Below are 144,179 nucleotides of genomic sequence, written 5' to 3'. Positions count from 1 at the left end.
GCTCTTTTCCAGCTCCGGAGCATCCTCTGCCGGCTGATGTCTCGCCTGGCGCTGGCCCCTGTGTCCCTCCTGGACCCCGGTGCCCTTGCCTAGGGGTTCTGCCCACCACAGTACCCCCTTGCTCTGGGTCTCCCTTCCCTAGGGACCCCCCAACCCCCTATCCCCACCTTGCCTCAGTAGCTACTGCCAGTCATCATGTAGCCCCTGTTCCTTGGGGCAGACTGCAGTCTGTAAACCACTCATTATCAGTGAGGGGGGGTTGGACCAGCTGCCTCTGCCTATTCCTGGGCTGCCCCTCTGCAGCCCTAGTACCTTTTTGTGAGCCCCTATCTTGGCCTGCAGCCTGGGACTTTTCTAGGCTGGAGCTCCCCAGCTCCCTCAGCCCTTCCCCAGCACTGCTCCACCCTAGGTACCCTCCTCGGCTTCCCAGGCAGCCAGGTCCTTCTCTCTCTAAGAAGCTAGAGAGCGTGTCTCAGTCCTTCTGGCCCCCGCCCTCTTATAAGGGCCAGCTGGGCCCTGATTGCACTGGCTACAGCTGTGGCTGCTTTCCCAATCAGCCTAGCTTTTCTCCAGCCACAGCCCTCTCCAGGGCAGCTTTAACCCCTTCAGGGGCGGAGCGGGGTAACCACCCCGCTACAAATACGTTAATTAAATTTGTGACTGAACTCCTTGGGGGAGAATTGTATGTCTCCGACTCTATTTTACTGCATTCTGCCATATATTTCATGTTATAGTAGTCTTGGATGATGACTCAGCACATGCTGTTCATTTTAAAAACACTTTCACTGCAGATTTGACAAAATGCAAAGAAGGTACCAATGTGAGATTTCTAAAGATAGTTTCAGCACTCGACCCTGGGTTTAAGTATCTAAAGTGCCTTCCAAAATCTGGGAGGGATGAGGCATGTAGCTTGCTTTCAGAAGTCTTAAAGAGCAACACTCCGATGAAGAAACTACAGAACCCAAATCATGAAAAAGAAAATCAACCTTCTGCTGGTGACATCTGACTCAGATGATGAAAATGAACATGCGTTGGTCTGCGCTGCTTTGGATTGTTATCGAGCAGAACCCGTCATCAGCATGGACACATGTCCTCTGGAATGGTGGTTGAAGCATGAAGGGACATATGAATCTTTAGCGCATCTGGCATGTAAATATCTTGCGACGCCGGCTATAATAGTGCCATGCAAACACCTGTTCTCCCTTTCAGATGACATTGTGAACAAGAAGTGGGCAGAATTATCTCCTGCAAATGTATACAAACTTATTTGTCTGAGTGATTGGTTGAACAAGAAATAGGACTGAGTGGACTTGTGGGCACTAAAGTTTTACATTGTTTTATTTTTGAATGCAGCTTTTTTTTGCACATAATTCTACATTTGTAAGTTCAACTTTCATGATAAAGAGATTGCACTACAGCACTTGTATTAGGTGAATTGAAAAATGCTATTTCTTTTGTTTTTTTACAGTGCAAATATTTGTAATAAAAAATAAATATAAAGTGAGCACTGTACACTTTGTATTCTGTTATAATTGAAATCAATATATTTGAAAATGTAGAAAACATACAAAAATATTTAAATAAATGGTATTATATTATTAACAGTGCGATTAATCATGATTAATTTTTAATCGCGTGATTAATCATGATTAATTTGTTTAATCGTTTGACAGCCCTACTATAAATACATCAGAGGGATAAATACCAGGGAGGGAGAAGAGTTATTTAAGTTAAATGCCAATGTGGACACAAGAACAAATGGATATAAACTGGCTATCAACAAGTTTAGGCTGGAAATTAGGCGGAAGTTTCTAAACATCAGAGGAGTGAAGTTCTGGAACAGCCGTCCAAGGGGAGCAGTGGGGGCAAAAAACCTAACCGGCTTCAAGACTGTGGTGGATAAGTTTATGGACGTGATGGTACAATGGGACTGCCTACAATGAATGGCATGTGGCCCATCAGCGACCTCCAGTAGCAAAAATCTCCAACAGTGAGATGGGACACTAGAGGGGAGGGTTCTCAGTTACTACAGAGAATTCTTTCCCAGTTATCTGCCTGGTGGGTCTTGCCAATGTGCTCAGGGTCTAACTGATCACCATATTTGGGGTCAGGAAGGAATTTCCCCCCAGGTCAGATTGTGGCAGAGACCATGGGGTTTTTCACCTTCTTCTGCAGCATGGGGTACGGGTCACAAGCAGGTTTAAACTAGTGTCAATGGTGAATTCTCTGTCAAGTCTTTAAACCATGATTTGAGGACTTCAGTAACTCAGCCAGAGTCTAGGGGTCTATTTCAGGAGTGGGTGGGTGAGGTTCGTAGCCTGCAATGTGCGGGAGGTCAGACTAGATGTTCACGATAGTCCCTTCTGATCTTAAAGTCTATGAGTCTATGAAGTCAAACTGAAATTCTGACTGCAAGTCAGAAATACACAGAAGAAGATTAGATTTTAAACTATAACCCTGTTTTCCTGTAATTGTCTTTAGGAAATAATAAAAATTATACAAAATAAAATCATATACCTAAGCCAATCTATTTATCAACAGGATGGTTATCGAAGTTTTCCAGCAGTTCTTTAAGGTTTGCTTTGATGTTAGTTTTTTAGACAATTGTTGCATTTTAGATTTTGTTAAATGTCAGGGGTTAGAGTGGCACAGTGGTTCAAGGTATGTTGCATGGTACAAGCAAGAAGGAATTTCTTTCAACCTGGTATAGCATTGGACAGTTGACCAGGTGAAACATGGGGGATGAGTGGCATGTTCCACCTTTGTTTAAAGCATTCCTTTGTCTGAAGCGGGTGACTGCCAAAGGCAAGATACTGGAGTTCATGGTCTATTCTGGTATGGGAATTACTACCAATTCATCAGTACAAGCCTGTCTGCTTTCACTTGTAGAAACCTAGGGCCTAACCATTCTTGGTGTAACTATTAAAATAAATGAAGTTGAATGGAGGGATGAATCTGAGCTGAGTTTCAAACTGACGTAAGGCCTGATCCTGGTCCTGCACATACATACTACTGAGTTTAGGGCTTCTACAATGAGTCTTCTCAAGATACCTTGAGCCTTATGCCTATAGTTAAGGTTATGTTTTAGTCATGGGTATTTTTACTAAAAGTCACGGACAGGTCACATGACCTGTCCATGACTTTTACTATATACCCCTGACTAAAACTTGGGGTGGGGCTGCCCGGGGGTGCCGGAGAACGGCAGCCCGAGTACTGGGAGGGGGCGGGTGGTGGCGCACGGCCCGAGACCCCCGCTGGTGCTGGGGGGGTTGGCGGGGCCAGCAGGCTCCCTACCTGGCTCCACGCCTCCCTCCCCCAGCAGCAGCAGAGTTTGGGTATGGGAGGGGCGAGAGGGTTGGGGCACAGGACGGGGTGAGGCGGGCTTTGGGCGGCGCTTACCTGGGGGGCTCCCCGGAAGCAGCGACATCCCCCTCACTCAGCTCCTAGGCAGAGGCGTGGCCAGGTAGCTTTGCATGCTGCCTCCGCCCAGAGTGCTGGCTTCGCAGTTCCTATTGGCTGGGAACTGCGGCCAATGGGAGCTGTGGGGGCGGTGCCTCCAGGTCTGGCCATGCCTCCGCCTAGGAGCTGAGCGAGGGGGATGTCGCCGCTTCCGGGGAGCCCCCCAGGTAAGCTGCTCAGAGCCCGCCTCACCCTGTCCCATGCCCCAACCCCCTACCCCCTCCTACACCCAAAGCCGGTTCCGGGGTGGGGGCAGTGGCCCGAGAACTGCCCCAGCAGCGGCGGTGCGACTGGCACAGAGGCTGCCTGAGCTGTCCCTAAGCCAGGCGCACCGGCCACTGCAAAAGTCACGGAAAGTCACAGAATCCGTGACTTCCGTGACAAACTTGCAGCCTTACCTATAGTAACTGTTTGCAGAATAGTACTTATAACTAGAATTATCTGCTCAGGAGAGATCCAGGACCAGGATAGCAGAGCTGTTGTCCATACAGGCCTGAGATCAAGTGATAGCTCTGTGAAAGGAAACTTGAAGTACCTACTTGAAGTATATATCTAACTGCTGATAGTCACTCGCTGTTCATTAGAAACAGTAATAAAAAATTACCCATTAAATTTTCAGATGCAGATAAAAATAAAACCTGAATTTGTCAGGGCAGATTCTCTGTGCTATTATGTTCCCTTTACACTACCGTACTCTTGTGGTGGAAATGGAGCAGAAACCACCCACAAATGCCCTGCTGGGGATTTCTCCAGAGTGGGTGAGTCCCCAGTAGGTGAATTTGTGTCCTTCAATTCCCTCTGTGTAGCTCCTGATGAAGGGGGCCTGTCAGGGCAGGGAGGGGAATGGCCATGCTACTCTGGCTATTCCCAGTTAGCATATGGTCCTTTGGGGAACAAAGCCATCTGGTTCAAGTTAGAGCAGCCATAAGATTGCACTAGCCTGGCCTGGGACTGGGGCAGACATTCAGGGAAACACAGTCCCTCGGCTCTGCTGCACCCAGCTAATCCAACCTGTCAAATCTAACAAAGAGCAAATATTAACGTCAACGCAATCTAAAACAAAATATTCAGATGCTCAACTATTTTGAAAATACTTTCAAACATTCCTTCTAATGTCATAATGTTTTAAAAATGTGAAACAGGACATTGTATTTACCAGTTGAATAGAAACCTTTAGGAGTAATAGCTACCTCCCCAGCAGACAAAATTAACCCACCACCAATTTTAGGATAAGGACAAAGCATAAAGTCAAATTTCTGCACCATTTTGGCTCACAGACTCCATTTCAAGTGTGCTGAGTATGTCTGAGTCTCATGCAAGAATTTTTTTTTTAAATTACTATGGTATTTATAGCTTTTCGTGAAAGAAATGCAAACAGGAATGAAAGCATGCAGTTTAATAGAAACATTCATTAAACTACTTAATTTGGCTACTCTGGTTACTAATGAAATTAAGGCTGTCTTCACTAGAAACGCTGCAGCTGCACTGATGTTGAGTTTCAGTATAGACACTCAGTACAGCATCGGGAGGGGTTCTCTAGTTGCTGTAGTTAATCCACCTCCCCGAGAGCCAGTAGATAGGTCAATGGAAGAACTCTTCCTTTGACCTATTGCTGTCTACATCTAGGAGCTACGTCAGTTTAACTATATCACTCAGGGATATGGATTTTTCACACACCCCTGAGCAACACAGCTGGGTCAACCTAACTTTTTAGTGTAGACCAGGCCTAAGACGCTATTGTCATGGCCCACAGACCCTAAACAAACCAGATAAACTCTAATTACTAGATTGACAATTCAAGTTTTTAATTACCAGTGATAAACATATTGGGAGAAAACTGTTATGATACTGTATTGGGAAACCACATCCTCCCTACTTTATACCCATCCCACTCAGCCTCAGTGTTTTGATCAGAGTGTAGTAAGGGAAGGCAGATAACCACATCCCCAATCTGCTGTCATTCTCAGACAGCAGAGTTTCCGATGTGCCCTTCTGTTTATCAGACAAGTGGTGAAAAACATAAAGGACATAAGCACTCACAGCAGGCCCAGTCCTACAACGAAGACTTGCATTAGCAATTTAACTTCAATGAAAGCTTTGCCTAAGCAAGGACTGAGGGTTTGGAGGTGCAGCACACACAGGGCAGCCCAGGATAAGAGAGAAGTAACTCTCTGGAAGAGTGAGAGAGAGAGACAGACCTTCAGCCTGGGGACTGCCTGAATTACAGCAGCCCCTTCTCAGCACTATGCATGTTCACTACCTTCCAAAATCCCTGCAGCAGTATGTGCATTGGCCCTGCCTCTTCTCATCTGCAATGCACCACCGCTTTTGTCTCTGACATACAGATAAGTTTTGTTCAGCTCCATGTCATGTGTGGAATTTTATGCAAATTACTTAGCTAATTTGTCTATCTACATATAACTTGCATGTGGCCAGGGATGGATTAGAGTTTTAGGGGAACCCTGAAAGGGAAAGCTGGTTTTAGTTCAGCACCTTTCCCTCAGCATTAAGTGCACAGTATAGTTTCAAAACTGGTATTTATGGTCACATGCAGTAGCGGATTAGCCACTGGGCCAACAGGGCCCATGCCCAGGGGCCCCCGCCTGGCACTCCTGCCAGGGAGCAGGGTCGGGGCGAGGGGACTTCCCCCACTCCCCAGCATAAGTGCCGCATGGGCAGAACGGGGCAAGACCCCGTGCGCAGCAGCGCACAGGGATTCAGCCAGAGAAAAGAATCACTTCCCAGAGATCTGGATATAGTGCAAACCCATCTATTGTAATCCTGTAGAAACTATTATCTGTATTACTGTAAGGCTGTATAGGCTGAACTGTCTACTTACAAGTCCCAGTAAAATATCCCTTTCCATTCCACTAAATGATGCAAAATAAACACTCTTCCCCTGTTATTTGCAAGACCTGAGCTAGATGTACAGTTATTATGAAATGTGGTTGCTGTAACAAACTTCTGTTAATTTGGAGCGTGACTCTCAGATATTAGCTAATCATATGAGATGCATGGGGAGAGGGGGAATTATATATTTTAAATATCATAGTATCAAGGCCCTTTCAGGGACAAAATCAACAGGTGTAAAACTTAATTGACTATATGAAGATTATTCCCCAAAAGAAAGAAAAAAAGGTGGCTAAAGAAAAATAAAAGAATGCATTATTCAAAGACCTGAACATATTTTATAGATATATTAGAATCCCATCCCTACTGTATATGTAAAAGAAAAAAAATAAATTTGAAGAGAATTAGAGAATTTCAAATGAGTCATGTTCTCTTTATTAAATAAAAAACTGGACCCAGGTTCCCTGTGATGGGGTAATTTGGTCCCAGACTGGTGGTGCAAAGCTGCCTTAGCGCTTTCACACTATGATTGCATAGTAGTAGTATAGTATAGTATACTACAGGTAACATTTTTTTGAAAGCTACTGTGACACCATTACATCTAAATGTCAGTACTAGCCTAAAGAGGAAATTATACTCTGAAGAACAAGGAGCTGGGAAGTCCATAGACAGAACTGATGTCTGCTTCTATTAGTACCAAAACAGCAGTCTGACCTAAATAGCAATTTGTTTGGCATTGAAAGACAAACAAGAATAAGATCCAAAGAATGAACCATAAGAAAAATCATGTACTGTACTACATGATCAGTCTCTTCCCAACTCAAGGCCAAAAGCTGTACGTATGCTTGAGGTCTTTTTTCTAGAGAACCTTAATACTGTTTCAACATTTGTGGATGACAACTTTTTGATGTTAGATTAAGAGACAGAGTCATACTCTACCTAAGGCATTTTTAAAATAGTCAATTAAGCCTATTACTAATTCCAGTAAGCACATTAGTTACATTATTGCAACATCATGTGTGATACTTAAATGCTTTATCAGTGTTCTGATAAAATCCTGGAGTTTCCACTGTGACCTACTACTTGTTACCCAGGTCCATTAGGGACTTTTGATGATGACCTGCTAGTCACTGGGTTATTGCCCTGATTTGACAGACCTCTGACAATGATCTATTTAGTCATTGGTCCAGTCTACCCAAGATGCCTGATTCAGGGTCACAGAGAAAAGGTTTTGTGGGGCACCACTAGAAGTCTGTTCTGATATAGGCCCACACTTCTGTCAGCTATGATGCCACTTTACAAGTGTACCATGGAATATTAAATAATATTTTGCTCAGGTTGTAAAAGTTTCTAATTAAAATGTGCTTGGGGTACTCAAAATGCATTGAAACAGCATGCAAAATTATGAAAATTCAACATCCCATTCATGCAATCTACTCACCCACCTTCATAGGGATGATGATAAAGAAAAAAATAATCACTCATCAAAAATATTATTCACCCCCACGTGCGTGGGTGAGTGGAGTTTTGCAAGGCTGCACTTAAATATTTTTAATTTTACATATCAGCCATTTAGCCTCATGTTTACTTACAATTTCCCATTTAACCTACTAACATTTTCCTTGACGGCCTCATTTGTAAAGGTATCTGGAACTGTTCTAATGGCTCCACTCAAATCCTTTTTTTTTTTTTTTCATTGCTAATGTCCTCGTTTATTTTATCTAGGTAGCTAGACATCAGGTTCTTGTCCAAATGTTTTTGCCAAGACACTTTCAGTAATGTTCCTTCCCCCCATTATGTTCTAATTAGCTTAAGACTTTGCTTAAACCTATCTTTAAAATGGGGCTGTTTCTCAAAATAGTTAGGTGTGCAATTCCATGCTCAAAATTGCAAGCTTAATTTGTGTGTCTGCCATCTACCACAAGCACATGTGCCAACTACCAGAGCAGGCCATGTGTGTTCAATTACTTGATTTGCTTTCACCATCACAACAATTGCATGTGCCTCAGTTCCCCATCTGTCAGACAGGGAGATTAATACTTCCTTTCTCCCAACCTCTGCCTGTTTAGATAGTAAACTCTTCAGGATACAGACTCTCTCTCACTAGGCATATGTACAACACCTAGCACAACTGGGATCTGCTTTTTGTTGGGACCACTAGGGACTACGGTAATACACACACACAGTTGAAAACTCTCATAAGTAACTCTATTTCGGTCTCTGCTAGAGCCAGTCTCCTGCTCACCCGAGAAGCTCCGGCTTTCACACTATTCCCAGCCTTGCCCAGCAGTTTTGGTTGGCTGCTCTCTCCCACTCCCCACCTCCTGGGGAAGAACAGCCACTCAGAACTCTACCCTTCCCACAGAGGTTTGTGGGGAGGGGTAAGGGAGAGGGACCACCAACATAATTTTCACACTAGGGGAGGGAGGGAGGAAGAATAGAAAGAGCCCAGGAGCTCAGGACCACTCTTGCCTCCTCCCCTCTTCTGAAAAATTGAAAAAAATTGGTCAGCTCCTCTCTGCTCCTTCCCCGCCACACCCTGACACCATCATGCCTGGGGCTGAGAGCTCACATGGAGCTGGCTAGGAGTAGAGAGTGTCCCCCCCACTCCTCGGGCATGGGAGATGCGGGGCAAAGAGCCCCCACAGCTGCAGTAGGAGCTGAGGTACATTGCAGGGAAGGGGCAGATGTGGTGCTGGGAAACACAGAATTTACGTGGCACTACTAGATTTTTACATGATTTTAGGGTCTGACTTTTGTTTTTAAACTTTTGGGGGTAGTCAGTACTATACAAATAATAGTAGTGTGTAAATCGGGCATGCAATAGTGCAAGGATGGGCTGCAAAGTGCTCCTAGGTCAGGAGACCTTTGTTAAACATTTCAGCACTAAATTGAAGGGAGAATGTTGCAGAGATTTTCATAGCTCTGATAGCAGTATGGGGGACGGGGGTCGGAAAGAGGAGGGTTAACAGTAAGTCATCCCTGTCAGAGAGGACTTCCCTGAGGTTTATATAAATGCTTCTAAGGAGCAAATATTTTGCCTTTATAATGTGACTAGACTACAGCGGGTGGCAGGAATTTACAAAACATTTTAATGGGGGGGAAGCACCTTGTCCCACCTCCCCACCTTCAAACAACAGAAGAGGTAATAATCTATTAAAAATCTATTTCTCCCATTAGGCTGTTATGAACCTTGTGCTCTACTCTCAATATACTCAGTATATTTTTTTCAGAACTGAAGTATAAACATTTCCAACAAGTGCACTTAATATAAGTTTCTTGAGCAAGTAATGTTGCCCCTTTCTCAGCTATGTTTATCAAAATGCATTTCTGCAAACATATTACTCCTAGCACACAGGGTTCATAACAGCCTAATGGGAGAAATGCTATGGGAGCATCCTTGTTAAAATATTGGAAACTAAAGATTGCATTGCCTGTGTTGCATGGCCATTACAAAAAAAAAAAAAAAAAGTCAGTCCCTCTATGGATTTAACAGTTTTGTCTGATGTTCTTTGGAACATCTTCCCTTATTTATGATTGAAGAGATTTAGGTTGAGTTGATTTTCTCCACTTCTTTGGATGCATCAGTGAGAAGTCCTTTAAAGAAGCTTTTTAAAATATTTCTGTGACTTCTTTCATTCTGGATTAACCCTTAGAAGTTCTCCAGCTAATGTTAGTAGCTACATTCTCTACTCTTATTGTATCCCAGTAGCCACATTGTGCTGGACATCATCCACGCACCCAGGGAAACACTGTCGCTATCCCCAAAATGCTAGTAACTTTGCAAGAGGGCCAAGCCCTTAGCCTTTTTTTGTACTACCCCTGACCACATCCCTATAAATAATAAAAATAAGACTGAATCCTGTTCCATTCTCTCCTCACTGAAGAAATAACCTGACACTCATTCACCCTACTCACATCTCATGTTGCATTAATGTGAATGAATAACAATCTCAGTATTTGCATATAAAGGGGATAATCACATCAGAAAGTCATACTATCCCTGTTTTCAGGGCCTGGCTCTGTCACTTTTACAGAAATAGCAGCCACCTGAATGAGCCAATCAGCAGCCAACTTGGTAAAACTCCCAGTAGGGTGGGTGGGCACTACCCACCGCAGAGATCACTCCAAGGTCTGTCACACAATAATGTTACTTCCTTACTCTTCATTAAGCCTCCCAGTTAGCATCCCTGCCAAGCAGCATCAGAGACTTGCCTGTAGACTCACTACCCACAGATTACAAAGTAGCAGCCGTGTTAGTCTGTATCCGCAAAAAGAACAGGAGTACTTGTGGCACCTTAGAGACTAACAAATTTATTTCAGCATAAGCTTTCATGGGCTACAGCTCACTTCTTCAGATGCATAGAGTGGAACACACAGACAGAAGATATTTATACATACAGAGAACATGAAAAGGTGGAAGTACGCATACCAATTGTAAGAGGCCAATCAATTGAGATGAGCTATCAGTAGCAGCAGAAGAAAAAACTTTGAAGTGATAATCGAGATGACCCATAGAAGGTGTGAGGAGAACTTAACCTGGGGGGAAAAAATTCAATTAGTGTAATGACCCAACCATTCCCAGTCTCTGTTTAGGCCTAAGTTAATTGTGTCTAATTTGCATATTAATTCGAGTTCAGCAGTCTCTCTTTGGAGTCTGTTTTTGAAGTTTTTTTGTTGCAAAACTGACACCTTCAAGTCTGTCACTGAGTGATTAGAGAGGTTGAAGTGTTCTCCCACTGTTTTTTGAATGTTATGATTCCTGATGTCAGATTTGTGTCTCTACGCAAAAGAATAAATGGACACAAATGGATCACTCGAAGATTGTCCTGTTTTCAGGGTTGTATTTTTTTCATACAAACTCATCTATCATACTCAAGGTTTGACAGTTCATGTTTCACCAAAACCATTGCAGATCAGAGAGCTGTCCTTGACTCACTGAAGACCTCAGGTAGTTCTTGATCAGTTTAAATTTCAAATAGCTATTTCTGCAGAAGCTAAAATTGTGCATATAAAGTTATTTGCAGTGGTGTTGTAGCAGTGTTGGTTCCAGGATATTAGAGACACAAGGTGGGTGAGGGAATAACTTTTATTGGACTGACTTCTGTTGGTGAAAGAGACACACTTTCAAGCTATACCTGAAGAAAAGCTCTATAGCTTGTCTTTTTCACCAACTTGGTCCAATAAAAGGTACTATCTCACCCACATCCTTCATGTAAAGTAAGGCATTTATATCCCTAGATAGGCACTTCGGTAAAAGTAGCCTGATTTTAGAGGTACTTGATATCTGCAGCTTCCACTGGCCTCAATGGGCACTTCAGCTGCTCAGCACCTTTGTATTTAGGTTAGGATGTCAAGAGATTAAAAAAATTGTGATTAATCGTGCTGTTAAACAACAATAGAATACCATTTATTTTAAATATTTTTGGATGTTTACTACATTTTCAAATATATTAATTTAAATTACAACACAGACTACAAAGTGTACAGTGCTCACTTTATTTTTGATTACAAATATTTGCACTGTAAAAAACAAAAAAAAAATATTTTTCAATTCACCTCATACAAGTACTGTAGTACAATCTCTTTATCATGGAAGTTGAACTTACAAATGTAGAATTATGTACAAAAAAACTGCATTTAAAAATAAAACAATGTAAAACTTTAGAGCCTACAAGTCCACTCAGTGTTACTTCTTGGTCAGCCAATCACTCGGACAAACAAGGTTGGTTACAATTTGCAAGAAATAATGCCCGCTTCTTGTTTACAACGTCATCTGAAAGTGAGAACAGGCATTTGCATGGCACTGTTGTAGCTGGCGTTGCAAGGTATTTACATGCCAGATACACTTAAGATTCATATGTCCCTTCAGGCTTCAACTACCATTCCAAAGGACATGCTTCCATGCTGATGATGGGTTCTGCTTGATAATGTTCGAAAGCAGTACGGACTGTTCATTTTCATCATCTGAGTCAGGTGCCACCAGCAGAAGGTTGATTTTCTTTTTTTGGTGGTTTGGGTTCTGTAGTTTCCGCATCAGAGTGTTGCTCTTTTTAGACTTCTAAAAGCATGCTCCACACCTCGTCCCTCTCAGTTTTTGGACGGCACTTCAGATTCTTAAACCTTGGGTCGAGTGCCGTAGCTATTTTTAGAAATCTCACATTTGTACCTTCTTTGCATTTTGTCAAATCTGCTGTGAAATTGTTCTTAAAATGAACATGTTCTAGGTTATCATCCGAGACTGCTATAACATGAAATATATGCAGAATGCGTGTAAAACTGAGCAGGAGACATACAATTCTCCCCCCAAGGAGTACAGTCACAAATTTAATTTTTTTAACGAGCATCATCAGCGTGGAAGCATGTCCTCTGGAATGGTGGCCGAAGCATTAAGGGGCATACGAATGTTTAGCATATCTGGCATGTAAATACCTTGCAAAGCCGACTACAAAAGTGCCATGCGAACGCCTGTTCTCACTTTCAGGTGACGTTATAAATAAGAAGCAGGCAGCAGTATCTCACGTCAATTAAACAAACTTGTTTGTTTTAGCGATTGGCAGAGTAAGAAGTAGTACTGAGTGGACTTGCAGGCTCTGAAGTTTTACAATGTTTTGTTTGAGTGCAGTTATGTAACCAAAAAACACATCTGCATTTGTAAGTTACACTTTCACAATAAAGAGATTGCACTTCGGTACTTGTATGAGGTGAACTGAAATTTTTACATTGCATATATTTGTAATAAAAAATAATAATATAAAGTGAGCACTGTGCACTTTGTATTCTGTGTTGTAATTGAAATCAATATTGAAAATGTAGAAAAACATCCAAAAATATTTAATAAATTTCAATTGGTATTCTATTGTTATAAGTGTGATTAATCGTGATTAATTTTTTTAACCGTGATTTATTTTTTTGAGTTAATAGCGTGAGTTAACTGCGATTAATTGACAGCCCTAATTTAGGTACCTAACTTTAGGCACCTAGTTTGAAAATTTTGGACTTTGCAACTTGATCAAGACATCCAGGGGCGGCTGCAGGCACCAGCGCCGCAAGCGCGTGCCAGCCTGCCGGTCGCTGTGAGGGCGGCAGTCAGTCGTCCTTCAGCGGTGTGCCTGCAGGAGGTGCGCCGGTCCTGCGGGTTTCAGTGGCGGGTACGCCGAATCCGCGGGACCGGCAGATCACCCGCAGAAACGCCGCCGAATCCGCGTGACCGCAGACCGCCCGCAGGCATGCCGCTGAAGGCCGCCTGACTGCCGTGCTTGGGGCGGCAAAAAACATAGAGCCGCCCCTGAAGACAACAGAGTATCAGCCAGAGCTGTTTAGTCCCTCAGATTAGTCCCTTGCACCTGGTGCTTTTCACAGAGCTGTCCCTCTTTGCGACCAGAGGTCATGCTGGCTGCTTTGCAGAGGAGCTGGCTCAGCCACAGGCAGCCATCTGGAAGAGAGCCTGTAACTGCTGTAGTGCCACTAGTAGGCTGGGGAGTACTGTCCATACAGACAAGAACTGATCTGAGATCTTCACAAAAACCAAGAGAACTACAGATAGATTCATAGTTTTTTCCAGATCCCAGTGACCACTATGAGTGGCTGCGAGGGGACTGTGATAGTGTGTGACATTGGGGGGGGGGGGGGGGGGGGGGGGAAATAAAAAAAATCAAGCTTTCAGCATGACTGAGCATTTTACATAGGTTCCATTTTCAAGGCTACCTTTGCAAGGAAAAAGATTAGAAACTTAATTTACAAAAAAAAGTTCTGAGATTTTTTCCATTTTTAGGTCCCTCAAATTAGGCAGGCCCTGCAACTACAGATTTTGCAGGTCCACAAAGCCCAGCTTGGCTTTGCACTTCTATTTTCATCCAAGGATCTCATAGCAATTAATAGACATTAATTCAGCTTCCCAACCCCTCTTTGAGGTAGATATTATTCCCATTTTTATATGGGAGTGAGACAAATTCAATGCCTTTCCCAAAGTCACAGTGTGTTGGGGCACAGCTGAGAACAGAACCCTGCCTACTGGACACTCCATACCTAATCTGATATTTTGAAAAAAACTGTAGAATTTTAACATCTTTCAGTTTTGTGAATGTGCAAAGTTGTGTAACACTCCCATCCCCTCTGCACCCAGGCTCCCTTACATCCACTCTACCCGTGTGTAGAGGAGTCAAAATTTGTGAAACTTATGCATCAAGGACCGAGAAGATCATGAAAATTAAAGGAGAGGGTGGTCTACTTTAACTTACACCTTCATACACACACAGTTGCTTTTCTTGTTATGTTCCTATCTTCCAGCCCTCAACACATTAATTACACTAACTCACACTCCCTTAGGACACACACAAACTCTGTGGGCCAAATTAAGAGTTGACGTATCAGAAGGCATGTAAGTTCCATTTGGATAAGTGAGAGTGATAGTTTATGTCAGTCGGTTTAAAGGTGTCCAAATGTCACATGCTTGATGAGAGTGCCAAGTGAAAATGTAAGTTACACTAGCCTGGACTTGCCTCTGAATTTAGTCTAAAAAGGCAATAGGAGCCTTCCTGTAATAGCCTCTACTGTAAATGAGCTCCAGATGTACAGGTAACATTTTCAATGTCAGAGGGTCCAAATGTCATCAAATATGGATTTGCTCCACCCTCTCTCTTCTGAAATTTTTACCCAAAAGCAACTTAAAAACCAAAGCATTTGGGGAGTCAATGAAAAGCAGGAAGGAAGGAAGAGAGTGTGGTGAAAGCTGGCACCCCTTATATAGTTACTACCAAAACAAATTGCAAAATTACAAACCAGCCCAGTCACACGGAGAAAACTAAGAAGTAGCGAAAACTGAGAAGTGACTGATCTTTGCTGTACCTCTGAAACATGAGCAACAAACCAATGTGTGGAATTATTTTCTGCTCATAAGGCAGTATTCGTTATTAAAGTAGCCTTCTATGATCAAGTTATACCACTTCCCCCCTCCCCCCGCCAATAGGAGCCCTAATAGTAAGTTTGAAATTCAGTCAAACTTCTGTCATACCTTTCTGAGCTAATTATTATGGTTGCAGAGCTTGTTTCCTCATTCTGAAATGCATATTAAATTTCCTTTCTTGTTTCATGACCCCTCTCATTCATTTTCAGATCACAGCCTTATACTGTCACCATCTTGCATGTGGCTTAGCCTCATGGGGAATCTCTTCCTAGCTGATCAGTACAGGCAGGAATACAAGATTGAGGGGCTCAATTATTCTAGATAAAGAAAATAAATAGAAACTTTTTAACCATAATTTTCCATCTTTATTCATTTTATAATTTATGGAAAATGCATCCACAAAAGTCTCTGGGTACAGGCTCAACATAAGTCAAGTTACAACCCCCCCCCCCCCCCCAAAAAATGAAGTGAGAAAAGTCTGACTTCTTGGCCTCAAAAATAAAGCTCTACCCACATAATAAAGATCCATGTATTTGGTGTGCTATTAAGGCCCCAATTAGCTGTTAATCTTTTTGCCTCCATATATATTATTACAACATTTTATAGGTATTCTTTGCTGCAAATTATTAGAAAAATAAAAAGTGTAGCCAGTATAACGTTTTGCTACTTGAACAGGACTTAACTTGTGTAGAAAACTTTTAGACATACAGTAACATTGCTTCCAACTGGCACTGCACTTAGTCAAAAATTCCTGCAGTTAAATGCAAAACATATTGATTGTCAGTGATGTCTAAGGCTGAAAATTTTTTCAATGAACTGACAGTTTTATATAGTTGGAATAGAAAATCTACATATAAGCGGGGGGGGGGGGGGAGTGTGTGTGTGTGTGTGTGTGTCTTTTCATTCTCTTTGAGAGGTTTGGGGACGGTTCTGTTATTGTGTATTGCCAATGTTTTACATCACCAAAGATTATGGTGGGCCACAACTCTTGCTCAGAATATTTTGTTTCTTAACCCCTTACAATCCTCATTAAAATTAAGGAAGTGAAGCAGATTTTCATTCTCCTATATTTAGACCAATATTTCTGAAGGATTCTTATTTATCCCCAATTACATCAACAGTCAACCTGGGGACCATTGAATAGAAGGAGATCGCCACTGTCACAATGCTACCCTAAATTGGGACAATAATCTTTTCTACATCAATGCCTGTAGCTACTGTGCAGACCTTAAAAAAAAAATCAGGAATTCCATAGGCAGAATATTAATAGCAGTACTGTAAGTTTGTCAGTACTTAAACGCCAACATAATATATTAAAGCTTTTAAATAAAGCGGTGTTAAATATATGAATACCATTCACATTTAAATAGTGGGTCTCTATTTTTCTGTTAATACTTTTTTTTTTTTTTTAAATTTGGGAGGTTCACAGCCATTAATAGTGCACAAGATGGACTCTTCTGGTGTTAGTAGACTGCCATTCTTTCAAAACACTTCCATGCAGAATGAAGCTACAGAGATACCTAGTGGCTAAAATGTATTGTACTGTTATGACACACTGAGAACTTTAATGCAAATTTGACATCTCAAAATATGTTCTCAAAAGCTCCCGTTTCATTAGTGAGAATATGTATAATTTCTAAAATAAATAGTAAGATTTTTCACGATTTATTTTGGAAATAGGGCTTAATCCTACAGTCCTTTCACACAGCTCCCTCTGAAGTCAATGATTTTATACTGTTATCAGTAAATCAGTCTGTATGCTAGATAATCTTGTACAAATGAATTTGTTCAAGTGCTTCTCTATCAATATCCTTTTCCATGTATACATCATAGTCCAACTTCATCTCTTCTACCCACTGGCTGAGCAGTATATCCGTCTGAAACAATTTAAAACAGATACATAAATTAACACAGTTTTGATCAACCAACTCAACCTATGTTCCAAGGGTGGCAGACATCAGTGAGAAGAGGAGAGAAAGACAGTTTAGCCATTACAGCTTATTCACCATTGGTAAATTAAACTTTCTGGAAGCATAATTTTACCTAAATAGGAAAGAGTAAGGATAACTTCTGAAAAGTAACTCAGTCAGCTTATCTGTTTACTCAAGTTTGGGTCTGACTGTGGAAAACATACTGAGATTTTATCTGGAATGGGAGTCTCTTTGGATTAACATCTGCCGATTAATTATACACATGATTTTATGTTTCCACCCATATTCCAAGTAATATATTGATGAAAGCATGTTATACAACTCAAAACATACATAGTATAGGCTTGAATAATAGTACAATACTTTGAGATCCTCAAAATTAAGGGCTGGTATGAATTAAGCATCACAACAGCCCTGTGGGGGTAGATAAATAGTATCCCAATTTTACAGCTGGGGAACCAAGGCACTGAGAGATTGAAATAAGTTTTCAAGGTCATGCAAATTGGTGGCAAAGCTGGGAATAGATCCCAGGGTCCTGATTCCCAGTTCTCTGCTCTAAGCATTTGACCACACTGCCCTCTCTGTGATACTGTGCAGCCTGAATAGTAACTATTAGAATGCATATTGACTCACTATAACCCCTTCATAAAGAGTAAGATAAAATGTGTCAGCTAAAACTATTTGAAAAAGAACCACGAACCTGTAGGTTTGAGATAGATTCTTCAAGGCTTGGGACCGTCACTAATAATGACCCTTTTTTCCTCATATTATGACTGATAAATTCCCAGGCTCTGAAACACATTTTAAAATCCAAATATAGTATTTAAAGATCAAAAGATGGCCAGTTTTTAGAGAAGGAAACACATTCAATATAAAATGAATTTAACACTGATAATTTAGTGACCAGAAGTAAATTGACTTTAAAGATTTGCAATTTGTGCTTTAGTATAAAGTCACTGTTCATATCTTACTGTACGTCTGTGTGTGGACCAGCCACTAACACCAATGGGAGCTACTCATGCAGATCAGAGGGATTATATGGCTTTAGAGTTTTAGTTTTGAAATATGTTGTTTCTTTTCCTTTTTAAAATTAGGTTTAGTTGGTGCTCAAAAAAGGGAAGAATGAATAGTTCTGTCAGTGGCCTGTGGTGAGGGCAGAGATTATGTAATGTTCCTCACTTAACTCTTCTAACATACCTTACCCAGGACATTCAACACTCTTGCTGTTCCAATCTGGAGCCTGAGATCCTGCCAGTTATGTCCAAGTTTGTTGTTTTTTTGTGATAGTCAACAAATATCCACTCTAAACTAGGATGAGACACAAACTTAATTTGTGACTTAAATCAGAATTTGAACTCTGGTCTCTAGAGGAGAGAGGCTAGTCCTCACTCACTTTTTTATTCACTATAGCCAAAAGTTTCTCTTCATATCACTATGCTGCAGTGGTGACAAAATACTTTGAGGTAAATTAACATAACCAGAGTATTATAGATATATCCTCCAGCATTACTTTTTCCTGATTTTACAAGTCAGATCATTTCACATACCACAGTAATATCGACTAAGAAGAATATAGTTTCCATCACTCTGCAAACCTCATTCTTCCTTAGGCTTGCTGTGCAACATTAAGCCAATAATCTTTAGTTTTTAAGGCAAGTAAAGGCATAACTGTGTCTCAAAGAACACAGGTGTAATCTTAACCATGCCTTTGCCCTTTATAGCTCACCTTTGAGGACTTCATGTTTGAATGTCACTAGTAACTGTAATTTGCAGTGTGAATACATATTTATAGCCCTTTTGTAATCCATAGGTTTGAGGAAGGATCCTCTTGTTATTTTGTTACAGATTTTAATCTTTATGTTGTTAAAACAATTCAAGACCATTTAATTATTTCCTATAAAGACAGTACCCTATTTTAACAGATTAGTGCAAATGTTCTGAGAAATGTCTTGGTGGAACTAAGAGAAAAAGCTTTTAGTAGATTTAGTAGATTTCAAAACTAATAAGTTTTAGCTGCTAAATCTGACTAAATCAAGTACAGGCATTTTAAAATACATTTTTCTAATACAAACTATGTGTGTGACTTCAAAAGGCACAAGATAAAGGATTTTTTATAACTTGCAAGGTTAAATCCACTGGCAGAGAAACTGATTACTTGTTTGGACACATACTTACCTGGCCTGTTCCAGTCTGTCGAGAAAATATTCAAAGACATTATTCATTACAACAACATCAGCATTTTGAAGGAGTGAAGCCTGAGTACAGATGTCTGAATGAAGCACCTGAAGGACAAATAATTGTATATACGTAAAAGTTAACTTAGAAGAAGATGCACAGCTTTCTAATAGACATAGTCTGTACATAGAGTACAGTATACAATTCATACAATTTATATTAAGTAACATAGAAATGAACTCACTAGTGTGACTGTTAAAGAAGCCAGTTTTATTTCCTCAGTAATTACAGTACTTAATTCATTATGTATATTAAATAAAAATATATTACATCTACTTTTGATCTTGATCATTGAATGCCACAATAGAAGATTTAGGAAATTACTATTATATTTTAGTTAACTGTGCTTTATCATCATGAATGCTTATTAATTTTAGTAAAGGATTTAATCCAGCTAAAGCTTTTCATGACGCTATTAAAATGCATTTTAAGGGCTGAGCTGGTTGTTTAGTGATTAAGGCTCAGACTGTCCATGAAGACCCAAGTTTGGTTATTGTATTCTCCTTCCACATACTGAAAGTAATGGAGATGCGATGTGCTCAGCCCTCAGAGGGAGAACTGCAGAGACAGAGTGCCTCATATTATTAAACAAGTACTTCTCCAGTCAGTATAGGAGCTCTTCTTGAACATCAGCATCCTGTCCAGTCTTCCTCAGCCAAAACAATGGTAGCAGAAAATGGAGTTGTGGGGCAGCTGATGATGATGACAACATAGGGGGAATTTGGAGGCTCATCAAAACTCTAACAGGAAGTTGGAGGACTTTCCTCCTAACCCAGAAAAATAAATCTTAAATTTCTGACTGAAAAAGTAGTAGTATCATCTCTTTTGGGATTTTGTCAATCCATGTGTTATTTGTGCACCAAGATTTGATTTGAAGTGTCCCTACCAATTAGAAATCAACCTAGTGAATTTATCTAACTTCTGGAACCAGCTAAACTGATACTTTGCTTACTCAATCTGAAGTTGAACACTGGATCACTGTCACCATGAAAGTGTTACTTATAGGAGTGACATCATCATGGTGGACAAACAGGATGATGCAGTGGCACTGGTCACCTTTTACAGTCAATATTAAGGGACTGATAATGCAGAAAAAACCAGTTACTAACCTTTCCATAACTGTTTTTCTTTGAGATGTGTTGCTCATGTCTATTCCGCGTTAGGTGTGCACAAACTGCATGCACCGTTGCTGGAGATTTCCCCCTCATTGGTATCCATCGGACCAGCTCTAGCGCCCTCTGATACTGTGCACTTATGCACTGGTATAAGGGGCAGTTCCTTCTTGGCTGCTAACTCTGACAGAGGGGCAGGAGGGTGAATTATGGAATGGACGTAAGCAACACATGTTGAAGAACAACAATTATGGAAAGGTTAGTAACCGTTTTTTCTTCGAGTGCTTGCTCATGTCACGTCCATTCCACGTTAGGAGACTCACAAACAGTACCCAAGGATATGGGCTCGGAATTCATGGACATGCAGCTAAGACTAATAAACTAAATTTGAAGAGAAAAACGCCTTGCCGGAGGCGACATTCCATCAACCGTCACAGGCTGGAAGGAAGGAATTGACAGGGTGCGATGCCAGCAGTGCCCCTTATACTGGTGCATAAGCGCGTGGCACCAGAGGGCGCTAGAGCCAGCCCAACGGATACCACTGAGGGAAAAAACCTCTGGCAGCGGTGCACATGGCATGCACACACCTAACGTGGAATGGACATGAGCAAACACTTGAAGAATGGCCAGCCTGGGTACTTAATGTAATGGAGAGTAAATTAGCTATTGTGGTGGGATACCACCACACACTAATCTAGCAGGTTGAATATCCCACATTTTGTTAATTTCTACTAGTGTTCAGGTAATTAATTTTGGGGGAGGTCTTCTCACAGGAAAATGAAGTATTTGTGTAGAGAAGAAAACACTTTTGCCACTATTTTCTTGTCTAGGAAACCATAACTTCTTATTCACTCTCTGAATTGCTTAAAAACCTGCTGGTAGTGGGAGGGAAAGTCATCTGTCTTTCCGCTACTGACTGGGGTAAGCTGCAGTTCAAATGGTCCCTCCTGAAGGACAAAGCTTTTGTTTTATCAAAACTTATCCTCACAAAGGAAATATTTGCACTTGGATCACTTAAGCAGATGTACACTATTCTGATTGCTATAGGAAAGAGACACTCCCCATGCAAAGGAGCACTGTAGCAACTGAAGTGGGGAGAACGTATCATTCTGACTCATGCAGCATTGGCCAGCCAGTAACACAGCCGTGGGCAAACTATGGCCTGCGGGCCGGATCCAGCCTGTCAGGGCTTTGGATCCGGCCCGCGGGATTGCCACCCCAATGACGCTGCGGGCCCCGCACCGCTCCCAGAAGCAGCTGGCACCATGTCCCTGCGGTCCCTGGGTGGAGGGCAGAGGGCTCTGCGTGCTGCCCTCGCCTGCAGGCACCGCCCCCCCGCAGCTCCAATTATCTGGGAATGGGAAACCGCGGCCAATGGGAGCTTTGGGGGAGGTACCTGCAGGCGATGGCAGTGCGCAGAATCCCTGCCCCTCCTTCCCCCAGGGGCTGCAGGGAAGTGGTGCCGGCCGCTTCCGGGAGCGGCGCGGGGCCAGGGAAGCCTGCCTAGCCCAACTGCGCGCGGCTGCCACCCCGGAGCTACTCAAGGTAAGTTGCACCGGGCCAAAGCCCGCCCCCTCCTGCATCCCAACCCCCTGTCCTTAGCCCCCGCCACACCCCTCCTGCACCTGAACCCCCTTCCCTGAGCCCCTGCTGCACCCCTCCTGCACCCGAACCCCCTGCCCTGAGCCCCTGCTGCACCCTGCACTCCAACCCCCTGCCCTGAGCCCCCTTGTACACCTCACACCCCTCCTCCACCCCAACCCCTTGCCGAGCCCTTTCCTGCACACCACACCCTCACCCACCCACACTCCCTCCCACACCCCAACCCTACATTCATGGCCCTGCATGCAGTTTCCCCACCCAGATGTGGCCCTCGGGCCAAAAAGTTTGCCCACCCCTGCACTAACAGAATATTTTGTAGTGATTCCATTATAGCCAAACATTTCGGTATTCACTTTACTGAAAACAAAACTCTAAGACTAGTTAAAAATGAAGAACTAGCAGCACTGGTGACTTTCATCCATTTAGGAGACTAGAGCCGAAGGGTTCACTAAGAGTTTATAGTCATACTTCTTAGTGCACCTAGACTATAAATGGGATTAAATTCACTGCTTCTTTGGTTAAGAAGATTATTTGGACATTATTCTCATATGTTCTTTAATCTGAATGACAATGTTATCTGGGTAGAGTACAATTCTTGTTTCCTGGAACTATTCTATACTCTTTTCTAATTTGGTGATTTAAAGGGATTGTGTCAACAGTCTCAAATCTGATCTACAATACCTTCTTTTAAAATGTCCTCTGAATTCCAAATCACTTCTTTAAAATCCTCCACAATGTAGCCAAGAAAAAAAAAGTGTGTGTGCTATATATAAGTATTTGTCAACCAAAGGTGGGGACTGACTCTTTGCTAAATTGAAAGGGAAAAAGAAATCAGTTCTGAAAAGTTTGATTTTCACGGTACTAAGAGAAAACCAAACTACTATATAAAAATAATTACGTGTATTAAAGTTAGATACATGTAAGGGTGATTTTCTGAATTTGCCCCAACTTCTGTTGTTTTTTTAATCAAACTCTAAGCATTCACACCAAACATGGTACAACATAAGTGACTTCTATGCACTTATTTTTTTAATTTATGAACAGAACAACACAAGATTCACTCATAAATTCACTATTAAATATAGAAATTGTTTTACTCTGATCTCTCGGGTAGTAGAGGTTACAGTGGAAAGAGTGTATCGTTCTGGATTTTTATCAGAACATCCCAGATAACAGTGGCCATTATGAGGCTTTTTTCTCTCCAAGATTTTTAACCTCTTTTTACCTACTTATTACTTAGCCAACTGGCTTCTGGCTGTTTTTTCATGCTACTGTATATCTCCAAAAAAAGATGCAATAAAAGAGAGGATTCATTTTGGGGTGAAGCTGAAATCCAAGAATGAAATGTTTAAAGCAGTGTGTGATAATGTTCAAAACAGTGTGTGATAACAGGAGTCACATGACTAAATTAACATCAAGTGAGAGTTGAATGGCAAAGTCACCAGGCACTGCTTTGAAAATTATCTGTTTTATCTTTATGCATTGAAAACTATAACACTTCAATAGAATTACAAGGTGTGAAGAAAAACTAACATTTAAGGTGTATATTTTCCAGATATAAAGCAACTCAAGAGCATGTATATACACATCTACAGTCTCTAGTGAATTAACCTGATGGAGCATTCTGTTGTACAGTACAATCGTATTTCACTGATATATTTCAGACACATCAGAAGCCTTGTTTACACTGCAGCTAGGAGCAAGCCTCACAGCCCAAGTAAACAGACTCATCCCAGCGGGGCTCAAGCTAGTGCAAAAAAACAAAAAACAAAAACAAAAAAAATAGCAGTGTGGACGCCGCAGCACTAGCGAAGGCTGAGGCTAGCCACCCAAGATAGACCCACCTCACTCCCAGCTGCAGTATAGACATACCCTGGGAGTTTTGCCACTCATTTCAATGGGGCCAGGATTTCACTTAATGTGTTTTATTTATTGCCTTTGGCCACAAGACCTTTTGCATGGGCGAAGACATTCCCAAAAAGGGACTGTTCTCATTATGAAAACAGCATCTCTGTATATTAATGGTTTGAGTTTGTTTGGAACATTTCTTGTTTTTTCTGACACACATATGCACTAATGTGAACTGAAATTCTCAGTTCCGAAGAAACTAATAAAGAAATACAACACCCAACATTGGCAGCCTGCAGACCTTAGCGTCTACTCAAATGCAAATCCTTGACAGTATCTTTGCTATTCTTAAATAAATATGGAAACCCCAGATGCCTCTTGTTTTTCTTATCATTCTAGATATAAACATTTAATATACTGGCTTAATCCTATTTCAACAAACAGTGAAACATCGGTAGAACTTCTATTGATTTTAACGAGACCAGTATGTACTTGTTTGGGGTCAGTTGAGAGACTGAGCCATACTCAGACAAAACGCTGAATGAATCAAATATTACTATATTTTAAAAAGAACTTTTTACATCTCTTCTCAATTTTAATGTACATTAACTTTTTTTGTTTTGTTTAAAATCAAACCAACAAAGTACAGATTTATCTTTAGAACAACACTGATTTTACCAGCCTCTCTCATTGGAATAGAATTAACTAATCTATTATACAGTTGGTTAAAAAATATACACACTATAAGATGTATTTAGTCACCTTTACTCTGTCTGTAAATTGGTATTTTGTGATTATCATTTCTTGCAACTGGCAAAAGTCTGAATTCATTTCCACTCCATATAGCTGGGATGCTGAGCTGTAAAGATAGCCCTGAAATAAGGAGAGGAAATGTAATAATTGAGGTGACTATAAAATGACTTCTTCTAACTTAAAGTGGAAAAACTAAACATTATAAAGTGAAAAACAAAGGTTATGATTAGAGGCAGGTTAAAAAAAAGTGTATTGGAGGGGTTGTTAAAATTTTTTTAATTCGTTTTAAAACAGAATGGTAGGAAATGCACTAGAGTGAACTACATATTTTTCCAGGGTTAAGACCCTCTTTTTGGCAGTTACAGTAAATGGTTTATGAATATTACCATGAAAAAACAGATGTGAGCTGATAGGCCAAGATAAGAAAGGAAAGCAAGCATCAACTCCGGCTCCACTTCTACTGGTAGATACATAGAAACTGGCTTAAGGGAATGGGGGGAAAAACTAAAGTTAGCACAAACCGAATTATAAAAATAAACTGAAAGGGGAGGGCGGGTGGAATTAACACACAAAGATTGTGTTGGGATTCTTTTATTTATATATTTATCGGTTTGTTTTCTTTTGCGGGAGAACAGAATGCAACAGAAATATCCAACAACACACGCACGCACACACGCACACACACACGCACACACAAATTGTATGAATCGGGAGTTCACTCCACACAGTGGTATGTGAAAGTCCAATTTGCACCTATAATGGGATGGAAGAGCTCACAAAAGGATTTTCCTTCTAGACTGAACAATGCTACTTATAGATGCAGTATTTTTTTTAAATGTAAAAAATGTAAATCATAATTTATATTTTACCAATACCTCAAAAATGGTGGAATTAAACTTTTTAAACATTATTCTAAAGTAATTTGCCTTTGGACTCAGACCAATCATGGAAAGTTTCTGTCCAAAAGGAGAATTTTTGAGAAAGTATGAATGCCAGAAAACATCAGCCTAGAATGAGTAAAATGTTGCAACTTTAACTACAATTTTATCTACAATGAACACTATAATTACACTTAGCTAGCATAGGAAAGTTTAAAAAAAAAAAACTATGACAAACATACTATGTTACAGATGTCAATATACTGCAACTTGATTATTAGAGCTTTCTGAAGCCCTTCCACCCTCTGGCTAGAAAGGCAACCTGTGCAGATAAAACATGGCAAATTGCCACTTCTGAAATACAAGCCAAGAATATGATGAAAAAGAGAACCTCTCTTTTAATTATATTGCTGCTTTATCTTGAGGCTCTCTTTCATTATAACAATATAAGTGCTCCAGAACTTCAAAATAAATCCAATAACTGACAACAAAATGTTAACATTTAAGGACCCAATCCTGCAAACATTCACATGTGGGAATAACTTTATTCATATGATTAATCCCAAACTGGATTATTCAGAGGAGTAAAGTTACATGTTCAAGTGTCTCCAAGATCAGGCCCCTATTGAAGCCACTGACTTTGTTAAGAATTTTTTATTAACTGATATAATTTGCACCCATACATGTTTTGTGCTGCTGTTGGCCATGCAGTGTACCAATCATGCCAACAGCAATCTGAAATTACACTTGAGCTTCCTGATAAAGTATTTGATAGGACAAAATACTTTAAGTGTTAGCTAGGTAGTGTTTCTCAACGACTACTACATGGACTGGCACTGGTCCCTGAGATTTCCCTGACACAGTTTAGGAAGGCAGCAAGCCAGTCCCTCGTATCAAAAAGGTCAAGAAACACTGAGCTAGGAGACAAATTCATATCAAAAGCATCTCAGTGAAATTTAAGAGTTTCCCGCTTCACGATGGGATTTACCAAAACTCAGCAGAATACTTGGCCAGAACAGGAAAGAAAACATTAATTTAGCAATGCAAGACTGAGCAGTAACAAACTAAAGAGCAGCCAGGGTGTGCGACAGCAAAATGCTACACTGTTGGACAACAGATTCTGATCGTTTGTGGAGGCAAGTCAATAAGAGAGATCAACAGTGTTTTTGTCTCTGTGAGAAGCAGAAGGAGAACTGAGTGTACAAGAGTAGAACACCTCTTACTGGCTGGATGCTTCATGCTATAGATGGCTATTTGTTGATCTGTCCCCTCAGATGAAGATAAAGTATGGAACAATGAAAGCTGCCAACTGGAGAAGGGAAAAGTATGGCACAGAAACAGAATATGAATTCCCATGCTGGATTTTACCCCAAATAGCACTGCACCAAGCCTGGAGCCAACGTCAACCAGAATCTTTCCTGTCAGGTCAGGCAATGCATACTGATAAAGAAACTTCAGTTCCATGAGGGAAAAGGAATGAGAAATAAACTCTGAGAAATAAAAGCAGAACAGAACAAATGTGTTACATGGGCAACATTCATCAGTGCAAAATATTCAGCAGAGCTTAACCCTACTCTGACACGGCTCTCCCCTTCTACTATATTTTAATTCTTATTTCCTAGACATTTTTTTATTATAGGGCTCCACCAACCATCTGAGTCTGCAGTGTCCTGTGCTATGACTTAGAACTTGTCAACATTTGAAACACTACAGCAGCACAGCTGCAGTGTTGCAGCTGCAGTGCTTCAGGGTAGGTACCACCTACGCCAATGGATGAGGCTCTCCCATTGGCGTAGGTAATCCACCTCTCTGAGAGGTAGTAGCCAGGTCAATGGAAGACTTCTTCTGTCGGCCTAGCATTGTGTACATCAGGGGTAGATTGGCTGAACTATGTCGCCCAGGGGTGTGGATTTTTCACACCTCTGAGCGAAGTAGCTGGGTCTACCTTACTTTTTAATGTAGACCACGCCTTTGTCACTAGATTAACTTTAGTTGAATCAGCACCATTCCTCTATTATAGAGAAGTTAACTGTAATTATTAGAGCTGGTTGGAAAAACTCAAACAAAATATTTTTTCAATCGGAATTTACTGATTTGTCAAACTCATAATGTTCCATGGAGACAGTCTGACTTTGACAATGTTTCAGGGAATCCAGAAAGGGGTCCTGATGGACCCCTGCCTGCTTTCCTGCCAGCTCACTCGCCCAGCTCCTCAGTGCACCGCTGGACTGCTTTGGCATCAGTGCTCCATTTCCTTTTGGGGACATTTTTTAAAATTTAGGTTTTCAGCCTGAATTGCAACAAAACTAAATTCTGAAACACTGAAATCCTCTGAGAAACAGAATTACCTTTCTCCACACAGCTCTATTAATTATTTACCTGGAAATATTACTATACATTAATGGCGGTGAATGATTCAGAGTATTACAACTGAATACAGCATCTTAGATCTCAATGTAACAATATATCTGTTCACAAAAAAGTCTGTAAATAGTTTAAATTGGAACAGCTAGCTTTTAGAACACTGAATGTTACTGTAATAAAATATTTATGTCTTGCATTTTAAAGGCCCTGCTCTGCTTTGGGGTAGCACAGAGCTGCACCAGGCCAAAGAGCAGCTCTCAGAGGCACTGTGCCTCCTAGTGTTCCTACATATGAAGGTGGAGGAGGCCACTGTCATCTCTTTTGACACTGCTGCATGCACTTTCCTCTTCAGCAGTCCATAACCCTGTCTCCTTCCTGCCCCCTTTGTGGCTGGCTAGTGTCACTCATGCAAATGTGACAGTGTGTTTGGCCCTTGTGTGCAGGAGGCTTCTTGTCCTCTCCCCCATGCAGAGTGTGGGGAATAATCTGGCCTGATGACTATGCCAGTTTGGAAAGACAAAGGCCAGGTCTACACTATAGACTTCTCATAAAATAGCTACGTCAGTAGGGGCGTGAGGATGCATGATCCTTGACCGACATAGCTATACCGGCAAAAGCCCCTAGTATAGCCACAGTTATACCAGCAAAGCTGTGCTTTTGCCAGTTTAGGTTATTTTGCTTTGGGGTGGGGGAGTGCTGGAAAAAGTTACACTGGCAAAAGTGCTGAGTTTTGCAAGTAAAAACAGCTTTCACTCTAGGTGCACTTTGCTGGTATAACATGACGGTATACCTATATTGGTAAAGCACTCCTAGAGTAGACTTGGCCAAAGTCCTCAATCAGCTGGATGGTCTGTTGCTCAGCTGAGCTACTGCATGACTATTTTTAACAAATATAAAATAGCTACATCTATTGTATATTCACAAATCAGCCGGAATATCTATTTGGCTTGTGCACTCACAACATGGTACTTACCTAAAGGTGCGGTCTTGTGTGAGCCACACACTACACAGTAGTTTCTACTCATTTTTCCCTTCTCACACAATGAATCAATAATATCATCATCATAAAGGAATGCATCAACATGAACTGTCGGCTCTGGCTGGTCAAGTATCTGAAAAAGAAGATGAAATCTAAGAAAATCACAGGCAAATCTCTTTATTTCACTTATACAGTGATTTGGTTGTTTTAAACAAAACCCAAAGGTCCAGACTGTGTCCTATGCAATGCGTTAGACATAAATTACGTATCACGTGTCCTGGAATTATGTACACTACTTCCTCACACACTCTCCACCTTCCCCCAAGGTTCAGTCCAATCAGTCTACTGGTATTTGTGTAATTTATGTATTTTAATACTAAATTTAATATATATTTCTCCAAAATGTGGGGCTAGTCTAACCAAATTAAGCTAAATTGATTTAAGTCACACAAATTGATTTAAGAGAAGGTCCCACCCAATAGGGGTTGCACAGATTTATTTAAAATCTATTTGATTAAATAAATGCAATTCTTGTGTGTAGACTTAGCCTTCAATATTCAACTGACAAGCAACTGCTTTGCAGAAGTTGTCAAGGAAAAGCTGGAGGTTTGACCAGCTGGGCAAGGGACAGTTGGGGCTTTTGGTATCCAAGAGACAAGTATAGGTTATAGGCTAGGGAAGGGACGCATTCCCTCTTTCCTTTACAATTTGGGCAAAGGAAGAGGTAACTTACATTTAGGGGATGGGGAGCTGAATGCCTCATTACTCACCCCAGAAGCACACTAGGGTAATGCTACTTCTCTTACAACTTTAACTGTCTAAAGAAACACATCTTTTCATGTTTAATATTTCAGAATCAGAAACACCATTGATTAATGCATGTACAATTTTCAATCAGATGGATGTTATTGTGTTTGCCTTCTTATTATTTGAAAGGGGTGTGTTCCTCAAGCATCCCTCTATCTCCTCTTTCCTCCCCTCAAAGCACTGGTGTACAGGGCCAATCAATTTTTCCAGTTAAGAACTACATGCCGCTCCTCTGGGAATGTATTAACTCTGTTCCTGGAATGAACAGAAGAAGTGCTTAAGTAGAAAAGATGCTACTTTTCTCCACTCCCAAATACACATGAACTGAGCATCCTGCCTCTTTCAGTCCCTAACATCTCAAGAAACAAGGAACTGGAAGCCAAACCTGAATCTCCTGTACTGTATGCCACCACACCACTGGCTCGATCTTTTCAGTTTTCTTATTTCACGTTCATACTGTAATAGTGCCTAGAGGACCCAAATAGGAATCATCATGCCAGCCAGGCACTATATCCCATAACTAGGCTAGCTGAATTTTGCTGGGCACTCTACATGCATGTAATAAAAGACCCTAAATAACTTATAATCAAAGTATTTAACTGAGGCACACTGAAGTGAAGTGATTTTCCCAAAGTCACACAACAAAGCAGCGGCAGAGTTGGGAACAGAACCCAGGTCTCCCAAATCCCATTCCAATGCCCTAACCAATAGACCATATTTCCATCAGTATTACTATTATAATCGCCGCGTGAATTCTGTGGTGCAGCAGAGAAAGACCAGAATGACAAGCTTACTTTTTTAATTGCTAGATGTTCCGAGTTAAGCATTGCCTCAATGGGTAAGCAATTCCGAAGATCTTCAGCAATACTTCTGAGCACAACATCATTATTACTCAACATGAATTCATCAAAGTCATCTACAAAACAAAAGGATTTAAAACAATCATGTATATATCATGGGGACTGTAAGTGATGACCAATATAATATAGCTGTGATTTGTAAACAATGCCAGATGTACAGGGTTTTTATATGAAGCATGTTTTCCAATCTTTGTGGTTTGTATTTTCAAAAAGAGACAGATTTAAATCCTAATAACTTTGTCTCTTAAAATAAGTATTTTTTAGATTTCAAATTTTCATATTTACAAACCTATAACTTATACATGATGATCTATATCCCACCAAAGCGATACGGTCTCAGTCTAAGATATAAAAACATCAAAGATGTTTTTAAAGTGTTGGGAAAATGACAAAACTCACAGTTGCATGCACGCACATAACTGTCACAAAGATTTCTCTTATAGAGTCAAATAAAATACACTAGAGTGCTAGTTACGAAGATCAGGGACAATACATAGTTCAACAATTCAGTTTACAAGACATCTTAAATAAGTGTTTAAAAACAGAAGTGAAAAAAATAAATTTATTTTTTCACATCCTATTTGTATTGTAGATTCTTGTTATTTTTCACATGGAGGCATCTGCAATCATAGGGATCTCCCCCCTTCTTTCCTGATTTATCCTCCCATCCTTCTCTCTTTAGATCTATAGCCAATTTCCTTTTAACCAGGAAGGACTAGATGAAACTGCCTTTTAGAGCTCCTCCATGCTCCATCCACATTGAGTCCTGACCTAGTTTTAACCACTGGCATAGGCCAGGATGCAATTATATTTATTTAAAAAAAAAAATAATAATAATAGTAAAAGACAGTTACCTTTTCCGTAACTGGTGTTCTTCAAGATGTGTTGCTCGTGTCTGTTCCACAACAGGTGTGCGTGCTTGCCACGTGTACTGGAGCCGGAAGTTTTCCCCCAGCAGTACCCATAGGGGCGCGCCCGTAGCAACCCCTGGAGTGGCGCCTCTATGGTGTGGTATAAGGGGCGCTGCGCACTCCCCCCACCCTCAGTTCCTTGTTGTCAGACAACTCCGACAGAGGGGAAGGATGGCGGGATGTGGAATAGACATGAGCAACACATCTCGAAGAACATCAGTTACGAAAAAGGTAACTGTCTCTTCTTCTTCGAGTGATTGCTCATGTGTATTCCACAATAGGTGATTCCAAGCTATATCTGTTGGAGGTGGGTAGGAGTTCACAAACTCTCAGGATGGCGCACAGCCCTGCCGAACCCGGCGTCTTCCCTGGTCTGGGAGACGATCACATAATGCGAGGTGAACATGTGAACTGAAGACCATGTGGCAGCCCTGCAAATGTCCTGAATGGGGACATGGACTAAAAAGGCAGCCGACGAGGCTTGCACCCTAGTTGAGTGTGCCCTCACAATTGACGGTGGAGGGATTCCCGCCAGGTCATAACAGGTACGGATACATGAGGTGTACAGTTGAAGAGCCGCTGAGTGGAGATTGGCTGACCCATCATGCGTTTGGCCGAAGCAATGAACAGCTGCGAAGACTTCCTGAATGGTTTAGTCCGCTCCAGGTAAAAGGCCAGAGCCCTTCTCACGTCCAGCGCGTGGAGGCGGTGCTCCTCACTGGACACATGGGGCTTGGGGCAGAGAACTGGCAGGAAAGTGTCCTGACCCATGTGGTAGGCGGAGACCACCTTCAGGAGGAACGAAGGATGTGGGCGGAGCTGGACCTTATCCTTATGGAACACCGTGTATGGGGGCTCGGAGGTCAGGGCCCTGAGTTCCGAGACTCATCTAGCAGATGTGATCGCCACCAGGAAGGCTACCTTCCACAAGAGGTGTGACCAGGAGCATGTAGCTAAACGGCTCAAAGGGGGGACCCGTCAACCGGGCCAACACCAAGTTCAGGTCCCATTGCAGGACTGGGGGCCTAATGTACGGGAAGAGATGATCCAATCCCTTAAGGAATCAGCCAGTCATAGCATGGGAGAATACTGTGTGCCCCTGCACTAGCAGGTGGAAGACTGATATGGCCGCCAAGTGCACCTTGACAGACGAGAACACAAGGTCTTGGGCTCTAAGATGAAGGAGATAGTCTAAAATGAGCTGGATTGGGGCAGCCATGGGGGAAACGCCCCACTCAGCCGCCCATTGGGAAAACCGAGACCACTTTGCCAAGTAGGCTTGACGCGTGGAGGGTCGCCTGCTTTCCAAAAGCACATGCTGAACCCCTTCCGAGCACGTCCTTTCCTCCTGGCCTAACCATTAAGCAGCCATGCCATGAGATGGAGTGCAGCTAGGTTGGGGTGGAGGAGGCAGCCCTGGTCCTGGGAGAGCAGGTCCAGGTGGAACGGCAATGGCCACGGCAGATCGACTGCCAGGCTCGTGAGGGTCCCGTACCAATGTTGCCTGGGCCACGCGGGGCAATCAGGAGGACCCGGGCCCCGTCGGTCTTTATCTTTTCCAGGACCTTGCCGATCAGCGGGATCGGGGGGGGGGGCAGGCATAGAGAAGCTGGCCTGACCAGGATAGGAGGAAGGCATTGGAGATAGCGCCCACCTCCCAGCCCCCCCGGAGCAGAACCGGGGACACCGGCAGTTCTGCCGAGTCACGAACAGGTCCATCTGGGGAAAAGTCTGTGCACCACCTCTGGGTGTAGAGACCACTCGTGCTGAGAAGAGAAGTCTCGGTTCTGGCAATCCGCCCGCGAGTTCTGGGTGCCCGGTAGGTGATAGGCCTGTAGGCAAATGTCGTGGGCTATACAGAAGTCCCACAGCCTGAGGGCTTCCTGGCAGAGGAGCGGGCCCCGCCTTGCCTGTTGATGTAAAAAACATTGAGGCTGTGTTGTCTGTGAGAACCCTGACCACTCTGCCCTCCAGGCGCAAGCGGAAGGCCACGCACGCCAGCCGGACCACCCTGAGTTCCTTGACATTCATACTCAGGGAAAGGTCCTGCGCAGACCACAGACCTTGGGTCTGAACATCCCCCACATGGGCTCCCCACCCCAGGTCCGATGGGTCAGGCACCAGCTCCACCAACGGGGGCCTGCCCCTGAACGGGATCCCACGGAGCATGTTCCCCAGGGAGGACCACCATTGTGGGGAGACGATCATCGGCTCGGGCACAGTGAGGACCTTGTCCATCCTGTCTCGGGTCTGGGAGAACACCGAGGCCAACCAGAGTTGGCGGGGCCTCATCCTGAGTCTGGCATGGTGAACCACATATGTGCCCGCTGACATGTGACCCAGGAGCTGGAGACACGCTCTGGCTGTCGTCACGGGAAACTTTGTGACTGTGTCGATGAGCCCTTTCAGCGTCTCGAATCTGTCCCGTGGGAGGGAGGCCCTGGCCCAGTCCAAGACTGCCCCAATAAACTCTATGCACTGTATTGCGACTAACGTAGAGTTGGTGTCATTCACCAACAGGCCCAGGGTGGCGCACGTGGACAGGAGCGCCACATGATCCCACACCTGCAACCGGGAGCTGCCCTTGACCAGCCAGTCATCCAGATGGGGAAGATCTGGACCCCATGACGTCTGAGGTAGGCCACCACCACAGACATGCACTTTGTGAATACCCTGAGAGCAGTGGACAGGCCAAACGAGAGGACTGTAAATTGGTAGTGCTCCTGCCCAACCGTGAAATGGAGGAAGCGCCTGTGCCCCTCGAATATATGAATGTGGAAGTACGTGTCCTGCAGATCGAGGGCAGCGTACCAGTCCCCAGGATCCAGGGAGGGGATGATGGAGGCCAAAGAGACCATGCAAAACTTGAGCTTTACCATGTACTGGTTCAGGCCTCACAGGTCCCGGATAGGCCGGAGCCCACCTTTGGTCTTTGGGATAAGGAAATAGCAGGAGTAGTACCCCTTGCATTTGAACTCCGCTGGCACCACTTCCACAGCTCCTAAGCCAAGGAGCCGCCCCACCTCCTGCTCTAACTGGGCCTCATGAGGGGGTCCCCCAGGAGGGACAGGTGCAGAGGGTGGCTGGGCGGGGTAGAGGTAAACTGGAGGGTGAAGCCCCAGGAGACGGTGTTGAGGACCCAACAATCTGAAGTCAGCTGCGACCACTCTGGGAGAAAAGCACACAACCGGTTGGAGAAGGGAAGCTTTATTACGGGTGGATCCCTGGTGTGAACTAGTAGGTCACCCCTAGGTGTCCCGTCAAACTGACGTTTCCCCACTGTTTACCCTTGGAGGACCCAGGCTGGGGGGCAGACTGCCTCTGCGGGCGTTTCTTATAGTCCCGTGACTTTTTATAAGGGGGCTCATATTTAGAGTGGGTGGCCTGGGTGGGAGCCTGCTAAGGCTTAAACTTGGGCCTAGCCAGAGCCGGGACATAGAGGCTAAGTGTCTTAAGCGTACTGCGGGAATCTTTCAGGCCATGCAATTTCACGTCTGTCTGTTCCGCAAACAGGGCCTTGCCATCAAATTGAAGGTCCTGCAAGGAATTCTGCGCCCCACTGGACAGCCCAGACAGCAGGAGCCACGATGCCCTTCTCATGGACCCTGCGGAGGCCATGAACCTTGCGGCCGTATCCGCAGCATCTGACGCTGCCTGCAGGGTTGCCCTGGCAGCTGCTGTACCCTCCTCCACCAGAGCTTTGAACTCCTTCTTGTCACGCTCCTGGAGGGAGTCCTCAAATTTGGGTAGAGAGTCCCACAAATTCAACTCATACCGACCCGGGAGAGCCTGATGGTTTGCCACCCTTAACTGGAAACTTGAGGACAAATAAACCTGTCTCCCAAATAAGTCCAGCTGCCTTGAGTCTTTATTTTTCGGAGTAGGGGCTGGTTGGCCCTGTCTCTCCCTGTGGTTGACCAACTCGACCACCAGGGAGTTGGGGGAAGGGTGGGTGTACAGGTACTCATGCCCCTTGGTGGGCACAAAGTACTTCTGTTCTGCCCTCTTAGAGATGGGGAGCAAGGAAGCTGGGGTTTGCCACAAGGCATTTGAAATTTTTGCCACCCCTTCGTGGAGTGGAAGGGCCACCCTGCCCGGTACCGAGGCCGACAGGACGTTGAAGAGGGAGTCCGAGAGTTCCTCCACCTCCTCGACCTGAAGGTTGAGACTTGCTGCCACCCTTTTCAATAGTTCCTGGTGGGCCTTAAAGTCCTCCTGCAGAACAGAGGGAGGAAGGGCTGTAATCGCCACATCAGAGGAGGGTGAGGATGCAGGCGTGGTACTCTGCATACCCACTGGTACCGGAGGTCCCACCACTTTGTCGCCCTCCGGGCACAGAACCGAAGATGCACATCCCACTGACTCCTTTCTGGGAGGCCGGCGGTCATGCCGAGGCTCCGGCCACCAAGCGAGCCCCCACTGGGGGCTGTGTCAGGGGCCACAGGGCCCATTGATACCACGGTGCCGGCCAAGGTGCCCAGTGCCACTGCACCTGCTGTGGCATCGGCAGAGCAGGCTGTTCAGCCTGACTAGCCTCTTCCCATCGACTGACGACTACAAAGGGAGGCTGGGCTGGCATACAACCTGCTGCTGTCCCTGGACCAGGAGGAGCGGTGGCATTGGGAATGGTGCTGACCACGAGACCGTGATCCCGACATCGAGGAACGGTACCGCCGGTAGCAGCTGCTCCACGATCAGCTCCAGCGGGCAGATCCGCAATGGCGAGGCACCGGCAATCAATGCCCGGGACTGTGGGAGCGGTGCCGTGGCGGGGTCCTGGAGAGAGACGACAAATGGGAATGACGTCGACGGCCGCATTGCGACGGGCTACGGTAACCTCTCAAAGACGAGGACCTCCGGTGCCGTCTGTCTCGATGGGGCCCGCTCCCTTCGTGAGGTCTTCGGTCCCTCGAGGCGGAGTGGTGCCTGGAACCCGTCAGTCCGAACCCAGTCAGACAACCTGGGGGGGAGGGGGTCGATGGTGACCGGCGTGGACTATGTACGGGATGGTTGCCGAGCAGCGAACGGCGTCGGGAACATTCCCTCGACTGCGAACGGTACTGACCAGGAGGCGACTGCGGCAATCCAAGCGGTGGCTTGCCTCTGGACTGGGGAGCCAACGGTAGCAGAGCCCCTGGTACCGGCAGGGACACAAAGCCTGCGCCAATTGGTCCGGGCTACTCCGTTCAACCTGAGTCGGAGGCCTGGAGGCCCATGGGGACCGAGAGCTGCCAATGTGGGTCTAGTCTCTCCCCCAGTCTTGCTCTGGTGCCTCGGTGGAGAAGACCTCTTCTTAGCCTTCTTGACGTGCCCCGCGGACGGGGAGCGGTGCCAACTGGTGGAAGGCACCGAAGGGTTGCCGCGCACCAACGCCGTGGTACCCGGTGCGGACTCTGAGCTGCGCACCGGAGTCAGGGTCAACACCAACTCCATCAGAATGGCTCGGAGCCGAATGTCTGTCTTTCTTGGTCCGAGGCTTGAAAGATCTGCAAATCTTGCAGCGATCGCTGAGATGGGTTTCCCCCAGACAGTGTAAACAGTCCGCATGCAGGTCACTCACTGGCACTGGCTGCCTGCAAGTGTTGCACGACTTAAAGCCCGGGGCATGGGGCATGCCCCAACCCGGGCGCGCTAAACTAAACTAACACTAATTTAAACTACTTCAACTACAGTACTACTACTACGAATGAACAAGAGTTCTAAAGGAAAGCTGCAGACAAGCTGGAGCAGAGCAGTTCCGATGCACCTTCACTGGCGGCAAGTAGGAACGGAGGGTGGGGGGGAGCGCACAGCACCCCTTATACCGTGCCATAGAGGCGCCACTCCAGGGGTCACTTGGGGCACCCCGCTAGGGGTACTGCTAGGGGAAAAACTTCCAGCACCGGTGCACATGGCGAGCACATACACCTATTGTGGAATACACATGAGCAATCACTCGAAGAAGAACATGAATTGGCCCCATCCATCGAGGCTTTGTCTACACTTAGACTTTTTTCTTCTCAAATAACAATTCTTTTCTACCCCATTTTGTCTGCCTTTTCTATTTAGATTTAGATTGTAAGCCTTTGGGCAGGGACTACGTTTTACTATGCGTACATACAGCACCTAACACAATGAGATCACATTCTTAGTTGGGGCTTCTAGGCTCTTCTGTAATAAAACTAAATAATAACAAATTTCCATTACTACCACTGGTGGGAGCGCTCGTACAGACAGGCTGTCAGTTGCAGCCACTGTTCAGAGCAAGTCTAGAAGACATAGTGGTTAAAAATGCCAGGCCTGTGGGGCTGATCCACACTAGTGCTCCCACTGTTTCTATCACTGGTGGAGCTGTACCATGCCAACAACGGACAATTTTAAGTCTAGGGTAAAGACAGCCGAAGGCCAGCTAAACTACAATTTTAGCCTCGAAGTGGTTTTGAGTCATGTTTAAAATTGCTCCAGCAAACATGGTTTAAATAAAGGAGTCACTATTAATTAGTGCAAGAGATTAGCTCTCTCTCTCTCTCTCTCCATACAAAGAGCTCTGACACAGACTGGCTAACCTAGTGAGGAGGGCTTTAAACTAGGTTTGACGGGGACAGGTGAGCAAAGCCCACAGGTAAGTGGAGAACATGGAGACCTGGGAGATGGGTCGGAAATAGGAGGGAGCGTGGGCTATAATGGCAGAGAGAAAGGAGGGTCAGGGCAAAACTGGGAGGCAAGATCAAATCAGGATCTTAGATGCCTATATACAAATGCGAGAAGTATGGGTAATAAGCAGGAAGAACTGGAAGTGCTAATAAATAAGTACAACTATGACATTGTTGGCATCACCAAAACTTGGTGGGATAATACACGATTGGAATGTTGGTGTGGATGGGTATAGCTTGCTCAGGAAGGATAGACAGGGGAAAAAGGGAGGAGGTGTTGCCTTGTATATTAAAAATGTACACACTTGGACTGAGGTGGAGATGGACATAGGAGACGGAAGTGTTGAGAGTCTCTGGGTTAGGCTAAAAGGGGTAAAAAGCAAGGGTGATGTCATGCTAGGGGTCTACTACAGGCCACCTAACCAGGTGGAAGAGGTGGATGAGGCTTTTTTTAAACAACTAACAAAATCATCAAAAGCCCAAGATCTGGTGGTGATGGGGGACTTCAACTATCCAGATATATGTTGGGAAAATAACACAGCGGGGCACAGACTATCCAATAAGTTCTTGGACTGCATTACAGACAACTTTTTATTTCAGAAGGTTGAAAAAGCTACTAGGGGGGAAGCTGTTCTAGATTTGATTTTAACGAATAGGGAGGAACTCGTTGAGAATTTGAAAGTGGAAGGTAGCTTGGGTGAAAGTGATCATGAAATCATAGAGTTCACAATTCTAAGGAAGGGTAGAAGGGAGTACAGCAAAATAGAGACAATGGATTTCAGGAAGGCGGATTTTGGTAAGCTCAGAGATCTGATAGGTAAGGTCCCATGGGAATCAAGACTGAGGGGAAAAACGACTGAGGAGAGTTGGCAGTTTTTCAAAGGGACACTATTAAGGGCCCAAAAGCAAGCTATTCCGCTGGGTAGGAAAGATAGAAAATGTGGCAAAAGACCACCTTGGCTTAACCACAAGATCTTGCATGATCTAAAACATAAAAAGGAGTCATATAAAAAAATGGAAACTAGGACAAATTACAAAGGATGAATATAGGCAAACAGCACAGGAATGTAGGGGCAAGATTAGAAAGGCAAAGGCACAAAATGAGCTCAAACTAGCTACGGGAATAAATGGAAACAAGACGACTTTTTATCAATACATTAGAAGCAAGAGGAAGACCAAAGACAGGGTAGGCCCACTGCTCAGTGAAGAGGGAGAAACAGTAACAGGAAACTTGGAAATGGCAGAGATGCTTAATGACTTCTTTGTTTCCGTCTTCACCGAGAAGTCTGAAGGAATGCCTAACATAGTGAATGCTAATGGGAAGGGGGTAGGTTTAGAAGAGAAAATAAAAAAAGAACAAGTTAAAAATCTCTTAGAAAAGTTAGATGCCTGCAAGTCACCAGGGCCTGATGAAATGCATCCTAGAATACTCAAGGAGCTAACAAAGGAGGTATCTGAGCCTCTAGCTATTACCTTTGGAAAATCATGGGAGACAGGAGAGATTCCAGAAGACTGGAAAAGGGCAAACATAGTGCCCATCTACAAAAAGGAAAATAAAAACAACCCAGGAAACTACAGACCAGTTAGTTTAACTTCCGTGCCAGGGAAGATAATGGAGCAAATAATTAAGGAAATCATCTGCAAACACTTGGAAGGTGGTAAGGTGATAGGGAACAGCCAGCATGGATTTGTAAAGAACAAATCATGTCAAACTAATCTGATAGCTTTCTTTGATAGGATAACGAGTCTTGTGGATAAGGGAGAAGCGGTGGATGTGGTATACCTAGACTTTAGTAAGGCATTTGATACGGTCTCACATGATATTCTTATCGATAAACTAGGCACATACAACTTAGACGGGGCTACTATAAGGTGGGTGCATAACTGGCTGGATAACCGTACTCAGGGAGTAGTTATTAATGGTTCCCAATCCTGCTGGAAAGGTATAACTAGTGGGGTTCCGCAGGGGTCTGTTTTGGGACCGGCTCTGTTCAATATCTTCATCAACGACTTAGATCAGGGGTAGGCAACCTGCGGCACGCGAGCTGATTTTCAGTGGCACTCACACTGCCTGGGTCCTGGCCACCAGTCCGGGGGGCCCTGCATTTTAATTTAATTTTAAATGAAGCTTCTTAAACATTTTAAAAACCTTATTTACTTTACATACAACAATAGTTTAGTTATATATTATAGACTTATAGAAAGAGACCTTCTAAAAACGTTAAAATGTATTCCTGGCAAGCAAAACCTTAAATTAGGTGAATAAATGAAGACTCGGCACACCACTTCTGAAAGGTTGCCAACCCCTGACTTAGATATTGGCATAGAAAGTATGCTTAAGTTTGCAGATGATGCCAAGCTGGGAGGGATTGCAACTGCTTTGGAGGATAGGGTCAAAATTCAAAATGATCTGGACAAATTGGAGAAATGGTCTGAGGTAAACAGGATGAAGTTTAATAAAGACAAATGCAAAGTGCTCCACTTAGGAAGGAACAATCAGTTTCACACATACAGAATGGGAAGAGACTGTCTAGGAAGGAGTATGGCAGAAAGAGATCTAGGGGTTATAGACCATAAGCTAAATATGAGTCAACAGTGTGATGCTGTTGCAAAAAAAGCAAACGTGATTCTGGGATGCATTAACAGGTGTGTTGTAAGCAAGACACAAGAAGTCATTCTTCAGCTCTACTCTGCGCTGGTTAGGCCTCAGCTGGAGTATTGTGTCCAGTTCTGGGCACCGCATTTCAAGAAAGATGTGGAGAAATTGGAGAGGGTCCAGAGAAGAGCAACAAGAATGATTAAAGGTCTAGAGAACATGACCTATGAAGGAAGGCTGAAAGAACTGGGTTTGTTTAGTTTGGAAAAGAGAAGACTGAGAGGGGACATGATAGCAGTCTTCAGGTATCTAAAAGGGTGTCATAAGGAGGTGGGAGAAAACTTGTTCATCTTAGCCTCTAAAGATAGAGCAAGAAACAATGGGCTTAAACTGCAGCAAGGGAGGTTTAGGTTGGACATTAGGAAAAAGTTCCTGTCAGGGTGGTTAAACATTGGAATAAACTGCCTAGGGAGGTTGTGGAATTTCCATCTCTGGAGATATTTAAGAGTAGGTTAGATAAATGTCTATCAGGGATGGTCTAGACAGTATTTGGTCCTGCCATGAGGGCAGGGGACTGGACTCGATGACCTCTTGAGGTCCCTTCCAGTCCTAGAGTCTATGAATCTATGAATGTTGCTTCCACAGCACTTCCCAAAACTGAGACCAAAAGCCAATCCCAGGTCTCTCTTATTATGCTGCAGAACATTACTACTAGGCCTTTAGGCCAGATGGACTCTATCTAAGATTTATATAGGTTATTAATTATTACTTGTACTGTGGTAATGCTCAAAGGCCCCGATTGGGATTGCAGTGTTAGGCATTGTACAAATACATGGTCTAAGAGCTTCCAATCTAATTTGAAACATGATGCACAGTATGAACAAATAGCAGGATAGATAGGAAGAGCTGGAGAGGGGGTTAACAGTAGTGACATTAAGTATTGCAAATTATTACATAGATAGTGTGCACAACTCAGTGGCTCCAGATTTAGCTTTTTATTTTTAACCCAATAAATAAAATCTCATCTGTCTCCCACTGTCCCATCCAACATTGGTTTGAAAATTATTTACCGGCATCATAAAAGAAGTGGGTCTTGAGCAGGGGTGGGCAAACATTTTGGCCCGAGGGCCACATATGGGCATGGCAATTGTATGGTGGGCCATGAATGCTCACGAAATTGGGGGTTGGGTTGTGGGAGGGCTCCGGGTGGTGGTGCAGGCTCTGGGGTGTGGATGGGGATGAGGGATTGGGAGTTCAGGAGGGTGCTCTGGGCTGGGACTGAGGGGTTCAGAGGGCAGGAGGGGATCAGGACTGGGGCAGGGGGACAGGCTCCGGGTGGTGCTTACCTCAAGCAGCTCCTAGAAACAGCCGCATGTCCCCCCTCCGACTCCTACCCAGAGGTGCGGCCAGGCGGCTCTGCTCGCTGCCCTGTCCACAGGCGCTGCCCCTGCAATTCCCATTGGCTATGGTTCCCGGCCAATGGGAACTGCGGAGGCAGCGCTTTGGCTGGCGGCAGTGTGCGGAGCCCCCTGGCTTCCCCTATGCGTAGGAGCTGTAGGGGGGGACATGCCGCTGCTTCTGGGAGCCATGCGGACTGCAGCAAGTCCCCAACCCCACTTCCCGGCAGGAGCTCGAGGGCCGGATTAAGACATCTGGAGGGCTGGATGTGGCCCCCGGGCAGTAGTTCGCCCATTCCTGGTCTTGAGGAAGGAGAATAGTGGCTTTATTGATCCCTTTCACATAGCAAGCCTCTGAGTGCGACCTCCCCTTATAAATTAAAACCACTTTTTTATACATTTAACACCATTATAAATGCTGGAGGCAAAGCGGGGTTTGGTGTGGAGGCTGACAGCTCTCAACCCCCCATGTAATAACCTCGTGACCCGCTAAGGGGTTCCGACCCCCAGTTTGAGAACCTCTGCTCTTTAGGATACTGTACATCCAGCCTCCTTGGGACCACTGAACGATAAAGATCCTAAAGGAGCACTCAAGGACGATAAGGCCATTGCGGAGAAACTAAATGAATTCTTTGCATTGGTCTTCACGGCTGAGGATGTGAGGGAGATTCCTAAACCTGGGCCATTCTTTTTAGGTGACAGATCTGAGGAACTGTCCCAGATTGAGGTATCATTAGAGGAGGTTTTGGAACAAATTTATAAGTTAAACAGCAGTAAGTCACCAGGACCAGATGGTATTCACCCAAGAGTTCTGACGGAACTCAAATGGGAAACTGCAGAACTACTAACTGTAGTCTGTAACCTATCATTTAAATCAGCTTCTGTACCAGATGACTGGAGGATAGCTAATGTGACGCCAATTTTTTTAAAAGGGCTCCAGAGGTGATCCCGGCAATTACAGGCCTGTAAATCTGACTTCAGTACCAGGCAAACTGGTTGAAACTATAATAAAGAACAATATTGTCAGACATATAGATGAACATAATTTGTTGAGGAAGAGTCAACATGGTTTTAGTAAAGGGAAATCATGCCTCAACAATCTACTAGAATTCTTTGAGGGGGGTCAACAAGCATGTGGACCACGGGGATCCAGTGGATATAATGTACTTAGATTTTCAGAAAGCCTTTGACAAGGTCCCTCACCAAAGACTCTGACGCAAAGTAAGCTGCCACGGGATAAGAGGGAAGGTGCTCTCATGGATTGGTAACTGGTTAAAAGATAGGAAACAAAGGGTAGTATAAATGGTCAGTTTTCAGAATGGAGAGAGGTAAATAGTGGTGTCCCCGGGGGGTCTGTACTGGGTCCAGTCCTATCCAACATATTCATAAATGATCTGGGAAAAGGGGTAAACAGTGAGATGGCAAAATTTGCACATGATACAAAATTACTAGAGATAGTTAAGACCCAGGCAGACTGCAAAGAGCTACAAAAGGATCTCTTAAAACTGGGTGACTGGACAATAAAATGGCAGATTAAATGTAACGTTGATAAATGCAAAGTAATGCACATTGGAAAGCATAATCCCAACTATACATATAAAATGATGGGGTCTAAATTAGCTGTTACCACTCAAGAGAGAGATCTTGGAGTCATTGTAGATAGTTCTCTGAAAACATCCACTCAATGTGCAGCGGAAGTCAAAAAAGCAAAACAGAATGCTGGGAATAATTAAGAAAGGGATAGATAACAGGACAGAAAATATCATGTTGCCTCTATATAAATCCAAGCCCATATCTTGAATACTGTGTGCAGATGTGGTCACCCCATCTCAAAAAAGATATATTGGAATTGGAAAAGGTTCAGAAAAGGGCAACAAAAATTAGGGGTATGGAACAGCTTCCGTATGAGGAGAGATTAATAAAACTGGGACTTTTCAGCTTGGAAAAGAGATGGCTAAGGGGAGATATGATGGAGGTCTATAAAATCATGATTGGTGTAGAGAAAGTAGATAAGGAAGTGTTGTTTACTCCTTCTCATAACACAAGAACTAGGGGTCACCAAATGAAATTAATAGGCAGCACGTTTAAAACAAATAAAAGGAAGTATTTCTTCACACAACGCACAGTCAACTTGTGGAACTCCTTGCCAGAGGAAGTTGTGAAGGCCAAGACCATAACAGGGTTCAAAAAAGAACTAGATAAATTCATGGAGGATAGGTGCAATAATGGCTACTAGCCAGGATGGGCAGGGATGGTGTCCCTAGCCTCTGTTTACCAAAAGCTGGGAATGAGCAACAGGGGATGGATCACTTGATGATTACCTGTTCAGTTCATTCCCTCTGGGGCACCTGGCACTGGCCACTGTCGGAAGACAGGATACTGGGCTAGATGGACCTTTGGTCTGACCCAGTAGGGCCATTCTGATGTTCTTGGGCAGAGAAATGGTTATTGTAATATGGAACTTTTGAGGGGGAGGGGGGAAGACAAGAGGGAACACCCTACTTCCCCAAATCCAGAAAATGGGAAATCTCTGACTCTTCCCCTCCTCATATTCTCTTAATTTTTCTGAGTTTACCAAAACCTGAAGAGCAGCTCCGTGTAAGCTCAAAAGCATGTCTCTCTCTCTAACAGAAGTTAGTAAAAAAAAAAATCCAACAACCAAAAAAAAACCACCTACCTCACCCACCTTGTCTCTCCAATAGAACTATGACCATATATAAAATATACAGTATCATCAGAGAATCACTTTCTTCAGAAACAAGAATAAACTGAAACATCACCAAACACTAGAAAGGGAGAGAAAAAAAAATCATGGATGCTCTTTACAATAACTACCAGCAGAACAATAAAATAAACACTACCAACTTCCCTAAATGTCTTACACTATCTGGAACAGAATTAAGATCAAATAAATCTTCAAATCAACAATATTTAACCATTTCCTAGATTGTTTACATTAGTCAAACCAGCAAATTAAGTATGGTTCATTTTTTAATCCCTTTTTTAGTATTTTTTAAAAAGCAACCAACTGGTCAGCATAGTAGAATGGATAGATTTTGCTGTCCATTTTAATCTGACACATCTGACAAAGGCAGAGATTAGCCTCCACCTGTCTAAAGTGAGGGGGGGAAATAAAATAAATGCTCACACAGGAACACCTTAAGGCCATGAAATAACTTGCCCCAGTGTTGCTAGGCACATCTCAGAATCCATTCCTGTCAAGGACTAAGAGAAAAATATGTTTTCACCAATCTGGATTCTACAAAAGTCCCTGCTGAGGCAGCGTAGTCCAGTAGACAGGACACTAACCTGAGACTTAGAAGATCTGGATTCTATTTCTAGCTCTGCCATTGACTCAGTGGGTGACCTTGGCCAAGTCACTTCACTCTCTGTGCTTCTGTTTCCTCTCCCACTCTTTCCATTGTCTAGAATGGATTGTAAGCTCCTTAAGGCAGGGACTGTCTCTTACTATGTGTCTGTACAGCAGGCCTGCACAACTCGTAAAGCGGCGAGGGCCATATTACTCCAAAGAAAACAGCTGAGGGCCGAAACCCCCTGAGCGCCGCCAACCCCCCCCCAGCGCCGCCCGCCCCACGGAAACAACCCCCCCAGCGCCACCAAAACACACACCCCCGGCGCCACCTGCCCCGCGGAAACAAACCCTCCTTCCCCAGCGCCACCCCACCGAAACAGCAGCATTGAACCTCTGTAATTTGTTATAGCGGGCCCCTAAGGTAGTATAATTAAGGTAAAAGAAAAATGTCTTTTTGCTAGAAGTAGAATAAGATCTCCCCCCCCCCCCCCCCCCCCGGCTTTGTAATCAATTGCCCTGTTGAATGAATGAGGTGTGAATGAGGAAGGCGTGCAAGGCAAGCACCTCCAGAAAGCTACAACCCTTGGAGAGGGCAGGGCGGGCTCTAGGATTTTTGCTGCCCCAAGCAAAAAAAATTTTGGCCGCCCCCCCCTTTTTTTGTGCCCCTCTGCCCCCGGCCCCGCCACAACTCCACCCCTTCCCCAAGTCCCCAGCCCTGCCTCCTCCCCCGGCGTGCTGCATTTCCCCCCCCCCATTGCTTCCTGCGGGCCCCCCGCAACCTCCCGCCCTAGCTCACCTCCGCTCCGCCTGCTCCCCTGGGCATGCCGCCGCTCCGCTTCTCCCCCCTCCCTCTCAGGCGAGGGAGGGCGGAGAAGCAGAGCAGCAGCGCATTCAGCGGAGCAGGCGGAGCGGAGGTGAGCTAGGATGGGGGGGGGCCGCAGGAAGTAACGGGGGGTAGAGGAACCGCTCCCCCACCGCCGCCTCCCCCAAGCGCCCGCCACTCGGCTTCTCCTCCCTCCCAGCCTTGCTGCGCAAAATAGCGGTTTCACGCGCGGCAAGCCTGGGAGGGAGGGGGGAGAAGCGGCAGGGGCGCGCTCAGGGGAGCAGGCAGAGGCGGAGCGGAGGCGAGCTGGGGCGGCAGGGGCACTTTTTCCCCATGCCCCGGAGTCGGCGCCTATGATGGCCGGCGCCAGAATGCCGCCCCAAGAAATGTGCTTCCCCAAGCACCTGCTTGTTTTGCTGGTGCCTGGAGCCGGCCCTGGGAGAGGGGATGGGAGCCAGACCAGATCAGTAGAACAGGTCAGCCACCGATTCGCCGCTCGCCTCCTCAGCCCCCCTCCCCCGGCTCATCTCCTCACCCCCCGCCACGGCCCGCTCGCCTCCTCAGCCCCCCATCCCTCCGGCTCGCCTACTTACCCCCCATCACTGCCCGCCTCCTCAGCCCCCCTCCCCCTCCCCCAGCTCACCTGCCCCCCCCGCCACTGCCCGCCCGCCTACTCATCCCCCCTCCCACTGATTGCAGCATCCAGGTGCCAAATATTAAAATGTACACTTCCGCCTCACCCTGGGAAGGCTATATCTACTCCACCCTCAGTAGGGTTGTACTACATAGGCTATCCCTTGCTGTCTATCTCTCCAGGTATCTCCAAACAAGAAATCAAAAAGAACCGCAATACATAGGTACTGTTCTTGTGTCACCAGAACTTGGCCTGTTACTGGTACTAAATGATGGAAATGTACAGTACATAATCCAAGCTCTAGTATGTACCTTCACAGAGTTAATAACATTTTAAAAACAAACCAGGAAGAAACTGCACATAGTTTATGAATTACTTTAAGATGAATCTCAATCAGTTGTGTTTTTTTGCTGGAAGGAATATTACTGTCTGTATTACACTCCAAAACTGGTTCTGCAGGACCTGCTCACTGTGCATTTATAATTTAATCAACACCTTAGAAAAAAATTGACACCCTGCCACAACTCAACCTTAACATAGTAGATTTAACATTAGCCATATAAACATCAGAAGCCTCACACTGGATGGATAGCACCTCTGACTGTATTATGTCTAAACATTTTGGCACTATCAAAAAATCTGACTGTACAGAAGCATTATAGAATCCCAGGGTTAGAAAGGACCGCAAGGGTCATCTAGTGTAACCCCCTGCCAAGGTGCAGGATTTGTTGTGTCTAAACCATCCAAGACAGATGGCTATCCAGCCTCCTTTGGAAAACATTATGTAGCCTCTAAATCACAACAGGAGGTTGCATAGCACACTGAAAGGAGAGGATTTAATAAAGAGGCAATCTAAGAGCAAAGACAACTGGGTTTTTTCTACATAAATTCAAGATCACAGAGGAAAAAGCAAATATGCTTTGCAAAGACTAACATTTGTGTTGCTTAATAATGCAAAGCTAATTTAAACTTTGAATATGATTTGGTGATACTGAATGTACAAGTTGAAGATAAGGCCGCATCTCTCACAAAAATTAATTTCCCCCATGTTACCAATAAGATTTTAGATATGACCTCAGCATGAATAATCTGGTCATGCCTAATACCATCTTCCCCTGCAAATGTCTCCATTAAGATTATCATCAGCTTCCTGGTACTTTTTTCCAATAGAAGTCAGGTTTATTTAATTAGCACTTTAGCTCTTTTGGTGTATTGTTCAGGGTGGATAAAAAGCAATGATTTTTTTTTTAAAATTGAAAAAAAAAAAATCAGATTTTTTTAATTTAAATTGGATTTTTTTGATAAAATGCTTTTTGAGGAAAAAAGCATCTAAAAATAGCTTTAATTAAGATATAATGTATCTCAAAGATATCTCATCATGGAATAGGGATTATAAATTTGAATTCTATAGTAGGAGACAATATATTCATGTAATGTTTAAGAAAAGTTTTCTAAATGAGTTCCAATAGTTCATGGATTAGGAACCCAATTTTATGGGGTTCCAGGGGCTTCAGTATAGATTACTTAGGTTAATCCAGGGGTGGCCAACCCATGGCTCCTGGAGCCGCATGCGACTCTTCAGAGGTTAATATGCGGCTCCTTGCATAGGCGCTGACTCCTGGCTGCCCCAGGTCCTGCCACCACTCCACCCATCCCCCCTAAGCCTGCCATGCCCTCGCTTCTCCCCTCTCCCCACCAGAGCCTCCTGCTTACTGCAAAATAGCTAATTGCTGCGGGCGGGAGGCGTGGGGAAGAGAGGGGGAGGTGCTGATTGGCAGGGCTGCCGGTGGGCGGGAGGCGCTGGGGGTTGGAGGGGGTTAGCAGATGTGGGGCTGCTGACATATTACTGTGGCTCTTTGGCAATGTTCATTGGTAAATTCTGGCTCCTTCTCAGGCTCAGGTTGGCCACCCCGGGGTTAATCTTTCTATCTACCCAATGGGACTCAGTGCTAAGTCTAGAAGAGACCATCAGAGATGCTTAGTTTTGCAGTTCTCAAACTGTGGATTTGTGTCTCCAGAGATAACATGCTTGTTAACAGCAAAAATGTTTTTAAATAAATAATATATAGAGGTGAGAAATAACAGACCTCAACCCTATTGTCCCTCTGCAAATTTGTGTACAGAGTCAATCCCTTACCTCTCTCTAAAAGTGCAAAGTTTCAAAAAGTTCAATGAATAGAAGAGTGTTGGGGGCGGAATAGATCTGGACAAGGAGAAGAAGTCTGGAGATAAATGTGAGAAGGGGGGACAGGCAGCAGAAACAAAAGTGAAACTGTTTGAGCAGCATATTGCAGAAGTCTTGAGGTCTGAGTGTAGCCTTCATTGATTTGAGATCTACCATACCATTCTCTCACTAGAAGGGAAAACCTATAATTGCAGCAGGCCGTAAGAGAGACCCAGTTTGGGTCTCATCTATCTGAATTGTGAAGAATATGTATTAAGGTTATAACAACCAACAAGAATGCACTTTTATGTAGAAATCCATGATTAAATACAGTCTTCCTGACTAGTGATTTAAATCAATTGGATACACACACACACACACACACACACACACGAGTATACATTTTAAACAATGTAATACTGTACACAGCAATGATGATTGTGAAGTTTGGCTGAGGTGGTGGAGTCAGAGGGTGGAATATTTCCCAGGGAATGCCTTAGTGCTGAATGATGAACTAGCACTCAGCTGAGCCCTCAAGGGTTAACACCTTGTTAATGTAGCCTCACACTCTACAAGGCAGCACAAATGGAGGGAGGGGAGACAGCATGGCATACAAAGACAGAGACACACACCCTGGGGGAGAGAGAGCGAGAGAGAGAGAGAGAGAGAGAGAGAGAGATGTGCATTGCCCCTTTAAGTACGTTCACCCCACTCTAAGTACATCGCCTTTTTAAGTAGATCAACAAGTTGAGACAGCAGCTGCTGCTAGCAAGCTCCCTCCATCCTGAGCCCTGTCGTGTCCTACCCTGCTCGATGGAGATGGGGTAAGCAGGGGGAAGGAGCAGGGGAGAGGGGGACACTGTGACATTAGCACCCCGCTTCCCCCCCTTGCACAGCAAACAGGAGGCTCCCAAGAGGAGTTCCAAGGCACAGGGCAGGAGCAGCACATGGCAATTGATAGCCTGCTGAGCGGCTGCCACACAGGGAACTTAGGGGAGTGGGGAGCTGATGGGGGGCTGCCGGTCCACCCTGGTTCCAACCCCCACCAGCCAGCTGCAACTGGTTGCTCTTTCTGCAAGTGGTGGACAAAGCAGGCGGCTGACAAACAACAGAAGTAAGGTCGGAATGGTATGGTATTGCCACCCTTGCTTCTACGCTACCGCTGGTGGGGTGCTGCCTTCAGAACTGGGCACCTGGCCAACAATCGCCGCTCTCCAGCCGCCCAACTCTGAAGGCAGCGCAGAAGAAAGGCCGCCCTGCAACTTCCCTTTGGGTCAGGACCCCCAATTTGAGGAACGCTGGTTCCCCCATGAAATCTGTATAATATATGGTAAAACCCCACACAAAAAAACCAACAGATTTCACAGTGGGAGACTAGATTTCACAGTCTGTAACGTGTTTTTCATGGTTGTGAATTTGGTAGGGCACTACTTATCAGTGTATGATTGATTGGTAAGAATCCACAAATAAGCTTGCTAAATCTGTTTTAAAAGCTCAAAATACAACAAAAAAGGTTTTTAGTTGCCAAGAAAGGTGACTTTATGACTCTAGTTTCAGATTTGAAAAGTGGACTTCCTGAAGTCAGAGAGTCAATCCTGATAGTGTCAACTCATTCTTCCCTCCTCCTGAGGTTAACTGAAGTACCCCAGAGTTTACTGTATGAGAGAGGTTTTTTAAAAGCATGAGGCTTTCAACCTGAGGCCACACCTTCTCTGTATAAACATTAATATAACCCAGGACACTTTTATAATAGTGAAGTCTGAAGGGTCAGTTTACACAATGCTCTCAAACCTCTAACTGCAGGGGGCGCCATCACTAATGTCTTGAGGAAATAAATCCAGGCGCATGTTCAGGTCCAGGGTTAATGCTCTTCTACAGTTTACACCACACATTTAGAGTTCCAGCACCAGATCTGCTACTAGCAGTGCTGGGGTTCTCACACTATACTACATCAGCAATGCAAATTCATTTACTGCTCATGCTCCAGTTCTGTGCAGTAAAAGATGCATCAGGTTGACAGAGCTGGCAGTGATAATATGAGCCCCTAGTAAACCAGAATGTCTCCCTCTTTTAACACAACCTGGGCATATTACAAGTAGCCTCTTTCAGCTTACACACATACACACTGAACTCTTGGTTTTGTCCAAGTTTGTCCAAGTTTCCTTAGGCAAAATTTCTGGGACTTGGCTTTCCCAGTATTTAAAAAAAAAAAAAAGTACCAACGCTTCTTGTTGCTATTTCTGATAGTTAGTGTTTCATTTCTTCAAGATCTAAAACTGACTGTAATTCAAAGGAAAAGCTGTAATGTAAGTCACCAGAAAATGACGTACATTACACTATAGTGCGTGGGATGAGGAAGCTGGTTGCGAAAGAGTGAAAGCAGTGTTGCTAAGCAGCTGCCTGAAGACAGTAGACTATTTCTATCATCATGTGAAAAGAGTTGGAACTTCTGTAATTTGTAAGAACTGAAAAAAGTATCACTTATTTTATTCTGTATATGGGCAGAGGAGAAAAATAGGTTCAAGATGCTGATTTATGTTACCATAATTACTAAGGAAGATTACTCATGGAAACTGTTAAACCAAGGAACTGTTTAAAGTTTTCTATTTGAGTTCTTAGTTGTTCAGATATGGCCTTTATTCTAGACAAGATAAAAGTTACTAGCTTTTTGCTATGCTATAAAGATCTTAAATTACTTTTAACTGATGTGCCAGATAACATTTTACATATTTATCATTTTCATAAAAAAGTAAAAAAAAACATCAAGCTGTCTTAGCAGTGATGCAACATGCTACTGCAGGAGGATCCACCTGCTCAGGTCTTTATCTCAAGCTGCCATGAGCTGCAAACACACTCAGCCCTGGGGTGGTGATGAGGATATGAGCCTTAAATTGCTCTGCTGATGATGTTGGAACCATGCCCAGCCCTCTTTAGCTGGAAGTATAATTGTTGCAATGCAACATCTTGATGGGAACAGAAATAGGACTGTAGTAGTAGTACAGAAAAGAAAGCGATAAACTGGTGTCTCAGAAGATGTCATTTTCCCTGTTTATTTTACTCCCCCTTGGTTGCAATGATCTCTCTTTCACCATATACATTCAAATTGGTTTTCCACTATTATTTGGTTCTTTTTTTTTTTTGCCCAACATCATTCCTCTGCTCCCTCTTCTGCATTCCTAGAAATACTGGGCTTTAAATTCACTGGATAATTGTGGAGACTGGACAACTTTTCAGCATCTCCCATGATACTGGCTTCTCCTTGAGTGGGACAACCCCAATTCTAGAGATGTAGTTGGTGTTAACCATGCATCTCAGTACTGACTCCCTGCAATACTTTGTCTGGTCCCAATCTTAGTGGTTATGGGAGTGCTCAGATATTACAGTAATGGATGTGATATAAGCATCTAGGACAGAGGAATTTCGGGAGAAGAACGTAGTAGGATCTGCCTTCCCTCACCACTGCCACAATTGTTGCTCAGCGCAGCTCCATGAGGTGAGGAGTCACCAAGAATGCTGAGCGGAGGCCCTAGTTCCAGGGGCAGAGTATAGTGATTTTAAGCCCCATCTTCCTCCACTAGTTCAGACTCTCTCCCAGTATTTTGGACAACACCTGCAGGAGGGGGCTCAGGAGAACAGCCCTGCTGAGCAAGTGCCTCAACTTAATCTCTACTCAATTCTTTAGGTGAATAAGCCAGTAGAAGAGAGAGTTCTTTCCTTCCTCCATTTGCTCACTGCCCCTTGACTTGGTGCGAGCGAAGGAAATGGCAGATATATACTAAAGGCTATGGCCATCCAAAATAATCCCAAATCGTGCTAGAGGGGGAAAAAGTGAAGTTATTTGTAGGGTGAGAGTTGTATGAGTGTTTCTTCGGATTACCAATCTAATAAGAGTGACTATCACCATTAGATGGGTAATGATAAGAAATTCAAAAATTTATGCCTAAAACTTTTGTATGTTCCTCCTAACTAAAAAGAATGTACCTCATACACTCAGATTAAAGATGAGTGAATATTGAGACTTTTGTTTACTTCCTTGATTAAACGCCAGCAACACTGCTGATGTCAAGGAATCTGGAAAGAGTGTTAACCTCTGCTTACAGTGATAGGAGGCCATGTTCTGTAGGCTCTGCACCTCTCCACGACCCTCTTCTGTGCATTTAAAGTTACTGTATTTTCTTGTGGCTCTCTGGAAGTTCTAGACCAGAGGTTCTCAAACTGTGGTCCGTGGACCACCAGAGGTCCGTGAGCTCCATTCAGGTGGTCCGCAGATAGTTCCCTCTAAGGTGCGTGCCTGAGTGGCGACACACACAAGAGAATGAAGGGCCACCCACCTAATTAGTGGAGCCACGCAGGCATGGTTCCAATTAGGTGCCTGGACCTTGGAGAAGACACACATGTAAGGTGAGGTGGTGGCTTTGGAGGGAATAGGGGATAGGTGGGAGGGGCAGTGTAGTGGGGCGGTCACCACCCTCTGGCTCAGAAGGGGTTAGAAGCCAGCCCTTGGGGAGTGTTGGGGCTGAGAGCTAACTCAAAAAATTGAATTGCAATTACAAAACTGTTGCTATGTTAGTTTTGGCTTGCTCCACAAATCATAGACACATACAACTGGAAAGGACTTTGATCCGTCATCTAGTCCAGTCCCCTGCACTGAGGCAGGACTAAGTAGTGTTTAGACCATCCCTGACAGGTGCTTGTCTAACCTGTTCTTCAAAACTGCCAATCATGGAGATTCCACAACCTCCCTAGGTAATTTGTTCCAGTGCTTAACTACCCTTAGAGTTAGGAAGTTTTTCCTACTGTCTAAATCTCCCTTGTTGCAATTTAAGCCTATTACTACTTGTCCTGTCCTCAGTGGTTAAGGAGAACAATTTATCCCGTCCCTCTTTACAACAACCTTTTATGTACTTGTAGACTGTTACCATGACCCCCTCACAGTCTTCTTCTCCAGACTAAACAAACCCAATTTTTTCAATCTTTCCTAATAGGTCATGTTTTTTAGACCTCTACTCATTTTTGTCCAACTCCTGTGGACTTTCTTCAATTACTGGGGCTTTTTAAAAACAACAGCAACAGAGTACATTAAACTATGAGAGCACAGCCTACCAGACAGCACCAGTTATAAAGTAGTTCAAAATTTGGGGCCTGAACTACTTGACTGATTCTCATTATCTCAAGTGCAGAAATCATTAGCAAAAATATGCTGTCTCTCATTAAGAGTACTAAACATGTGTACATTTTAAAAAGGCTCTAGAGGTGATCCAAGGTACTACAGACCAGTAAGCTTTGCATCTATACAGGAACTCCTCACTTAAAGTCATCCCGGTTAACCTTGTTTCGTTGCTGATCTATTAGGGAACATGCTCGCTTAAAGTTGTGAAATGCTCCCTTCTAAGTCGTTTGGCAACCGCCTGTTTTGTCCACTGCTTGCAGCTAGAGCAGCCCGTTGCAGCTAGCTGGTGGGTGGTTGGAACCAGGGTGGACCAGCAAGCCCCCTATCAGCTCCCCACTCCCCTAAGTTCCCCGTGCAGCAGCTGTCCCTCCTCCCACTGCCATGTGCTGCTCCTGCCCTCTGCCTTGGAGCTGCTCCCAGAGACTCCTGCTTGCTGTACTGGGGGAGGGGGGGAAGGGGGGGCTGTCAGGGGGTCTTCCCCTCCCCTCTGCTCCTGCACCCCGCTTGGAGCATCTTCCATAGAGCAGGGGGGACACACGATGGAGGGAGGGAGCTTCTAGGCAGCAGCTGCCATCTCAGGTCTCAGCAAGCTGATTTAATTAACAAGGCAGTGTACTTAAGCCTGGGGTCAGCTACTTAAAGGGGAAATGCGCATTTTTTCTCTCACACACAGGGTGTGTCTCTGTCTGCCCTCCCTCCTTTCCTGCTGCCTTGTAGAGTGTTGTGAGAGTTAACCCTTGAGGGCTCAGTCAATTGCTAGTTCATTTAGCAGTAAGGCATTCCCTGGGAAATATCCCACCCTCTGACTCCTCCACCTCAACCAAGCTTCACAATCATCATCACTGTGTACCAGTATTAAATTGTTTGTTTAAAACTTATACTGTACTGCATGTGTGTGTGTGTGTATATATATATACAGTTTAAGGATGCATTTTGTGATTAATAACTGAACACTTGCTCTTACTTTGTTTTCCTGTCAGCTGGTTTCTGTTTCATGACAATACTTTGCTTCTCACCTCATGATTACTTATTTTCTTTTCTTTAGTTTTTTTTTGTGTGTGTGAGGGACCTATGAAAAACCTTTTTGAAATCTAAATGAAGAATGTCCTCCCATTCTTCTTTATCTACAACTCTTACACCTTCATAAAATTCGAATAGGTTAGTGAGACGTGATTTTTCCTTTGCACAGACCTTGCTGATTAAACTCTCATTGTCTTCCAGATGTTTTATTATTCTAATTTTGAAACGATAGTTAAATCAGTTTATATATATATACACACACACACACACACACACATATACACACACACACACACATACATATACACACACAAATTTTGTCTGGTGAAAAAAATTTCCCTGGAACTAACCCCCTAATTTACATTAATTCTTATGGGGAAATTGGATTCGCTTAACATCGTTTCGCTTAAAGTCGCATTTTTCAGGAACATAAGTACAACGCTAAGTGAGGAGTTCCTGTACCTGGTAAACTGATTTAACTATCGTTTCAAAATTAGAATAATAAAACATCTGGAAGACAATGAGAGTTTAATCAGCAAGGTCTGTGCAAAGGAAAAATCACGTCTCACTAACCTATTCGAATTTTATGAAGGTGTAAGAGTTGTAGATAAAGAAGAATGGGAGGACATTCTTCATTTAGATTTCAAAAAGGTTTTTCATAGGTCCCTCACACACACAAAAAAAACTAAAGAAAAGAAAATAAGTAATCATGAGGTGAGAAGCAAAGTATTGTCATGAAACAGAAACCAGCTAAGTGACAGGAAAACAAAGTAAGAGCAAGTGTTCAGTTATTAATCACAAAATGCATCCTTAAACTGTGAAGCCTACTTGCTCAGTGTGTTGAGGCCAAAAACTTAAGATGCAAAACAGGATTGGACATCTATATGGATAAAAAGAACCCAAAATAATGAAGTTACTGCTAATGATTTTTGGAATAAACAATAAACCTTATGCTTCAAATTTTAATGCAATCTTTAACTGGTTTGGTCTCCTCCTAATCTGTAATGTGGGGGCAAATTATCCAATAATCTGCCTAATGCAGTGGTCCCCAAACTTTTGAGGGTTGTACACCCCTGGCTTTACCCCATCCTCCTGCGCCTCCTCCCCCCCCCCCCCCCCCGAGCTGGGGCCAGGAGCAGGGCTGCGGCTCCAGGGGGTGGGAGAGGAGACGCGGACAGGAGCTGAGGCTGGGGCTGCACTTTATTCAGCACAGTACTATGAGGCTATGGCTTCAGCGCATTACCTAAATGCATACTCTACATTTTCAACCTTCTCAAAGATTGTTGTAAACAATTCATAAGAAACTAAACATATACGGCTAATTTTTTTTAAGTCTTTTTAGAAATGGCAGATACACTACTCAAAACCAGCTGGTCCAATAAGGGTGCTATCTTGGGACTCAGCATATCCTGCTCTGTATAAGCCTTCCTGTGTAACACTGGGCAAATCACTTAATCTCCGTGCTTCAGTTTCCTTCCCGCTCCGAAAAATATGGATAAAAGTACTTTCTTATTTCATAAGGCTCTTGTGGGGATAAATACGTTGAAGACTGATGCACTCAGATACTATGGTAATGAGACTGAGACAGACATAGAAAAGTGCCATCACTCAACAACAGTCTTTTCTTACATTTAGTGCTACAGATTGAGAGTAAAAACTGCCAAATCAAGACTATAGAAAAGATGGGACTCATGTAATGGCAGTGTAAATATGAGCACATGCATGAATGGGAGAGGAGATAAAAACCAACATGCAGTTTGAGGATTATCCAACATTAATGTATTGGTGTAGTTCTTGTCCTTCCTTACCTATCAAGATATTTTTCTCTATGAAGCATTTTACAGGAATGCTATCAACGTCAGAAACAGTTATTTGTATTCTTGTAATGCCTACGAACCTCAATCACGGCACAGGATCCCATTGTACTTATAAATAAATGTTTCTTTTCTTAGGAAACTACATCCCTTTGATTATTAAAAGTGTAATAATTTCCAAAATCCAATTTACTTTTTTCATTAGATTTTCCATTTCTCTTTACACAAAGCAATTTAAATCAGTTTCACTATTATCATCAGCTTTGCTTGCATGTCTGCAGTTTAAATTGAAATAAAAGCATCTGCACCGCCCTTACACTAACCTGGATTTTAACCCAATTTAAATTGAACAAGTGCATCTCCTGCCGTTAGACAAAACCTAACATTTGTAAATGACACCAATGCAAATTCAATGTTACGAATTATTGTGATAACAGGGTATTTTCTTAGCGCCCCAGCTGCTGGAATCAAGAGATTGCGTGGTGATTTTAGCTTTCACAAGACTCGTAGAAAGGTAGGGCTAGAAAGGACCTTGAGAAGTCATCAAGTCAACCCCATCCCCGCTGTGGATAACCCTAGCCAACCAAGAAAAACTTGCTTTACAAAGGAAGCGTTTAGCCTCGCAACTGCAGAGAAAAGCTTGAACACGTGACCCTAGTGCACCCTAAAGGCTCAGAAACCCCACAGCAAATAAGATCCCTACGGGTTTTTTTTGTTTTTAAGTCTCAATTTTTAAGCCAATCTGACGATTTGGGGAGGGAGGGTAAGGTGCGGTAGTTGAACGCTAGAGGCGGCCAACACCGGAGTAAGCCCTACTTCAGTCGATACTTAAAAGTGAGGGGCACACATTACTCAGGGGCGACACCTTCCGAGCGCCGCACTGAGCCGACCCAGGGGAGGAGCCGCGCGCTGCCAAATCCCCAGGCCCAACGGGCGCCGCGCGTGCAGCGCCTCAAGCTCCCGGGCAAAGCCCAGCCCCCGCGCGGTGCCTGAAGCTCGCTGAGGACGGACAGGTGCCGCGGTCGGCGAATACATCGCTTACTGGTCGTTCGCATCCAGTGCAGCAGGCGGGACCGGTCGCCTGCGCTCACGCCCCTCAGCACTGCCAGCACCGCGCTCCGCGCCCCGACAAAATCCATCGCTTGCCTGACCAGCCGCCCTAGCCTAGAGCCGAGCTCGACGCGTATGTACTGCGCATGTGCACGGAGGGCCGCGAGCCCTGCCTCCCAGCGCTACACGTGTTTCCTAATGCGCATGTGTAGGGAGAGGGCCGCCCGTCTCAGGATGGAAACAGTACTGAAGGGGCCTCTCAGTGTGCAATGCGCATGTGTGGAGGAAGGCTCCTCCCTTTTTCTTGGCTCTCGCCTCTTTTCTGTACGCCTGTCGGGATGGGGGCGTTTCCCCCACCGCGTCCTAGCCCTTGAAAACGCTTCTCCCTGCGCATGTGCAGCTAATAGCCTGCGTGTCCACCCCACACGCGCACATTCCTTGCCCTTTCCAGGGAGGAGTCATATGGCTGCTCTGCCTCTCAGTGCGCAGGTGCACAAAGAATCCCCACACCCCCCTCCCTACTCCTGGGGTGGGAGGGAGTATAGAGTCCTGCCTCTTAAGGTGGGCTACTCCTCCCGCTGGTAGGCTTTGTAGTATGCTGCTTTGGAGTTTCAAACAGGCCCTTGAGGGATGAATCGCCATAAAGAGAAGAATGCTCGCTCATGTGGAAGTAGAGATCATCTTTCTACAGGAAACCCATCTTAATAACTTAGGGACAGGGATATCTCTGAGGGAGTACATGGGGGGGAAAAGGGTATTTAACAGGGTATAGGACAGAGGGTCTCAAACTGGGAGTCAGGACCCCTCAGGGGCTCACGAGGTTATAACATGGGAGGGTCATGAGCTGTCAGCCTTCACCCCAAACCCCACTTTGCATCCAGCATTTATAATGGTGTTATAAATTAAAAACACTTTTTAATATGTAAGGGGGGGTTGTACTTAGGGGCTTGCTATGTGAAAGGGGTCACCAGTACAAAACTTTGAGAACCACTGGACATCATTTTACAAAAGACTCAATTTACAAATTCTAGATGTTGATGAGGAAGGTAGATTTTTGCTGGTTAAGGCTAAGATCTTTAACTCCGTTTCTATTGTAATTAATATATATGCATACAAAGATCCAAGTTTTTTTTTTCAAATTAATTAATATCCCACTAGTATCAATCATCATAGCAGAAGATTTTAATGCATCGTTAAACCCTTCTTCAGACAGGTCAGTCTGGCACCAACATACTTACTCACATGATAGAAACATTGTAAAAGATACGTCTGTTGCAGAATCCTACCATAAAGGAGTTTACTTCTCCCCCTTCCCCCATATTCTACATAGTCACAAATAGATTTCTTCCTGGTGTATATGAATCTGGTGGACTCCATGCTTAATAATGAAATCAAGTCTATGATGATCTCTGCTCCTACACCAGTGATACTCCAATTTTCCCCTCTCAAGGCAAATCTGAATTGTAAAGAATGGAGATGGAACTCTCTTTTAAAGATAAACATTTTCAGAATTTTTATGGCTGACCTGGAACAACGCTTCCTCAGCTCTCGTCCACTCACGCCCCTTCTCTACCTACGCTACATTGATGACATCATCATCTGGACCCATGGGAAGGAGACCCTGGAAGAATTCCACCATGATTTCAACAGCTTCCACCCCACCATCAACCTCAGCCTGGACCAATCTACACGGGAGGTCCACTTCCTAGACACCACGGTACAAATAAGCGATGGCCATGTTAACACCACCCTATAACGAAAACCCACCGACCGCTACACCTACCTTCATGCCTCCAGCTTCCACCCCGGACACACCACACGATCCATCATCTACAGCCAAGCACTGAGGTACAACCGCATCTGCTCCAACCCCTCAAACAGAGACCAACACCTACAAGATCTTCAGCAAGCATTCTCAAAACTACGATACCCACACAAGGAAATAAAGAAACAAATCAACAGAGCCAGACGTGTACCCAGAAGCCTCCTGCTACAAGACAGGCCCAAAAAAGAAACCAACAGAACTCCACTGGCCATCACCTACAGTCCTCAGCTTAAACCTCTCCAACGCATCATCAGTGATCTACAACCCATCCTGGACAATGATCCCTCACTTTCACCTACCTTGGGAGGCAGGCCAGTCCTCGCCCACAGACAACCCGCCAACCTTAAGCATATTCTCACCAGCAACCATGCACCGCACCATAACGACTCTAACTCAGGAACCAACCCATGCAACAAGCCTCGATGCCAACTCTGCCCACATATCTACACCAGCAACACCATCACAGGACCTAACCAGATCAGCTACAACATCACCGGCTCATTCACCTGCACGTCCACCAATGTTATATATGCCATCATGTGCCAGCAATGCCCCTCTGCTATGTACATTGGCCAAACTGGACAGTCACTACGCAAGAGGATAAATAGACACAAGTCAGATATCAGGAATGGCAATATACAAAAACCTGTAGGAGAACACTTCAACCTCCCTGGCCACACAATAGCAGATGTAAAGGTAGCCATCTTACAGCAAAAAAACTTCAGGACCAGACTCCAAAGAGAAACTGCTGAGCTTCAGTTCATTTGCAAATTTGACACCATCAGATCAGGATTAAACAAAGACTGTGAATGGCTATCCAACTACAGAAGCAGTTTCTCCTCCCTTGGTGTTCACACCTCAACTGCTAGCAGAGCACCTCACCCTCCCTGATTGAACTAACCTCATTATCTCCATACTGATTTATACCTGCCTCTGGAAATTTCCATTACTTGCATCTGAAGAAGTGAGGTTCTTACCCACAAAAGCTTATGCTCCCAATACTTCTGTTAGTCTTAAAGGTGCCACAGGACCCTCTGTTGCTATTTTCAGAATTATATCACAGAAGAAATTCTGTTTTGCTTCTAAACAAATGGTACACCTGAAATATCCTAGTCCACCCTATGGGATACTCTGAAAGGTTTTTTTTTTTTTTTTTTTTTTTTTTTTTTTAAGGAGCAGGGTAATTTCCTACTCAGTGGGTAGAGAGAAGGCTAGTCAGACTCTGCTCCTGGAATTAAGTGAACAACTCCAAGCTACAAAATTAGAATGTGCAAACTACCCCTCCCAAGAAAGTTTTAAAAAATTAATTATCTTCACTATGAAGCAAATAGACTGGACTTCAAAACAAGTCAAATTTATTCTTTTTAGACTCAAACACATGAAGTGGGGAAGAGAGTAGAGAAAATTCTTGCATATATATTAAGAGAGAGAGGTTAAACATCCTGAACAGTATTACTCAAATCAGAACAAGGACAGGTAATCAAAAAGAGATCAATGATCAATTTTTTAAAATTCTACCAGGCTCTTTACAATAACAATTCACAACCTGACTCAGAACACCCAAATAATTTTGTTCAAACTCTTAACCTCCCACAAATCTCAGAAAAGCAGCAGTCCAAGCTGGTTTTTCCTTTGTGATCAGAAGACATAATCAAGGCCATGGAGGAAACAAGTCAGGGCAAGACCTGGTGCTGGTGACCTATCAATAGAATTCTATCAAACGTCCAAAGAAATTCTGGCCCCTAAGCGGTTATATATTTGCAAAGATGCCTTAAAAAAAGGTATGTTACCTTCTAATATGAGGGAAGCCCTTATTACCACCATACTAATTATACCAAGTGAGAATGCACAAAAGCCTAACAGCTATAGACATTTTTCATTAATACTAATAAAAATACTTAAAAAAATATTGGCTAAAAGGCTTGAAAAAGGTAGAGTGATAAGGTTAATCCCAGTCAGCTGGGATTTATTAAAAAAGGTTAATGTTATGGTATTCCACCAACACTCTAGAAATTCCCATGCAATCATTTTGTTTGATGCAGAGAAAGCCTTTGACAGAGTGAACTAGCAATACCTGTTTCTTACCCAGGATAAATTTGGGTTGGGAAAATCCTTTATTTCATGGATGAATTGTTATATTCTAATCCAAACTCTTGTATCCTATCAAACAACACAACATCCCCCTCCCTGGATCTGTTTTAGGGAAGTAGACAGAGATGCCCCCTCTTCCCCTCCTGTTCAGTCTGGCATTAGAACCACTTAAAATACTAATTAGGGAACACCAAGGTATTCAAGGGTTCAAATCAGAGACTCCGGAGACAAAAATCCTTCTATATGCAGACAATGTCCTTTCCTCCTATTTATTAAAAATCCAGCTCAATCCATTCCTAATATCCTACAAACAATAGGTAACTTTGATATATTCTTTGGCTTTGAGATAAATTGGGGTAAGTCAGAAGCAATGAAGATCTCATTGGCTTTAGTTAGAAGTGCACCTTAGATCTCACACCAAAGACACTACTTGTAGCTAATCCTATAATAAGATATCTAAACATTTATTATTAAACAAGGAAATGAGTTATTTAAGAGGTTAAAGCAGGTAAACATACATACACAAATGTGTTGCAATCAAGTTTTAAAAGATAATAGAAGCTTCTATAATAAGCAAGATCTACATGTCCTTTATGGCTAAGCAGCTGGGAATCCCTTACTTATGCCTAGAAACCTTGCCCCTGAGAGTCCAAGCAGCACAGAAATCTAGTTCTTTCTTGTTAGGGTTTTTATCTCCCTCTCCCCCATTGCTCTGAGCTGCAAACTCAGCTGACAGGAGGAATTCACTTACATGACTCACCTTCAGGAGGCAGGTGGAATAGCAGAACAAACTCTTTTGTCCTTTTTAATGTCCTACAATAGCCCATGTGGTGTTATCAGCCTTTTCCTGTTGGGAAGGTCATAACACCTTCTGTTGGAGATCAGCACTTCACACTAATTAATGTCTCTCTCCTGTTTGATGATTTACACAATTACAGAGGCATACAATGCAAATGCTTAAATATTACCGTACAATATGGGATATAGACATTGTAAGAGAGATTAATGCATGCAGTAACTCATTCAATAAAGTCTAAACACATTCTTATAATCCTAATATCTAATTTAACAATACTAACACACTGATGGAGCCAGAGTGATTCCAGCTGTATTTGTCAGTGTTCAGGTGAGACATGGGGACTTTGTCGTGAGCTGGTACCTGGTCTGCCAGCATCACAATGGACGTTCTTCCTAGGATAAATTTTATTCTGAATTCCCTTCCTGTCGATATTCCTCCCTTTTATTTTACCAAAATTGACAACATGTTCAGGTCCTTCTCATGGGGTGCTGGCAACAATCTCCTTACAGCTCCCTATCAAAACAGGTGGTTTTAGATTTCCCAACTTTAAACTTTAGCATCAGGCAATGATTCTTAACCAAGCAGCCCAGTGGCTAATTCTCTCATGCTGCAGAGCCCCAGATTGGCTCCAGCTAGAGGCAGAATTGGTTGCTTCTTTTTCTGTTTCCATTGCGCTGCACTCAGATTACTACTGATTTCCTAAAGAACAATTACCAACTATTGTGGCAGCCAGAAATACTTGGTGTACTATGTCTATTAAATGTAAACATCACTCCCTTCTACATATCAAGGCCTGTATCTGGGGTAACTTGAAACTCTGTATAGTAGGCAACCCCATCATTTGGCCAGGCTGGATAGGAAAGGGATTTTGACCATCAGTCAATTTATTGAAAATAATATCTTCCTCCTTTTTCCAATATTAAACAAAAGGTTCAATCTAGAGACTAAGAAGGAGTGAAAATATATCCAGTGTAAACATGCCATCTCCCACCTATTTAGCCTCAATGCCTGTGCTACCCCTACCCACCTGAACTGCTTTCATTTCTCCAGATATTACCGATTGCCAAAACCTATGGCAACACTATATACAGACTTGGTCAGCAAATTTGAATTAAAAACAGATCTCCTAAAAAAATTATTAGGAGGAAGAAGTAGGCCAATTATTTTCTGCTAACTATGGAAACACATTTTAACCAGTGCTCTGAACTGTTCCTTGGACTTTTGTTTAAGATTAATCCAGCAGAAAATTATATGGAGAATGCACTGGTCCACTCTCTGTTCAAAATGCATGCTGCTAAATCAGACAAATATATGATTCAGCTTGTGCCAATTTAACCCACATGCTCTGGAAATGCCCCTATCCCCGTATGTTTTGGGCAGAACTTCATTGCAGAGTAAATTTCACCCTAACAAATAAAATTGTGTTACAGGATAAACATGTAAGTTTAAACCTAATTGATGTTAATTGGAAGCTGAAGAATTTGGAAAACTTTTGCTCAACAGAGCAATAATAATTGCTAACAGATTAGTACTACCAAAATGGAAATCCAAATAGAGCTCAACAATTGAAGACTGGAGCATAGACATTGTAGGCTTAGCCACCCTGGAAAGAATTGTATATCATCACAGAAATATACAAAGAAAAATCCTCAGAATATGGGATGCTTTTCTAGAAGTATCTGAATTAAATACATTCCCCCTCCCCTCTGCCCCAACCGACCCTTCTTCTCTACCCACTCTCTTCCCTCCCCATCTTTATCCCCCTCCTCTGATTTTTGCCTCTGCTCTTTATCTTTTTTTGAACTAGCTGGATTTGTAAAAACAAAAGTTGTTTCTGCCTAAAATTCTGTAATACAAATAACAGATTTGCATTGTAACCAGTCATATAGCATTAAATGTTTCAGGTATAGCTAGGGTGAGACAGCAAAGGGTTAATCTATTATGAGACGTTTCAGCATCGTTTGTTATGTTGGTTTTTCTCTATAGATATTTTTAAAAGTTAATAAAAAAGAAAATGTTTCGGCCTGTTAGCGCGTGGCTAGGAGCGAGACCCCCTAGAGCGGAACGTCTAGGAGGTCTTGTCTTTTTTGCGAACAGCGAGTTTCGCAAAGGAGTTCTCCAGGTGAAGGAGGAGCTAATACAGCATCTGTGGGGTAAGTGACTGTCTGTAGCTGGCAGTTGGAGGCAGGTTTGAAAGCTCGAAGCCTCTGGTAATTGGCTGAGCCTTAATCAGTGGGCGGGGCATTCCCTCAGGCCAGGGCTTTATAAAGCCGCGCACAAGCGACCAGGGGCTGCTAACAGGGAGTTTCGCAAGGGAGTTTAGAAGGGGAGTGGGAAGGGAGTGGGAGTCCCTCGCCAGCCGTAACCCCATCCCCGTGGCCCCCCCCTAAAACCTATAAACCAAACCACATTCCAAAACTCCCTTCTGTAAACCACCCTTTCACTAACTAGGATACAATGCAGGCAGAAGCCCAGCAGCAGAGTGGGGGCTATCCAGTTTATTGCACCGACTGTCGCATGTATGATTACCTGCCCTGTGGGCGGGTGGCGTATGTGTGCAGTCGGTGCAAGGAGCTCCTGGCCCTCAGAGACCATGTACGGACTTTGGAGGCCAGGGTGGCGGAACTGGAGGAGCTGAGAGAGGCAGAGAGGTATGTTGATGAGGCTTTCCGGGACACTGTAGAATTGTCCCACCTCCGCTTAGACAGCACCTGTGCTGTTAAGGAGGAAGAAGGGCCCAGGGAAGTAGAGCAGTCAATGGGAGCAGAGGGAAACTTTCCCGTAGTTGGGACCCTCCTTCCAGATGGTTCTGGGGTTGCCTCTCGCACTGAGGTTGCCTCTCCGGGGGAGGGAACTCCAGTTTCTAGGAAAAGGCAGGTGTTAGTAATGGGAGATTCGATTATTAGAAATGTAGATAGCTGGGTCTGTGATGACCGGGAGAACCGTATGGTGACTTGCCTGCCTGGTGCGAAGGTTGCGGATCTCTCGAGGCATCTAGATAGACTTATGTGTAGTGCTGGGGAGGAGCCGGTGGTCGTGGTACATGTAGGTACCAATGACATAGGGAAGGGTAGGAGAGATGTCCTGGAAGCCAAATTTAGGCTGCTAGGGAAGAGACTGAAATCCAGGACCTCTATGGTGGCATTTTCAGAAATGCTCCCAGTTCCACGCGCAGGGCCAGGTAGGCAGGCAGAGCTTCAGAGTCTCAATGCGTGGATGAGACGATGGTGTAGAGAGGAGGGGTTCACGTTCATTAGGAACTGGGGAAACTTCTGGGATGGGAGGAGCCTATACAGGAGAGATGGGCTCCACCTAAACTAAAGTGGAACCAGACTGCTGGCACTAAACATTAAAAAGGTTGTAGAGCAGTTTTTAAACTAGGAGATGGGGGAAAGCCGACTGCTGCAGAGGAGCGTGTGGATCGGACACAGACTTCTCTTAGGGGAGAGTCTGATGATAGAGAATCTCCAGGTTATAGTCAGGAGCAGAGGACTGAAAAGTATAATGTAAGGGCCGGATCAAATGATAAACAGCCACATAAAAAAGAATCTGGCACATCAGAAAAAGGCAGGCTAATAAACAGGGACAAGTTTTTAAAGTGCTTGTACACAAATGCCAGAAGTCTAAATAATAAGATGGGTGAACTAGAGTGCCTTGTGATAAAGGAGGATATAGCTATAATAGGCATCACAGAAACCTGGTGGACTGAGAGCAATCAATGGGACACAATCATTCCGGGGTACAAAATATATTGGAAGGACAGAACAGGCCGTGCAGGGGGAGGAGTGGCACTATATGTTAAAGAAAGTGTAGATTCAAATGAAGTAAAAATCTTAAGCGAATCCACAGGTTCCATAGAGTCTCTATGGATAGAAATTTCATGCTCTAGTAAAAATATAACATTAGGGATCTATTATCGACCACCTGACCAGGACAGTAATAGTGATGATGAAATGCTAAGGGAAATTAGAGAGGCTATCAAAATTAAGAACCCAATAATAGTGGGGGATTTCAATTATCCCCATATTGACTGGGAACATTTCACTTCAGGACGAAATGCAGAGATAAAATTTCTCGATACTTTAAATGACTGCTTCATGGAGCAGCTAGTACGGGAACCCACAAGGGGAGAGGCGACTCTAGATTTAATCCTGAGTGGAGCGCAGGAGCTGGTCCAAGAGGTAACTATAGCGGGACCGCTTGGAAATAGTGACCATAATACAATAGCATTCAACATCCCTGTGGTGGGAAGAACACCTCAACTGCCCAACACTGTGGCCTTTAATTTCAAAAGGGGGAACTATACAAAAATGAGGGGGTTAGTTAGACAAAAGTTAAAAGGTTCAGTGACTAAAGTGAAATCCCTGCAAGTTGCGTGGGCCCTTTTTAAAGACACCATAATAGAGGCTCAACTTCAATGTATACCCCAAATTAAGAAAAACAGTAAAAGAACTAAAAAAGAGCCACCATGGCTTAACAACCATGTAAAAGAAGCAGTGAGAGATAAAAAGACTTCCTTTAAAAAGTGGAAGTCAAATCCTAGTGAGGCAAATAGAAAGGAGCACAAACACTGCCAACTTAAGTGCAAGAGTGTAATAAGAAAAGCCAAAGAGGAGTTTGAAGAACGGCTAGCCAAAAACTCCAAAGATAATAACAAAATGTTTTTTAAGTACATCAGAAGCAGGAAGCCTGCTAAACAACCAGTGGGGCCCCTTGATGATGAAAATACAAAAGGAGCGCTTAAAGATGATAAAGTCATTGCGGAGAAACTAAATGGATTCTTTGCTTCAGTCTTCACGGCTGAGGATGTTAGGGAGATTCCCAAACCTGAGCTGGCTTTTGTAGGTGACAAATCTGAGGAACTGTCACAGATTGAAGTATCACTAGAGGAGGTTTTGGAATTAATTGATAAACTCAACATTAACAAGTCACCGGGACCAGATGGCATTCACCCAAGAGTTCTGAAAGAACTCAAATGTGAAGTTGCGGAACTATTAACTAAGGTTTGTAACCTGTCCTTTAAATCGGCTTCGGTACCCAATGACTGGAAGTTAGCTAATGTAACGCCAATATTTAAAAAGGGCTCTAGGGGTGATCCCGGCAATTACAGACCGGTAAGTCTAACGTCGGTACCGGGCAAATTAGTTGAAACAATAGTAAAGAACAAAATTGTCAGACACATAGAAAAACATAAACTCTTGAGCAATAGTCAACATGGTTTCTGTAAAGGGAAATCGTGTCTTACTAATCTATTAGAGTTCTTTGAAGGGGTCAACAAACATGTGGACAAGGGGGATCCGGTGGACATAGTGTACTTAGATTTCCAGAAAGCCTTTGACAAGGTCCCTCACCAAAGGCTCTTACGTAAATTAAGCTGTCATGGGATAAAAGGGAAGGTCCTTTCATGGATTGAGAACTGGTTAAAGGACAGGGAACAAAGGGTAGGAATTAATGGTAAATTCTCAGAATGGAGAGGGGTAACTAGTGGTGTTCCCCAAGGGTCAGTCCTAGGACCTATCCTATTCAATTTATTCATAAATGATCTGGAGAAAGGGGTAAACAGTGAGGTGGCAAAGTTTGCAGATGATACTAAACTACTCAAGATAGTTAAGACCAAAGCAGATTGTGAAGAACTTCAAAAAGATCTCACAAAACTAAGTGATTGGGCAACAAAATGGCAAATGAAATTTAATGTGGATAAATGTAAAGTAATGCACATTGGAAAAAATAACCCCAACTATACATACAACATGATGGGGGCTAATTTAGCTACAACGAGTCAGGAAAAAGATCTTGGCGTCATCGTGGATAGTTCTCTAAAGATGTCCACGCAGTGTGCAGAGGCGGTCAAAAAAGCAAACAGGATGTTAGGAATCATTAAAAAGGGGATAGAGAATAAGACTGAGAATATATTATTGCCCTTATATAAATCCATGGTTCGCCCACATCTCGAATACTGTGTACAGATGTGGTCTCCTCACCTCAAAAAAGATATTCTAGCACTAGAAAAGGTTCAGAAAAGAGCAACTAAAATGATTAAGGGTTTAGAGAGGGTCCCATATGAGGAAAGATTAAAGAGGCTAGGACTCTTCAGTTTGGAAAAGAGAAGACTAAGGGGGGACATGATAGAGGTATATAAAATCATGAGTGATGTTGAGAAAGTGGATAAGGAAAAGTTATTTACTTATTCCCATAATACAAGAACTAGGGGTCACCAAAAGAAATTAATAGGCAGCAGGTTTAAAACAAATAAAAGGAAGTTCTTCTTCACGCAGCGCACAGTCAACTTGTGGAACTCCTTACCTGAGGAGGTTGTGAAGGCTAGGACTATAACAATGTTTAAAAGGGGACTGGATAAATTCATGGTGGCTAAGTCCATAAATGGCTATTAGCCAGGATGGGTAAGAATGGTGTCCCTAGCCTCTGTTCGTCAGAGGATGGAGATGGATGGCAGGAGAGAGATCACTTGATCATTGCCTGTTAGGTTCACTCCCTTTGGGGCACCTGGCATTGGCCACTGTCGGTAGGCAGATACTGGGCTAGATGGACCTTTGGTCTGACCCAGTACGGCCTTTCTTATGTTCTTATGTCTCAGCGCCACCTTAAAGCGGACAGGCTCAGCTGGCGTGTCCCGGAAACGGAAGTGGTTCCCCAGGAGGTCGGGGATCGAGTGGTAAGGTGACGTTTCCCAGGCTGAGTGGCGGCGCTGGTGCTCGCTGTGTTGTGAGTCGCAGCGGCAAGGGGCAGACGGGGTGAGAGAGAGGAGCGTGGCCCCCGCGGGCCCGGCCTGCACCGCGGCCCCTCTGGGCCCACCGCCTCCCGCGGGACCGCTCTGCGCGTGTGCCTCCTGGTGAGTCCCGTGGGCGGCCGGGCGGGGGGTCCCGGGGACAGGCCCGTTCTCATCTACTTTCCTCCACTGCCCCGAGCGCAGGTTCGCTCTGCGGCACCTCTCTCTGGCGCAGCCCGGCTGTTGGCCTCTCACCGCGCGCTCGGCGGCAGGGCCCTGCCGGTGAGCTCCCGTCTGGCCGGGCCTGTCCTTGCCCCGCACTCTCCAGCTGGGGGAAGTCTCAAGCGGTTCGCTCACTCCGAGACTGAGGCGGGGTGTCGGCACCGGGGGAGGGGGCGCCGCCTGCCTGGCAGCCTGGGCAGATTCGAAACAAGACCTACACCCTTCCAGGCACCAGCCTGCCCCTGATTCCGGCCCAGCACCGTGGCTCTAGGGCCGCGCTCTCGTTCTTAAACGGTCCGGCCTCTGCTCTAAAGATCTACCCAGATTGGGGCGGGTGGTGTCTGGTGACTGGTCTCTGCTTCTAGCAATCCGGACCCTCACCTGTTGTAACGGCAGTTATGAAGCTTGGGTATAAACGTTCTTTTTTGAGTTGCTGGTGTTCCAGACTAAATGTGGCTTTGTTGTATTAGGCGAAATAATTTCTAGTTGGCCACGGATTTGTTCATAAGTAGTCATGTAGGGTTTTATGTTTGCCATTCTGCATTTTAAAATATTGACACATTTTCTTTCAACAATACCAAATATTTTTCATTAACCATACAACTTCGAATTGCATTATGTAATTCTACAGGGGAAAAAAGCAGCAGAGAGGACTCCATAAATATCACTTGAAATAGATAAACATATCCTGTCTCAAAGTAGATAATTTGTATTCCATAGGCTAGAAACAATATTTTAATCCTTGGGATAAATTTAATCAGCATTGGGCACTAGTAAATATCAATGTTTCTAGGAGTGCTTACTTAATCTCAGAACAACAGTCAACCATAACAACCCTATTACCTGATTTGACTATGCTTGCTGACCCAAGAGTAGAAATTATGTTGGGCTTTCAAGCATGCAGGGTGGTTCTTATCTGAGGGTTTATAGCACTGGATTTGAAACTACTTTGTTTTGAAAGAGCCTGCATTTGTTATGCCTTGCAATGTGACTGGAAGATCATCTGCTCATTTAGACTTTGAGGAGAGTTCTACTGTTGGCGATTATAACCATTTAAATTTAATATGGTATGTTATCAGAGAGAACTACAAATTAAATTTTGTGAGAATTTTTTTTTTACAGAATGTAAAACAAAAATATATATTCATGATTTTTTTTTTTTAAATTACAACCCCCCCCCCCAAAAAAAACCCCAAACCCCAGAGAAACAAAGTGGGTGAGGTAATATCTTTTACTGGAACAACTTCTGTTGGTGAAAGAGAGAAATCTTCAAGCTACCCAGAGCTCTTCAGGTCTGAGAAAAGTACTCGGGGTTTGTCTACACTTAAAGCTGCTGTAGCGCTTCAGTGTAGACATTACCTACCCCAATGGGAGAGAGTCTCCTATCGGCATAAGTAATCCACTTCCCCGAGAGGCGGTAGCTAGGTCAATGGAAGAATTCTTCCCTTGACCTAGTGCTGTCTACACAGGGACTTAGGTTGGCTTAACCACACTGCTCAGGAGTGTGGATTTTTCAGCATGCATCCGACGAAGTGGGCATTCACCCACGAAAGCTTATGCTCCAATACATCTGTTAGTCTTAAAGGTGCCACAGGACTCTCTCTGTTGATTTTTCAGCAGTCGTTCATGCATATTCTAAGAGACCATTTGAGGTTAAGTGGCCTGTTAATACCCCTGTAGTCATAGGAAAATAAAGGGGTGTTAGTGGGTACAGATTGTTGTAATAAGCCATAAATCCAGTGTCTATTAAGACTTATGAATAAAAGCTCCCAGGTTCATTTTTTAAATGTGTTGTGTGCAGGTTTCTTTTGAAGATGAGGACTGAGAGGTCAGATACGGTGTGATGGTTTTGTGAAAAGTGTTTGCCCATGGGTGATTTTGTCTTTTATTATTTTTCTCTAGGAGTTCATTCACCCCTTTTTTTGCCTGTGACTGCCAAGGTGTTAACAGGCCACTTCACCGTAAGTGTTCCCTGAGAATATGTTAACTATGTATACCGAACAGTCTGTTCCACCTTGTGTTTAGCTGTGACACTATCTTTCTTAGACCTGAAGAAGAGCTCTGCGTAGCTTTAAAGCTTGTCTCTTTCACCAACAGAAGTTGACCCATCAGAGGATATTACATCACCCATCTTGTTTCTCAGGTCTGTCTATGCTACAGATCTATATCGGTTTAACTACGTTGCTCAGAGGTGTAAAAAGTCCATACCCCATAGCAGTGTAGTTATATTGACCTAGCCCTTCGTGTAGACCGCACTATGTCAGTGAGAGAGCTTCTCCCATAGACATGTCTACAGTAGCACTTTTGTCGGTAAAACTTTTGTCAGTCAGAGGTGTGAAACCCCCCCGACTGACATAAGTTTCACTGACAGAAGCGCCGGTGTGGATGACTGTGTCTGCAGGAGAGGCTCTCCCCCCGACATAGCTACTGCCGCTTCTTGGGGGTGATTTAATTATGCTGACGGGAGAGCTCTCTCCTTTCACCATAGAGCGGCTGCACGGGAGACCTTACAACGGCGCAGCTGCAGCAGTATAAGCTGTGCCACTGTAAGGTCTGTAGTGTAGACATAGCCATAGCTGTCACCTCTCAAGGTGAAGTAACTATGCTGACGGGAGAGCTCTTTCCCATCAGCGTAGAGCATCTTTATTAAAGCGCTACAGCAGTGCAGCTGCGTCAGTGCAGCGTTTTAAGTGTAGACTTACCCTTTAATATACTTGGACCAACACGGCTACAACAGAAAACGCTGTTTAAATAAACGTTCTCCTGCAATGTTTGTGACATTAAAGGGACTATTAACAAAAGTAAAGCTGACTTCACTGATTTTCGTAGTACAAGCTGTGCAAAAAGGAAACATGATGAAAAGAGATCTGTATTTAACATTTTTTTCCATTCTTAATAATCCAACATGTTGGTAACGTAGGCAAATAAATGTTTGTGTACAGTAATACTTGAGTCCCTCGATTTTAGTGTTCATGTGCCTAACTTTAAACTGTATAAACTTTTACAAATATTAAAAAAAAAAAAAATCCCCATGAAGTTTTCCGGTATAAAAGAATGAATTGAGTAGTATTTTTCTTTTTTACTAATACCAAGACTTGTATTCAAATTTCACAAAAGTAAATATTTGGATTCTCTACCACATGAGATGCTTCCCTTTGAAGAATAGGTGTCTACTTTATGATGATGAAGAAGGAATAAAGCAAGTTTATTAAAGTCTTCTTTCCCCATCTTATCTTTGTTAGTTATATCCAAATTTCTGTGAAATATTCATGGTTTCTTTGAGCCTCTGATTCCTGTAGCATTATTAGACTTCAGCAGTTCCCTGCCCTTCTGTTGAAATGTGCTCCCTATGTTAATGGCTGGTAACTCGTGGGAGAATGGCAGTTGGAACTAAAAATGCTGAAGCTGAAATGTAGAGTCTTTTGGCCTCCCCATCCCCAATTACTTATCTGTAGGCTTATTGTAATGGTGTTACAAGCTGAGCCACTTTATTTCTTTAGTTTTTGTTTCAAATTTCTGTAGCAAAAATAACATTTTGTCAGGAAACAATATGTAACATCTGCACTTGCAGATGTGCAGAATTCTGAAAGCTTATTTTAAATTCTATAAATATTTACTTAGGTGCTCTGTGGTCATGAGTAGTCCTATCAAATTTAACATATAAAATAAAGCACTTGTGTAAATGTCTGCAGGATTGGGGCTTTGATTGGTAATAACAGTAAGCTATTAAAATGTAACTTTAAAAAGTAGATCTTTTCTGTTTAAGCTGTGGATTTCACAGAAGTTGGACAAGGAAAATCAATGAAGTCTAGTCAAATTTGAGTTGTACCTCTACCTGGCAGAATCAAAATCAGAAGGTGTATTGAAAGATGAGGGTTTACTGGTCAAAACTGTGCTTTCTTATCTTTATGTAACATCATTCAACTTTCACGTGGCTTTTGTCACAATATTTTTCCTACTTAGAGATTTCTTCTTGACAGGTTGTCAGATATATATTGTAAGTAAGGCAAGATTTACCATCTAATTCTGGTGTTTTCCTAGTGTCATTTGGCTCACTGAGGGAGATTTAGATTTGAACATGGGTCTCTTACTTGGTATATTTCTCTGGAACAATTTTTCACTTCAAAGTTTGAGTTTCTTCATATCCTCTTCTTCCTTGCCATAACTCAAATCTGGTTGTGACATCACAGCTAGTTGCTTGGAAATGCTCTAAAGAGAATTCTAGGACTTGAGATGAGAAATGAGCAGCAGTAACAAACTCCAAAATGACCTGTTTTTCATAAGTGTCTTCAGGAAATGAGAAATTCAGATTGGTATAGAGCAGCAAAACTCTCTAAATAGTCTTAGAACAAAGCTGATTATGAGACAGAGACTTTTCTTTCACTCTATATAAACATCAAGATGACATCATGGTAATGTACCTCACTTTTTTTGTGTGTCTTTGATTTTTAGGTAACAGAATATTTCCTAAAATTAATGTAGCATGTTTACCTTTTCTTAATGCTTTACAGATTGTTGTGTGAGTTTTCTCTGAAGCCGCCAACATGGTGTTAGCAGACCTTGGAAGAAAAATTACCTCAGCATTGCGCTCGCTGAGCAATGCTACAATTATCAATGAAGAGGTATGTAATATATTTGTGTACATTATAGCTCTGTTATCACAGAGAAGGCAAAATATTACCATGATGGACTAGGCTGATGTTGCTTAAAAACTACTGGAATTTAGTCACCCCAAAGTCAGATTTAAATTTAATTTTAACTAAGTGTACAAGGCATGGGCAGGGGATCACACTGTCTTTTCCGAAGAGGAAATGGGCTGGGGAAGAAGGTAAGCAGCTGAAATCAAAGGAGTAAATGAGAGGAATAAAACGAACACATAAGTTTGTGTGTGCCAGCTGGTAGAAGGTACTGAGGCACATCAGTAAGGGAGTATAAATCTTTTGCATCAACTTCACTGGATATAATTAATAATTTATATGCTTAATAGTATATACATTATTAATTCTATGTTTTTAAGCTCATTTGGGTATCCTCTGTATGATTTTGGGTTACTTAGTAGTTACAGTGTATGTTTAACAAAACATAGTGAACAGGTCTCAGACTTTAAGATCAGAAGGGACCATGGTCATCTAGTCTGACCTCCTGCACATTGCCCACCCACTCTTGAAATAGACCCCTAACCTCTCACTGAGTTACTGAAGTCCTCAAATCATGATTTAAAGACATAAAGTTACAGAGAATTCTCCATCACTAGTTTTAAACCTGCTTGTGACCCATGCTGCAGAGGAAGCTATAAAACCCCCAGGGTCTCTGCCAATTAGGCCTGGGGGAAAATTTGTTCCTGACACCAAGTATGGTGACCAATTAGATTCTGAGCATATGGGCAAGACCCACCAGACACATGCTTGGGAAAGAATTCTCTCTAGTAACTCAGAGCCTTCCTCATCTAGTGTCCTGTCTCCAGCTGTTGGGGATTTTTGCTGCTGGCTGTCACTGATGGGCCACATGCCATCGTAGGCAGTCCCATCATCCCATCCCCTCCATAAACTTAACAAGCTCAGTCTTGAAGCCAGTTCGGTTTCCCCCCCACTCCCCTGCTTTCCTTGGAGGCTGTTCTAGAACTTCACTGCTCTGATGGTTAGAAACCTTTGCCTAATTTCAAGCCTAAACTTGTTGATGGCCAGTTTATATCCATTTGTTCTGTGTCCACATTGGCGCTTAACTTAAATAACTCTTCTCCCTCCCTGGTATTTATCCCTATGATGTATTTATAGAGAGCAATCGTATCTACCCTCAGCCACCTTTTGCTTAGGCTAAACAAGTCAAGCTCTTTGAGTCTCCTTTCATAAGGTAGATTTTCCATTCCTCTGATCAGCCTAGTAGCCCTTCTCTGCACCTGTTCCAGTTTGAATTCATCTTTCTTAAACCTGGGAGACCAGAATTGCACACAGTATTCCAGATATGGTCTTACCAGTGCCTGGTATAATGGTACTAAAACTTTCCTGTCTCTGCTGGAAATACCTCACCTGATGCATCCTAGGACTGTGACTGCATTAGCTTTTTTCAATGTAAATTTTTGGAATAATTGGTTAAGCATGCATCCATTACATATTGACATAGAGTTTAAACTTTTTTCACCCAATAACAATCCAGTAGTTTTTGAATATAAGTGCAGGTTCTTTTAGCAAAAAAGAAGTTAAACAATTATTTCTTTAAAGGACTGAGTTACAGTGCTTGTGAAACTAGTAACATTGGCTATAGGCAGCCATAATGTAGCCAGGAGCTATGTAAACTTTACATTGGCAGAAACTCTGGATCTTATTCCTGACTGCGTGGTACCTGTTTCATTTCACTTTTAAGTCTGAGCATGTTGTTAGATCCCCAAAAAAGCCATAAGCCCATAATTGAGAGAGAGAGAGAGAGAGAGAGAGAGAAGGCGACACTGGTTTAAAAAACAATCCTGGCTTAGAGGGGAAGTGAAAGTTATATAAAACAAATGGAAATAAGCGGAAGTTGATAGCAATGAATATGAATTAGAAGCTGGGAATAGCAGAAAACTGACATAGGAAGCAAAAAGGACACAGACAGATATCTATGGCCAGCAGAATTAAGGACAATAAGGAGTTTAATTATATTAGGTACAAAAGGAATTCTAACAATGGTATTGGTTCATTACTAGATGAAAATGGTAGAATTGTCAATAATGCAGAAGAGGCAGAAATGTTCAATAAATAGTTCTGTTCTGAATTTGAGAAGCAAGGTGATGTATTCATATTGTATTATGAAATACTTGTTGTTCAATCAGTAACTAAAGAGGATGTTAAACAGTAGCTAATAAAGAGATTTTTAATCAGCAGGTTTGGATAATTTACAGGAGAATTAAACAAACTGTTCAAAGAGCTGTCTGGACCATTAATTTTTTTTTTTTTTTTAAATGAGTCTTGGAACACTGGAAGTTCCAAAGGACTGGAAAAAAGCTAATGTTGTGTCAATACTTAAAAAAGATAAAAGGGATGACAATGGTAATTATAGCCTTCTCAGCTTGACGGCAATCCAGTGCCCCCCCCCCCCCTTTTTTTTTTTTTTTTTAATGGCTGATACAGGATTCAATTGATAAAGAATTAAAGTAGGGTAACTAATGCCAATCCACACAACATGGTTTTATGGAAAATAGATCTTGTCAAACTAATCATCTTTTGATGATAATAGTATTGATGTAATATGGTTAATTTCTGTAGGTATTTGATACTATACCATGTTTTGATTAAGAAACTAGAATGATACATAATCAACATCGCACACATTAAGTGGATTAAAACGTAGCTAACAGGACTCAAAATGTAATTGTAAACAGGGAGTAGCTATTGAGCAGGTGTGTTTGTAGTGGCTTTCGCCACTGATCGTTTCTTGGTGCTATGCTATTTAACATTTTTATCAATGATCTGAAAAAAATAAAATAAAACCATCAGTGCTAAAGTTTGCAGATGACCCGAAGATTGGAGGAGTGGTAAATAATGAAGAGGACAGGTCACTCATACAGAGAAATCTAGTTCTTGGTAAGCTGGGTACAAGAAACAATAAGTGTTTTTAGTATGGCCAAATGTAAGGTCATACATCAAGGAACAAAGAATGTAGGCCATAGATACAGGATGGGGGAAACTTCAGAACTGGACACAGTATTCCAGGGACTGAACACAGTGACTCTGAAAAAGATTTTGTGTTATGGTGGATAAACAGCTGAACATGTGACCTCTGTGCAAAGCTGCAACCAGAAGAGCTAATGTGATTCTTACATGTGTAAAGAGGGGAGTACCAAGTTGGAGTAGAAGTTTTATTACCTCTGTACCTGGCACTGGTGCGACTGCTACTGTGAATATTGAATATCTGGTTCTGGTGTCTACGCTTAAGGATGTTGATAAATTGGAGAGGGTTCAGAGAAGAGCCATGAGAATGATGCAAAACATGCCTTAGTGACTGAGCTGCTTGAGTCTATCTGGCTTAACAAAGAGAAGGTTAAGGAGTGACTTGATCACAACCCATAAATATCTGCGTGGGGAATAGAAATTTGGTGATAGAAGGCTCTTCAATCTAGCAGGTTTCTGTCTAGTTATAACAAGATCTAGTGGCTGGAACATGAAGCTAGATAAATTCAGACTGGAAATAAGGCCTAACTAACCATTGGAACAATTTACCAAAGGTATGGTGGATTTACATCACTGTAAATCAAGATTGGATGTTTTTCTAAAATAGGGTCTGATTCAACCACAGCTATTGGACTTGAAGCAGGAATTTATCCAGAGAATTCTATGGCTGGTGTTTTTGCAGGAAATCCAGTTAGATAATCACAATGATCCCTTCTTGCCAATTATCCTAAATTTTATCATGTGTTTTTATAACAAATTATCAGATTTGATTGAGACCATAAACTTTTCGTCTTACCCCAAGCTTGTATCTATGTCTGAAGATGTATAATACCTCAGACAAAATTCTCAAACCTGGGTGCCTAAGTTAAGCAGTTAAATAAGTAACCTGTTTTTTTTCAGAGGGGCGAGCATCCATATCTCCTGTTTTCTCCAGTGAGAACTAGAAGAGTTCAGTGTTTCAGAAAATCAGGCCACTGAGAGAGCTGTGTAGAGTATGGATTAGTGGTAACATTCTTAAATGCACTCAACTCTTAAAATTTAACCTTCATTCTGAACTCTAGCCACCCTGGTTTGAAAACACTGGCCTTAGTGTGTGAATCATGATGTACCTTCTCAATGAAATGTGCTTATTTTGCTTCTAGGGAATACTTTTATTTATGGATGTTACTGTGTTCTTGTTCACTTTTGTCTGTGACTGGATATAAACTGTTCTTGTCAATGTCATTTCATCTGCTATTTGTCATAACTATTTTGTGCACATTTATAATTACTTTTTACAGTATAATTCTGTCAATTAACTTGAGTTTACCTTTACATGTGGCTGAATTATCTCTTGTTATGAAATTATGATAAGGGGGAAGGAACATTCTTTTAATATAGTATAAACTGATCAACTGTGCTTTCCATAGCTGAACATTTTTTTTTTTTCATAGAACTACAGTAGAACCTCAATTACGAACACCTCAGGAATGGAGGTTGTTCGTAACTCTGAAATGTTCATAACTCTGAGCAAAACATTATAGTTCTTTCAAAAGTTTACAACTGAACATTAACTTCATAGTAAAGTTTCAAAGCTTTATTGAGAAGAAAAATTCTGCTTTTAATCATCTTAATTTAAGTGAAACAAGCACTGAAAGTTTCCTTACTTTATTTTTTTTTTTTTTTTTTTTTTTAGTAGTTTAACACAGCACTGTACCATATTTGCTTTTTTTCTTTTGTGTCTCTGCTGGCGTTTGCATACTTCCAATGATTGCATACTTCCAATTCTAAATGAAGTGTGAGGTTGACCGTCACAGTTCGTAATTCTGATGTTCATAACTCTGGGGTTCTACTGTAGTACTTTTGTTTTATTCCTGTGTTTACACAATTGAATCAAATATTTTTAATTTATAAATCAGTGTGTGCCAGTAAGTCCCATCTAAAATCATCAACTTCCACTTTAAGGGCTATCATTCTGTGTCTGGTTTACATCAGACTCATGGATTACGTTAAGTATTAATCATTTTGTGTTTACTGAACACTAAAACAAAAGTGCCATTGTTTTCATGATGCAGATATGAACAAACTTGATTTCCGCACAATTGTAAATTTTAAATGCCCTTTTTTTTTTTTTTAATCCTCCCAAAGGTTTTAAATGCTATGTTAAAAGAAGTATGTACAGCACTACTGGAAGCTGATGTTAACATTAAATTAGTGAAGCAGCTGAGAGAAAATGTCAAGTAAGTCAAATAATCAAAATAAATTAAATTGACTAGTTCTATTATGTTTGTATGGAGGTTACAGACGAGTGAGGTGTAGAGTAACTTACATATGATACCTTAAGGAACACACACGTGATTTTTCATTTAATTATTTCCCCCATCATTCCACTTCTCTTTCACTAGAGAAATTTAGTCTGAGCATTTAAATGTCAGTGTCAATCCAGTATTACCTAAGACATCTTTCCTCAAGTTAACTAGTTTATGATGATGCTCTTCTTTAGAAGAAAATAGCATATATAAAATCTCTGTTTTTATATCGAATATCCTCTTTCATGAAGTTTCCATGAGAAGTAATGAGGTCAAATTAGACGTTTTAGTGTAGTGAAACTCCTTCAGAGTTTAACTAGTTGGCCGTACATCATACCTTTTTAATAGTAACCATACTGATGCCTCTTAAGGTTTGCCTGTTTCATTCTGTGTTTGATATAAACGGGTCTGTTTACATGTGACAGTACTGTTAAAATATGTCTAACTTTTAGTGTACTTTACTTGAGTTTATGCTCTTTAAAATATTCAAGTATACTGGAAAGCTGGTAATCTACCCTAAACATGAGGATAATGTTTCTACTGTATGTCTCTTAATGTTTAAGAAAATATGGACAGTTCAAGACACTTAGAGAATGTAGGGCATTTTTCTCTGTTCATGTAAACTAAGACATACTTCTAATCCTCTTCTCAAGGCTTGCTTAAACTATACAAATGTTTCTTGTCTTGTTTTGATTTTATTTTAACAACTTTTAAAAACTTAGGTCTGCTATTGATCTTGAAGAGATGGCATCTGGTCTTAACAAAAGGAAAATGATTCAGCATGCTGTCTTTAAAGAACTTGTCAAGGTAAAACTGCATGAAATTTGCATATTTTTATTTTGGATTTTTATCTCTTTCTGTAAGTAACCATACAGTCCAAATAACAGTCCATGTATGAACATACTGTACAAACATCTGAGTTACAACATATGAGCTACTGTTACGTATTAAAATAGATTGGTCTTGGTAAACGTTGTTCCTGTTTGGATACATTGCATTTACCTGTGCCAGGACATTAAATCCAAAGATGTTTAACGCTTTTTAATGACAATTTACAACATTATTTTTTTGAATTGTGATTGAACAATGGAAAAAAACGGTCTTTGTAACTAGAGAGTAGAAAAATTGTTTCTGTTGAATTTTGAAAGAATGTAGGATTAGGTAACTGGAGTCCTTTCAAACTCTAGTGCTCACACAAACTATTTCTGTCTGTAACTGGATCTTGAAAAATTTGTCCAGCATCTACAAGGCTGAGAAATAAGCCTATTAGCAAGTGGAAAAGAGCTGTTCTGTAATGCCCCCAATCCAAGCCACACTGCAATTTAAAGGAATAAAGCGGTTGTGTATTGTTTTTATTCTTTAATAGACACATTGTAACATACTGTCAATTTAATAAAATTTTTAAAATATAATCAACTAAATCTCCCTTGCTTTCTTAGGGTAGGCCTACACTGGCTTCACTCCACTTCTTTCTTTTCCCCTCACTAGATCACTTTGTATCTTATTCTTGAGCTGACTTCAATGTTTCTTCCTGTTCTCTCCCCTATGTTTTCTGCCTTTTTTTTTTCCCCCCCTCCATTTTTCTCAACTTTTCTAACTTATCCCATCATTCTTTCCTGCTTACTCCCCCAGCATTTTTTGTTCCCATTTGCATATATTCCTTTCCTCCATCCACTTGTACGTAGGACTTGACATTTTTACAAGACTCTTAATAGCCTAATGTTACTAGCCAAAGACCAAGTGAGAGGGATAGAGGTATTCTTTGTGAGGAACACCTACGTCAGAAACCAACACACCCCTGCTTCTGGGAAAGAAAAGGGTGCCATGATTTCTCCCTTATTGTTGTGGTGTCCTGGGACGCTGCTTGAGGGGAATAGGGCTTCCATCTAGAAGACATCTGACAAATTTGAAGTACACCTCTACCTCGATATAACGCTGTCCTCGGGAACCAAAAAATCTTACCGTGTTATAGGTGAAACCGCATTATATTGAACTTGCTTTGATCCACCGGAGTGCGCAGCCCCGCCTCCCCGGAGCACTGCTTTACCGCGTTATATCCGAATTCGTGTTATATTGGGTCGCGTTATATTGAGGTAGAGGTGTATACAAATTCTCCCCAAGGCTGCAGGAGGGGTAAGGAGGGTTCTTCCTCTGGGTACCTTCCTCTCACAACCTCTTTGCTGCTGCATATTGGGTATCTCTCTAGTAATCTTACCCCTTTTTGTCTCCATTTGTGAGTTGTTGCCCTCCTTTAATAACTTCAATGTCTATTTGCACAGTTACTCAGCTTTTCCCAGCCAGAAGCATCAAAGTGAAATTAGCCAGATTCCTTTCAGTTTCACACCTCCCTAGAGGGCTTTGAGTAGAGGCAGTGAAAATTGATGTTTGTACCTTATTTTCACTTTGCAGCACATTAGCAAAGCTGTGAACGTCTGCAGACTCAGGAAGATGGCACTGCATCAGTTAATTTTCTTCTCTTGCTTATAAGACAGGAACTGCAACCATAAGAGCTAGAAACATAACTTTTATTAAAAAGCTAAAATTCTGCACAAATTGGCTGTGGTTCTCTTGGTAAGCTTTCTACTTTCCATGGGCAGGTGGATTGTTCAAGCACGGACAGGTTTCTGCTATCAGCCCTGAATAGTGTGTTCCTTTTGTTTATAGGGTTATAAATTAGTCTTGTCTATCCTTTCTTAAATCCATAATAGACCAATTGATCAAGGTGAATTGTGATTTCTATCAGCCATCTCAGAGAGCGTGCTGATCACAATATGGCATTCGTGTTGTTCTAGCCCAGGGGTCGGCAACCTTTCAGAAGTGGTGTGCCGAGTCTTCAGTTATTCACTCTAATTTAAGGTTTCGTGTGCCGGTAATACATTTTAACGTTTTTAGAAGATCTCTTTCTATAAGTCTATATTATATAACTAAACTATTGTATGTAAAGTAAACAAGGTTTTCAAAATGTTTAAGAAGTGTCATTTAAAATTAAATTAAAATGCTGATCTTACGCCACCAGCCTGCTCAGCTCGCTGCCAGCCTGGGGTTCGGTTCACCTAGGCCGGCGGAGGGCTAATCAGGGCCTGTGGCCGGGACCCCAGACCTGGGGGGGGGGGGGGGGGTGTTTCAGGTGTCAGGGCAGAGGGCTGGGGGAAGGGGTTCAGGGCAGAAGGCTGGGGTGTGTGTGGGGTGGGGGGTTCAGAGATCAGGGCTGGGGGAGAGCAGGGCAGAAGGTTGGGTGTGTGTTGGGCTGGGGGGGTGCAGGGCAGAAGGCTGGGGCTGGGGGGGTGCAGGGCAGAGGGATGGGTGTGGGGTGGGGGGGGTTCAGGGCAGAGGGGTGGGGGGTGCAGGGCAGAAGGCTGGGGTGCTTGGCTCGTGGGGGTGTTCCCAGCCCCCTGCCCTGAGCGGCTCACAGCAGGGGGCTGGAAGGGATATGCCCTGTTCCACCCCCTTCCCCCAGACTCCATCCCTACCCCTCTCTCTGCATCCTCTACGGAGCTGTGTGCACACTGCCGCTCTTCCCCCTCCCCCTCGCTAGGGCCATTAGCTGATTGGCGCAGGGACGGAGAGGAGGAGGGGCAGGAAAGCACCACACTGGGGGAAGAAGCGGGGGAGGGGGGGAAGCTTGGCTGCTGCAGAACCAAGCTTCTGCCTCCTGCCCCTGCAGGGGAGAGCGGTGGGCGGGGGGGGCTGAGTGGGGCCGAGACCACGGCAGGGAGCTGCGTGCCACTCAAAATCGGCTCGCATGCCATAGGTTGCCGACCCCTGTTCTAGCCAATCCTTCAGTCACCCATTGGCCAGGCTGTCAGTGACACCAGACACCTAAAAATCAGAATTAAGTTTGTTTAAATATTTTGTTTCAAATTAAGCAAAACAAACCAAACAAATTAAAATCTGAACTCAAGGAAATTTTGTGTGTATGTATTTAGGGACTAGCCAAATCTACCTTGAGTTAGACCTATGAAATGTGTAATTAATAGCAATGTTCAATCAGTTAGCCTTTTAAAAGACCAAGCTCAGACTCACAGTTGGGTATGTAAGTCAAGCCATCCTTCTGCACAGAGACTTGGGTGAAGGTAGGAGCATTGTATGTGCTCTAACAATTCCACACTTTGGAGGTTTAACTTTCTATCATTTATTATGCTTTGTCTTACAGCTTGTAGATCCAGGAGTCAAAGCCTGGACACCAACTAAAGGAAAACAGAACATTATAATGTTTGTTGGGCTGCAGGGAAGTGGTAAAACCACAACATGTTCAAAGGTAAGTTATACTGAATCCTTTTACAACACTTAATAGAGAAAATAGTAAAAATTAAACTGTCTGAAACACAATTTTCTGTTAGATGTTACTGTTGACTTGTATACTTTTATGGTTATTAATATAGCTTGCTGAATACAGTACAACCCTATTTATATAAGATACAATCTCTGCAGGAAAACTTTTTTCTACACAGTGCATAATTAAAAGAAATGATAATGAGAACATTCATTTATATTTGATGGGATTAAAGAGAGAAGAGAAACCTTGATAAATGAAAGTTGAAGCCAGCCACCAGCTGATGAGATCTGGGAAGAAATTCCTTTCCTCCGCTTCTCTTCCCCCCCCCCCCCCGCCCCCTTGTAGGTTATTCAATAATTGTTCACTGAGTGGTGGTGGTTGTACCTTTTTTTTGAATCATTGGGATATTGGCCACTGTTGAAGATGGGGTACTAGACTAGATAGACCACTGGTCTGATCTGGTTAGGTAATTCATGTTCTGACAGTACTGCATAGTGGAAGTGTTTTTCTTTCTCTCATTGAGTCACCCTAATGTTCTCTGACATTTTGCTTTGCACTGTTGCAGTTTAGTGTCAGTTACAGTAAGGGGCAAATTGTTCCAGCTCTTATTAAAGTGTTTATGGAGTGGAGGAGATATATTTTTCTGAAATGGATACATGAAAAATAATTGACTACTGTCATATCTGAATGTTAATGTGGTAGAATGGGATGAATGTATCTAATGAAGGCTTTCATTTCACAAAGACAAGTATTTAAAGCAATGGGGCTCACTTCAAAAGCTGTTGTGTTATCAGTTGAAAGATTCAGGACCAAGCAACCAGTCTGCAAGATCAAAAGTTGGCAAATATCACAGTGGTTGTTCACCTTTCCATTCTCCACATGTACTTCTACATCTTGCTTGACCATCACTAGCTCAGGAAATTAAAATTACGTGTCCCATTCCAAACCTGCCTAGTGTATGATAAGGCAAAGCCAATCTACCATGATCTAGATGCTAATGAATCACATGGTAGAAAAGTTTTGCTTTAAATGCTAAATAAAGGCAATAACCTCTGATAATGCCTTACATTTTTACTATTGCTAATGTATGACCGAAGGTCTCTGGTTGCAGGCAGTGTGGTCCAGGAAAAGTGTCTTGATTCGGTCTCGTTTAGAAAATATCAGTACAGGACTTCAGTGACTTATTTAGCTTTTTTATAAATCTAACGTTCTATTTTTAAGAGAAGGATTTTTCATCTCACAAATCACTAAAATGCTTGGTACTGTAATCACATTTTGTATTTCCTTTTAACAGTTAGCCTACTATTACCAGAGGAAAGGTTGGAAGACATGTTTGATATGTGCAGACACATACAGAGCAGGTATTATGAGTAACTTTAAATAGGTTTTGTTACATTTTTGCACACTTATACATTGCAGATGGTCTGCTGACAATATCTCTATTTTACAGGTGCTTTTGACCAGCTAAAACAGAATGCAACAAAAGCAAGAATTCCATTTTATGGGAGGTATGCACCTTTGGTTTTGGGAACAATTCAACTCATTCTAATGTTACATATTTGGAAAAGATATATAATGGATCAGTGAGCTGTCAAACAGATTTTAACAAGAACAGAACCGTTATAAAAGAGTAGGCTATTGACACATTCAGGTCTTCAGGGAGACATGAATACATCCTTTTTGATATTTAGAAATGTTAGAAAACACTTAATCTGTATCCCCAAATATAAACAGTGATAGGAGGCTCACAGTAAGATGGCAATTCTGTAGAGCAAAAAAAGTGGATCACTCTTCTGAATCATGCTTTGAATGCATTCTCAGTGCTTTCCTATCTTGCTGCCGTGTGCACACTGATGGAAGAATATAGATTTAAACCTGCTCCAGCTCTATATTAGTAGAGCTGAGATAAGGCACAGTGTATAAATTTATGCTTTTCAATGCAAGAGATGCCAAAGGAAAGAGGTTAAATATAAAATCTTTAGACGCTGCATCATATAAACAACCAGTACTCTATAACTAAGAATGTCTATATCTAGAAATTTGGGATGGATTTGAAGTTATTTGATTGCATACGTATGAATTAATTAGAAGTTCGTTTCCTAAAAATAGGTCCTTGAGATGGGGGTGCATGGAGACAAAGTTATTTCATGTAATTTAGATATGTCTTTACCTTTTGAATAGTTACACAGAAATGGATCCTGTGATTATTGCCTCAGAAGGTGTTGAGAAATTTAAGAATGAAAACTTTGAGATAATCATTGTTGATACAAGTGGGCGTCACAAACAGGAAGATTCTTTGTTTGAAGAAATGTTACAAGTTGCCAATGCTATAGTGAGTAACTACTGAAAGTGTAAAAATGGTTCTTGATTTGTTTTTGTTTTTATAGTCATTTTGAAAACAACATATCACTATCCAAATGTGTGTTACATAGATGCTGTCTATTATAGAACATGTCAGGGCTTTAATTTACATCTCAGGAGTTTCTGAAATGTGGGGACAGTTCTGGACTAGTATAACAGCAAGGATAAATGAAGTCTGAAACTTATTAGCCTTCAATTGGTGAAAGTTCAGTAAAACTACTTAATTTTAAACTGTTCTGCTCATTTATATAATTAGTCATTGAATTAAAGTTGTCTTGCCATATATCAAGGTTGACATTTTCACTTCAAACAATATGTTCTTTTCCTTGGTGATCTTTGCATAAGCAGATTCAAAGAAAAAGGACTGATGTGTATTTACATCATTACAGAAATTTATAGCAAATGTGCTAGGGTTTCATCTGCCACTTCTTCGCATGTCTGGTTTATGTGAGATCAGGTAATCATCGGTCATGCTGATGAACAAATGAATGTGGTGACTACACTCTCATGTGGATTAAGGAACAGTCTTTACAAAGTAACAAAACTGACAGCCTCATCTTGGCCACCAGACTTGGGATCAAATGGAAGATATTCTTTGGCATCTTTTATTAGTAAGCCTAATACTTAATAGGAGAGTAGTAGGACAGCATGGTCAAATATTGGCTTAACATTGCTTGGCGTAAACAATAATGTTTACAAATATTTTAATAGTCCATATTAAGTAGAGGATCATAACTTGTGAAAAAATCCATCATTATAGCTAGTAGACTATCTTTGGAAGTAAGTATCCGTAGTTTTCTGGAATTTTCTGTGGGGAATGAAGTGAAAAAATATATTTAAAGTTGCCGTTTTTCTTGCTCATTGTTCAGTCTTGATTCACTCTTTAAATACTTCTAGATTTGTACCATTTCTTTAAAAATTTCATTGTACTTAAGAGTCTACTACAGAACATAATACATAAATACAGAGTTAAGACCCAGAAATAACTCATGTTAATTTTTCCAGCAACCAGATAACATTGTTTACGTTATGGATGCCTCCATTGGTCAAGCTTGTGAAGCTCAAGCAAAGGCTTTCAAAGATAAAGTAGATGTAGCCTCTGTTATTGTGACAAAACTTGATGGCCATGCAAAAGGAGGTGGCGCTCTCAGTGCGTAAGTATTGTGCAGTAATGGGGTTTCAGCTGTATGTGATGTTTAAACTATCAGAAGAGTTGTTAAACAAAGTTCTCTTAAAGTTCTCTTGTTGTTTTTGTCACATGCAATTGGGTGTGCTGATTCTTAGCTCAGAGAGTAACACTGGCCTTGATACAAACCACTTATGGCCTGATCCTGACTTCAGGGGGAGTTATGGGTGCTTGGCAGCTTTCAGGATCTGACTGTGTCACTTTTTATATTTTTGATATTACACATCTTTCTGTAAGTGTCAACTTGTTTTCTCAGGATAGTATCACTAGTCTCTCTGTACATGTGAGAGGGGTGTTAAGTTAATGGGAATTTGTCTTAATACCCTTTAAAAAATTAGTAGATAAATGCCTTAGAGACATGGTTCAGGTGAAAAAATTGTTTCCCATTAAGAGTCTAAGATGACATACCAAAAAAAGATAAAATTGAAACTTCATATGTTGTGAGGCGATGCTGGATGAGACTCATATCAGTGGAATGCAAGTCAAATCTCTGATTGATAAAAGTCCAGAAAATGGTCAAAGGAACCCACTTATAAATTCCGCAGTTACATTTTCTTTGATTCCATGCTTCTGTCGAAAGCCATGCAGCACATCATCCTGAAACTGAAGCCAGTCCTAAAGTTACTAGAACACATCAGAAATATGATATCTAAGCATCTTTATACAGGTAGACATGGCAAACACTCTTAGGGTATGTCTACACTGCCACGCTAGTTCGGCGGCTGGGGATCGAAGTTCCGGGTTCGATTTATCGCGTCTGGTGTGGACGCGATAAATCGAACCAGGAAGTGCTCGCCGTCGACTGCGGTACTCCAGCTAGACGAGAGGAGTACCGCGGAGTCGACGGGGGAGCCTGCCTGCCGCGTGTGGACCGCGTCTGAACCGCGGTAAGTTCGAAGTAAGGTATGTCGAATTCAGCTACGTTATTCACGTAGCTGAATTTGCGTACCTTACTTCGACTTGGGGGGTAAGTGTAGACCAAGCCTTAGAAATTAGGTTGGTTATAGAAACCATGGAGAATATTGGCAAAACAATCTGGTCTGTTTTGATGCCAGCTCTTTAAGTCCATGTCTGACTGAACTGAAAAGTTAAGGCTCTTAAACGCCTATAAATATTCTATTCTGTTAGTAAAAATACAGTTGGCAGAAGACTAAGCATACTAGACACTGATGGTGAGAGCTGCACCTTGCAGGTCCTGGGCCATGCAAATAAGATGACCGGGTGCCCTCTTTTTCTTAACACTCCACCTCTACAGCTGCTGGGAATTCAGAGTGCAGGAATTTCTAGCAGAGTGTGGTCCCTGCTTTAGAGTTTTGCCTTTCACATTTCTTGCTAGTAGGTGTCTGACAACCTTGAAGCTCCCACCTTCCTCTAATTTCTGGAAGGGAGAAGCTTTATCTGTCTCCCCATTTGGAAGCCTCCTGGCTGCTTTAAGATGTGGAAGAAAAAGAGAAGTCTCCACTATTCTCCATTTTGTTGTCTGCTCTTCCATGAATAACTTCAGTACTTGCCTCTGTTGGCTTCCCAGCAGCAGGAAGAAATGGACAGGGTTAAGTTTTAGGTGCCCACAAGGTTCTGAATGTGAACAGTGAAACTGACCATCTTAGCTTTAACAAGCACCACTAATGGGAAATTATCAGCAGTGTTACAGGCACTGAGTCTGTCTGAAAATTCAGAAACACATCTATTTAAAGTTTGTTCATATTTTGAAGGTTATATTTATAATCATAAGGAATAGAAACTTTTTTTTTTTTTTTTAAATATTACAAGCCTAAAATGATGGCTTAAATCCCTGAGCTTATTAGGGAATGATTCCCAGTTGCTACTGGCAAGTGGCTGTTTCAAATCCTGTATGCTGAATCCTTTTGCACTGGTAATTTGAGGAGCTACTGGGATAGTGCAGGCAAGTAAAATCTGACTAGTGTCATTACATTCATTTATTTTAATATAAGGGAGCAGAATTTGGGCCATATTGACTTTGTTTAAAGACACAATCTTATTACTTATACTTCATTGCAGAGTTGCTGCCACAAAAAGTCCTATTATTTTTATTGGTACTGGAGAGCACATAGATGACTTTGAACCATTCAAAACACAGCCTTTCATCAGCAAACTCCTTGGTATGTACTATTTATAACTACAGACTACACAAGTGTTCTCAAAAATGTCACTGTCACAGGAAAAAAATTGGAGCATAATTTTCCGGTGGCTTTCTGTTTTCCAGGCATGGGTGATATTGAAGGATTGATAGATAAAGTAAACGAATTAAAGTTGGATGATAACGAGGCACTCATAGAGAAGCTGAAACATGGTAAGCAAATCCTCCCCCAAAACATTTATTTAACAGAGCTAACCTTTTATTTGAAGTAACAAAACCTTTTCTTTTTTTCTTGTCATGGTAAACGAAGTAATTAAAGAGAAATATAAATTTAAATCATACAGGTAAAAAAAATCCAGACTTCTCATGAAGAGTTGAAATGTGAAAGTAAATGGATTGCTCCTCTGACATAGCATTATTTACATGCTTTCTCAACACAATTGCAACTTACCTAAGGTTCTTAAATGTGTTATGCAAAGTGAGATACAGCCAAATAATAGAAGAATATGCAGAAGCAGTATCTTTGCATCTAACACGATTTGGCTCTATGTCCGTTCTCTTCATAAAGTGTAATCAGAGATGGGTGGACAGGATCAGTCTACATAAAAATGTAATTGTGTGATCATCTTCACTAACCTTCCATTTCTGTTGTACTTCAGGTCAGTTTACATTGAGAGATATGTATGAACAATTCCAAAACATCATGAAAATGGGACCCTTCAGTCAGATCTTGGTTAGTTATCCTGAAAATTTTCTGTCCAAACTTCACTCTTTTCAATTTTTGTAGAAAGTGCTGGAGAACTTTTGTGAATTTTAAGGAATTCTTCCCATGGAATAACTGTCTGTCTGATAGCTGTCTGAAATGCTACCACATAACTTTAATGGCTTCTGGTAAACATGAATAACTTGCCTATTTCTGCGTTTGAACATGTTCAAATTTGCTGAATAAAATATTTTTAAATATATAGAGCTAGCTATTTCTCAGGTCACTCAGACAGAAGCACACCTCTACCTCGATATAACGCTGTCCTCGGGAGCCAAAAAATCTTACCGTGTTATAGGTGAAACCGCGTTATATTGAACTTGCTTTGATCCACTGGAGTGCGCAGCCCCGCCACCCCGGAGCACTGCTTTACCGCGTTATATCCGAATTCATGTTATATCGGGTCGCATTATATCAAGGTAGCGGTGTATCTTGTAATTTGCAAAACTGACACAATTAACTCCTTTAACTGTACTATCTTATAGGGTATGATCCCTGGTTTTGGAACAGATTTTATGAGTAAAGGCAACGAACAGGAATCAATGGCAAGGCTAAAGAAATTGATGACTATAATGGACAGTATGAATGATCAAGGTAAAACAAGTTCCAGTAATAGAAAGTTAAGAACAGTTACTTAAATTATTCATAGCTGTGTTCATTATTTTATTGGAACAAGTCAGGGAAACAAGTGTTGGGGAGGGTGGAAAGAAACAGGAGAGTACTAATTTATCATGTTCGTATAAATATCCATACATAACTGAAACAATTGGAAACAATCCAATGAAACAATTGGAAAACTCACACCAGGATTGAGGTGCACATCACATATAGGCTCTCAAAAATAAGACTGAGTAGAGGATCCAGATACTGCTTGATCCAAAGTAAATTATTTGGAAGGGATATTTTATTTCATTAGCTAGAGGAGATTTCTAAGCATACTTTCGGAGCTGGAGTAGACACAGTCCATATGCTCATTATCTCTATAATGACTTAAAGTCATTGTCAGGGTAGAATTGCCTGCAAAAATGTGTGAGGTTGCATATTTATTGTCTAATATCCATATAAAACTTTATCAGTTTGCAAGTAAAAGGATTGTTTTCCAACTGTCAGACCCACCAGCTCACCCTGGTCTCTGGCACTCAAATTCGTTTGTTTTTATCTTGCACATCAACATTAGTCATAGAAGCTTTGCTGGCAGATTATGCCCTCAGTTATACCTGTGAAAAGCCCAGTAATCTTCAGTGGGGTTGCACACATGTAGTTAGGGGCATAATTTGTTATGCAGAACATCTGTTGCTAATGGTGATGCACAAGAATAAAGAAATCCAGCTTGAGTGGCTGCTAGTTGGAAAAATTATAGAAATCATTGAGATACAATGTATATGGAAGTCCACTGTCACTTAGTCACTTTTCAGGGTAGAACCACACTTTTTAAAAATTAAAACAAACAATTCTCAACTACTGAGTTCTCATTAAAACCTGTATTGCATCCAGATTATGTGAACTTATTAACATTAAGTTAGGGTATAGATATTTTGCATTGTCTTTAATTGCAGAACTAGATAGTACGGATGGTGCGAAGGTTTTCAGTAAACAACCAGGAAGAATCCAAAGAGTAGCAAGAGGTTCGGGTGTTTCTACCAGAGATGTTCAGGAGCTTTTGACACAGTACACAAAGTTTGCACAGATGGTGAAAAAGATGGGAGGCATCAAGGGACTTTTCAAAGGTAAGTAAAACATCCATCTCACTCAGCTGTAGGAAAGGCATTGTGATGGTGGTCACAAGTGGGAATAGGGCCAAAGATGAGGGGGTTTAACAATGTAGTTTGAGGTCTGAGGGAGGAAAGGGAATAAGTGTGGCTGCAGAATGAAAGTGGGCTATAGCACCCTCTATTGCTCTATGGACAATGGAGTTATATAATGAGCCTAGAGCTGAAATCGGTATTTCTGATTTTGAAGTTTTTTAATAAAGGCAAAGTATTGGTAGTGTTCGTTCAATGAAAGTGGACAAGATTGAGAAATCTGATTAAATGAGGTTTCCCTTCGGTCCCCAAATAAGGAAAAAAATCTTGATTTTTTCCTATAATCTTTTATTGGTCAGAAACATTTACCCAACAGTTCTCAAGTCCTGTTTATAAGCTAATTTTTGCTCTACATGGTAAATTCAACCCAGCTGTGACTGCTGCATGTAGATTCAATTTAAGGGAAAATTACTTCTTAGAGGAGTGCACCTGGAATTGCCATTTTCTGCTAACCCCTGGAAAATACTTTGAATAGCTTTATGTACATCAAAAAAGTGTGGAGTTCATGAACCGTTTCAGACTGGTAGTAAAGATTTTCTGTTGAGGAGGAGAGGACTTTCTCCACTACCAAATATACAGACTGCTGATTTACCCCCCCGCCCCCCATGCACTGCCAAACACGCATAGATCATCAACCACTTAGCAAGTGGCAGCGTCACTTTTGATCATTGTTAACTTAAGCTGGTTTGAATCCAGCAACTAGAAGGGGGAAGCTTTTACATTATCAGTCTTTGGAGTAATGAATATTTCTTGTCACTTGTATTTAAGGAGGTGACATGTCAAAGAATGTAAATCCATCTCAAATGGCAAAACTGAACCAACAGATGGCAAAGATGATGGATCCGAGAGTTCTTCATCACATGGGTAAGTGTTACATTTTTACAGTATAAACTAGGCAATTTGCAAGGAATTATGAGGGAGCATTTGACAGAGCATATTTCAGTGTTACGGATATGTTTTTATGTTAAGATTTTTAACATTCTTTTAATTACAACCTGGAAACACAACTTGAGCTCATGGAATACTTTGCAGCTATCTTTCCCTATTTCAGACTCCTCTTGGGGTGCTTCGGCAGTGTGGGAAGGAACAATTAGGTGAGAGAGGTGATAAGTAAAAAGGTTCACACAACTGCCAGAAAACTCCTCTTCTATCTGATACTGCTGGGCTGAACCACAGTGGGCAGCAGCTCCCAGTCCCAACCTTACATAATTTCTCCTGAGAGTTCCAGTACTGTCTTGTGACTGGGCTATTCATTGACAAAAGCTTGTACCAATAATTAGATGGATTAGTACTGGTTTCCAGGCATGGAAACAGGTTCCTTCTCTCTCTCTCTCCTTTAAAACCCACTTTAAATCTAGCCTTCAGTTGCTGATTTCCTCTAACCATCTACTCCCACTCACATACTACTTTGATTGATCCAAACTAGACAATGCCTGTTGTGTTTGTAAAGCACATTTGAACACCTATGGTGCTGTGCATTAGTGGTGAAGTATGAGGTTTCTTAACCAAAAAGGGTTACTACTAATTGAATTGCCAGGCTACTTACCTACCAAGTTCTCATTGATCTCTCTTCTCTAGGTGGCATGGCAGGATTGCAGTCAATGATGAGACAGTTTCAACAAGGTGCTGCTGGAAACATGAAAGGCATGATGGGATTCAATAATATGTAAAGAAGCCTTAATAAAAACTGACTTGGCTGAGGACATTTGCTGCGACTTCGGTAAAAGAATTTGATTTCTTCCTTTTTACAGTGAGAGAGAAGTGTGTTGATGGGAGTGGAGGAAGTGACCTTTTGAAACTTCTATTTGGGCTTCTCAAGAAGATTCTAAATTGATTTCTGGAAAACAGTTATATTTTTGCTTAGTTCCTTCCCATCAAAAGAAGTTCTTAAGTTTAATAAATATAAATCATGATGTAAAATTTTAATATGTAGAGACACTTTTTAATTGTTTGCATTAAATGGCAGCCATTATATTTGTAAACAATCCAGATATTTGGTTAATAGTAACATAAAATGTCCCAAGAAATATGTTGTAAAATAAACTTAAATGGTTGTAAATGAAGGATGTGCTTATTTCTTTGATTTTTAAAACTGTCACTAGGAATGCACCTTTTTATGGTATAGTGTAGCTCAGTGGTCTCCAAACTTTTTTGATCGCACACCCCCTATCAGTAAAAAAAAAAATTTTGAGCAACCCCCCCCCGCGCTAGCTCTACCATTTTTGCCAAAGCGCCCAAAAAAAAAAAGAGCCGCTCGGACTCCTGCCTGACGAAGCGCAAAAAAAAAAGTGCTCCTCCTGCCGCACGCCAACAAGGATCCTCTTGCGCACCCCCTGGGGTGCGTGCACCCCACTTTGGAGACCACTGGTGTAGCTGGCCACTGCCCACTGATAGCAGTACTTAAATAACAATTACTAGAGAGATGACCAGAGGAAATATATGCCTTTGATATCCTTGAATGTGAGGTGTTGAGTTGCCTGCAGACCGAAATCGGGGTAGATAGGGCTGCTCGTTAGTGTGCATCTACCCCCTTTGCTGCGCATTCTCAGAGACTGGTTTTGGGGGGGAACTGCTGCTCCTTGCCATGGACATCCTGTGCAGAATCTCACAAGATTGCTTCTTCTCGCTTCTCCTGTTTAGTGTGTGTGTGTGTATAGGAGTCTGAGAGGGTAATTGAGGAGACCTGGGTTTCAAGTATCTTCAGTACACTCATGACATCAGCTTTGTCTTAATCTCACCAGACTGCTAATTAAGCAGTGTATTTTGCTGTGAGCATAATACACTGGTGCTCTATAATCTGCACTAAATGGAATTTAAAATATTGATATTGACCATAAAACTCTAAATGGCCATGGACTGATGAATTCAAAGACCACCTTTCTCCCTGTACAGTAGAACCCCATTTATCTGACCCTTCATTATGTGGCTCTATGTATTAACCGAACAACCTGCGCGCACAGGTCCAGAAGCAGGTGGTCTTGCCTGTGGCCGCTAGATGGTGCTGCAGCCTTGCATTTTCCCATTCTCCAGCTTATCTGAATTTTTGATTATCCAATCTGGCTCCCATCTCAATTAGTTCGGATAAATGATGTTCTGAGTGAGCAGGGGTGCTTAAGCTAGAACTCCCTTTTGTATAAGAAGGCATTAGCTGGCAATTGTGTGAGAATCTTTGATTTTGGAACTTAATCCCCAGCCCTGGTCTGAAATAGGCAGAATCTACTGACCTTCAGGCATGCTTCAAAGTTCTGGAGTCATGGAAGAATTATTGAGGGGGTGGGTGAGGGGCAAGGACAGATTTTTCAATATCTATTTTCTGTCTATCAATTGTTAACTGGGGAGGGGGTGTTTGTATTAATGGGAATATATGGGCCCAAAGAGTCAAAGGTGTTAATGTCACTGCCCAACGTTAAATAGTGTTAAACAAGGTTTGGGGTTTGGTATACTGAAACATCAGCCTGCTTAGTACCATTGTAAATACCTTTATTAAAAAAATCTTTTAAAACTTTAATGAAAGTTTCTGATTTACAGGCAAAAACATGAGGCATCGAGTACAGCATTAGGAGGCCAGTGAGGATTTGTTTACATTGTACAACTGTATTGTCTTGTTTCCTGAGGTAACAAGTGTCATTTCTCCCAAGTGTGAAATCTGTAGTAAAACATACCTTTTCTTTCCTCTTATTACCCTGTTTACACTGCAGGTAAGTCAGTGGAAAACCACGTTGTGCTGAAACCAGGTCTCTCATATGGCTGTATTTATAATATAGACAGGGCCTTGCAGCGAAAAGACAAAATGTTGACATTGCGCTGCGCAAGAAATTAATCAAGACTTCCTGCCACAATTTGTAGGAAAGAATAGTATGTGAGGAAGCTGTCAATCTTATCAGTGTGTGGGGAAGTGTTAGCTATACAGCAACAATATTCATCTTTGTATGGTTTTATCTTTGGCTGAAGTGTGACAGGCTGTTCATCCTGCTTTGAATGCTTGCTGCTTGTAATAATCGTGGCTTTACACACTCCATCCCTCTTCAAGTGTAGTCTGAAGTATTCAGCCTAAACAGAATAGTAGTAATCACCTAAATACTGTGCAAGTGTAACTTGGAATACATACAAACATAATTCTACTGCTCAGTCAATTTTCCACATCTTGTGGAGTACATAGTGTAGGAGGCGATATCAAAATTAGTTACAGCATGGGAGAATCAAATTCATAGTGGCCTTATATTATTTGTTCTTGCACATGAGACCAGCTACAGCCCTTCTCACCCTTTCCCATTTTAAGTGGTTTTTGTGCTCCCATGTAACACTTGGCATTTCTCTATCTGAACCCAGTAATGCTTTTTCTTCTACAAGCTTTAACTTTTTAGCATATGTTCACATCTTCAGCTTGCATTGCTTCTATTGGTAGTAGGATCCTTTTTGTGTGAAGAGGTTTCTCTTCCTATTTCTCAGATCCTGGTCCTTTCCTGACATCTGTCTTGTCAAGTTGGCTTCTAAGCTAGCTACCCTTCTGTTTTATAGCACCCACCTTCTTTATCTCTTAGTATGGAAATGGAAGTAGGGTCCTATGTTGTATGTGGATCCCCTAAGGTGGTTGTGACTGTAATTTGGACAGGCCTTTTATACAAAAAGATCAAAACCCTTTATTTCCTCTTTTTTTTTTTTTTTTTTTTTAAAGAAAGGACCCGGATGCACTCTTGTGAATGCGGTTAATAACATCAATTCTTTTTAAAGTTAGGGTGATATATCATAGCAAAGATCTGTTTAGGTACTGGTCAGCCAATTGTCTCTTGAAAAGAGTAAAGATACTTTGCGTGGGCTCTGATACATACCCCCAAATGCAACATGTTCAACATACACCTAGATGCTAAGAGCTTTGAGTGGATGACTGAAGGTTTGGGCAAAAACACATGGCAAGCCTACAGTGTAGACAAATCCAAATAAAACTGATGCTGAGGCATGTTGTTGACCCAGTTCACTGTGCAAGGTAAAACGACAATATGGCTTGGTTTTATACTCCTGGGGGAATTCTGCATCAAAAAAATTAAAAATGCTGCACACAATATTTTAAAATTCTGCAAAATTACTGATATTTTATTTTTCAAAATAACAATATAATCACACCAGTTTCAATTATTTTGGTAATTTATTTCAAAATCTATGTCACCATGTATTTCTGTAACACTACAGACAACTCTAAAAGATTCAGGAAATGTGTGTTTACAGATTCATACTAGGCATATTAATATAGAACTGAGTAATAATTCATTTTAAACTACGGAACAGAACCATATTTCCCACCCCCCTCAGAAGCAGTGTAAAGGTTTGGGCTGAGGGAAGTAATTGCTGGGAAGGAGCCTGGGTGTGAACTTGAAGGGTTGGGTATGGGTGGGAAAAGTATGGAACAGGTTTTTGGGGGTGCAGGGAGTGAGCATAAGGGAGTTGGGGAGCTTCACCCATGCAGACCCCTAGCCTCTCCCATTCAGTCAAGGTGCATCTGCTCCTGTCCCCAAGTGTCCCTGTACCCACTGTCCACATGTCCCTTCACCCCCACTCAGACACCCTCTCCCCCTGTAGCTATGCACCCATCCCCCTCTGCCCATGTGTCCCTGCGCTCCATCAGTCAGCCCTCTCCCCATGTCCTCCGGTGTGTCTATGCCCCCCCTCACCCTCTGCCCATGTGGCCCTGCACCTCCCTCCCCCCTGTGCTTCCACTACCATTCAGACCCTGCCCCAGTCTATCCTCCCCCACTAGCCCTTATGAGCCCTTGTCTGACACCCCCCTCCCACGCTGTCTGTCTCCTGACCTGGCCTGACAGGTGCTATGAAGAAAGCATTGCAGGCTCTTTTTCTTCCCTATCCTAGTTAGGACTGGCCAGGAGTGGCTGCTATGTTCTTGCACCACAGTGCCCTCTGGTGGGCAAAAGGCAGAACTACAGCAACTTTTCAGCAGAAGCTATTTTCTGCAAAAAAAAAAAATTTAAAAATATGCATACCACATGAAATATGCGCTGTGGTGCAGAATTCCCCCAGGAGTATTTTTATTTGTAACTTTGAGCTACAGTAATGATCTTGGCATTGTCAGCATGGTTCGTATTCAATACATCAGATATGTAGTATCTTAGGGTATGTCTACACCCAGCCGCTAGTTCGGCGGCTGGGAATCGAAGTTCTGGGTTCGACTTATCGCGTCCACACAAGACGCGATAAGTCGAACCAGGAAGTGATCGCCGTCGACTGCGGTCCTCCAGCTAGACGAGAGGAGTACCGCGGCGTCGACGGGGGAGCCTGCCTGCCGCGTGTGGACCGAGGTAAGTTCGAACTAAGGTACTTCGAACTTCAGCTACGTTATTCACGTAGCTGAAGTTGCGTACCTTAGTTCGAATTGGGGGGTAAGTGTAGACCAAGCCTTAGTAAACTTGACATGCAGTTCCTCAATTGAAAACACTACATTTTTGCCTTTTTATGTAATCCCTATGAGAGATCTTGTACAACTGTTCCTTTGTCTTAAAAAAAAAAAAAAAAAAAAATTAAACTACCTGTATCAAAACTATGGACACTTTTGTGTTACCATTTTACATGAGAGCAGTCCTGCAGTTGCAAGGGTGCTGTTTTCAAATAACTGTAAAGGAATTGAACAGGTTACTCGAACTACCTACTTTGGTTCATTATAAACAATGATCAAAATCAATGTAATCTATAAACTGTTGAAAAGGTAACATGTTTTCTGTTTTAGCAACGGAAGAAGATTCATATAACCATCTTCTCAACCAGAACTTTATATGTGAGAGTTTAGATTTAGAGTTGAATGCCCTTAATGAAAATTAAACTTACAAAGAAGGGGTATATTGAACAGGAAGAGTGAAGCACTGTACTTCTGTACAGGCCAATCCACAGAGACAAATGGTTCTTTATTTCTATTTTCAACTCAGACCACAACTGTGGCTTTCTTACAATTTTATGGTTATCTCAAATCTCAGTTACTGCCACTAGACAGTGACAGTCAGGTCAAGACACTGGTGAAATCTTCCTACAGCAGCTCCTGCAGCAGCATGTGCAATAGGCATTTCCTAATCTACTGGGTATGTGAACCGGTCTTCAAATAGACATACACATCACTGTGCACAAATTGCTAGTTCAGTAGTGAAATGTAGGTGACCTCTTGTCTTTTTATTTTTAATATAAGTTTTTGTTTTGGAATTAGAGTTTGTAATAATGGCATCAAAACATGAGCTGAAAAGTGATAAGTAGGTAGGCTATGAAAAGATACCTCTTCCTTCTGGCAAGTGTAGTAGTTCACCATTATAAAGTGCTAAGACTGTTGGGAGCTTGTTATAGGGGGAGGGAGAGGAAGTTATCTAGTGTTGGTTTAGTTCATAAACATGACCTGCAAATGAGAATACACTGAGTCTGACTTGCGTTGATTTCTCTATGATAAAGCAATTTAAAACTGGATCCTGTGAAATAAGGGATCCGGAAAAGGGAGATGTGTAGGAGATAATGCTACAGTGCTGCCTTGACAGCCAAATTAAGTTGCTGGCTCCGCTATCTGCAGTTCCTCCATGCACCCTCTTGGTGGGACCATGGTCCAGAGCCATATTCTTGTGAAACTTAGTTACACCAGACATGGGGAAGCTTGGTAAAAATGCTGCATCTATAGAAGTCAGTAGCAGCAACTCCTACACCCCTTCCCCAGGCAGAACTTATTGTGCCCCTCCCTGCACCCTCTCTCCTCCCCTTCTTCCTCCCTCAGCACTCTGCCCTATTCTGCAGAAGGAGCATTTCTATTCTTTCTAATTTATAAAGGAGGCCTGACATTTTAAAGAAGCAAAAAGACCTAAACCAATGTTTTGGTTTTGCAGTTCACCTATTCATGGAGATTCTTGTAACTAGTGCATTGAAAAAACTACTAGAGAGAACTAGAGAACAAGGCAGCAGCACATTACTTACTCACCAACTTAATGTACAAAACTGGTTTACCTCTTTATACTCGGCTATTGCTATAAGCATCTTGTCTTATTTTCATAGATTAGAGCAGCAGTTCTCAAACTGTGGGTTGGGACCCCATTTTAATGGGGTCGCCAGGGCTGGCTGAGACTTGCTGAAGCCCAACCCCCACTGTCTGGAGCTGAAGCCCAAGGGCAATGAAGTTTGAGAACCCCTGGATTAGAGATTTTTTTATCTTTATCACAAAACCAGTGACAAAGCCTCTTGTCACTGATGTGGTTAGTTAAAATACATAACTTTATATTTCTACTGAATTCAAACAGATGGCCAGGACAGCTGAGAGTTTGCAAATAATAGACACCCTGAGAAAATTTGAGTCAGTAATGCCTAATGACCTAAAAGTAGGCACCTCCCAAAAATAAACACTTGGAGATAAATCATCTAGAATTTCAAGAGTGTGTCCTCAAGATTCTGGCTAGGGGCAGGCAGCTGGAGGTCGTCAAGAATTTTATTTTAAAAGTGTAACTTTTGCAGCCTTTTATTTCTTGCCAACTCTAGTGCCTCAGTTAATATGACTAGGTACATGTTTTGTACATTTGTCTTATTTTTTTATTAGAGAAGCGAAAGTCCATTGAAGGACTTAGATCGATGGGTTTGACAAATCCAGTTCTTCAAGTGCTGGTCCCTATGTGTATTCTATGGTGGGTATCCATGTGCTCCAGGCACCTTAGACTGGAGAACTCTTGCAAGCAGTGTCCATTGATCTGCGCCTGTGCCTTTACTCTCCCCGTGCTCTGCTCCGAGCATATAAGGGGCAAAGCAGACTTCTCCAGTTCCTCCTTACCACCGCATGGCCTGTGTTGGAATCTCCAGTGGCTGGAGCTTCTCCTTTCTTTTCAGCTTAATCCTTGTCTTCAAACCTGTAAATATTTCAAAGTTTTATATAGTTTTAGATCATTAGTGTAGATAGTATTAATAGTCTTATTAGGATAACTAGTGAATAGTTAGAATCTCTAATCTGGGGGAAACTTCCCACCTCCCTGGTACAGGAATTAGCTTATACCCAGAATTTCAGGCTTTGAAAACTCTCTGTCCCGTCACCACTCTTTCTTAGTCAGCAATGACCACCAGCACTGCCTTTACTGTCTCAGAGAAATGCATATCTCCACCCAGTGCAGTATCTGTTGCCTTTTCCCCAGCCAGACCTGACAGGCACAAGAACTCCAGCTTAAAAAGTACCATCTGGAGAAAGCTATGAGGCTTCAGTCAGACTCAGGCTGGGAGGACCTCCCTGTACATTGGCCAGAGTCATTGAGGAACACACCTCCTAACAGAAGGTCTGATGCAGAAGCGGGAAAGGGCAAAGCCAGAGACTGTTCTTTGGGGTTTCCCCATTAAAGTGAGGGATACTTTCATATGCACAAGAGCAGATCCCCCTTTAAGTCCACTTTGAAGCGGATAAATTCCTCCCTGAGCCTGTCCAAGTTGGGTGAGTCTTTGCACCCAAGTTCCAAGGACTTCAGATGTCCTAAGCCTCAGGAGTAGGATAAGAAGGCACAAAGGATCAAGGCTCTCCTGATACTGGACTTTGCATGGGCAGTAATGCCGCCTGTGGTACCATCCAGGTCAAGGGTCCAAGAACCACCAATAATGAGAGAGAGCACTAGATGGGAGACTCATATATTGATAGTATTGCAATGACTCCAAATGGATCTGCCAATCAAGAGTCTTCCCACATCAACTCTGATGGGAGAGGCAGACAAGACCCTGTGTGCCCCAGCGTGTGTAAATATATACACCACTCTGGAGGACATCTTTGTTCTCTCAGATCTGCAATCTCCCCTGTTGCTGGGACCGATCCTTACCAGGGAGATTTTGTCCCCATCAGGAGACACGGAATATGGGAAAATAAGTCTAGCCCCCATCCTGTCTACTAGCCATGACTTTCCTTCAACGGAACTGACAGCACCACCAATTGAGCTGGATCTCACCGGCTTGTCATTGGGGAAAGCAGCTGTACTGGAGGAACCATCATCACCTCCACCAAGGGAGTTTAGTCCAGACAAGAGATTGAGAGCTTCCTGGAACCAGCGTCATCCACCCAAACCAGGAGATGCAGGATCTGTGCAATCTAATAGAGCGTCATATCACCCCTCCAAGACAGCAATCAATACTTCCTCCTGAAGTCATAGAGGAAAAGGGGAATGAGCTAGTTCCACTGGTACCAATGGATCTCTCCTCATCTCCAGATGAGGTGGCTGCTCCGCTTCACCATGTCCTTTGGATGACCACAGAATTCCAGAAGCTGCTACAGAAGGAGATGGAAGAGCTCCAAATCTCCTTCTGGAGGTCCAGGACACACAGCATAAGCTCTTGGATATCCTTCAACCCATGAGATCCAGCCAGATAGCACTTCCAGTGAATGAAGACATATTGGAACCAGTAAGGGCTTCCTGGCAACATGAGCCCCTATCCCCAAGAGGGCTGACAAGTGTTACTTTGTCTCAGCAAAGGGAGTAGAGTTTTTATTTACCCACCCTACACCAAGCTCCCTGGTTGTTCAGGCTACCACTGTCATATACTTCTGTACCAGATATGGACTGGTCACAGAGCTTCCTCACACACAGCAGATGTGTTCACCTAGTGGATGAACAGTATAATACAGTTTAGCATTCCATTACAGCCACAGAAAAATACAGGCAGCAACACCCAAGAACCATCCCCATTGATGAAAAGGCCAAATGTCTGGACCTTCTGGGGAGGAAGGTATTTACATCTACAAGCCTCCAGTTTAGAATAGCAGACTATCAAACGCTGTTGGCTAAATATGATTTTCTAAATTATTCAAAGCTCCTAGATTTGAAAGACAAATTACCACAGCAGGACAGGGCTCAGTTTCAGGGCCTTATTGATGAAGGCAAGCTGGTGGCCAGAACTTCATTACAGGCAGTGATCAATGCAGCCGATACAGCATCAAGATCAATGGCAACTGCCATTATGATGGGCTGGGAATCATGGCTATACTCTTCCCAGTTTCCCAGTGATGGCCAGAACACTGTAGAGGACTTGCCCTTAGAGACCAGTCTTAAACAAAAAGACAGGTAAGTCTTTGCACTCACTAAAAGACTCTAGGGCAACCTTCCACTCCCTAGTATATATACACTGGCCCTGAAGATGAAATGCCATAAGCAAACCAAGGCCTGTGACACAGCCATTTTACAATCCATGCCGTTACGAAGCACCTCGCAAATGACAGAAGATGCAAAAAAACATGATACCCTCCTCTTTCCACTTCAACAACATCAACCCCAACCTCACCAGCCTGTTTAAAAGATACTTTTGATGAGATGCTCGGGAGTTGCAAACCAATATTGATGCCATCCCCACCTCATCCTCAGGTCTCCTTTCATGCCACCTAGCACTTTTTTCCTACAACTGGAAGGCAATAACAGTGGACAAGTGGGTGTTGGATATCATCCATTCCAACTATACCATTGAGTTTCTTTCCCCTTTCCCTCCAAAACCTCCTTCCCTGGCCCTTTTCGGGAATCACTCCCAGGAGCTGATCCTCCTTCAAGAAATAGAATCTCTCCTCCAATGGGGAGCAGGAGCAGATACCTCTTTAACACCGGGGAAAAGGGGTGTATTCAAAATATTTTCTAGTTCCCAAGAAAGAGGGAGGATGGAGACCCATTCTCAACCTGCAATAACTCAATATTTTTATTTGCAAACAAAAATTCTGCTTGGTTACACTGGCATTGATAAAACCAACTCTGGAAAAGGACACATGGTTCACAGCTCTTGATATGAAAGATACATACTTTCACATAATTCACCCTTCCCACAGAAGATTTCTCAGGTTTGTGGTGGCTTCCAACCACTATTAATACAGGGCACTCCCATTCTGTCTAGCAACACAACCCAAGGTCTTCACTAAAGTGTTTTCAGTAACAGCAGCACAGCTCAGAAGGGGCAGCTCCATCATCTTCCCATATTTAGATGACTGGCTTCTCACAGGAAGGACATGCCTAGAAATACTGACATGGGCCTTGTCACTGCTCCATCTCCCAGCATCCCTGGGAATCTGTGTAAACATGGAACAGTCTACCCTGATTCCGATGTAGACTACAGAATTAATAGGAGCAACCTTAGACCTAGTCAGGGTGAGGACTTATCTCCCTGTGCACAATTATATAGCTTAATATTTTCAGATTCTTATTAATTAATTGTATGTTTTTAGTATGTTAGAAAATCATGAATGATATATTGTTTATTTACAAAAAAATAACTTTTTAGTCATGATTTGTATCAAGCTACATTAGGATGGTAAATGAAATTTAATTAAACACACAAAACAGAATATAAACTTTATTTTTATTAAACAAAAGAAGCCCTTTATACAGTACATGACCAGTTATGTCATACTTACAAAGCTTGACCTCAAAACTTAGAAGTTTTTTCCCCTGATTCTTCCTTTATATAGAAAAACAGGCTTTAACTCAAAGGTTTTGATAGAGGCACATGGATTCAGCATATTTATTTTTTATTTAAATGTTATAAGAGATTATAGTAAGTTTAGACCTTAACATATTTTCTGTTAATTCAGATTTAATTTTAAACAGATTTATTTTTTAAAAGAAAAAATTATTATAATTTAAATAGAAACATCAAAAAAAAATTTTTTTTAAATCTGATTTTTAAATTTTTTCAAACAAATTGTTTTTACCCACCCTGTACTCCTCCTCTGTGCCTTGCAAGCTTGGTTTTGAACAATATCTACATGAAGCAAACACAGCACGAACACCATAGTGACAATTCCCATCAAAGTGAGAGTCTCAACTGACTTGCTGGAAAGGTCCTGGACAAGTGTGCATGGGTGTTCCTTTGCTATCCCTGACAAGATGATAATTATAGACACCTCCTTATTCAGCTGGGGGGCTCATGCAGCGCAGGGCTCTTAGATGCCCCAAGAAACTAGAATGCACATAAATCTTCTGGAACAATAAGACAACCGTATTCTACATAAACAAGTAGGAAGGAGTAAGATTCATGTCCCTATGTATAGAAGCAGTCAACTTATGGAATTGGTGTATCAGGAACCACATCACCCTAACAGCAGTGTACTTCCCAGGAGCTCAGAATTTGCTGGCAGACAGCCTCAGCAGGCATTTCATTGTCAATCACAAATGGGAGTTACACTGTTCTGTGGTAAACAGCATCTTCACTCAGTGGGGAACTCCCACTTTGTATCTGTTTGCCTCCCAGGAGAAGCAACATATATTGCTCCAGAGGAGCCCAAGGCTGGTACTCCAGAGACAATGCTCTCCCTACTCCCTTGAACAAACCACTTGGACTATGCCTTTCCTTCTATTCCACTGCTACCTTGGGTTCTTCGGAAAATTTGACAGGACAGAGCACAAGTCATCCTCATCATGCCCAAATGTCCCATGCAGTTCTGGTTACCAAATCTCCTAGGAATATCAACCCATCCAACCATCAGCATTCAGCTCTTCCTGAATCTCTTGACTCAAGAGAACAGCAAGGTCAGTCACCTCACCCGGATGCTCTTCACCTCACTGCTTGGTATTTGGATGGATGTCAAACCTAAAACATTCCTGCTCTGAAGCTGTACAACCCATTCTCAATAATAGCAGAAAGGACTCCACCCAAAAATGTTATCTAGCCAACTGGAAGAGTTTCTCTCTCTGGACCCAGCAGAATCACGTGTCTCCAGAAACAGCAAGTATTCCCACTATCTTGGATTACCTCTTTAACCTCAAGATGATGGATCTTTCCCTTAGCTTGCTACAGGTTCACCTGGTGGCAATCAACAAGTCACCCACCAATACTCTGACTCAACTCACCAAGTAATGTCTAGGTTCCTAAAAGGAGGGGTAGGTGAACTTGGTGCCCTAATGGCAGACCCACCATACACAATATTCCATAAAGACACTTTCACTATGACTACACTCAAAATTGACCTGTAAGTGGTTTTGGAATTTCACATAAATCAGATTATCAATTTACCTGTGTTGTTCCCAAAGCTCCATGCTTCCCGCAAGGAGAAGAGGCTTCATTCCCTCAATGTGAGGAGAGCATTGGCATTTTACCTGCAAAGGACAAAACAGATGAGAGAATGCTGTTGTGGAATGAATCTGAAAACAAGCTATTTCCTCCCAAAGAATTTCTAAATTAATCTCTGGATGTATCCTGCTTTATCAGTTGGCACATCTGCCCCCTGACCACCCACGTGGGGTAAGGGCTTACTCTATGAAAGCACAAGCAGCCTCAGTAGCATCACTTCCCAAGGCACCCTTGCTTGATATTTGCAAGGCAGCAAGATGGAGTTCCATCCAGACATCTACAAGACATTACGTCTTGGTCCAAGCCTTCTCTACTGATGCATCCTTTGGGACAGCAGTTCTACAAGCAGTCATACCACCTACATCCTTGCAAACTCCTCCTCTCTGAAGTGCTGCTCGTCAGTCACCCACTGTGGAATACACATAGGGACCAGTACTGAAAGAAGAAAGAGAATTTACATACCCTCTTATAACTGGAGTTCTTCCAGATGTGTGGTCCCTATCTGTATTCCACTACCTGCCCTCCTTCCTCTCTGCTTTGGATTATGTCTGGATTCACGGTAGAGAAGGACCTGGCGAAGCGGTTGGTCTGCACTGTCTGTTATGCCCTCAGAGCAGAGAATGAGGAGAGCAAGGTGCAGGCATGGACCAATGGATGCTTCTTGCAAGAATTTCCAGACTCAGGCATGAAGCACATGCATACGAACAGTGGAACACAGATAGGGATCAGACATCTTGAAGAACAACCATTACAATCAGGTAAACTTCCCTTTTTCACTCTCTTCACAAATGGGTAGAGTACACGCAGCTCTTATGTGAGCTTCGATCTCAAAGGATGAAAGAGTAACTCAGTTTCCATGACATTCATTTTTTAGCCTTTTTGCTGAGATTGCCAACACAGGAAGCAGTTGTAATGGTGGACAGACACCTGTTCATTAGCAACTGGATAATTAATTCATGTAGGCAACAAAACAGCTATTAAAGGGCATGGGTGCAGGCAAGCATTTGGCATGATGTTGAATTCTTAATTTCCTAGTAGCAGCCTTTCTACTCTTCATTAGGACTTTCAATACACTGCTAAATTAAAACATATTAACCTCCTGTGTTAGTGGGCATGTTGGTGGAAGGCCAGGCACAATGCTACTGTACAAGGGCTATGGTTATAGTACTGGCAGGGGGCAGCAAACTGGCTGCTGACACCATCTGCTGAGCATAGCCAGGGCTTAAATTCTCAGAGATTATTTCCCGGAGGCTCCCCCTCTACTGCCTCATTCGGGGTTCCTGACTTCAGCTGTGGGGTGAGAGTCTTGGGGCTTTAGCATGGGGGGGAGAGGGGCACTGGGGCTCAGGGCTTCAGCCCTGTGGGAGGCAGTGGGGCTCCTGCAGGTTTGAAAATATTTACCAGAGCTCTGCTCCAGACAGCTCCAGCTGAATTTAAGCCCTGAGCATAGCTAATACTTTTTTTGTTAGCACTGACCTAAGTAGGATTTAAACTGGCAACATAGAGGTGAAGTCATTTTTATTTTCCTATATAGTGCTCATCATAGCGTTTCTGTTCAGTTTTATCTGAACAAAAACACTAGGGATTTTTATACTTTTCTTATCTGAAAGTTTAGGGAGCACTTCACAGTTGCTGTAAATATAATAATTTGGGGTTTTCTTTCTTTCACTAATTCAGTTTTACTCTCCTAAGTCACTAGAGGTGGGGTCCGTGGAATAATACATCTTTAAAAAGGCGATAATAGCTCTTTTTAGAATTCACAACCAATCATTATGACCTAAATGGATCTCTGTTGTTGAATGCTCTACAATCCTATCCATTATTGCCAGCAGAAATGCAGTCTTCCACCTAAGGTTATAGATATTGAAGAAAATTGTCAAGTTTCTATCTCCTGCACCATTTCAAGCTGTTGTTCCATTTTTGTTTATTTGTTTACTCTTACAATGTACCCTTCTACAAAGCTTATGTGGGTTTCTATTACAGTTGGGGTCCTTGCCACATGTAATGAAGATAACTGTCTCTAAATATAGATAACACAGCCCTTGTACTCTTCTCCCCTGCCCACACATGAATTCTGTACAGTATGTGTGTGTGTAGGGAGTCAGAGTTCTCCAGCCTCTCTTGCCTTTGTAGTAATGGTGGTTGCAGCAGCTATGCTCTTCCTTAAACCATCCTGTCTCAGTTACAGGGCTAGCTGCACCTCTTTTGCCTGCCTGGTCTCTTTACATGCTCCCCCTCAGGTGTCAGGCTTCGTACCTTTACCAGTGCTGGGTGCAGAATTCCATAATTCTCCCCCCTCCTAGACTGGGCAGTGGGCTACAGTACTCTGTGTATCAACAGTGCTTACCCAGTATCTCCATCTGAGGTTGGCACCTGTGATTCTTCTCTGTGGAAGTCTCTGACCAGTGGTATATATGATCATGCAGCATTCTGAAAACCACAGTATTTATTTTAGCAGTGGGAATAAAGCCTTTAAAGAAAAAGGATTTTAAAACAACAAATGGTCTAACCACCCATGTCTATCTTACCTAAATTCTTACTATTCCCTACTTGTAAGCTAGGCAGGCCTAACTTCTTCAGACACTACTAGTGGGATTTCTGTGTCTGTCTGGTTCCCCTCTATAACACCGGCTTCTCTCTCTTGAAAGAAGAACTCATTTAATCCTCCCAGAACTCTTTTGTTCTTCTTTATTCACAGGCTTTTCTGTCCTGGTCCAAACCAATGTTGTAGGCTCAGGGCCGGTGCTACCATTAAGGCGAACTAGGCGGTTGCCTAGGGCGCCAAGATTTGGGGGCACCAAAAAGCGCTGCCCCCAATTTTTTTTACAGCGTTCCTCCCCGAGCGCGCGGTCTCCGCTCCACTTCTCCCGCCTCCCAGGCTTGCAGCGCCAATCAGCTGTTTGGCACCGCAAACCTGGGAGGGGAGGAGAATTAGAGTGGGAGCAGCGTGCTCGGGGAGGAGGCGGAGCAGAGGTGAGCTGGGGTGGGGAGGTGCCGCAAGGCTCCCTGGGCCGGGGGCGTGGGGAGCTGCCGCGGGGGTGCCTCAGGGCGGGGGTGGGAGCTGCTGCAGGGCTCCCCACCCCAGCTCACCTCTGCTATGCCCCCTCCCCGAGCACGCCGTCGCTGCTCCACTTCTCCCGCCTCCCAGGCTTGTGGCGCCAATCAGCTGTTTGGCGCCACAAGCCTGGGAGGGGAGGAGAATTAGAGTGGGGGCAGCGTGCTCGGGGAGGAGGCGGAGCAGAGGTGAGCTGGGGTGGGGAGCTGCCACACGGCTGGGGGGGGGGGGGGGGCGCAAGGTGGAAGTTTCGCCTAGGGCGCGAAGCTTCCTTGCACCGGCCCTGCATATCACAATCATATCACAGTGGTAAAAATGGAGGTTCCAGGGTGTTACTTTGAAGTACCGAGTGTCAACAGTCTGTCAGTGCTCAGCTGATGCCTATAGACTTGACAAGAGCTGGCACCAGGTTTACCAGTGTCACAAGGGGTTCTGCTCTCTTTGAGTGGAAGTGGGTACAGTAGATGCTCATTAGTAGCAACATATCTGTTCCCCATTTGCTATGTTCCTCCTAAGCAACGGTTGCTGTTAAGGGGAGTGTCATCTGACCAATGGCAGCCTGCTTTTTCTGATAAGTAAACAGTTACAGTATATTCATTATTATTGCTACAGTATTACATTAGTATACCCACTCTACATTTTAAACATATGCTCTGTTCTGCATTTGTAGTCTACTACCATATTGTATCAAGAACGGGGTATTAATTGAGTTAATGTTCTAAAAATATCAAGTTTTATTTTTTTGTTTTAAGAACAATCAAACATCAACGATGACAACAAACACAATCTCTTGCTCTTATTTGTAAACATTTTTTGTACTTGTGCTTAACTATAATACTTCGTATGCATTGTAAGTTGCCCTGGATAAGGGCATCTGCTAAGAAAATAAATAACAATGCTGTAATAACCTAAATTAAAATATTATTCCACATCAAAGTGTATTCTACTTATACAGGGGTCTGGCTGTGAAGATGGGTGGTAGTGACTTCATGTGGTCCAGCTGTGGGTGTGGGTGGCCTGGCTAGGGAGGTGGGTGTCTGGCGGCAGAGGTCCTGGCTGTGGGGGTAGGTGGGTGTCTGGCTGCTTCTGGCTGTTGGGGTGGCAGCAGGGGTCCTGGCTGTGGGGGTGGGTCTCTGACGGCGGAGGGGCCCGGCTATGGGGGGGGTGTCTCTGGCGGCGGAGGGGCCCGGCTATGGGGGGGGGGGCGCTCTGGCAGCGGGGGGCCCGACTGGGGGGGGTCCTCTGGCGGCGGGGGCCCGACTGGGGGGGGGGGGTTTCCTGGCTGTGCAGCCGGGCGATATCTGGGGTTGCGGGACTCTCCGCCACAGGAGGTGCCAGGCCCAGCCGGTCGCTTGGCAACGGCCTCTCCACCCGCCCTTGCGCTCCGGGGGTGCGTGCGGCGGGCGGGGCCGCTCGTGACCTCACTTCCCAGGGCCCGGCGGAGTCTGGCTCGGCCTGTGCCGCCGCTTCTGTGGTCTGGCGGGGGTATGGAGCAGGGTCTCTCCGCTATCACCCTGTACTGCGCCTCCCCAGCCGGGACCGCACCCGCCGTTGCCCCCCGCGCCATGGAGCAGGAGCAGGTGAGACCGGCTTCCCCAGGGGCTGGGGCACTGCCTGAGCCCTCATCCCCCGCCCCGTACAAGGGAGGGGCTGGGCTGGGTCGGGCCGGGCCACGGTGACCCAACACCACCCATGGGGGGGACTGGCCGGAGCCTATTCTCTGTTCTTCCGAGGGCCAATGGGGCAGCTGCTGCCCACCGCAGAGAGGCTTCCCGGCCCCTAGGGGAGCAAAGGGGGGTGACGTGGGTCCGTAGCTAAAGCAGGGGGTTTGGGAGTCAGGACTCCTGGGTTCTTTTTCCAGCGCTTCCTGTGGGTGGTCCTCAGCAAATCACTTTTCCATGGCTCAGTGCCCCGCCTGTGCCACCACAGGGTAGTGATTCCCTGTCCCCCAGGGCTGGCGTGAGGCTGAGGTCATCAATGTTTGTAAACTGGTTGGAGAGTCTTGGGTAGAAGATGCTACATACCTGCAAAATTTTTGTTTATTTCGATGGTAATAATAGCCCCCAAAGCCCTAGACGTTACTTGCCTCTTCCCGTGGCTCAAAATAGTTGTCAAATATATATAGACACAACATTGTTTTACCTTGTAATGTATAGCTTGAAGGCCCTTTCCTGTGGCTTCTCCTCCCACCTTTAGAAAATTGGACCTCTTTCCATAAATCACTGCTTCAGTAACTGCATGATTGACTTGAAATATGGCTGCCCACTTTTGTCAAGGCTTATTTGTAACCCTACAGGTGATGGTTCTGTAGAGTTTAATACCTGATGGCAAGTGGTTCCTCTCAAGTGGTTGGTAGGGTCGGATTGAGGGCAAAAGATGTCTCTTGGACTTTGGTTTAAGTGTGAGAAGCTCAGTATTTCTTCCTAGCTTACGTCTTGTTTTCTTGCTTGCCAAAGCAGCACAACCATTTACTACAACGCCTGTCATGCTTTTGCATGATTTTTCTTTTTTCAAATAGAGCTTTAATTTGTTTTCATTCCATTTAGGTTGTGAACAAAGACTTTTTTCTGGCAAAACTAGCTAAACAGTGTAGCTGGGTGGGGGTGTGCAAGTGAAGTCAATGTAGTTTTAATATGTGGCTTTGGTTTAATGATGACTGGCTGGGGTGAGAGTGTGTCTTGTCAATTTTTTTTTAATCTCTTACAACAGGGGGCAGCAGCATCGTGGAGGTGGTGGCCCCAAGTGATACCTGATTCACAGGCCTTATCTTGCAAGCCCTCCAATGTAGAATTCCCAGTGAATTCATTAAGAGTTCTGCACATGGAAGGTTTTGCAGAATCCAGGCTCATGAGTAGCATTGGGGAAATTGGAAGCTTACTAGGTTCTTACCTGTCTCAGATTTTATACTAGAATAGTAATCACTTCATTTGTTCAGAAGTTTAAACACTTCATACATATCTGCACTGGCCCAGATTTCTTGTGCTTCACTTAGTAAATAATGCCTGTTACAAATGAGTTTGATACATTTTAAATTCAGACAAGTTTCAGCTTTCAGCAAGTTGTGGTGCTAACTTGGCAAGTGTATTGAGATATAGCCATCTTACATATAAGGGACATTACTTCTTAAAAATAGTCTTTAACCTGACAAATTTCCTTACCTCTGCTACTAGTGACATCTGAGATGACCAAAAGTGAACATTAAAAAAACCCCAAAAGTAATATGCTCTTTCGCTACTTCATGCTTTGTTTTCTTTTTGCATTTCACAGAGTTTCGCTTTTATAGCCAGCCTCTAGCTGTTTTCACTTCTTGTGTTTTGGTGGTTGCTGCCCTCAGTAGAACACTTTTTAATATTTCAACTGAATTTAATAAAGGTGCAAACCTCCCCCCAAAACCCCAACAACAAAAGAAAATAGGATCAATAAAGGCATTAGGAGGCAGTGTGTATGGAAATATTTCTCACTAAAGCCTGATAACTTTTTCAGTGCTTCTTTAAGCTCCCTGATCTTTATTTTACCCTCATTTTAAGTCTTTTGTCCTATACTGAGGCTTGTGTAGGTTGACAAGTTTTACCTGAAACAAAGTAAGGACATCCTTTGGTATAGAATTTTAGGGGACTTCTGATCTGAACAAGTGATGAGGCTAATGGATTGAAAAGATTGATGCACAGCCCTGGTTTCCATATTACTTTTTTCTCTTGGCATTTTTCTTTAAGTATGTGAATTGAGTACATGTGAAACTGAGGAGGTCTTGTAGCACTGTCTTAGGTCAGTCAGACTATAGCAAGTATAGCAGCTCTGCCAGAGCACCTAAGTCCGCTATTATTATATTTGTGTTCCAGTAACACCTAGGAGCCCGTCACGGATCCTGGCCCTATTGTTCTAGGCACTGTACAAGCCCAGAACAAAATGTCCCTGCCCCAAATAGCTTACAATCTAGTATAAGACAGGAGACAGATGGCTACAGACAGGAGCACGAGGAAACAATGAGACTGTATTGGCCAGCATAATAGGCAGCAGTTTCAGTGTGTCAGGAGCCTAACCATTGTCCAGATTTGTGCAGGTGTCCTATTAAAGAAGGGATTTGAAAGAGCACAATGAAGTAGCTTCACAGATGTTTACGAGAAGCTGCTCCCAATTTTGTGGGATAGCGTGGGAGAGAGCACAAAGGTACTTGTTTGCAAGAAGTAAGGTGGTGAAGGCTGACAGAGCAGAGACGGGAGTTGACATCTTAATAAAGCATATGAGAGATGATAGGGGATAGGTTGAGAAGGGCCTTGAAGCTGAAGACAAATAATGTGATTTGATGGAGAAGGGGGAGCCAGTGGTTGGATGCAGAGAGTGAGGTGATATTGTCAAAGTGCTGAGCTGGGAGAATGATCTTTGCCTTAGCATTCTGCATGGATATGAGTGGGGGAGGATTGCATTTGTCAAGGCTGAAGCAGAGGTCATTGTAGTGATCCATACACAAGCTGATGTGAGCTTGGGTGAGAGTTTTAGCTGTGTGGATGCATAGCAAGGAATATATGTTGAAGATCTCAAGCACAAAGAATTGCCAGGTCTTTATCGCTTCTGCTATTCTGTTCTTGGGCTACTGTTCTTAGCAAACTGCTGGTTGTGTGATGCTTTTATGATGTGCACAAATGAGAATGAGATGAGAATACTAAATTAATTCCTGTTTGTGATCCAAACTAAATTTGAGCTCAGGTATGCAAATAGAAAAGCTAGCATAATAACCCACTGGTATATTTAGCCCCTTCAAGGTGTACTAATTTAGTCTGAGTCACACTTCACATGTTCTTAAATTGTTTAGATACTGATTTCTTTGAGATATGAACCTCTTAAGAATGGAATTTGAATAACACTAAAAGCAAACTACTGTATTAATTAAATATTAAGATTGTAGGATTTTTACTTTATAGATGTAGCGGTGCACAAGGCTACATACATACATTTAAGAGTAGTGGAAAAGTAGAATTTAAACACAAATAATAAATATTGAATCATTACAGTTTTATTGTAGGAGTAGCGCAGACAAATGGGCAGTTCCATTATTATAATTTCTATGGTGTATTGCGTTGTCATTGTGTGGATATGTAACAAAGAGCCCTATTGTAATGCATATACACAGTTTCCACAGTAGCCCTTACTGTAGCTCCTATCTTAGAATTTACTGACTTCTGTGTAATTAATGCAATGTTAAGGTTTAGATCAGGGGTGGGCAAACTACGGCCCAGGGGCCCCATCCAGTCCTCCAGATGTTTTAATTCGGCCTTTGAGCTCCTGCTGGGGAGCGGGGTCCGGGGCTTGCCCCGCTCCGGCACTCCAGCCAGGGAGTGGGGTCAGCGGCATGTCCCCCCTCTGGCTCCTACGTGGAGGCGCAGCCAGGCGGCTCTGCACGCTGCCTCTGCCCCAAGCGCCTGCAGACAGGGCAGCATGCAGAGCCGCCTGGCTGCGCCTCCACACAGGAGCCGGAGGGGGACATGCTGCTGCTTCTGGGAGCTGCTTGAGGTAAGCGCCGCCCAGAGCCTGCACCCCTGGCCCCCTCCTGCACCCCAACCCTCTGCCCCAGCCCTGATCCCCCTCCCACTCGCTGAACCCCCTCGGTCCCAGCCCGGAGCATCCTCCTGCACCCACTATCCCTCATCCCCAGCCCCACCCCAGAGCCTGCACCCCCAGCTGGAGCCCTCACCCCCCACACACACCTCAACGCCTTGCCCCAGCCCAGAGCCCCTTCCCACATCCTGAACTCCTCATTTCTGGCCCCACCCCAGAGCCCGCACCCCAACCCCCAGCTTCGTGAGCATTCATGGCCCGCCATACAATTTCGTGAGGTTTTTACCCACGAAAGCTTATGCCCAAATAAATCTGTTAGTCTTTAAGGTGCCACCAGACTCCTTGTTGTTTTTGTAGATACAGACTAACACGGCTACCCCCTGATACTCCATACCCAGATGTGGCCCTCGGGCCAAAAAGTTTGCCCACTCCTGGTTTAGATGTTAAGGTCATCTTTTACCTTTAATTAAAAGAAGCCAAAATAGAAAAGCTGTTTCAATAAATACTTTTTCAAATGCACCTGTTTAGTTTAATGTCTGGGGATTGGTCCTGCTTTGAGCAGGGGGTTGGACTAGATGACCTCCTGAGGTCCCTTCCAACCCTGATATTCTATGATTCTCAAACAGGTTTTCTTCATTTTTCAAAATAGATTACCTATGAGTTGAGAATTAGTAGGAGACCTCATTCATGAGTTGCCAGCTAGCCATTTCTGTTCTAAGTGTTTGTACTATTTATAAGCACAGAGATGGGGAAAGGAGAACAACAACAGTGGAAAACATAATAAAGAAGAGCATCTGTGTATGCAGACTTTAGACTTACAGGGGATTTACACTGTAACTTCTACTAGTTAATGTGCAGCAAAACCGTTGGGGAAAAAAATTGATTTACTTCCTGGTGCTGCAGTGTCTTTTCAAATGAGATTCATGTGGCTTTACAGTTGCAGTATTTACTAGATCTCTTGTTTAAACTAGTGGAGGGAATACATTCTTGATAGATTCAAGAGATTTCATCCCTGACTTCATAATTGTATGGATGTGAAAGAACTGAAGCTAGTCTTGCAATAGCACAAGACAGTGAAGTTATACAGACTAAGCACTTTCACATTAAATATTTTGACACTAGGTTTTGAGTTATCAAAGTTAAGCTGAGATCATACAACCTGAATGTAATAGTAAAAAAATTAATTGGTTTGTCTTCTCTCTTCTCCCCACTTTTTCCTTTGTCTGTTTAGACTGTAAAATCTTTGGGATAGGGACTTGTCTTGCATGTCTGTGAAGCATTTAGTACATGCTATGATATAGAACAGTCTAAATGTTATTAAAATTTATATAATCATAGAAATGTAGGGCTTGTAAGGGACCTCAAGAGGTCATCTAGTCCAGCCTCTTGTGCTTAGACAGCACCAAGTATGCTTTCCTGGACCATTCCTGACAAGTATTGTCTAACCTATTCTTAAAAACCTCCAATGACAGGGATTCCAAAACCTCCCTTGAAAGCCTATTCCAGTGCTTTACTATCCTTATAGTTAGGTTTTTCCTAAAATCTAACCTGTCTCCCTTGCTGCAGATTAAGCTGATTAATTCTTGTCCTACCTTCAGTGGATATGGAGAACAATTGCTGTCCTCTTTATAATAGCCCTGAGTATATTTGAACATTATCAGGTCCCCTATAGCAGGGGTAGGCAACCTATGGCACACATGCTGAAGGCGGCACGTGAGCTGATTTTCAGTGGCACTCACACTGCCGGGGTCCTGGCCACAGGTCCGGGGGCCTCTGCATTTTAATTTAATTTTAAATGACGCTTCTTAAACATTTTGAAAACCTTATTTACTTTACATACAACAATAGTTTAGTTATATGTTCTAGACTTCTAGAAAGAGACCTTCTAAAAACGTTAAAATGTATTACTGGCGCGCAAAACCTTAAATCAGAGTGAATAAATGAAGACTCGGCACACCACTTCTGAAAGGTTGCCGACCCCTGCCCTATAGTCTTTTTTACTCAAGACTAAACATGCTCAATTTTTGTAACCTTTCCTCATAGGTCAGATTTTCTAAACTTTTTATCATATTTGTTGCTGTCCTCTGGACTCTCTCTTGAATTTGTCCACATCTTTCTTAAAGTACTCAGCCTGAGGCCTCACCTGTGCCAAGTAGCGCAGGAGAGTTACCTCCTATGTCTTAAATACATGTGTGTGTTACTTACATAAATACTGATCAGTGTTTAAAATTTCAAAATAGGGCACGGTCTTTTTATTCAACAGAATGTTACTGGTGAATTGTGAGGGACTAGTTTAAGGATAACCCCACAACCCGTAACTACACAAACAAAACAAACTAACAGGAAGTGATGTTAGAAGGACAGGGATTTCTCATTGTGCTTTTACAGAGATAGGACAAACTTATTTATCCACAAATTTAACTTCCAGATCCTGGAATTTTGGGGAGTGGCTCTGGGCATTGGGATGCAGGATTACAATATTTTCACTGAATATAAAAAAACCCCAAACAACCCATTAGATTAGACTACTGCCGCTTTAATTTAATTATATGTAAACTGTGCCACAAACATGCAAAGGAAAATTGACAACTGTTACAAACCAAATGCATAACTGCTTGTTTAGCATGAGTAGTTAGTATATGTGCTAAGTGACCATTCAAGGTAGAGTGGCCCCTTAACACACATGCAGTCATGGGAAGAAAAGAGGGAGGGTTAGTGGGTTATAGATTGTAGTAATAAACCATAAATCTAGTGTGTGTATCTACTTATGCTAAACAATTTGTTCCACCTTGCATTTAGCTGTGACACTTGGAGTACCTTTCCCAGACTGGAAGAATTGCTCCGTGCAGCTCGAAAGCTCCTCTCTCTCACCAACAGAAATTGGTCCAATAAAAGATATTACCTCACCCATCTTGTGTGTCTCATATCCTAGGACTGACACAGCTAAAATTATGCTGCATTAGCACTAATAGGCTTTCTACTGCCAAGGCAGAAGAGATTTTATCTGTTCATCTTAAAGATATGGATCCTGTTTGTATCTGACTTCATTTTGATTCTGTTGGTGGAAAGAATCCTCCAAGCCACCCGATAGAAACTCGTCTTTTGTTCAGCCGTGTTGTGACTGTAAGGATTTTTTATTTTTGTTTTTTGAGCATTAGTATGGTGATGAATTTTCCTGTTGTTGGCTTTGGTTAATATTTTAAATAACTACATTTTTGTAGAGTAGAGGGACTCTCTCACAACATAATAGGCTGGATTTTTTCACTGTATAGTATGTTATTGTTTTCTGTAAGCCTTTATGTATGTGGACGTTTTTGTGTTCCATTCATGTAGCTAACAAATAGTGTTCTAAATGTCACTGCTCAATCATAGAGACAAGGTGGACCAACTCTTTACCTGCCTTGTCCCTCTAATATCCTGGGACCAACACTGCATACAACTGCTCAATCATATTGCTTTTTGTTGCATACCATTCTTGTATGTTGCCCATATAGATTGCTAGCTCTTCATGTCAGAGATCTTGTCTTCCTGTCTCTAAAGGGCCTAGTATGTTCTTTCTGTTGTGAAAATGTGTCTAAAACTTACAGATCTATGCAGTCCTATTAAGTGTATGGAAACTCATCTCCTTGCTGGCATCTTCTCTATAAGTACACCTCTACCCCAATATAACACTGTCCTCGGGAGCCAAAAAAATCTTACTGCGTTATAGGTGAAACCGCGTTATATCGAACTTGCTTTGATCCGCTGGAGTGCGCAGCCTCGCCCCCCCGTGCGCTGCTTTACCACGTTATATTAAATTCATGTTATATCGGGTCACGTTATATCGGGGTAGAGGTGTAGTTGGGATTGAGGTGTTGAATTCAGTTTGTTGAGAAATAAAAGCAGCGTGAAATTCTTTCCACTGGAATTCTGTTTGGTGGCATGTGTGTTGGAAGATGTCTGCTTAACAGTTAATTCTGATGGTACCCTAAAGTTCACCTTTCTATCTTTCTTTTATGTGCTGTGATTTACTTATTTCAGAATTATTTAGAATTACATTGTGTGTCAGTTTGATCTTGAGACTTGCCTGCTTTTCCAAATCTTTGCAGTTCATTTTCAAACCGATATCTGTTCTGGGATGGAAGTAATGTTATCATTGGGGATTGTTATAAAAATTTGATCTTTGAAGACCATATTATTGGGTGAGTTTGAATGACTTGGAAACATAATTTTAAAAAGGTGATGTTAGATTAGTTCTGCTATCTTTAGCTGTGGTCTTGTGGGAGAAGCAAGGGTGCAACATTTGAGATGTAAAAAATGTTTACTAAGTAGAACAGGGAAGTTTTAACATCTATTTTGGGAAAAAAAGTAAGAATAATAATGTAGATAATACACTTAACTATCTGGATTTGTTTTAATATTTTTGATATCTGTATAAAAGGGAATTAGTTTAATCCAGAGTGGATAAAAATAGATTATTAAAACATTTTTTATTTAAATTGGACTTTTAAATTTAAAATTAAATATACCGTATATACTCGATCATAAGTCGGTTCGTTTATAAGCCAATCCCCCCCCCCCCAAAATGGCTAAATAAAATTGGAAAATGTTTATGACCCATTCATAAACTGACCCTATAATTCACAGGTTGGCAAACTTTGGCTCCCGGGCCATCAGGATAAGCCGCTGGCGGGCTGAGACGGTTTGTTTACCTCGAGCGTCAGCAGGCACGGAGGTAAACCTAAGTAAACAAAGTGTCCCGGCGCGCCAGCTACTTATCCTGACGGGCCGGGACAGCAACTAGTGGGGAAATATTTTGGGGGGGGAGAAGATGGGGATCAGGGGAGTAACCCCTGTGACCACTCGCCACATGACCACACCCCTAGCCTGGGACCCCCACACTTTCTACTTGGCGGGTGGGGCTGAGCGGCACAGGCGCAGCCTGCCAGCCCTGGAGCTGCAGCTGCTTCGGAGGCTGTGGGGAGAGCAGCGTGGCCAGAAGCGGAGAGACTCTGGCCCCGCCTCTTCCCTTCTGGCTGTGCTGCCTCTCCTTTTCCCCCTCTGTTGCAGGAGAGGGGCTGTGTCCCACCTCTCCCTCTCTATACTTGTTCATAAGCTGACCCCCTTCTCTGATGCTTCCCTTTTTTACTAAAAAAAATTCAGCTTATGAATGAGTATATACGGTAGGTTGTGGTTGTTGGTGGTTTTTTGTTTTAAATAAGCCTATTTTAAAATTTGAAATTGACAATTTATGTTCAGGCCTAAACTTATTTAATTTAAATGATTTCAATAGATAAAAAAAAAATTAAGCAGTAATGTTTGCTGACAAGTTTTAAAGAGAATCAAACCACTGAACGTGTTGAAGTCATTGGATGAGCACCTGGAACCAGAGTTTGTTGATGTGCTAAACCAGTGTTTGACAGCAATAGCCTGTTCTGTAGGTGCAGAGAGAATATTATCTTCATTTCAGCTTATTCAACTAGTTCAGTTCAGTGACTAGCTCATTCATACTTAAAGCCTGGTCTATACTAGAAAATGAAGTTGGCTTAACTACGTTGCTAAGAGGAGTGAAAAATCCACACCCCTGACCAACGTAGTTAAGCTGACCTAACCCCCAGTGTAGACAGTGTTAGACTGACGGAAGAATTCTTCAGTTGACCTAGCTTTGTGGTCCCCAACCTTTTTGTGGCCAATAGCACATTCATGTTTTCAGAAGAGTGTGGCGGGCGCCAACAATTTTTCAAGGCTTATTTTGTATTTGTACATTAAATAATATGAAAAACATCATATTTAATATTACATAATATATGAATCTATAAGATAAAAAAGGTAATTTTACATGTAAAAAGGTATTAATTAAATTATCCGTCAATTACTCTTTCACCTTACCATGTGAATTTGCTTTTTTTATCTGCCTGTAAGAAAAATTAAGGAGTTTTTACAAAATAAATATCATAAACAGTTTTCATCTTATTTATTTTAAAAAAGTAAAACATTGTTGAACTGCTGGTCCAAATATATTTTTTATTCTTACTTTAACATAGATAGCCAGTTATGGTTAATTAAAAATTATTCTTTGTATTGTTACTTGTATCTGGATTTCAATAAACAAACAAACAAATATGAAAAAAAGTTAAAACACAAGTTAATCATACGCGCTCATCAGCACTTAATGGAAAATAGGTATCATTAATTCACATGGTTTTTCTAATAAAGTCAGTGTGATTTCTTCAGCCAATTTTTCGTAGTTGGGAGAGTAGGATGATATTCCCGTTTGTAAGCAATTGTTAAGATCGGCATCTGTAAGCTGAGATCTGTATTTTGATTTTATAATGTTCATTGTTGAAAACAGAACCTCGCATAGATAAGAGGAACCGAAATAAGATTTTATTTTGTATGCTACATTTTTTAAGGCAGGAAACTTTTTTCGGTCAACCATATTCCAAAAGTTTTCATCTGTTGCGCAGGATTTTAGAACAATATCATTTTGAAGGTCTAAAATCTCCAGTTCCACGTCTTCTGTTCTTACTTGAATGAGACTCGCAATTGATGTAGCCATTTCTGTTACCTCTATTTGGCAAGTAAAAGGATTCACAAGAAAGGCAACTATAGCTCAATGATGGTGAACTGTTGAAATCTCTTTTCAAATTGTTCCAGAAGTATTTGAATGTGGATAACAAATGGTGATGGGTTAAAATCACTGTCACATATCATTTTCTTCATACTTGGGAAATGTATGAGAGACGACTTCTTCATATGTGACATCCACAAGATCAGTTTTGCTTTAAATGATTTTACAGAACCTATCATTTGAGCCACATGTTTGTCTTTTCCCTGGAGCTCAAGATTTAAAATGTTCAATTTGTCAGTGATGTCGGCAAGAAAAGCCAAGTCCATTAACCAGCTGGAGTCTTCTAGTTGCTCGAAGTTCTGATTTGTGGAGTTCAGAAATTCTTTGATGTCTTCAATTAGGCTTAAAAAACGTGCAAGAACTTTACCTTTGCTCAGCCATCGTACTTCTGTGTGCAAGATAAGATCAGATTGTTTATCATCAACATCTTCCAACAGGGCCTTAAAAAATCGGTGTTGCAAAGGTTTCGCTCGAATAGAGTTAATTATTTAAATAATGACATTCATAACGTGTTGAAAAGAAAGAACTTTGACGCACAAAGCTTCTTGGTGGATAATGCAATGATAAGACATAAAGTTCGGAAAGGATTCATTCTTCTTGCAGAGTGCAATGAATCCATTGGCACTGCCCATCAATGCTGGTGCCCCATCAGTGGTGATCGCAGACAGCTTGTGTAGTGGCATATTAATTGATGTTGCGTATGATTTGAATAAATTATAGATGTCCTCACCCTTTGTTCGCCCTTTCATAGGCAATACTTTTAGTAACTCTTCTTTTACGGTGAAGTCACTAAATACCATCCTCACCATAATTGCCAACTGCGCTGTATCCAATATATCTGTCGACTCATCGAACTGCAGTGAAAACCAGTCACATATTTCCAAGTCATCCTTTAGCTGAATTTGCATGTTGCTTGAAATTGCATATATCCTCCTCGTAACTGTGTTGTCTGATAACTGCAAGTCTTGTATTGCCGACAAAATCTCACGCTTGTTAGAAAATCCTTGAAACAGGCAATCAGCACCAGTCAAAAATGCGTCCTTCAACAATTCACCATCTTGAAAGGGTTTTTTCTTCTTTGCAAGCAGATGAGCAATTTTAAAGGAAGCAATAGTAGCACTTTTAGACTTTACCACTTGTCTAGTGAAAACAGATGGCTGGGCAGATAGGTTTGATTTGAGTTGATTAATTTTCTTCTTTCTCAACTCAGATTTAAGTGGATGGCTAATGTCAAAAGAGCTATGATTAGTTTGGAAATGGCATTCGACATTGTTTTTTCGGCACTGCAACAGTACCACCGCACAATTAGCAAACACATTTCCCTTTATTTTCAATAAAACAATAGGATTCTTCCCACTCTGTGTTGAAATAATACGTACGTTGTCTTTTATTTGAACCACTCATTTTGGGGCACAATGTTAAAGTAATAAATCACAAAGCACAAGTAAACAGCAGTATCAGTGCAGCGGAAGAACACTCACATACAGGGCCGGTTCCAGGCACCAGCGGAGCGAGCATGTGCCTGGGGCGGCACATGCTACGGGGCGGCATTCCGTCCATTCTTGGGGTGGCAGAGTCCGAGCGGGTTTTTGTTTTTTGGGGTTTTTTTTTTTTTTTTTTTTTTTTCCTGCTTCGGCAGTTTGGGCTAATTTATTTATTTATTTGTGCTTTGGCAGTTCGGGCGGCGGCAGTCCGAGCCGCTTTTTTTTTTTTTTTGGCACTTCTGGGCAGCGCGGAGAGAAGCCGCGGCCACGTGCCTGCCAGGGACAGAGAACACCGGCGCCTGCAGCCCTGGAGTTCTCTGTTCCCGGCAGGCGCGGGGCTGCGGTTTCTCTCCCCTGCTGGGCACTACTTTTCACACTGTGTCACTAGGTGGGCACACATAAATGCCCCTGCGGGTGCCATGGTACCCATGGGCACTGCGTTGGGGACCACTGACCTAACTACTGCCTCCTGGGGAGGTGGATTGCCTATGCTGATGGGAGAACCCCTCCCATCTGCGTAGGTAGTGTCTACACTGAAGCGCTACAGCAGCACCGCTGCAGCAGCATTTCAAGTGTAGATGAGCCCTAAGATACCAATTGGGAGTTTGAAAAAGCTGAAAAGCTCCTTTTCCTCTTCCAATATATGAATGAAAATTAAGTATGAGAGGATGAGATATACTGTTTCTATAATTTGGAAGGACATGGCGAGACCAGAAACAGTCAGTTCAATTCACTAACTACAGCTAATATTTCCTAGTTTAATAAATCAGTTGATTCTTAAATGCAAAACATGTTTTGATAACCTTCTTTTCTAGTGTACGGCACATTTAATGTAGTTTTATTTAATAATAATACAAAAATTAAAATGCTGTTTTGAGCTCTTTTAATTGCACATATTGCAAGTAAAATAGCAAATGATGCACTTATTTACTAGACTGTTTTCTAACATAATAGAAATGTAAAAAATAAGAAATGAAAATTAATTGAAATTGAGCTGTATAATTAAATAAATTATAGGCACAGTGTATCCCTCCTGGTTAGAAAAAGAATAAGCCACAGATTTAGTGTAAAGTCTAGTTGCAAATCAACATGTTTTTATAGTTACCAACCAGTGAGAATCAACTATTTTCTTTAGGAAAAGAACTAACAAGTACAAATACAAAACATGATTAAAATCAAGGTTGTATGGTTGCTGATTTAGGTCATGATGACAATCTGTTATTTAAATAGTTTTGATTTAAATCACTCTATCCTGATTTCATCTCTTACAACAGCATTTTTCAAAGCATGGGTTGTGACCCCTCCTTGGGGTAGGCCTGAAGGACTAAACTGTGTGTGTGTGTGTGTGTGTGTGTGTGTGTGTGTATGTATTTGGGGGAGGGAGAGAGAGCATGGACAGGCCTTTCAGTTGTTTTTCAGTGTCTCAACTTTAATTTTTTTTAAGTTACTCTCTAGCTCTCATGGTTTTGAAGGATATCTTGAAAACATGAATTGAGTGTTATGTGAGAGCTGTCTGCCTGAATTTGCAAAGAGCCTGAAACAGTTAAGAAATCTGACCTCTGTTCATTTCAATGAGTGTTAACTCAGATGCCAATGATGATATTTTAAATGTCAACATTAACTATTCCATTGTTCACCAAAGCATGTAAAGAAAAGAAAGGATGTGCTGTGTAGTGAAGATCTATACAATATAACTTCAGTGACTGGCTCATTTTGGGTAGACCTCTAATAACAGAAGGCAGGGTTGAAGTGAATGTGATTAATTTAGTTTTCTTGAAATGGGGAGCTCAGCTTTAATAAGTTTGGGAAATGTTACCTTACAGCTGCATCACTTAAAAAACAAACAAAAAAAACTCCACTTCAATCTTCAGAAAAGCTCTCAATGATCTCTGTTACTTCTAGTAAGGTACTTCAGACTGGCTGACAGATATTTTGTGATATTTGTGAGAACCAAACCTCCAGTTTCACTGCTTATCCTGCAGAAGCTGTGTTTTTGAGACCATTATTTTCTTTGTTACAGCTGCACTCAAATGGCGATAGAGGCTTTGAGAATGTGGAACTGGGGATCATAGGAAAAAACAAGAAAATTCCAAGAAGGGTCATTCACTTTGCAAGTGGAGAAACCATGGAAGAATATAGCACAGATGAAGAGGAAGATCCGGTGCAAGAAAAAAAAGACCTCTTACCTTCTATTGATCCTGTAGGTTTGTTACAGATAATTCTTTATTTTATTTGCCGTTTACTGGAAAAGTGATGACCACTTTTTGCACTTGGAAGAAACATAAATAATTATTCAAATCTGACTTCTATTTTATTTTAGCTAGTTACAGTTAAGGATGTAAATAGGGTTTAAAAATAGTGACCATGTAACCTATTAAAAGTCTATCGGTTAAATGGTTAACCGTTAAGGCGTTCACATAGGCCGGGAACTAGGGATGCAGGGGTGCTGCAGCCGCCCCACGTTTACACGGTGAGCAACTCAGTATAATAAAAGGGAGCAGTAAAGAACTTGCAAAAGTTAAATAAAATAAAATAAAATAAAAAATTGAGGTGTTTCAGAAAATACCAAAAATATATTTTAAAGTATGTTGTTAGACTACATCAAGTTCAACATCTACATTTTATTTCAACGATCCATATTTTCCTGATCATGTTGTGTTGGAAGGGTAGAACACTGTCTTTAATACTTTGTCTTGAATAAGTTCACTGTGGTGTCTGTAACCCAGGAAGTATAGGTACGGGGGAGGAGATGCTTGCTTATCTCACTTCATTGGAGTGTGTGCTACCATGCTCTAGCCACTAAGTGATGGCACATTAGAGGAACTAACCACACAATCATACCACTGTGTCAATACACCCATCACATCTTAAAGAAATGTGACTCCAATGGAGAGCTTTACTGGTGGGGCACCCACAAGGAGGCTCATGGCTTTGGTATGGATATTCTGCTTGTTTCTTCCTGAAGAAGTGTTGTTGCCATGGGATTTGGTTAATTAGAGGGTAGCTGTGGGAAGGGGCTGTAGATCACATTTGTCTTTTCCATGGGCTTTGAGTTAAACTAGGTGGGAAAGAGAGAAATTGTGGATATGAGAGAGGCCAGGTTGGAGATCTGGAACTTCAGCAAAGGGGAAGAGGGTATGTGGGGAACAGAAATTGGGACAAATGCAAATTACAAGGGAAACTGTGGAGTTAATCCATAGTGGATTTGTAGCTTTGAGCTCTCTATTATTGGGCTGAAGCTTGTCTTCATTTGGGAAAGAGGAACATGAATATTGGCTGGAGTGAACATAGGATGGGATAAGCAACAAAAACATGTAAAATGTGCAACTTATTAAAAATGACAGTATATTAAGTAAAAATGCTTTAAGTTTCTATTCACATGTTTAAGTAAAGGGCAGTTCTTAAGCTTGCTCATATCCTATTTCTTTAAGGAATCTGTGGGGAGGACAGCATGAGTCACTCTGTACTGGCTAAGGAGGTCACAAATTTATGCCTGTATTCAGGTATTATTCTGAGTCAAAGTTATCCCCAGCCACTCAAAATCTATCCAGGTCTTCTCCAATGCAAATCTCTCATTTAAATGTTCCAAACTATCTGCAATCAGCAGGAGGCCAGGCCAGGATGAGTGATGGGACATTGTATGCAAGGTTAGGAGTACAGGTGAACTGCCTTCCCCTACATAAAGTACAAAATGATTGTTTTCTTTTCAGTCCACTCCAGAAAGCCACTTCTTAGCACATGATCCAAAGCCCATTGAAGTCAGTGAAAAGAGTTCCACTGAATTTAATGGGCTTTGGATAAAGCCTTTAAGAAAAGTGCAGTGGCCAGTTCTTGTATTCCTTTGAATAGCACTCTCCCATCCGTGCTGTGCTGAGGGAAGGCACTGGAGAGTTAGCTGTAGTGAGGGCAGAGGCTACGTCTACACTAGAAACTTCAAAGTGTTGCTGCGGGAGCGCTCCCGCAGCAGCGCTTTGAAGTGTGAGTGTAGTCATGCGCAAGTGCTGGGAGGGAGCTCCTGGTAATCCATCTCCACGAGGGGAATAGCTGTGAGCGCTGGGAGCCTGTCCACACTAGCGCTTTAAAGTGCTCAAACTTGCTGCACTCGGGGGGTGATTTTTCGCACCCCTGAGCCAGCAAGTTAGAGTGCTATAAAATGTAAGTGTGCACAAGCCCAGAGACACACCACTCTACAAACTGGCACATTTTCAAAGTACATTCAAAGATGCATGATAGATGGAAATAGTATGAGTTGTTCCTCTTCTTGCTTCCTTGTTACAAATTTGTGTACACTAAGGAACATGAAGTGTGCCAAAATTGAGATTGGTTCTCTCCCCACCCCCAAATTACTATGTAATCCTTAGTTTTTTATTAATTTTTTGAATTAAAAGAATTCTGTGGCTTGTGGAGCACTATATGCTTTATTGTTCACTCCTTTTTTTTCTTTTATGGAAGAAGCTTCATTATAACAACTTCAATTAAGGTAAACTAGATGAAGGGTTGCTATTATCTGCAGTATGTTTTATGTATCCCAAATGAGTTGAGGACCCACTAGGCCAAGCTGAGCTGTGATGTTTTGGCAAAAACAGCTGCTTTAAAAATGTTTTGTATTGTAGGATTTCTATACGCACAAATAAATAGTCAGTTTGCTCGGACCAGCATGTCTACAACTCATTATCCCAGTTGGGATACAAAAAACTATGTTGCAAATAATAGCAGCTTCTGGTCCAATTTACCTTATGGTACATTTAGTACTTTGGAAATTCTACATCATAAAATTTTGGAGCCCAGCTGGTGTTGGCATCTTTACAGCTCCTCTATTGAGTTGAGGGAAACATTTTTTTTATGTTGCAGAGAAATTATAATTAAGCCAAAACACTTACTGAATGTTTTAGAACTAAACTGAAAATGACCACGTTCCCTTAGCTGACAAGCTTTAAGTTTAGATTTTCAAAGATTATCTGAAAAAATAGCCAGGTCTGAGGAAAAGAAACCGTATCAACCCAGTCTCTCTAATTACCCCTTCCTACTCAAAACCCAGAACCAGTACTCCACCCTCATCTGACTTATCAGCCATCTTTGACACCATCTACCATCCTCTTTTCCTTGAAATATTGGCTTCTCTGACTCTGTTTTCTCCGGGTCCTTCTACCTCTCTAATTGCTCCTTCAGCTTGTTGTTTCCAGAGGATCCTCCTCATTCCCCCCTCCAACTTAGTGTGGGTTCCACAGGACTCTCTCCTTGGTTCCCTTTTCTACTCCCTCTGCACCTTATCTCTAGGTAACTTCATGAGTAAATTCAACTGCCACCTCTATGCTGATGACTTCCAGGCCTGCCGCCTTCTGTCCAAACTAAAATCTCTGCCTGTCTCTGGCTTCTCTTCAATGATGTCTAATCAGAAGGTCATGCTCAACATGGCTAAACCAGAGCTCTGAGTCTTCCCTCAAGCCTTCCCTGCTACTTTATTTCTCGATCACTGTGGACTTGCACTTCTCTAGGTCCTCATATCCAGACTGTCTAAATCTTGCTGATTTTTTTTTCTCTATAACATCTCTAAGATATGGCATTTTCTATCCATCTACATAGCTAAAACTTTTATCCAGGCTCACATCATCTCACGTCTTGTTTTACTACATCGTCCTTTTCTCTGGCCTTGACAAATGCAATCTTGCTCTACCCATTCCGAATGCTTCTGCAAAGATCATTTTCCTAACTCATTGCTTTGACCATGATGCCTCTGTTTTGTATCCCTCCACTGGCTTTCCCTTCTGTATGCATCAAACATAAGCTGGCTTGTTTTTATTTTCAAGGCCCTTTGTGATGTTTCCTATCCTACCTGTTAACTCTCATTCACTATCAAAATGTCAACTCTCGCCTCCAATTGGCTCATGATGCTAGCCTCCATCACCCATTTGTTAAATTTTCAAACAAGCACCTTTGTTCGTTATCTCATGCTGCTGCTTATGCTTGGGAGGAGCTCCCCATAGAATCTGCAAAACTACCTCATTATCCTCCTCCAAAAATGTCCTTAATTTTTGTTTGTTTTGTTTTTGTTTCATACAAAAGACTTAAGTGGTTAGGTGGCTGATGTGCTCAGACCACTGTCTATCTTACTGACCAATATTGTCTCATTTCCTTGTACTTCCTCATCTGTTTGCCTGTCTCTTGTTTGTATCTTGATTACAAGCTGTTTAGAGCAGGGACATTCTTTTTGTTCCGTGTTTGTACAGCACCTAGCACAGTGGGGTCCTAGTCCATCATTAGGGTTCCCAGGTGCTATTACAATACAAATAGTACATAAATAATCTGTGAGTTGGTCAGACAATGAAGTAAAGGCAAAGCAAAGCCAAGGCCATGCACTTTATAAATATATCAGAGGGATAAATATCAGGGAGGGAGAGGAATTATTTAAGCTTAGTACCAATGTGGACACAAGAACAAATGGATATAAACTGGACACTAGGAAGCTTAGACTTGAAATTAGACGAAGGTTTCTAACCATTAGAGGAGTGAAGTTCTGGAACAGCCTTCCAAGTGGAGTAGTGGGGGCAAAAGACATATCTGGCTTCAAGACTAAGCTTGATAAGTTTATGGAGGGGATGGTATGATGGGATAGCCTAATTTTTGCAATTAATTGATCTTTGATTATTAGCAGGTAATTAGGCCCAATGGTCTGTGATAGGATGTTAGATGGGGTGGGATCTGAGTTGCTACAGAGAATTCTTTCCTGGGTGCTGGCTGGTGAGTCTTGCCCATATGCTCAGGGTTTAACTGACCGCCATATTTGGGGTCGGGAAGGAATTTTCCTCCAGGGAAGATTGGCAGAGGCCCTGGAGGTTTTTCGCCTTCCTCTGCAGCATGGGGCACGGGTCACTTGCTGGAGGAGTCTCTGCACCTTGAGGTTTTTAAATCACGATTTGAGGACTTCAGTAACTCAGACCTAGGTTAGGAGTCTTGTTACAGGAGAGGGTGGGTGAGATTCTGTGGCCTGAGTTGTGCAGGAGGTCAGACTAGATGATCATAATGGTCCCTTCTGACCTTAAGTCTATGAGTCTATAAGAGGAAGCCAAAAATGAACTACCCCAAAATAATCATTGGTCTTAAAGATTTTTCAGTTCATGTGAGTGGGGTGGGGAACCTGCACTGTCTAAGTCCTTTACCACAATCTTCAAGGACTTTGTTTAACTAAAACATTTTACGTTGTAAACCTAGTAACACTGAAATTCTCTTGAAATGTATCAACAAAAATACAATTCACTCCCCATCCTTAGCAACAATGTGTGTTGAGTCTTTCTTAGCTTTGGCTAAATGATGTTAGGCATTTTTGATAGTTCAAAGTTAAAGTCGTTAGTCCATTACAGTGTGTAGTTACACTAGATTTGTTGTTCCTATTGTCATGACAGGTAGTTTGCTGCCATGTTCTCTCTCCAAAATAATCTGAATGTGTGGGGTTATCTTTTTTAAAAGAATAGGTGAGTCTTTTAGATACTAGGGCTAATATTTCTTCTAGTGAGTGAGCTTCCTTACTACAATTCAACTTCCTTAGGAATAGAACTGTATACTGCTATAGCTGAATCTTCCTTAAGATGTTTGTAAATTTTAATTTTAGTTGCACCTTCCTTCTCTGTCTGAATTTAGTTAGAGAGGGTATGTGTGTGTATTTAATGTTGCAAATCTTATTTCATTTCTGTCTGTTAAGCACTAATTCCATCTTCTAATGCAAATTTGATAAATTCCATTAGAAGAACATAGTACTTTTCCACCCCCATTCTCCCAATCAAAGTATTGAGATTTCTTTGAGCATAGGGGATTGAAATGCACTGTCTGGATGCTTGTTAATAAGGCTTATTTTAAGTGCCATTTTTTCCAGTATTACTCAATACATTTAAAGCTACTTCACAGAGTAAGAGTTATATATATTGAGCTATTCTGTGGTAATTCTGTTCATCTAACTCTGAAGGGTCTCTATTAGCCACTTGCAAACTAGCTATTCTCTACATCTTAGTTTGTATTGCTTTTGGGAAATTTTGGCACCTTTGGAAAATCCTATCCATGTAAACTGACTGAGCAAGTAAGAAGAAAGGAAAGCAGGATTATTCCCTGTGTGTGTTTCCTTGTTCCTAGTGTTTCACAGTGAAACACATCTTTTTCTTTTCCTGTTGAATTAGCACAGAATAACTTCTCTTTTGTCTTTCTCCCTCCTTTGAGACAGTTGAAGGAACACTTTACCTTTTGGATTATGGGATACAATGTTTCATATTGACTAGTTATGCTGGTTGTATTAAGGGCACAGTTTGTAATTGAAGCAGGGACTCTGTGATAAATAACTCTGTTTTTTCCTAGAATCTTATTAAAACTTTCCATAGAGGTGGTCCTGACTTACTAAATTTGTTTAATTTTGCATTGTGGCAAGATAGTGGAATCTAGAAGATTATGTACATATCATTGAATTAAAAGTGCTATTAAATTGTATCTGAATTTGCATTATTTCAATAGTATGTTAAAAGAATTCTGCATTTGGTTTATTACATTCCTGTTACTTCGAGAAGTTCAGTTCCTTTTGGTATTTTTAAATGTTAAAGTAATGCTTCTAACCGCTTGCTCGCTGCTAACCAGCATCACTCTAAAATGGTTTGTCCTGTGCACTGTGTGAATGCCTTTTTCACCTTATCACGTTGTTTATCTGTAGGGTTGTGCTGGTGCCAACCATTACTCCCATTTATAGCAACATCCTTTCCAGCACTCTTCCTGACTTCTCTGACTAAACAAGCACAAAAGTGACTGCCATTAGAACGACTGCCAACTGAGTACTTAATTAACAAGCATAGGGTGCTTTTGTGCAGCTAGGACAGCAGCCTTTTTGCTTATGCTTGTCACCATAGCAGAACACTTCCTATAACCCCTGCTAAAAATACATCGTGTCTGGATTCTCAGTAGGCAGTCAACAGAATGATGCAGGTAGTGTGAAAGCTAGTCTTGTGTAAGCCAGAGGAACGTTCTATCAGATAAGCACTGAAATCTGGTAATCTGCATACATACACAAAATGTAATTGTAATGCTTTGTCTTAAAACCATAGAAATTAGTTCTTAAACCTTTAATAGCTATATACATATTAAATAACATATAAAATAAGAATTTTCACACTTGTTTTAAACAGTACTTGTCAGGGTGGATTTGCTTTAAATCCAATTGATTTAAATCACTAGTCAGGAAGACTAGATTTAATCATGGATTTCTACATAAAAGTGCATTCTTGTTGGTTGTTATAACCTTAATACATATTCTTCACAACTCAGAGATAGATGTAGGTTTCATTTTTAGATGGTACACACTATACATTTTTAAAGTGATTTATTTGAGAACTTTTCAGATTAGTTTTACAGCTATATCAGAAAATGAATGATTATTTGGTTGTTTTATTTACCAAAGGTAATTGAAGCAGATAGTTCACCTTCCAATGACTTCATAAATATCTCCAATTCAACAGGTTAATCATTAATATTTGGAGGATTTTCTTGCCAGGCTGTATTAGGAGGAGAACATCACCAGACAGACAGATAAATTGTTTTATTTAACTAAAACAACAACGTTATGTATTCTGGATTTTTTTCTTCAAAAACAAACATATAATATTATAACAAAACAAGCATATGAATTTTTGAATTTAGTTAAATATTCAAGTTTTTTAAAATCAGGTTTGTTTTTGTTAAAATTGTTTTTCTAAAATAGTTAAATGAAATATTAAAAAAAAAATTAAATCGACTATGTCAGCCAAGTCAACATGAGAAACTTAAAATTTAGGCTTCTGCAGCTAACTCAGTTGTCTTCACCTTCATTTTCCTTTGTTCGTTCATAATTTGGAAAAGAAAAACAAGCTTTCCTGCTTTTTCAGGTTCCAAACAATTTCTCAATTTGGAATGAATTAGTCCAAAGGAAGAAAATATTCTTTCGCAGTGTGCAGCAGCAGTCAAAAAAGCAAACAGGATGTTAGGAATCATTAAAAAGGGGATAGAGAATAAGACGGAGAATATCTTATTGCCCTTCTATAAATCCATGGTACGCCCACAACTTGAATACTGCGTATAGATGTGGTCTCCTCATCTCAAAAAATATATACTGGCATTAGAAAAGGTTCAGAGAAGGGCAACTAAAATGATTAGGGGTTTGGAATGGGTCCCATATGAGGAGAGATTAAAGAGGCTAGGACTTTTCAGCTTGGAAAAGAGGAGACTAAGGGGGGATATGATAGAGGTATGTAAAATCATGAGTGGTGTGGAGAAAGTGAATAAGGAAAAGTTATTTACTTGTTCCCATAATATAACAACTAGGGGCCACCAAATGAAATTAATGGGCAGCAGGTTTAAAACAAATAAAAGGAAGTTCTTCACACAGCGCACAGTCAACTTGTGGAACTCCTTGCCTGAGGAGGTTGTGAAGGCTAGGACTATAACAGGGTTTAAAAGAGAACTGGATAAATTCATGGAGGTTAAGTCCATTAATGGCTATTAGCCAGGATGGGTAAGGAATGATGTCCCTAGCCTCTGTTTGTCAGAGGGTGGTGATAGATGGCAGGAGAGAGATCACTTGATCATTACTTGTTAGGTTCACTCCCTCTGGGGCACCTGGCATTGGCCACTGTCGGTAGACAGGATATTGGGCTGAATGGACCTTTGGTCTGACCCAGTGTGGCTGTTCTTATGTTCTATGTCCTACACCGGCAGAAGAAGCTACTGCTGTTAAAAGTGAGATTATCACTTCAACAGTCTCTGAATCAAAGTGCTTAAGTGACTTCCACCAGTTCACTGGTGTGACTTTCTTTAAAATGTCATCAGCAAACATATTTCTTGAATAGTTCACCCTTAGCTCTGAAGTTTTATAGTTGGCATTATGGAGGGATGATTGCTGGATATCCATGTCATAGCCAACACCTCTTCTTCAGCAGTTAAGATTTGACCCTGGTACCGAGTATTGAGAATATTTGCAAGAAAATGAGCTGGAGATAGTACTGTACTTGTCCCATTTGTTTTTTTTTTTGATGCTTGTAATTTAGCTCTGTCATTGCATATTTCTCTTTTTAAGATCTCACTCAGTTCCTTCCAAATTTCAACAGCATCACCAATAAAGCAGCTATTTCCCTGCATTTTGTTCAAGGCTACAGAAATAGGCTTCAGGGTACTCAGCATGTGTTCAACATTTCTCTTAAGACCAATGTTGAGAACTTTGGCTGTGACAGTGCCATCTATTTTTTCACAGTTTTGTTCACAAACTATCATCAGATTAGGCCAGTTCTTGATATAGTGCTCAAAACAGTCCACCACTGAGTTCCATCACATGTCTTGTGGGAGACTTAGCTTGGTTCCTCACACTTTTTTCAGAGCAGCTGCTGCTGCAAAGTGATTGTTATGGAAGTATTTTGCAATTTCAACAACATTAGCCTTTATTTCTGGAACACTGAAGTCTTTGGCTAGGAGGTGCATCAAATGAGCACTGCAACTGTATGTTGTTAGCTTGGGACTGTCTTCACTCCCTCTTCTAAGTTTCTTCCAATCTTGGATACATTTGCAGCATTGTCTGTGACCAAGCTGTGTACTAGACATTTGAATTTTTTTTCAGTTTGTTATAGCTTTTACTGCTACTTCTTGTAAATATTCTGCTGTGTGTGCATTTCCTGATGTATCAATTATTTCTGTAAGGAAGACATTCCCTTCTTCTGTTGTCACACAAACACATACAATAGGATCATTGTGGACATTGCTCAATCCATCAAGACTCAGGTTAACAATTTTACCCTCTAGACCTTTTGCACACTGCTCAATTTCTCTTTCATACACTTTATCCAGCAATTTGCCTTCGACATCTGCTCTGTTGGGTGGACTGTATCCTGGTCTTAATGACTGAACCATGTTAATGAAGTGTGGAAATCATACGGAAAGGAGAGTTTGTTGCATAAACAAACTGGGCAATTTTTTCATCAATTACCTCTTTTTGTAATCTGCTGGTTCTTATCACAAACTTACCTATTGTTGTTTCTGGATGATGATTTTTTATTCTCTTTCTGCCACAGGTGATATACTATGGCTATGTGACATACATGATGTGACTGAAACACTATCATTGGCAGATAACTCTGAAACTAACGATGGTGATCTTGAAGGTGGATAGTCTTCAGAATCCTGAATGTTGAGGATAGATTCTCCTAAACAAAATAAGTCAATGCAGTTATTTAATTATTATTAACACACTGCTCATTTAGTATTAGTCATTGTATTCACTGACACTCAGTACTACTTTAAAGGTGAAATTGTAAAAGGAAGATCTGCCTATTTCAACTATTTATTTTTTTATCACAACTACATCTAAAATGATAGCACCATAGAGTAACAACTATATTTTTTTGCTCAAACATGAGAATTCAAGAATAGTCCAGAAGGAAGACAGGCAGTCCTTAAGAAAGAAGAATGAAATAAAAAAGTTTACCACCCTGAAGATCCTGCATGTTTGGACATTTTCCTTTCATCATCTTCAACGCAGCTTCCTCCTGAGAAGGAACACTTCTCATGATGTTGTTTCCTTTGGGCAACCAGGCCTTGCATTTCTTTGTTGCACTGTTTGCATTTTGCATGCATGCCTGTCTTACCCACAGGTACAGGAACTTCATTAAAATATTCCCAAACTGGATCTCTTTTACGGCCTGCTGGCATTATAGGTTTTCCCTTCTAGTGAAAGAATGGTATGGTAGATTTCAAATTAATGAAGGCTACACTCAGAAAGACCTCAAGATTTCTGGAATATGCTTCTCAAACAGTTTCACTTTTGTTTCGACTGCCTGTCCCTCCCATCTTACATTTATCTCCAAACTTCTTCTCCTTGTCCAGATCTATTCTGCCCCCAACAACCTTCTATTCATTGAACTTTTTGAAACTTGGCACTTTTAGAGAGCAGTAAGGGATTGACTCTGTGTGCACAAATTTGCAGAGGGACAATAGGGTTGAGGTCTGTTATTTCTCACCTCTGTATATTATTTATTTATTTATTTAATTATTTTAAAACATTTTTGCTGTTAACAAGCATGTTATCTCTGAAGACACAAATCCACAGTTTGAGAACTGCAAAACTAAGAATCTCTGATGTTATCTTCTGAGCACCGAGTCCCATTGGGTAGATAGAAAGATTAACCTAAATAATTATACAGAAGCCCCTGGAACCTCATAAAATTGGGTCCCTAATCCATGAACTATTGGAACTCATTTACAAAACTTTTCTTAAACATTACATGAATATATTGTCTCATACTATAGAATTAGAATTTATAATCTCTATTCCATGATGAGATATCTTTGAGCTATACTGTATCTTAGTTTGGTTTTTTTCCTCAAAAAGCATTTTATAAAAAAAAAAAAAATCCATCTGATTTTTATCCACCCTGGTACTTGTAATGGCTTAAATAACTCCATCGTTGTAAAATAGCATCTGAAAACTCTTGCTATTGCACGGGTGTGGCAGTTGGGCTAAGTAATCCATCATCTGTGTCAGGGGTGGACAAACTTTTTGGCCTGAGGGTCACTTCGGGGTTCCGAAATTATATGGCAGGCTGGGTAGGGACGGCTGTGCCTCCCCAAACAGCCTGGCCCCTGCCTGCTATCCACCCCCTCCCACTTCCTGCTCCCCTCAGAACCCCTGACCCATCCAACACCCCCTGCTCCTTGTCCCCTGACCGTCCCCTCCCGGTATCCCCACACCCTGACAGGCCCCCTGGGACACCCATACCTATCCAACCGCTCCCTGTTCCCTGACCATCCTGCCTCCTGACAGGTCCCCCAGGACTCCCATGCCTATCCAACTACTCCCTGTCCCCTGACTCCCCCCGGGGACTCCTTACCCCTTATACGACCTCCCCGCCCCCTTATCATGCCGCTCAGAGCACCAGGACTGGCAGCCATGCCGCCGCGCAGTCTAGAACACCGGGGCAGGCCGGCGGCTCTCGCAGCCGCGCTGCCCGGCAGAAGCTCACAGCCCTGCTGCTCAGAGCGCTGGTGGCACAGCGAGCTGAAGCTGCGGGGGAGGGGGAATAGCAGGGGAGGGGCCGGGGGCTAGCCTCCCCAGCCGGGAGCTCAAGGGTCGGGTAGGAGGCTCCTGCAGGCTGGATGTGGCCCAGGGGCTGCAGTTTGCCCACCTCTGATCTATGTAGTCTCTTTCGTGTGAGCAGTGAAATTGTTGCATGGTGATTGGTTGAGTTATCTTTGTCACAATGGTCAAAGACTCTTGGCGTGGAAGAGATAAATGCCTTACTGTAGTTGAAAACCTGTGCTATTGCACGGGTGTAATTCATAAAGTCAAAATGGCTGAGAACTTAAACTGGATGATACAGACTGCAAACACCAGTGGTGATTGAACCTAGTGTTGTGAACGAAAAGAGCTCTCAGCCATTCTTGTGGCTGTTTCCATCGCTTCATGCTGACTCAGCAGACATTTTAGGCTTCAGAGTGACAATTCTGGAATCTTATTTTATAGATAATGGTTCAGGCATGTCTCAGTACCATTTTACTGGTACTTTCCAGCAGAAAGACCCCTCTACTGACAGTTTCTTATAAAAAACAAACCTCATTTGAATTCAGGAGCAGGAGATTTTCAAAGTTTTATTCAGGCAAGCTCTATTATTTATGAGAAACATATATAAGTCTTCTAGTTAATTATATAATTTGTCTTTTCACAATGGTCAAGGTCTCTAGCCTTGTCATTAGAACTGGTTAGAAATTATTTTTGATTTTTCTCCATTCCCCTTCCCAACAAATTGTATGACCTAGAGGGATGCTCAACCTTTCTCAGCTGGTTAGAAACCTAGACAAAATGCCATGGGGTCCCCAAGTGCTCCTGAGGTTCTAGATAGTGACATCATCAGTGTGTTCTTTAGCCATTTTTCCTGCGTTGCAATATTTCCATTGATGTGCATCTCTCCTTAATCATTCATGTTTCTGTTACTTCCAGAGTAGACTGCTGCTAATACTGTTCTGTGCTCTTGGAGACCACTTGGTGGATCTTGTACTAACTGAAGCCAGTAGCTAACTGACTTTGCAATACAAGCCACTTGAAGCATTTTTTAGATTGCATTAGATTATCTACTTCTTGGTGCAATTCAAGGTGCTGACTTGGATCTATAAAACCCTATAAGATTTGAATCCTGCCTGACCTAGACTGCCTCTCTCCCAGGGACTATCTTGACAACTGATCTTCTAATGATCCTTATATATGAATGAAATGGAAATAGAAGCAGGGAATACTGGTGGAGAGGACTCTGGAATTCAGTTTTCCTGGCTGGTCAGAACTCAAGACCTTCAGCATAGTGTGTAAGGCCCATCTATTCATTTTCTCTGATGGAGTGGAAGGTTGAATTTCTTTTGAGGGGGAAGTAAGTATAAGCAATAAGACATACATGTGCATGGACACCTAGAAATGGCTAGTTTTATGACCTGTGCAGTGACATCAGGCTTTAAAGATCTAAAACCAGAATTAGTATAACTTTCTTAAAACCAAAGCACTGACCTGAGCGTTGACAAACTGTTGGCAGAAAGACAAGGTGGCAGCTTTCTCTTCTGGTTCTGTGCCCTTTTTAAGTTACTATATACTTCATGTATTATGTGCCACAATTTTATGGTCACAATGCTACTCTTATTAATTTTATCATTACAGACTAAGCTTACCTGGGGACCCTACTTGTGGTTTCATATGCTAAGAGTTGCCACGTCAACCTTATCAGGTATTGGTTCATTTACTTTTTAAGGTAAACTACTCCAAAGAATATTAACTAGCTTTTTGAAAGCTTGTTACATGATGAGGTGTAACAACTGGTAGGTGACTTATTGGCCATTTGGAACATTCCTCAAGTCTGCCACACATCTATATTTTGGTTGTGTAACTTTCCATCTCTTCGGTGCCAAGTTATTTCATTTTACAACTGTGAGAAAATCAAATGAAAGAATAAACCAAAATCTCCCTCTTGTTAAATACTAATTTCCTCATCTGTGGCTTACTAAGGAAACATTTGTTCAGGTAAGTTGTGAGAAGTAATCAATCTGTCTTCCTGGGAAGAAATGTGCATGATCTGTCAGTTGTGTGTGGCACTTGGTCACCAATTGGCTGACTTACAAAACCAAGCTAGAATCAAAGCTGCTTTAGATACTTGCCGTTCATGAGCATTTAATTGATGTGACATATGTCCTGATTTGGTTTAATAGGGAAATATTTTGGTGTGCCACCAGACATATAAGAACTTCAGTAGAAGGATATGTGTAAAATAAAATGTTTTCCAATCAAAGGCCATTAGGTCTGTAAGTCTGTTTTCTATAGAACTTACCGTCTACAGCAATGATGTCTATAAATCACTTGTGTGACTTGGCCTGAAAAGAACTTTGTAGAGAGAGAGAGTCAGTATGCATAAGGTTTTAGTTCTTGTTATCTTGAGATTCTGAATATTGTGTTAAATATCTGTATTCACAGTATTTTTGAGATGTTGTTTGTTGGATTATCTAATACCTAGCTTCTCATTTGCTCTTCTCGGAGAGTGTTAAGCAACAGAGCTAATAAGTTTACATTATCCAGTAAGCTTATTTTCCTGAGGGGTCCTGCAGATTTGAGGTACCATATATACTCGATCATAAGCCGGTTCGTTTATAAGTCGACCCCCCCCCCCCCCGCCCAAGATGGATATGTAAAAATGGAAAAATTTTATGACCCATTCATAAGCCGACCGTATAATTCAGGGGTCAGCAAACTTTGGCTCCTGGGCCATCAGGATAAGCCGCTGGCGGGCCGAGATGATTTGTTTACCTCGAGCATCCCCAGGCACGGAGGTAAACAAAGTGTCCCGGCGCGCCAGCTGCTTACCCTGACGGGCTGGAACAGCAACTGGTGGGGAAATGCTTTTGGGGGGGAGAAGCTGGGAGTCAGGGGACTCCACCCCTAGCCCGGGACCCCCAGACTCTCCCCCATCCCATCCCTTCCCACCTTATCAGGGGAGGATGTCTCTGGCCTGGCTGGGCCGGGCGGCGCGGCCACAGCCTGCCAGCCCCGGAGCTGCAGCTGCTTCGGAGGCTGGGGGGAGAGCAGCGTGGCCAGAAGCAGAAAGACTCTGGCCCCGCCTCTTCCCTTCTGGCTCTGCTGGCTGTGCTGCCTCTCCTTGCTCCCTCTGTTGGGGAGGGGCTGTGTCCCACCTCTCCCTCTCTATACCCGTTCATAAGCCGACCCCCTTCTCTGGTGCATCCCTTTTTTCGTTTAAAAAAAAAAATCGGCTTATGAACGAGTATATATGGTACATTCTCCTTGGTTTTTCATCCTCCTTGCCCTCAAGGCCCTATACTGCAGCAATCATTTTGGCCAAGGAATTGCCATGAGCCCATCTATTCCACTCCTTTGTTAGAAGGGATGCCCACTTACTCCCTGGTGACTTAAACTGAGAGAACTGAAATCAAATCCCATTGATCTATGCAGCTGTGTATAGCACACACTGTTGCTAAAACACTGTTAGCCCAGAATCTACATATGTCAATACATACATTCTACATACATACGTGTGTGTGTATATACTATATATTCTATATACATTCTGTTCTATTTGCTGGCTGCAAACATCACTCACTACAAATACTTGTAATCTAGCCATTATTTTACATAGTCTTATTTTGTTCTGCTTTGGAATCTGTTAACGCAAAAGTACCGAATTACAAAATTAAAAGTACTTCCTTTGCAGTCAAATTTTCACACTATTTGGTTCCTTTTATTAATTTTATGTGTAGCCTCCAGTTTTGTCATTCATTCCTGCATTTTTGACTAGTTACCCACTGTTATTGGTAACATTAAATGTGCTAATGAATTAAAATATATAAAGGTATTATATTTTAAACACACTGAATTATCAACTTGTTCATTAAAGTGCAGTTCTACTCTGAAAATGAATGTAAAAATGGGCATTATGGGGTTCTGTTTCTATTTTCCATATTATATGTCCTCATTTGAAGATAATATACTTTTACCGTGGGCCCTGGAAGTTAAGCTGGATTCTTTCCTTCTCGCACATTTTTGCAGGTTATAAAGATTCTGCTGACCAAACTCTGCCCTCTGTGACATTTATGCAACCATGTGTGCAATCCCACTGAAAACAACATGAAAGTGGAACTGACTTGAACTTACTAAACAATATGCATAAGTAACAGAATACATCTCTTTACCTAGCTAGGTTGGCTGTCCAGTGTGAACAGCAGTAAACAGTAAATGTATCACTAAATTGAGCAGTTATGACGGACTACACATGATGATTTTTTTTAAGCAGCTGCTCTCTTTTGAAGTAGAACTGCTCGTAAAACTCTGAAAACGAAATCTAAGGAATTCAGGTAAAGGCCTCTCTGTTTTATTTTTAGTGTGTGACTTCCTTGGGGAAAAGATTGCATCCGTTTTGGGCATAAGTACACCAAAATACCAGTATGCCATTGATGAGTACTACAGGATGAAGAAGGAGGTGTGTCTTTTTCTTTACTGTTAAGTTTGACAAAGTAAAAATTGCATTGTCTGTAGTATTTACTAAAGATAGCTCAATCCATTTGGCCTAAACCTCAGCCTTTTCTTTGAATCTTTCTTTCTTTTTAAAGAAGCTCTCTTCCCATATGCTTCCTCACCTTTAGACTCTTACCCCTGGATTAGCAATTTCCAGGTCTCTTAGTGAGTCCTGGTCACTGCTGTATTCCAGTCTCTTGCACAGTGCACTTTAAGGACAATTTGCAGATTGTGTGAGAGATGCATGTAGTGGTTATTGGACAGTGACTGAATTCTTTAGAGGAATGGTGGAGGCTCAGTTTTTAAGGCGCCTTTTTAAATTGTTTCGTACGGTTATTGTTTCTCCTGAAAGAACAGGTTAACAAACAGTGAAACAATTTATACAGAAGTCTTTCACTCACAATTACAGAAATATTAAGTAACTTGTCTTTTAATGATCCTTACGTGTTTTTCATTTATTTGTTTTTTATCAAGCTACTTACTTGTCCCAACTTCCCTGCTTGTGTCCCCTTTGTTCCCCCTTTCCCATGATATATCACAAAATTAATGGCTTGCACAAATGTCCTGTGTCTTTGCATTGGCTCCTCTTACTTAGAATATTTCTAGTATTTTAAAATGGTAAAACTTTTCATTCACAATAGCGAAATTCTGAGGGTTGACATTCCAAAGCACATGCTGGGGGAAGATCTTTTATAACCAAGTAATGACTTCTGTTTGCACATCTTTGTAAAATGTTGAAAATGCAAACCTTATTTGAAAGGTAATAGCCAGAAATATTACACATTATTGCTGTTGACAAATAATTGGCTTCTTAAGTCAAAATTTATCTGTGTGTATCTCTTTTGCATGTGTAGAGAAAGTTCAACTCTTCAGCTTCATTTCTCAGAGTAGTGTGAAAGGTGATTCTGGAAAAAGTATTTCTGAATGATTACTGGAATGGACCAGTGACTTGTAACTGATGTTTGCTTTGGTTATTATGGCTGAACTATCAATGAAAGCAAAATTTTTGTGAGTGCAAAGATGTGCTTGGATGCCTGTAATTGAAACTGACGTGTTCTTACAGAAGGAGTTGTGAGGAATACAGGTTGCAGAAAGTATTGTATTTTGTGGAAATTTTTCTTAGGAGGAAGAGGAGGAGGAAGAAAACAAAATGTCAGAAGAGGCAGAGAGACGATATCAAGAGCAGCAGAGCAAGCCACAAGATGAGACTACTGTCCAGACAGACCAACCTGAGGCAACAGCATGTAATGCATTTGTGAATCTCAATTTTGAAACTGAGGGAGAAGGCCAATCTGTTGCAGAAAGTAAACAAGACTTAACTACTGTCCCTACTTAAAATATAAGGTTCTGCATAACGCCAGTTTTTTAAAATTGGCAGCAAAAGTGTGGGAAAAATCTTGTACTTTTTCAGTGGAATGTAACTCATTTAAAACTCTGGCCAGGAGAGAGCTAAATAACGTCTGTTCAGTCCACAACTATTGAATAAAGTCTAAGACACTGCCAAGCTGACATTTCTGTTAAAATAAAAATTTTGGACAACAAAAAAAACTAGTTGAGTATAAATTAAATATGCTAGACCTCATCTTTTTCTGAACAGTGTAGGTAAAAATATCTCTAATCTTTTCCCTGAACATCTGGTGCCTGTCTGACACTCGTGGATTGAAGATAGTGCTATTTTATACTTTTAAAAGCCTATTTTGTATTTATAAAATCCTTATTGAAAATTAGCTCTCTATGAATAGATTGTCTGACTAATTAGAACTGATTTCCCATAGTGGCTTCACAAGGCACCTTAGTGACTTCCAAGTTCACAGTAATGTCTTTATTTATTGTCACCATTTTATGTATTTATTATTTAGACACGAGCTTTAACCTAACGGTGTCTGAGTGCCTGTTGAAACAATTTCCTCTTTTAAAAGGAGGTTGTAAGCTCTATTTAGAACTTGCTCCGCTAAAGCTACATCAATTGTGGAGGTTAGCAGTGCTCAGACAACGAATTCTGTTGTCTAGCAAAGAACAGTATGAGCATCAGCTCTGTGAAGCACAGTCTCACTCCATTTATGAGAGACACTTCTCCTAGCCAGTTAAATATATAGTTTCAGTAGGTTCTAATAAGGTCCTAGGAAGTAAATTGAAATTGGATTCCTGGCCTTGAATTAAACACGCCAATTGTCAACATTTTAAAGACATAGGGTACCCGTCTATAGCTAAAAGTGTGCTGTTTGACTGTTTGGTCCGCTCTAGAGCATTTATATGATGCTGTAGAGTCTCCATATTGTTACCTGAATGGAATATTTGTGCATATCATGCAAAAATATTGTATTTGGTTGCAAGTGAGGAGTTCAGCTTTGCAGCTTTTCCCCCCTGAAGTATTTAAAAATGAACTAAAGAAATACAGGCTAAATTTCAGTATTAGAATCTCTCTTAAGGAAGCAATTTCCGTTAGCTCTAAAGAACTAATCAAAATTACTTTGAATTCAGCTGGAATTTCTTTTAAAATCTATTTAACTGAAATTAAGACTAAGCCTTCTGCTAAAATGTTAGTATCTGTATTTTTGTATTGGAAACAAACTATCTTACCCAGGGGAAGACACTGCTCTTCTGCCCAGAGGCCATTGTAAACCAGGCCCAAATAATGATTAGAGGAAGAAGAGTTAACTAAAGTAAGAAGCAGCTCGCTCTCCTAACTTGCAAAAGAGAAATAGTTTATTTCAGGGCAC

At 42.2% G+C, this 144,179-nt stretch overlaps 2 protein-coding genes across 4 annotated transcripts; one reads left to right on the top strand and one right to left on the bottom strand.

The window, feature by feature from the left end:
* Positions 1-16,631: 16,631 nt before the first annotated feature.
* Positions 16,632-58,232, bottom strand: LOC135878507 (uncharacterized). Of its 2 annotated transcripts, XM_065404193.1 has the most exons (9): positions 58,100-58,182; positions 44,797-44,905; positions 30,518-30,639; positions 28,911-29,049; positions 26,942-27,063; positions 24,705-24,815; positions 19,321-19,427; positions 17,846-17,936; positions 16,632-17,091 (listed from the first exon to the last, which is right to left on the bottom strand). In XM_065404193.1, the coding sequence occupies exons 3-9, from the start codon at positions 30,620-30,622 to the stop codon at positions 16,975-16,977; spliced, it is 792 nt and encodes a 263-aa protein (XP_065260265.1). In that variant the 5' UTR covers positions 30,623-30,639; positions 44,797-44,905; positions 58,100-58,182; the 3' UTR covers positions 16,632-16,974. The 2 variants fall into 2 exon arrangements, with proteins under 2 accessions (XP_065260265.1, XP_065260264.1); XM_065404192.1 differs by lacking the exon at positions 44,797-44,905 and having other exon boundaries at positions 58,100-58,232.
* Positions 58,233-69,596: 11,364 nt separating this feature from the next.
* LOC135877161 (signal recognition particle subunit SRP54-like) lies at positions 69,597-142,990 on the top strand. 2 transcript variants are annotated; one of them, XM_065402519.1, is made up of 17 exons: positions 69,597-69,672; positions 74,283-74,393; positions 79,542-79,633; positions 80,425-80,509; positions 83,856-83,960; positions 85,273-85,339; positions 85,429-85,486; positions 86,160-86,310; positions 87,345-87,493; positions 89,545-89,645; positions 89,750-89,836; positions 90,283-90,356; positions 90,872-90,980; positions 91,943-92,113; positions 92,957-93,052; positions 141,327-141,424; positions 142,583-142,990. In XM_065402519.1, the coding sequence occupies exons 2-17, from the start codon at positions 74,316-74,318 to the stop codon at positions 142,793-142,795; spliced, it is 1,734 nt and encodes a 577-aa protein (XP_065258591.1). In that variant the 5' UTR covers positions 69,597-69,672; positions 74,283-74,315; the 3' UTR covers positions 142,796-142,990. The 2 variants fall into 2 exon arrangements, with proteins under 2 accessions (XP_065258591.1, XP_065258590.1); XM_065402518.1 differs by lacking the exons at positions 69,597-69,672; positions 74,283-74,393; positions 79,542-79,633; ... (10 more) ...; positions 91,943-92,113; positions 92,957-93,052 and adding exons at positions 110,718-110,851; positions 124,939-125,118; positions 138,604-138,670.
* Positions 142,991-144,179: the final 1,189 nt, after the last annotated feature.

Source organism: Emys orbicularis, chromosome 4 (assembly GCF_028017835.1).
Source record: "Emys orbicularis isolate rEmyOrb1 chromosome 4, rEmyOrb1.hap1, whole genome shotgun sequence".
NCBI lineage: Eukaryota > Metazoa > Chordata > Testudines > Emydidae > Emys > Emys orbicularis.
This window is presented reverse-complemented; position numbering and strand designations above follow the sequence as displayed.

Bases quoted from the DNA above. Each gene is read 5' to 3' on its own strand.
- LOC135877161 (XM_065402519.1), top strand. From the start codon at position 74,316: ATGGTGTTAGCAGACCTTGGAAGAAAAATTACCTCAGCATTGCGCTCG. The intron at 85,340-85,428 runs GTATTATGAGTA...TCTATTTTACAG, and splicing joins TGCAGACACATACAGAGCAG to GTGCTTTTGACCAGCTAAAA. The intron at 89,646-89,749 runs GTATGTACTATT...TCTGTTTTCCAG, and splicing joins TTTCATCAGCAAACTCCTTG to GCATGGGTGATATTGAAGGA.
- LOC135878507 (XM_065404192.1), bottom strand. From the start codon at position 58,196: ATGGATTTTGTCGGGGCGCGGAGCGCGGTGCTGGCAGTGCTGAGGGGC. The intron at 29,050-30,517 runs GTAAGCTTGTCA...CTTCTTTTTCAG, and splicing joins AACATCTAGCAATTAAAAAA to ATACTTGACCAGCCAGAGCC. The intron at 19,428-24,704 runs GTGACTAAATAC...TTTGTCCTTCAG, and splicing joins AATTTACAGACAGAGTAAAG to GTGCTTCATTCAGACATCTG.